Raw genomic sequence first — 144179 nt, 5'->3', positions numbered from 1 at the left:
AATGTTTGTTAAAACTCAAACACTCTGTCCTAAAGATAGAAACCAGAGTAACCAGAATGACAGTCTCTAACACAGTCAAGAGACAAAACCTTGAAATGCTTTACAATAATGAATTTGGAACACAGACTGAACCAAAATGTCTGCATAAAGAAATATAGCAGTATGTCCCTTCACTGTGAAGTCACTTGGATGCAAAGACTATTGATTGCTGTGAATCTGCTATTCATCAACCATAAAGTGGTGTGTGTATCCATGCTAAAAGGTCCCACAAGCATCTGCAGTCCTTCACAGTGAGTGGCTGCTTTGTCACAGAAAATGGACATTCTGGATATTGTAATAATAACTATTTTCAGAATTGTTTATTCATTTTGTCACATGCTATATATAGTGTTATAGCTGTTTATGTGCTTCAAATGGTGAGTTCATACATTGTAAAAGTTGACAGCAATAAATAGTTTTCATATAAATCATTTGCAGGGTACTAAGCATGTTTTTTACCCAAGGCTAATTTTGCATGGATTTTTAAAGATTTATAGATATTTCCTGCTATCCAGCATGATGTTTAAACGGATACCATACCACAGACATCTTCCAGATTTTTCTGGCAAATTCTTTAAAGCAGCCGACACAGTAGACTTAAAAAACACAGTTTCTCGCTGAGGGAATTGTTTTAACATCTAGTCTACCTATCACTGCCTCGCGATAACAAAAAACAAAACTTTAATCATTTCATCTAATTTCCCCTCATGCTCCCTGTAATTTATATCTGTTGACATTGTACATAGCTGTCTATCTTTTCTGTCGGAGACAGGTAAAGATATACTGTTTCCTCTTTCTCAGCTCAGCCTGTAAGTAGGGTCTTCACTGCCTGTATAAACTGCAGAGGATGTGATGGGCTTACAGCCCATCTTTTGTGCCTGATGGTGTATCTGTTGTATAAGATCCTGGAATTCCTCTTTTCCAGAGTCCTCCAAGGTTGTGAAACAGATGCTTTCCTTTGATCTGCTTTTGAATCATTATTTGATGCATGATCTCTCTCTCTCTCTGTATGATCTCTTCATACTGAGGCTCTGGCTCCTGAGGTAATGTTCCCGAGGCTGTCTAGCCTCATTCTGACAAGGTGCGCTGACAAGAAAAGCAATAGGATTTATCAGGCTGTGGTAATCCTGAAGTAATGAGTCTCTTCTGTATCTTATATCAATGACATGTGTGAGGGAGAAGTACAACATATATGATGGTGGCATGACTAATGATTTGTGGCTATCGTCTGGCTACCATCATGTACTGTGCACAAATATCAAAGGATTTATTAAGTGTTTGACATACATTCATCTGTCTGTGCATCAAGACAAGGATATTGTCAGATCATTACAGTGAATATGAAACATTAATTTATAATGATGAGAGCCATTGGAAAACTCTAAACTATAAAGGACAACACATTATGATATTATGTTTAGTCAGGAAATGATCATTCTCATTTATTTTATTTTTCCAAGCAGCTACAACAATATAAAGTACAACATTTAGTAGCAGAATGTGACAATTATGTGTGGACAAGATAAATGAAACATCAAGTGAAATGTTGTTCTGGTTCAGCAGTCGTGTGGGATTCATTCACCAGATGGGAACCAAAAATATTCCTTTATTGGTCCAAGCAGTTTTTATTTTAATCTTTCAAAAAACTCAGACAGTGGCTAAATGTCTTCTTTATAGGAACAATATAGGATCAAAGTATAATAATGCTGTGTGTTAACCATATGTAAGAATGCCCTAAAAACCCAAATGACTTTTTACTGGAGTCTATGAAACGATATGTGAGACAGCTCTTTCCACTGTCATCACAAATCCCCAGATAATCAGACAAAATAAGAACTGCTGATGAGCACTGACTCTGCCCTCCACACACCTCAGAGGCATCTCTGAGGATCACAGGCTTCCTTGAATGTTAACCTCGTCCTGTATCACTGAATTGTATTTTGCAAAGTAAAGCCTGTTTTTATCATGACATGCTTTGAATGGAACTCAAACCAGATGGAAGGAAATTGGAGATAAATGCAGCTGGAGTGCATGTAAGAGCAGAACCTTTCGCTGGTATGGGATGAGAAAGCGATGATGTCATCGCATGTACTATGTTTCATGTATGTAGAGCATTACATGTGTAGGTGAAATTTACTAAAATGGCACAACTTTTTATTTATCTTTCTTATAAGTGGCATCTCTCACGATGACACATCTTAATTTAATGTAACTTTAACTTTAATGTTTCCTGACAAGAATGTGACTTGGTAATTGTAGTAAAAGAAAATAGGCAGTATTACTGGACATAGTAAGCATCACTGCATTTATTTGAGTTTTTGAGAAATGACCAGGAAATTATACACTGTAGTCGTCATGTCTATGGCACCAGAAATAGATAAAGGAAAACAAAGTCATACCTGATACACTTTAAGAACCCCCCCCCCACACACACACACACACACACACACAGACATGTTTTAATACATAAAAGACTTTGTTTGGGATAGTACTTTGTGTCTAATGTTGTTTCCCAATAAAAAAAAGTTTATCATCAACTCCATCTAATCTATGAGTATGCAAATATTGTATACATTATTTATGTATTGATATTTATTCCAGTGTATGTGTGCTGGAGGCTTCAAGTTTCCACATTACACTATTACATTAAAGTTGCATCCTGGACCACTATTGGCTTCAAACTAGTTGCAATGTCACAAATTGATGCTTGTACTATTGGTAGATGTCTTAAACTCACCTTCAGGAGATGGATGTGAAATCAGCTTTCAAGTCTCAAACTAGTCGGCACATGCACCATTTTTCACAGTGAAGAAGACAGTAAAGGTCATGTATGCCCCAGTGAAAATCTCTTTTAACAGGTCATAGTGCAAGAATATAAAATGTATGACATTTATCTCAAACAAAAACATCTGCATAACTAAATAACATTCAGCTTCTCTGACACAGCCTGGTTGCAAATTGTAGTCAGGCCTTGCATGCGGTATCCTATAACAACGCTTCAGTTAAAATGGTTGAAATGAATGTTGTGTTTGACTGTCTAAATTCTCTACAGCAGCCTGTTGAGTTAATTAAATGAGTTGGTGCAGGTGAGTGGAGGCATAAGTCATGTAAACAGTAGTCAGAGCACTACAAATTCTTCTGGCACCTTCAACCTTTTCTCTCTGGCAGCGTGCCACACTGTAACAACACCCTCAGAGGGATAAAAAAAAAAAAAAAGAAGTTTCAAAGCAAGATCTGATTATGGGGAGAGAAAGCTGAAAATGGACCCAAAACTAAAATACACTGTGCATGCTAAAACACAAGATAACATCAAGAGGTTAGTAATACACATAGTAACAGACACCTGCATTACCCAGAGAGCACTGATCTTCTCCAGACAGTTAAAAGAACAACAAAAATCATAAAGAAACCTCTCTGAAATCATTTGATCATTTTCAGTAAAAAAAAAAAAACAGCTATTCTTTTGAAGTTGTACTGAGGTCCCAGCTTGATTACCATTTAAGATTGAACAAGATCTGGCGAAAGGTAGAAAAAAAATTGCTGCTGGCAGGTCTCTTCATTACATCTTGAAGTTGAATTAGATGAAGTATCCAGGGTATTTCTGACAGAGCCACTCTTCTCGGCCTGGTTTTAACCCTCTAGGTTCCACTTTCACTGCACCACTGCATCTGGGAGCCAGCTGCAGCTCATTGTATACAGTGTGCGAGTGTGTCTGAGACTGATTGGGGTCACTAGAGGGTCTGACTCATTCAATATACAGATGATTGACCAACTGGGAGGTCACACAAGTTCCAACAGTCAGAGCCTAAGATATTGGAGAAATTTTATTTTAAAGAGTACACTGTTCATGCAGATGACAAAGTGCACTTAAAACAGGTTAGCCACAAAGACATGAAGAGATTTAGACCTACTGAGATGATCACAGGCAACTAAAACTTGGTGGCATCTCATCACTGTAAGTTTAGTTTCTAAAATATATTCAGTTCAGTGCTGTCAGTTGAAATTAAGTGAAATTCTTTGAAAATATGTAATGTATTTAAAACTCTGGTGTGCTGAAAAAGAAAAACAACACATACCCTGTACTGTACAGTGGTGTAACAAACCCTGAAGCTTAGAGAAAGCAAAAGTAAACAATTTGTTCTTTTTTGCTAAAAATGGTTTATTGGACAAGGAAGATTACAAATCTGATCCCTTGATGGTAACCATCAACCATCTGATTATACAGCCCAACTCTTAAAAATGAATTACCACATGGAAAATATTAGCAAACCAAGGAGGAAAAAAGTACAAATGAAAATGTAACAAAATATCAAGACTGTTATGAGTGCTTAAAGCACCAAAACTACATGCACAACACAGTTAAAAGGATAAAATGTTGCAATGTTAGGATCAAATACAAATAAATAGACAAAAAAGAAGTTGAAAGTTTTCCTAGAAGTTTAGGAAGGTTAGGGTTGTGAAACCTAATAAAACACTTCAAGCTGTTTTAATGCTGATCTGTTTTGCAGATCATTTCTGGAACTACTGGACCGTTTCAGTGTAACAATAAGACAAGTGGGACAGAAAGCAGGTGTGTGTGTGTCTGTGTCCCATTTCAAGCAAGACATGATGTGAATCCACTTTCTGAAGACAGGAATTTGAGAAAGACCAAGGCACTCAACTTCTACATCAAATACTTTTGTACACCAAAATTCGAGCAATTACCACTGCCACTTGCAAACATACAGTACAAAGCGACTTGTTCTGGGTTCAGTAGTGAGTCACACAAACTCTAGCAGGTGCAGTAATGTTTCAAATGGAGACATCACAAATACTCAACATTCATCACTGCTTAAGTACTGGTCAACAGTACTTTCCATACAGGTCATTGAGGGTTTAGATCTTAAGTCTTTTACACACACCAGTCATCAGAATATACAGTTATAAAGTTAGTGTGAAACACAAACATCTACTTAAAAGATTTTTTTTTTGTTCATGCTCATGAATACCAACTCCACAGTATACTGACCTTTACTACCATGATTCCAAGTAAAATAAACAAAGTACACATAGTTAAAACACAAATGTGATAAGACTAAAATTTGATGACTGACACTTGAGCATAAAAGTGGCATAAAGACAGAAGCCAGAGCGTGGTAGGCTGAGTGGTCCCTACATTCATCATTTTAAACATCAGTAGAGACCGTTGTGTTCCCGTGTTTTTACATCCGTGGCTCAACCTTTAGGCCTTCTCCAGTGACTTATAGTATTCTTTAAGCACAGCCCAGGCCTTAGGAGCCATGAAGCCATCAGGAGGATTCTCTCCCTCGCGGGCCATCTTGCGCATGCGTGTGCCTGAGATGAAATCATAATCTTGATGGCTGCAATTTAAAAAAAAATACAAAAGAAAGAGGGAGGAAAATTTAGTTACAGACATATTTCAATCACTGAAAAGATGCTTATCCAAAAAATGACCCGCTGCTGCTGTGGAAGTTTGTTGACATTTGCCTGACATTAACATAACATTGCCTGCAGTCTGAAACCAAACCCTTCATTTCACACACTGACCATTTCTGGCCACTGCTTTATTAGTAATTCCTTGCCAAATCAGTCGCCTCAGACTTTCTGTGACACTCCAATAACACCAGGACCAGATCAGACCGCAGACCACCACACCAGATTGTTAGAGGGCGTCCAGTACGCTCAAATACATTTTAATCACTATTTAGAATGTGAAATTTTAAACTTAGTTGTATGGGGTAGACATAATCCATATGCCTAAAAAATTAAGTGTGCAACATACTTTATGGGTTGTCAATGTAAAGCATTTGCAGTAATGTAAATTTCTGCTTTTGCCAGCAATACAGTTTCAAACATGACATTTTGGTGCCAAGTCTTTGTATATAAGTGTAAGTAGTAAGTGTGAATATATATGTAAGCTATAAGTATAATTATAGATTTTTGTCAAGTTTATTTTTAAGGTTTATTATCAATATTCAAAGCAATGGAGTTCAAATTAGCACATAACACTGCCAGTCGAGGTAAGTTGGAAGTCTGAATGACCAGTTTTAAGATGATTTAATGCTGCGAGACACTCCTGTCAAACAACCCCCACCATCAAACTAACTGCCTACTCAGGATGAAGGATAGGAAAATTAAATAGTGTCCCGAAGTTTCTTTCCAATAATCAGATTTTGGGATTTCCCTTGTCCAAACTTTCTCTAAAAAAATAATTAAAGGCCTTTCTTCGGTCTACTGCCTACTGGCTTCTCGCTGCACCTCAAGTTCACCTGGTTCAAAAAAGATGGGAACAAAGAGTGCTGAGCAGAGCGCTGGCACAACTTCATCATGATCCTCATTAGACTGGTTTATAAATTACTGGTAGTGTTTTGGGACCATCAAGACAGTTGAAGACATCTTGTTAGCAGATATTTACACTTATCTCCACTTAAAATTACATTCATAGAGGGTCTGCGAGTCCTTCTGCCTATGGAGTAAATGTTCTAATTGCTATCACATGACAGAGCACATCTTGTGGCTCTGAAACGTTAAGGATCTGTGAAGACGACATAGCGGTTCACATGGTGTGAGGTAAAGGAGCTCCAGGCAAAATTCTTCAGAGAACATTTTTATACAGTGTCAAATTAGAAACAGCTTGCTGTGATCTGAGCCATTAGACTTTAGACTAAGGGGTATTGCTGGAGATTAGGCTGAGCATCCATATTCCTCCTGAAATTTGGCAAGGCCCCCTTCAGCGTGCATGAGAGAATGTAATGCCATAAATCTGGGTGAGTGATGACTACAGACTTTGGAAATCCACTGAACCTCTTGCATTTGCTCCTTAGATTTATGCAGATTGAGTCAATGGATCAATGAGATTTCATATAAAAATGTTGTAGAGTCTATTTGAGTTACGAGATGGGTTTACTGTTTTTGTATATCATTCTGAAATGTGTTGAAAAGTCACTTAAAGGTCAGGTTAACACTGATGACAACAGTTTTGCACTATTACCTCTTTCCACATAAGTACTAGATGTTTCTGATCAACAATCCAGTTTGGACTCAACGTCATAAATATGCATCATGGAAAACAAAGCAAATCTTTTGATTAATCTGCCCATATTTAGTTTTAACATTCCTAGCCAAACACAGTTACAGTTGCATGATGGCGGAGACTGCGTCGAATCTGAAGGAGAGGCGGTGAGATTGCATGATTTTTGTTAGTCGTCATGTGCAGTGTCCGTATACAGACTTTAATTAATAGCAGCGCTCTGTAATTTTTGAGCAACTTCAAAGCTTGTATTAAGCCACAAATCCTTTTAACTGTATAGGGAAAGAAAAACAATTCATGTTGTTCTTGGCTTGGTGTAAATCGAAGAAGGAAAGCAAACAGATGAAAGGATTTTTTTTTTCTAAACAAGACAAGCTAAGTGAGTTATTAATTTAGTGAGTGTAATTTCTGTTTAGGCTGCTGGTCTAAATGTGAGGTATTACTCTGAACCTCAAAAAAGGTCTAATTTTGTGTGGGCAGGCACTTTCACTTAAGACTAAACCCATCCCTGTATTCCATGTGCCTAATAGACTAAAAGACTCCAGGAGAAATGATGGGTGACACAGAAAGGCACACACTAAAGTGAAAAATCCCAGACATCCTAAAAGAAGGAAATAACATAAACAGGTACTCACTTCTTGGCGTCGTAAAAGTCCATTGCTCTTTTGACCTTGTTGTAAGCAGCGACCTTGAAGGGTACAATCTCCAAAGTGATGAGGCCAGGAGCCATGGTGAGGACCTTGGCCCCGTGAGTGGGCTCGTACAGGTCCTTTCCTGTGTCAGGATGGGGCATGCCTGCAGGGTCACGACCTACAATGTAGAAGTTGGCGCCGGCCACCATTCGAGCTCTGCAATGCCACTGAACCTGTGTATAAGAGGAAATTAAAAAGGAAAGCATAAAAATGTTGACAAATACCTCAGGCATAAATTTGTAAGTGCCTCCTCTAGTAAAGTGCCTCTTTTTTCATCCACATGTTTCTAGAAGTGTAGGAACTTGATACATTTTGTCACTGAAAACCATGACCTCCAGTGTGACACCACATCCTGATTTTAAATCGGGCAATTCCACTCACACATTTATTTTGTTGAAGGACCCCATTCAAGGTCACTACGAAACCTCCCTGTGAAGCCCATAACATGTGCACATGGTACATTTTTTTCAAGTTTTTAACTTTATTTGAACCACTATAAAAAAGGGTACAGTTTTGTTGTCCTTAATTTAACATTTACACCAAATTGTATTTTTTATTTAAAAACAATAATTGTTAGCACTTTTGCAAATGTGTCTTGTTAACTGCTAGTGACAGGTTAGTTTGGTCATTAACTGACACAAAAGATTGAAACATCCTTTGGTGTGACACACATTGAAAACACATTACGTGCTGCTCTATTGCTGAAAGGAAGTACGCAACCAAGAGTTTCACAGACAACGACACGTTTTGGAACAGCGCTGCACAGAGGCTCCAAACACTGCCGATTCCCAATGAATGGATATTTGGCGTTCTTTTTGGCATTAAAAAAAAATATTTTTTTAGCCTGGCGGAGGTTCTCGTCAGCCTGGCGGGCAGACAGGCCTGTACAATTATAGAGGAAACACTGGTTTAGTTTGTACTCAGCCTCTACCTCAATGCATTTGCAGTTCAGCGATATATCAGTGGTGTTGAAGGCCTTTAATTGTGTACAGACTACGAGCTCCTCATACACTATGATGAGGAATCCTACTACTCTCTTAATATGGAAATGTCTGAGCAATATGTGGTACTTCATAAGTAGGTGTTTAATGCTCAACTTGCTGTTTCTGCTGAAGTTGATTATATAAATGAACATTATATTTTTGTGCTGTAAAGGTTAACCTGCTTTCTTTTAACAGGGAGTCCTAAATCAAATTTAGTTTGGGGCTTGCTTTCTGTGGTTGACTGTACTATAAAATCACTCCAACTGATAATATTATCTAAAAAGAAGTATAAAAAACTAACAAACATTTTCACTTTTTGGCGGACCTAATTCACCTAATCCGCCAGCAAGTCTCCAACAACTGCTGCCCTTGGGAATCTGCATAAACACTGAGGCTCTTTTTCTGTTTCTCATTATGAATAATTGCTAAAACTGCACATTACTTCTTGACTATTACAAATACTACTGCCATTAGGTTCTTGCCTGTAGTTTGTGTACTTAAAGATCAACAATTTTTAGATTAGGCTTACAAAACAAGTGGTTTCAGCTCAAGGTGGAAATGGTAGCCTTTCAGAGTGTTGCTCAAAAACCTCCAGGCAACAGGAACACAGGAGAGGTAGTTTGATTATTTGAGTGACAAGCAGACCAAGGTTACATGTTTTTAATGGGCAAACAAGCTCAGAGCTATGATACTAAGGCAAAGGCTGAGGGAAGTTCACTAAAACTCCCATTCAGAATTACAAATTGAAAAAATTCAGTGTCAGACATCTACCGGCCTCCAATCTGTTCTCAATCATTTTCACCATAGCTTTCCCATTATCACAAGTGAATGATTAAAAGATTCCCAGCTACACAGCTACGCTCAGTCACACGGAGAGGTTGGGGTATGGAATGGAAACACTAAACAGAGCGCCCCAAGACAATTGTAAACCCTATTTCCTGCCATTTTTCACTCTCAAAAATTTGCAGACACCAAGTATGTGACACTCCTCCTCCCTGTGTCTGTTGTCATTACTTACTGCAGCAGCCACATTTTTTGTTCCCTGTCAATTTTGGAGAAAAAAAAAAAACCCAACATGATGCCTTTTTTGTAAAGATACGTCAAGCATGTTGTATGCAAATACCACATTCCTGATCATTACCTCAGTTGGCCCGGCATACATCATAGGTGAGGGAAAGATCGCAACAATGGTGGAATCTGGATTCAGGACACCCTCCTCCAGCACAGCGGCATGCTGCTTCATTCGCCAAGGCAGTGGCACGTCATCGTCCTTGGTCCAACCTCCCAGTGGGTGGAGCAGGAGCACGGGCCGACGGTAGCCACGCTCGATGAGACGCTTGTGGGTGTCCTGCATCAGAAGAGCGTGACCGTTGTGGACTGGGTTTCGGAGCTGAAAGGCAAATACGGCATCTGAATAGAAAGAAAGGACAAGGAGGGTTTGTTAAATTGAACATCTGTAGAAGACAAACAAAAGGCCACAATGTACCCAGAGATAATCAAGCAACTAACTGCCCAGCCACTGAAACCACATACAGGAGTGAATCACATCAAAATGTTCTGACTCTTGACTTCCTTACTGTGTCTCCCTTACATTTTTCCTAAAGTATAAAGAAATAATAAAAGTATTGAAATGTACTACTCAGAATGAAAACAGTTTATAAATACTCTCTTTAAAAGTCTTTACTACTTAATTTACTAAATGAATACACCCAAGTGAACGGTATTTGGCCCCGTACCTGCATTCATTTCTTTAAACTTCTGTTTGAGTTCAGTGGGAGTCAGTCGATACTGATCGAGTCCGTCATTCCAGTAGATCCTGTCCAGAACCTGCAGGTCTCCGCCGACCAGCCAGTCGCCACTTTCCATCACCATCTGAAATAGGAGCCATAATGATCGTGACAGTGAACAAAACTCAAACATAATCCAGGCTTAAGACACTGCAGTCCATAAAAACTTCACTGTGCTGGAACCCTGCCAAGATTAAATCGAGTTATTACCTAGTTGCAACGAGGACACGGCAGCGCAAATCAAAGTCTCTATGTGTCGTTAAACAGTCAACAAAACTCTGGTTGGACCACTCTTCTGCATTTGGCTACAACTCTTCTTTCTTAATCTCAATAACAGAGCAGAGACAAAATCAGATTGTATTCCATAATAAAACCTGCTGATGAGCTCATGACCACACTGGAGAGAATTTTTCCCCTCACAAGGTTCATCTAACAATGTCACCTAAGAGCTCAGGATCCACGCAAAAGCTGCTATTGTTTCAGGCAATATCTTTGGCCTGTCTCTTGTGGCATTTATGAGAGCATAGCTAGAGTTACTGAAAACACGGGCCTGTGAGATGTTAATGTGATACAAAGTGACAATTCTCTACAGGCTGGGCAAAAAAAGGAAGCATAGGACCAGCAGTGAGACAAAAAGAAGGCCACAAATGAAACCTGAAGTGTTTAGGTGTTGCAAAAAGCAGATCTGGATGATTGACATGTAATTTATCATGTAGATAATTAAAAAGAAATATGAAATCTCTTTGATATCTATACTTTACAGATTGATTACAGGTTCACCTGGTAAATTGTATGTAAAAATCTGAAGGTTGTCAGCGACAGAGCTGAGATTCATGTCTACGTGATGTGATCAATAACCACTTGGCACCGTTCTACGTTTTCAGGACCGTGTTGTGATCTGTTTTCCACACTCGAATTAATCCAACCTGTCTACTGCTGGCCTGAGAGGAGTCATGAAAGATGCTTAATGGTCTTATTCTTTGGGGAGATCAACATAGACAAAGTCACAATTTATTTTCCTAACATAAGTGAATGGAAAATATAATGTCTGTGTGGATAAATCAAAGGAGCAGGGCTGCACATACACATGTGCTCTATTTAACCATTATATGCTCCCCGCGACTTCACATGTGAAAAAGGGTTCCAGCAAAATAAACAACCACCACACCATGGTTTCTGATCAAGGGGGCTCCTGTCTGACTGACAGACAGGTAAACAGGAAAAAGTGGATTAGCTACATGTAATATGGAGCACAACGTTTCTGGCAGGAAAGAAAAAGTTACAGCTACCAGCATCGAGGTGTGTTGACAGACTGGCTCCGGCGTGGGGAGTTAAACATACACTTATGTATACATACACATACTCTTTAATGAGTGACACCTTAATTATAGCAAGCTGAATACACATGTTCAGCTGTGGCAGCTTAGAGTCGGTAAAGAATGACAGTTTTGAAATATAGAGTACTCAGCATGTGTTTAAAGCCAGTGTTAAGGCATCAGGTGTTGACACTGGAGAGTCATGGTACCAATTTATGAAACTGGCAGCTTCTAATGCATCTTACAATGTGAAGCTAGGCCAGATCTGCTCATAAACAAGGTGAGACGAAGAAGACATCTGCTAAAATTAAAAATGACTGCCAACTGCGCTGAAATACTGAGACAGCTGCTGTCTAGTGTTCAAGTTCACCTCCATGCAGTGAGAGCATTTTTAGCAGCAAAGGGCTTTAAAATGAGCCAGTAAGGTTTAAAGTAGGTCTTATTCCAGGGAGTGAAATCACTACATGTAAATTACTATTAGTTTTGCCGGTATATTAATGGCAGACCAACTGCACTAATCCTAAAAACAATGGGATTTAAAATTAGCCACACAGGCAACTTTTAGAAGTAACCTTGCACTGCATCAGTTTGTACAGATGGAGTTATAAAAAGACAATCTGAGGACTATCTTTGTCTGTAGTATCAGACAGTTCTATTCTTTTCCAGCTACAAGCCGATGCCACTTTCCGCAGGGTGTGAAGGATCATTTCAGGACGTTATCTCACCACCGAGTCTACCTGAGCCCCAGAGGAGTCGATAGGAGACAGATGGAAACAATTTGCTGGCAAGGATTCCGCAGCCTGTTCAGCTGAGCAGTACAATCCCAAACGCATTTGGTGGAGGCTGAGTGAGACACTCAGCATCCAAATATAACACCTGCAAAATGAGAGTGGACCAAAAAGATCAAGTGATTACACTGGGCTTCCTGACAGACTGTGAGAAAAAACCTTGCTCCTCCACCTATTCAGTCTTTCCATAAGCAAAGTGAAAAGGCCAGCTCGGATCTGTGTTCTATCAGCACTGAATCCAGGGAGGCCGTTTGCATTCACATGCAGAGTGTTTATCACATAGCACACTGACACAGACCATCTGGAGCTCTGCAGATGCCACTCAATACTTTCACCAAGATGGAGCTTTCAGATTTTCGACAAATTGTTGGCACATGCTGGAATTTCATTTTTTCAGACAACAGCATGCTTACCCACACCCGGTGACCCTAAATGTGTCAACTGAGGAACTGACCTTGATGTAGGGGTGGTCTTTGCAGGTGGTGCCCCACTGACGAGCACAGCGCTCTTCTTTTCGGTGCTCGTAGAATTCAGGGTTTCGAAGGATGGCCACACGTCTGCCCTCATACACCAGAGCCATGGCTGTTGCACCATCTAGACGCTCTTTATCTGCAGTACACACCGGCAACACTACAGGGACTGACAGGTTGATTACACCACCTAGGACAAGGGTGAAACAAAAGCACATTTTGAGATTGAAAGGCACATTTATGCAGAAAGAAAATATACCATCTGCAACTCACAATTATTTCAGTTAATCTGCTCGTTGTTTTCTTTTAATTGATCTTTTTTTGTAAATATGACTAAAATAGAGACAAATGCCAAATTTCCAGAATGCAGGGTGACATATTCAAATTGCTTGTTGTTCGTGAGGTTTCTTCCTAGTTTTCCTGTTAAAGAATGGAGGGTGTTCTTCCTGATATAAGGAAGGAGGATGTATACTGTGCAGATTGTAAAGCGCTCGCCCCCACCCCCCAAGGCAAATTTGTGATTTGTGATATTGGGCTATAAAAATACATATTGACTTGACTTGTTTTGTTTTGTTCAACCAACATTCTAAAACCAAGAGACACTCTGCTTACTATCAGGTATAATACTGAACTAAATTGATTGATTGACTAATCTTTATAGATCCAAAATAAATTAAAGGGTAATACCCATATCCAGTGACTTAATAACCAGATTGGCCTATGACTAGACATAGTATGAAAAGTGAAACAGCATAATCCACCACTGAAGCAATATTAATAGATAAGGTTTAACAGATAATTCAGATAAACATCAAATAACAAGAATAAAAAGGACCCTAGTGAAAATATTTGTAAATGAATCTTACAAATGTTAAAAGGTTAACATATGCAGCAAGAAAAGATTGACCATTCTAGATAAGTTTCCATCTTGTCCCTCTTCCGGCTAAATGTGAAATATAAGGTTAAACCACAGGCTACCGTGACTCTTCAGGTCTGCAATTTTAGAAGCAGGAGAAGAAAAATATCCTCTTAAGCTAAGCTGGATCATGACTCTTTTCTCATTCCATACTAACTTTAAGCTGTGCAGTGACAGTGTTTTGTTGGCGGGTTCATTTAGCCGTCCAGTGTGATGAAAAAGCTGGGACTGGCACGCTTTTCACATCACATCAGATCAAATACTGTGCAGACAGGAGGCAACTATGACTGCTGTTCCCACCTCCCCCTGGACCCTCCTCTGGTCCCCACTGTCACAGTGCAGAGCTTACAGCTGGTTCCAATAAAGCGCACACACGAGACTGCCAAACGTCCAAGCGAGGGAGAGACAAGCTTGAATTTAGGTCTCTGTTTATTTTTGCAGACTATTTGATTAGTAAAACATGCAGTTTTCTGCTTCCCAAACAGTTTTAGTGTTACAGTGTGGGCGATCAATCCTTTCAGGATGATATCATTTTTACACCATCAATTCCCTGAAAGGAAGTCAAAATGTACAAAATGGTGGTGTGTGTGTCAATCAATACAGGAGCCTCTTCCTCTGCATCCCTCTCCCTCAGGATACACAGAGTAAAATAGAAACTAGACTTTCACATCAATACATATTTCTGCTTCTGTTCAGCCGGTTCAGTTTCTCAGGCTAGTCGTCTTTCCGGGCACCAAATTCAAATCATCTGCGGTTTTGCTCAACATTGGAATTTGATTGTTTTATCATTCAGTGAGGACAGCTGTTGTAATACATACCTGCCAAAATCTGACAATGAAAAACAGGCTTTGTTGACTTTAAATTCTTTTATCTATTTTTCATTTTATTGTGTGTGTGCGTAACAAAATATTTGGCACAACAACACACAACTCAGGGTTGAGTGGTCATATGGGCAATAAAAGAAAATTGACTTTTCCTGGAAATTCAAACAATACATGATAAATTGCTGTAATTACACAGACGCACAACAAATTTGTTACATTTTTGAAAAAAAAAAAAGGATGCACTCCTAACCTTTGGGTGCAAACAGTCTTATTACTTCACCATCATGAGATACCGTACAGCACCATCATTCTAGAAAATCTGCATGTGGATCACCTTCATTCCTGATTATATCAATGACATGCTGCCACTTCTTTTGTGAGCTCTCATCGCCACCTAGTGCCTTTTCTCAAGTATAGCAATACTGTTCTCAATTAAATGTTGCGCAATAAGTTTAAACATCTTACCATCCAGCAGACAGTCAAAATGAAGACATTGCAAAAATTCTCTCTCTCGCATAAAGCCATTCAGAGGAGTGGCCCAGCCTTCAGCCAGCACCTGCACCCACTGCATGTCCACCTGAAGATCACACACACACACACACACACACACATTACATATTGACCTGCAACTTTGCATACATGTCCATCTAAATAAAAGGATACAGAAAATATATGAGTGAACAGTGTAATAATTTCTCCATAAATACTTCGGCTAGTTGTTAAGCTTCATTTTAAGATGGATCAATATTAACAAGAAAATCAGTAGCACCTTCCCAATCTGTACAGCGGGCAGAGTCTCTGCGTCAGCCTTGGCCAGGTCTAGTTTGTTCTCCTGAACATACAGCTCTTTTACTTCATAAGAAGCATCAACAGGAACTATATCCTGCAGAATAAAAAAAGGGCATCTAATTAATTATTTGCATTTATAAATGCATTCGAAAACAACCTTAAATCACTCTCAATCAAGATTTTAGTAAAGGTTTACAAGCCACAAAAAATAATTCACAGGGTGATACAGGTTGAAAACATTGGCATCTATATCCTTACAAATGTTGGGTCTCATTGCCCTCTAGTGGCACTCTAGGAATGACAACACAGCTTTGTGAAACAAGTCTGACAACACTTATCAAAAACATGTTACATTTATTCCCAGCATGTCTAAGCAGGATATTTCCTCTCTTACCCTCTCCTGAAGCAGGTCAATAAGCTGTTGTATGGACTCATTCACACTGCAGGAGTCAGTCTTTAGCACCAGCTCTGGAGCCTCTGGCTTCTCGTACTCTGAGTCAATCCCAGTGAAACCTGAAAAATATACTGACTATTGAATACATAATCTTAAATACACACAATAATGAACATATGAAACATGTGAAAAGTCTACTTTTGTTCCAGTTCCATCACGTTCCTGATTTTATTATTAATATTGCAGTAAAATCTCTAGATATCCAATATTTAAAAAAAAAAAACTGGGACTTAAATAATTGTGATGTGTCATGTGTCTATGGAGACTGAGGGGGAAGTCAGAAGATGGTTCACAGGCTGAATTCCATCACATTTGAAGGAAATACTATCTGACACATGGTGCCTAAAAACAGCATCTTGAACCACCCAGGACAGGAGCGATGAAAAGGCCAAATCTGCTCTACAGAAATTACACAGAAATTACTCTTGATCTCCTCGCGCTGTAAAAAAAAATGACTCGTTACACTGTGTAATAAGAAACACTTCCTCTAACAGTGACGCATCGGTTTTATTGTCACTGCCATCTGTGTGTAATTTGACATGATATGGATCAGCAGAAACAGAAAGCAAAGACAATAAAGGAGGGTATATCCATATAACTAAGTAGATCACAAGCAGAAGACAGAATAATGAACATGTACAGTGAATGCATCATACCTGTCAACAGGGCAACAGAGTACTCTTACACACAACTGTTTTTAAAATGTAGATTTGTACTCCATGAAAAACATTCTATATGAAAATAATGTCGTTTAATAAAGAAAGTAGTGAAATAGAAATTTTCTGAAAAGTCAATGGGTATACAAAATGAAGAAAAAAACATTATATATAGAATTTTTAAAGAAAAGAGCAAAATAAGCAGAACACGCAACTATTAATGATATGGATTTCGATGCAGATGAATTTACTGATTTTTGGTTAATACTACACCTTATTTTTCTAAGGAGCTCATTAAGCCTAACAGTAAACAAAATGTGAAAAGATAAGCTATTAATGTAAATAAACAAGTCATGCTTAATGGGGAACAAAAGTAATAATTGACATTGTTAAAACATTTAAGAGCAGAAGTCTACAGAGTGGAGTGGGATCGATATGTCTGCGATTAAAAACATTATTGACTGTGTGGTGAAACCACTAAACACATTCTCTACAAGCTGGCACATTTCCTAGCTCTCTTTAAAAAATATACTCTACTCTATAAAACTAGATGATTTCATCACAACACATAGGGCCTGACTTACTAAGATCCCAAATAAAGGGTACTAAATTGCGTGCACAGTGCAATAGATTGCACGTTTAGTTTGCGTGCATTTTGTGGGTGATCTACTAAGAATAACTGCGTTAATGAAAACAGGTGCAACAGGGTGGAGACATCAGTATTTAAATGAAAATGAAATGTGATCAGGTTCTAGTGGAAGAGGTTAACAAATATACTGAGTAATAACAAAAACATAATAATAAGAAAAACCCGACATATGGGAGAGTATTGGTGACAAAGTCAATGCTGTTAGTAAAACCAAAAATATTCCACCAAAATTATAACACAGGAAAAACTCTGTCCTGTGCTTATTCTGTCACTGTGCCTCCTTCTCCTCCTCTCTACAGGAACAGAAGTCATCTGTGCGCAGCCGGTTAATACCTGCCCTTCAAAAGGTATTATTTATAGACGCAGTTTCCTTAAGGTTTGGTAAATCGCAATGCGTGTGTTAAATAACATATTTGCATTTTCTCCTCTATGTATTTTGCGCACTGGGGTTGAAACGCCCCATATTACATATTCATTATGGCAAACGTACTAAATGGACAGCATGTACCATCTTGCACATTCAAAAGGCGCAAACCTCAGTGCGCTGTTAGTAGATCAGCCTGCACATTTTTTGCACACGTTTTACACATGCAAACGTTTAGTAAACCAGGCTCATAATGTACTGTGTGAACAGCAATTTGGGTTAAGAACCAATGGGACAACTTTGTTTGCACTAAAGGAATTTGTGGAGGAAATATCAACTGCAATAGAAAATAAATAATATACAATGGGGATATTCCTGGATCTCAAAAAACATCACTTATTATGAAGAAATTAAAAAGATTTTAAATTAGAGGACTGTTGGTTAAGTGAACTTGGAGAAAAGGGATCAATATGTCCAAATAAATCATTTTAATTTATAACTATTGAAGGTTACTTCAAACAACTTTTGGACACAGTGGAAAAGGAAATGGGTTGACTAATAAAATACCACTGAATTTAAGTAAAACTATATTTGTTTGAAGTTATTTTTGGTAATCATTTCAATCATAAAGCAACCTCATGATAAATGATGTTGAAACTGAAATCTCTATCTGAAATTAGATTTCTTGGAGTGATAATAGAAAATAAATTATTATGGAGGCCACATATAAACACGTTGGAGTACTTTTTTTATAGCAATATGTCATCAGAGTTGTCTTTTCCTGGTTTAAAAGGCTGCATTACAGTTAAGTATATAATTTTCTGAACTAACCAGACTGTTCTAGCTCTTCTGTTATGTACCTTTTTATTTGTGTCATTATATCCACCCTACTGATGATTATTTATCAAAAATTTCATAGTGTAAATATTTTGTGAAAGCATCCGCAGTCATCTCTAAAATATTGTTGCAATATCGATAGAGGTATTTGGTCTAAAATATCGCAATATTTGATTTTGTCAATATCGCCCAACCCTTACTCAGTTGTTCAGTTACGTTTAAAAAAAAGGTAAACAGTTACAATTTTTTAACCAACTTGTCCTGTAGCCTACCTTTTTGCCACATGAAAATAAAAACTGCCATAAATTCACACCATTGCTTTTTTTTGGCAGGCAGGCACCTGGGTAAGTGTTACAGTTATATCACTGCGCACGTATATGGCAGTTCAGCAAGCAAGATGGCAAGATGGGACAGCATTCACTTCATGGAAATATTCACCCAGGTAACGGGAGCCTGTTGCCCTGTTGCAAATGAGTTCCTCACCTTTTTCAGACTGCAGAAATCTTTTAAGTTGTGTTATTGCGTTGTTTTCAACTGTGGTACTTGAATACCTGCCTCCTTTTAATGTGTTTTATGTGTGTATATGAATTGTATATTAATACTTTACATTTTTTCTGTTATTGATTTCAGACCGAAATGAATTTCAAATGAATAAAACAATACAACTATCCTGACTTAAATGATTTCTTTTTCAGCCTTTGTTCTGTTTTTAACATCAACATTCAATATGGCAGTACATTTTGAAGTACTTTTCCAGCCCAAGTATAAAACTGATTTGAGAACTGTTTTGATCTCAATGACAGTTTGGTCAAACATTATCAAGAATCTAGGTCTCAGATTTGATGATGCAATGCACACAGACAGGATGCTCTACCTCTTATTTCGCCTGCTCTTGCTCTCTTGTACAGCCCCTTCACATCCCTCTGCTCACACACATCCAGTGGAGCGTCCACAAACACCTCAAAGAAAGGCAGCCCAGCTGCCTCATGGATCTTCCTGGCATTAAGGCGATCCTGGCAAAATATAACCAAACACATAGCGAGGTAAACACATGGTTTTAGCCAAAAAGAAGTTAGCAAAACACGATATTCAAGAAAAATGTGAGCATTAGATTGGTTTAAAATCATAAAGGACTCAGATTTTATGTCCCTGGCCCTGCACATCCAAAATGTGTGTTTTCTGATGCAAGAGGACATTGCTCACTGGTCTATGCTGTAAATTAGGGCCATGCACATTCACACCTCTGACTTTGCTTCTAATTAAAGTAAAGAGAACGTTTATAGCAGGCATCATAAATTTTAATAGGATGATGATGGTCAGTGTCAGTAATGTCATTGTTATCATCCAAGATAGAGTCCAGTATCCAGTATCTAAAAATTGATGTGAATTTTGCAATCCTGTAGACACTAGCCTGTTTCTTGTCATTTCAAGGCCATCCCAAATGTATTCCTGTCCTCAACTGTCCGTTTCTCTCATTGAGCCACAGAGAGTCACTTACCCTGCTGTAGGGAGAGATGAAGCTGGCAATGCAGACCAGCCCAGCATCAGCAAAAAGCCGGGCCACCTCAGCAATACGTCTAATGTTCTCTTCACGGTCTTCTGGGCTGAACCCAAGGTTCTTATTCAGCCCCTGGCGGATGTTGTCCCCATCCAGGGTGTAGCAGGGGATCCCATGACAGACCAGGTACTCCTCTAAAGCCATGCTTACAGTGGTCTTCCCTGCACCGGACAAACCTTAACACAGAGGAAAACATCAGGACTGTGCAACAGCTATGGCATGACAAAGGTGAAGTGACAGCACATTGAAATTTTCTTTTTTATAAATGCTGTCATGATGATGAACATACCAGTGAGCCAAACAGTGCATCCCCTGAATCCTCCTCTTGTGCCTACAACCTGCCCACGCTTGTTTCGGCTCACGTGGTGAGCTTGATAAGTGACATTAGTTGCACGTTGTTTTCCCTGAAATGATACACATATTCTGGTGAATTAATAGACAGAATCTCAACATGAACAGAGCAAGACTTGCAGATTTGTCATCACTTTGATATTTGATAAATCCATAATGAAAACATTTGTTAGTTGCTGACCTGACAAAATATCAAAAAGTAATGAGAAAGGGCCATCACAACTTCACAGAATCTGTACTACCCAAAATACTTAATTTACTATCATTATGACAAATAAATCAGAAAATCCTCACATTTGATATGCTGGGCGCAGCTAATGTATATCTTCTTTGACTGTAAAATGTAATGAATGAAAGTGTATGTAATTTCAACTACTTGTTTCAGCTCTATATGAATGCACGTTTGTCTGGTGTTATTATTATGTTTGTTTGTTTGTTTTTGGACGACTAAAATGCAAATCAATGAAATGAAAAATCAGGATGCTCCAAACTAAATCCGATCAACTATTTTCATGCAGCTGTGGATCTAGGCGGTAAAAGGAAAAACAGATTTGCTGACTGTGATGCTTGAACCATTAGCGTTATGAGAGCTACATTAAACAAACAAGTGATGCCCTTGCATTGACTGCATTACTGATTAGCCATTTTTCAGTCACAGGCTGCTAGCGACGCTTTATATGAAAAGCTAGCTTTGCTGTAAAACAGTATGAGGCTAAGCAAGTGAATTAGTTAACTGTATGTCCTGTTAGCTCCTCAGAGGGTTGTTGGAGGACGGACGTGATGAGTCGTCGTGATGAATTTACACAACTTGGCCAAAGAAACTCACCCAGCTCTCAGCAGTGTTGCTTAGCTTCTGTTTCTTGTGCGAGTTGCCACACGTCTCCATGTCCGACATTAGCCAGCGACTATTTCAACCGGCTAACCTGTTTTAAATCACACAAAACACGACAAACCGCTCGGATATTTGCTTGCTAATGCACGTATCTACTACTTTTTTAAACTTTGCTTTGGCACAGGTATCTCCTGTGAGCAGAGGAGCCCCAGAGCCAAGAAGCCTGCCTGCTACAGGAGGAACCGGGAAGAGGTCTCTCAGACGCAGCCACGTCGTCACCGGGGACGTGGTGACGCATTTCCTCAGAGGACGTTAACGGGGAAAAAACAAACACTGATCTAAGGTCAGTTTGTTTCTGTGTCATGACGTAATCAAAGTAACAGGCTACCTGACTCAACTGATCTGCAGTCAGTACTTATTATGCACAGGATTCGTGATTGCAAGTGATTTAATTATTCTGGGGGGGTTTTCTCCCCTTTTTTTGATAATTAGAAAAATATTGTATAATTGCTAGAAATATATGAAATGAAATTAGAGTGGAAATGACTCATGGCAACATAACCAAATAAAAAGACATCAAAAATATTCTTATGATCTATTTTGCCTTGTGCTTACATTTTATATAATTGTTAAATATTATAATATATTGCTAGTAGCTATATTGCGTGTCTCCATAATAAATCTACAAAATAAAAATAAAAACGGCAGAATTATAAATCATAAAATACTACTATTCCTACTATTACTCGTTCAGTAGCCTATGGTTAAAGATGCGCATATTAGATAGAGAACACCTGTTTTAAATGAGCAGAGTTAGAGGGCGATGCTTGTGCTGATTACAGGACAGTTACTCTGAATTAAAGGGGATGGCAGGGCTGGGGACTGGATACAGAGGATGGATGGATCTAAGAATATGTAGGGCTTCGGGGAGGAGCGCTCCCTCAAAAGCGAGCGGCAGCGCAGTATAATGTAGCAGTCCAGCTTGAGCAGAGCAGCGATCAAACAGGGCGCAGCATCAGGGATTCAAGGAACTGCAACTACAGGAGGAGACACTAGGAGGCCCAAGCAAGGCAGGTAGGATGCTATAAACTGTGCAACATGTGAATATGGATACATTTTATTATTATCGCTATGTGTTGTGCTGAACGCATTGATTGCGACATTGGCAAGTGATCTGTAACAGGCTGCTATAGCCACACAAGATTTTATGCTCCTGATGACATTCAACTTTTATATCAGTCTTGCTTACAGATGCTGAAATACATCGTGAAGTCTAGTACATTCGCCAGTGTGTGAATTTTCATTTGTAGTGAGCTACTGGGCCCGTATATTCGTCTACATTCATGCAAAAAGTTTTCTTTATCGGTGGATGATTAGAGATGGACTGGAAGATAGCCTACGTGTTTATAGTGTGATGATGTCAGCTCCAGAAAAGGGTAGGCTATATACAGAAAATAAAAAGGCAAGTTGTCACATATATGCTCTGAAACATTTAAAGGCAAATCCCCCATTATTTCTGCATCATAGCCAATATACAGACTGCACATGCTTGTGATATAATTATTCCTTCCTGTCATCTCATTTTAATAATTCAGCTATCAGTTTCTAATAGTTTTCACTGAAATCAAAAGGGATTAATTACAGGACATGCAAAGACCTGTTGCCCCACCCAGTAGTTTATATTGAACATGGTATTTAACACCATGTGGGGGGCCAATGTACTACACCCCAAAAGTAAACTTCAAAACTGGTGACAGCCGCTGCTGCCCTGTAATATATGGTAAACATGGGAGACTCCCTTTCCTGAACCTTGCATTACTGCCAGGATCCACCCCACATGTGGTTAAGGCACCCAGAAGAGTTGAGTTGGTTCTATGCAGTGGGACCATTTTGACTTGTAAAGAGGATCACTTTGCAGAAATACAACAAAATGTATCAGTTCTGTCAGGAAAGAATATGTATTTGTGTTTTTTGATGCACTGCTGAGGGCAGTGAGCTAGTTTTATACAGTAATCATGGATTCCAGTAGAAGAAGAGAATATCATAGTGGTAAAACCATTGGTTTTTATAACATTGCTCTGTCATTCACATTATTGTTATGACATGTTTACTGGCAAATTACTTAGTGCACTAATGTTATTGCCACTATGATGTCAACATCTACTATTAACACAAGAAATACTACTTATACTACCATCACTGCTGTTACTACTAATCCGTTGTAGAAAGTGACATTAGTAGGCTACATTTAGTCAAACACGCCATGTAGGTACAGTCTTGACTTATTTTCATATCAGGCTACTTTATGCAAGTACTCCTCTGAAATACATTTCAGATGCAAACATTTCCTTTTTTGCTTCACCACATTCAGCTGACAGCCGTGTATGAATACTTGTTACTTTGGAGATGAAGTGTTTACTAAGATTACATATGATGTATTTGTATAAGGTGATACATTGTTTTAGATCAAACTTATTTACATTGTATAGTAATTCAAATTAGTTCCAGCAGAACCAGATGCAACAAGAAAATACTAGTTACACATTAATGTGTCCATATCAACAATCTGATAATATGATAATAATATAACACCTACATTTCTTTGTATCTGAAATACTTTTACTGTTTACACTTTTATATTACTATTGCTACTTTTACTTAAGTATATGTACTTAAATAAATTATCTGAATCCTTCTTCCACCACCATTTCTACTAATAATGTAATAATTAAATCAAATTATAAAAATAATGATAATAATCATTCCCATCTCAAAACAAAACTAAAACTGAAACATGCTGTAAGCTTGTTGCAAAACTTTCATTTTCAGGTATTTACAGCAAGTACAGCAAATACTGTATAGTCGACTCTTGTCTGTAGAGTCACCATTTCCTAGAGGGCAGGGCCACCTCTGATGTGACTTATTTTTATCCCTCCCTTTGATGAAGACAGTCCACATGCTGCCAAGAAGAAAATGAGTGGACTGCTATAGTAGCATGTTATTATGAAGGCCCCAAAATGGAGTCAAAGCCCTGGTTCCCCTGGAGTAAAATACAGCCTTCACAGCAACTGGGTGGCTTCTCTTGAAATAGCTTGGGTGAGTGGAGGCAGCCAAGTTATCCATTACAGTCTGTGACCATGTGGAATAGGTTTTTCTGCCAGTTTTCCATCACCACCCATCCCTTTAGAGAGCTGGGTGCACTGGTTGGTGGGAAAACAGTGTGTAGTGTACACTGGGGAGGAGCAGACCGGTGGAAAACTGAGGGAGACACTCTGCTGACCTCCCATGTACAGTACACATAGTACAGTCTCACAGTGAACACTGGAAAATAAACACCTCCTATTTCTTTTGTATTCAATGTCAAACTGATCCTTTTACAGCATATGCAGAGGTACAAGAAAATATAGAACATAAGGACTCTTGTTGTAGGTTTTTAAAGGAAAAATACCCCCCAAAAAAACTGAATTAACATTGTGCTGTGTTAACAGTTTTGGACAACAACAACTATTCTCTCCATAAAACCTAGAGCATCAAGACTTTCATTACCAGGAAAGCAACAGCATCGGTCATTTATTTAGAAACTGAAAATAACTTACCTCTTTTGACCTTGTGAACAATGACTGTTGTCTCTCAGAAGTGTGACATTTTTACAGCACTGCAAAGGCATCTGTTTTTGGTTGTAGAGAGTATCTGACTTTGACACAAAGACCATTGGACAAATCCCAACTGTTTTCTATGAAGATTTCAGTAATTTCAATCAAGTAAGCATGAACATTCATCACCTTCTATACCTAGTGATCAGCAGTTCGACAAAACTGTACCAGCTCTAGCTAGTCCACCTACTAGCTTTTTATGAGCTTTCCACCAGATCACTTGACTATGTGATGGGGTTGAAAGCTCTGTTAAAGTGAGCGAACCTTGAGTCTGGATTGATTTGTAAACAAACAAAAGTTGTGTTTCACTGTATATTCACTGTTACTCACCAAAACTCATTTTGTTAAATCAATTTCCTGCCTCATAAAACAATAGCAAAACTTTCTTATTTTAAATCCTGCTTTACTAGCTTGCAGTGATCTTCTCTGCATTTGCTGGTGCAGAGCTGTATTTCTCAGTGCATTACAGCCACCTGTAAGACTGTGTATCGCATTGCCTGCATGCAAATGTATGTAAGCACAAAACAAACAAAACGGGGACACACCGACAAAAAACTGCTCCATAGCACTACAAGGTGTCAAGTATTTTTTCAACCTTCGCCATTATCTTTATCTAACCTTATTGATATTGCTTTAATTGGTTAAAATGAAGCAATGCTTAGGGGGCAGATTGAGAAATGGGCACTGCCAATAGGGGTTCCAAGTGAGAAAATGCTCATATGGGTCATTGTGGAAGGCAATGATAGACAACCTATTTTATCCTTTAGGTTAGAGGGCTGATTGGATACTTTTAGGTCCATCTTTTAGATCCAAATGAGTTGTGTTAGTCAGAAAACTTCCCCGCATAACAGTCAGTCACTAATGGTGCCTTCATAGTGTTTCATTTTTCACTGTCTATAAAGCCGCAAAAGGATTTGACTCTAGAAACATAAAAACAAAGTCAGAGTACCTGCTGTTCATCTTGCAGTAAGTTGCTGAAATACACAAGTTAAAAGTGAGCTGTTCAATATTAGAGAAGTGTATTGTGTGAATTCTGCTTTCATTTCAAATGACAAAAGTATATTGATAGGGATCCCAACTTGAAGTACAACTAACCACAGAGATGTAACATCATTGCACTAACAATAGAAAGGACATGACATTGTAATTAACTTATATTGTTTGCCCGCTCTTGTTGATCTTATTTCCCGTCTTGGTCAGTATTACTATACCTTATGACTCCTTAAATTGTCATACTTTGTTGTCTGTAGCCATCCATCAGTTACATAACAGACGGTGAATCTGTTGTGGCAGAAGATATTCTACAATAATCCTTTCCGAGCTGTAATAATATTTTCCCCAAATTGATTCTGAGGAACTTGATACTTTCAGCAGCTCTCTTGTACCCAGCCTCTATTTCTGTCCCATCTTTTGTCTTAATGCTATGCTTGCCTACAAGTAAACCTGCCAGTATGCATGCATCCCAGATGACAGTTATCGTAATGCATTTTAGGGCTGATAGCAATATCCTCAAATCCATTAATGGAGTTGTTAAAGGGTCTAGAAGCCTAAATGTGAAAGAATGAAAATGGCCATTGCTGAAGTGCTCTCTCATGTCATTAACTGGAAAGAGCACAACAACAAACATTGCACTAGCTATTCTCCAACTTTATCTGTCTTCTGAGTGTCATTCATCAAATCATTGAAGCAATCTCTCAACAATCCTGTTTTGCTTTTATTTTATATAGTTGCAGCTCATTTAGCTGCTGTTCCAACATAGACAAGAAGTCATTAAAGTGCTCAGAAAAACGGAAACTCTGTAAAATCCACGAGAAATGGGCAAACTCCATCTGCAGAGATAATTTTGCATGTTAGGATTAAAAGCTCCAGAAGGGCATGAACTTTCAATCTTGTTTAGTTTAGGTTAGTTTCTAGGTTAGTTGATTCTGCATTCACACAGCTTCTAACTTTTATGATGAGAATGCAAATTCCTCTGATGCATCAGATAATGAGCAGACTGTATAGCAACAGCCTGTTGAGGACAAACTCAAAAAGCCAAAGCAGTGTGGGGGGAAAGACTTAGGGAAGTCCAAAATTAGATTCTGACTGAACATCCAAACAGAAAGATGTTATAGTGGTTCCCTGGTCCAGGAAAAGGAAAATACAGCACACAACATGAACTCATAGAACCACATCTAGTCTAGCATGCTGTTAAAAACTCAAAAATAGCTTTTTAGTCTGGACATTTCAACAAGAATGTTGCATCAATAAAAGCTCAATCTCATGTTTTGATAATCCCTGAGATAACAAAGAGTAGAAACAAAGATAAACAAGTTCATCTCTTTCCTGTTTCACAATTGCAACAATTTGACATAGTTAATACAGGCAAGCAGTTCCAGTTTACTTATATGCAAATCACAACTGTGCTTGCGCTTTCTAAACCAAATAGTGTGTCAGTTACCAACCTTTTGCTTTCTCTCATGGCAGCCTTAACCCAGAGAAGCCGTGTGCCTGTGGATGGACAGTGCAGGCACCCATGGCATCACAGGAGCTTGTGGATACGAGAGACTCTGCTTCTCATAATTTGAACCCTGGAATGGAGGGTGGTGCCGTACCCACCACTGGGAAAACCTGTCCTGTCCACACCCCAGGCGGAGAAGATGCAAAGCGGGGTTTTCGTAAAGGCATAGGGAGGCATAATGACTATGTGAAGATTTCTGTGCCAGAGTCCAAGGTCAGTCGTCTGCCCATGGAGTGGTGGAAGACCGTGATCGCCTTTTTTTATGCTGGCTTTAACTTGGTCCTTACAACAGTCGTCATCACAATAGTCCACGAGAGGGTCCCACCCAAAGAAAGCAGCCCACCCCTTCCTGATAAATTTTTTGACTATATTGACAGAGTCAACTGGGCATTTACAGTCACAGAGATCAATGGCATGGTTCTGCTGGTCATTTGGATTATCCAGTTGTTCTTCTTCAGATACAAGTAAGGCTGTTTTGCATCTACTATACAAGGTGTTTTTTTTACAGCTTAATACGGTGTCAGCGGAGAACTGTCTTTCAAAAAGAGGAAAATTGAATTTCACTGCATAAAAGTTTGTATAGGCCACAGTATTTTTGTTGTGTGAAATAGCTCATTATTTTCTGGTTATATGTTGTGATTATGTCCCGCAAGTCTCTTTCCTCTGCTCAGGAAATGAATCATGTAGTGTGCAGGCAGCCATCATGATGAAACTGTATTTATCTCTTCTCTACATTGGAGTTGTCCCACTGTGACTGTTCAACATGAGTAAATTAAAGTATGCATGTTCATGGTAGTATTACATAATCAGGACACCACATTTCTGCACTCATTCCATTATGGCTCTCACATTTTCCATTTACAGGTCAATAGCGAGCAGGCGGTTCTTCTTCCTCATTGGCACTCTGTACTTGTACCGCTGTGTCACTATGTACATCACCACCCTGCCTGTACCTGGCATGCACATGACTTGTGCTCCTAAGGTGAGTAGAACGCTAAAATCAGAGCAGGCATCAGCTGTCATTGCACAGCCATGTACTCTTGTGCTCCCTCTGGGACTCATTTTGCACAGCCACGCAAGAGAGGCAGCTATAAAAAAGCCATTTTGACTTTTTACTGCCTCCGGACACTGACAATATTGAGGTGCATCAGTGTTTGATCAAAAACATGCACTCCTGGCAGTTGTTTGCTGGGTTGTGTTCTGCAGAAAGATCAGAGACTGGATAGTTTAGTAGTTGTCTTGTTTCCCAAGAATTTTGAATGTTTTGGACACAGTATAGTAAAGTGTCTTCTTGTAAGAAGCAAATTATCCCCCATCATTTGAGTAGCAGTTACAAGAGCACAACATTTGGTCATGTCTATTGGATAATACTCTTTTAATTTTAAACTGAATCTTCATACTACTGGTCTGGTGTTTTTCTTTATCTCCCTAATTGCATCCATTATTTGCTCTCTATCAGCTGCATGGAGACTCCCAGGCAAAGTTCCAGCGAATTCTGAGGCTGATTTCAGGTGGAGGTCTGTCCATTACAAACTCTCATCTCATGTGTGGAGATTTTCTCTACAGTGGACACACTGTGATGCTCACCCTCACTTATCTGTTCATTAAGGAATGTAAGTACTCAAAGCAACACTCTTGTTTTTTTGCTTGAATGGAAAATATATCACTTCCAATGAATAATATATGAAGGATGTTGTCTGTTTCCATTCCCATCCCATACAGTTCACATCACTGTATGATACAGTTACACATGGACCTTCAAGAGACTACTAGTAAACTAAATAACTGACATGTGATGCCACTATTACTGTTGTTTTTTTAACATTCAAATATTCAAAGTTTGACAAACTGTTTGATTATATATCTTGTAAAGCTGAATATGTCTGCATATATGGTTGTATATATGGACAGTTGGCTAAAAAAATACTTGAAAGTTTTTCAACATGCAAAAACGTGTAGCTTGGTTGACATTTACAGGCAGATGTTTTAGTTTCCAATTTTACTTTTTTTCTGTCTGTGTTTTGCAGGAAATACTTCTGTTCCTGTCACATTTTATTGGAATGCCAAAGACAGCATTTTTGTTAACAGTGGAAACAGGGAACAACAGACAACAAATGGATGTTTTTATAAATATTGTCAACACTCTTGTCTTTCCTTTTTGTCTCTTTCAAGATTCGCCGCGGTCATTTTGGTGGTACCATCTGATGTGTTGGCTGCTTAGTGCCGTAGGTGTGGTGTGCATCCTGGTGGCACATGAACACTACAGTGTGGATGTGGTTGTGGCCTATTTTATCACCTCCCGACTATTCTGGTGGTACCACACCATGGCCAACTTACAGGTGTGAAGACAGTATATCTGTGTGTGTTTTAGAATAAAGGCGAGCAAATGAAAGCGTTAAGAGCTAAAGGCTCCACTTTCATTGAACCTTGTTACATATAAATTATGCATGACGGACTTGTATGATACTCTCTATGATGAAATATGGCTGTATTTCATTGAGGGAGTTTACATCAAGTGCACTCACTAAATGTTACATACCAGCACAAGACATTATTACAGTTTATGTTTAAAGCAAATGGTCTATCAATTACATATAGTTATATACTTGAAGTAAGTACTTTTTTTTTTTTTTTGACTGTGTGGGTGTCACTTCCATGAGCTGTCACTGTGGCTTTTTAAAAATGGTAAATTACTCCCTCTACTGGTCAAAATATGTACAAACATTTGATATGAAGTGATAAAAGGCTAAATTATCTTTTAAATAACATTAAAACATTTTCCACATGGCCCAACATCACAAATTAAAAAAGTCTGCAATATACCACAATTGTGCAATGAAGATTACAAACAAAATTAATACAAGTAAACATATCACAACAATGACTTCAGTTCAAATATGATGTTCTCCAGCTCATCTTGTCAGTCTATTTCAGTTAAATAAAAAGGATGGTTATGTAATATTTAAGATATATATGTACTGTCCCCACCATGAAAGAGAACACCACAATATTTTACATTTGTGTATATTTTATAATGTAATATATTATGCCATTTGTCTGTGGGAAATGTGTCTTACATTATAGCATTAAAGAATAGGTGTTCTATAATGTAACTTTTATGTTACCTTTACGCCGTCATCGAAAAAAAGCTTGAATAAATAAAAATGGAAAATTAGGTTTAGACATTCAGATTTTCACAGTAGTTGCACACTGTATCACCTCTCCCCCAAAATACATTATCTTCCTGTGTCCACTGTCCAACCAGCAATTTGAGCTGCTTTCCTCATGTGGAAGGTGCTATATAGTAATAACAAAAAATATGTATATATATATTATTATTATATATTCTTCTACAGTATTTTATTATGATAATCAATAACTTTTATTTTCATGCAGACTCTAAAATGCTCACCAAACAACTACCTCACTAACACCTGGTGGAACCCTCTGTTCAACTTCCTGGAGAAGAACATCCAAACCGCGGTGCCATGCTCGTACAGCTGGCCCATCACCTGGCCTCCTGCCTGCCTGAAGAACCCATGTAAAAAGTACTCCATGGTACAGAGCACACGAGAGGAGTGAGCGGACCCTGATCCCCGAAGCAGTGTTGTTTGATAATCCCACTGAAGTGGTATTCATTCAGTCAGTCTTGTCTATTGGAAAGAAATATAATGGTACCAGTTGCATTGCTATGAGAAATGTCTCAGTAAAACTGTATCTACAAGGATAATCATATTGTCTCTGTGTGTTCTTTGCCACTGTAATTATTTATGAGAAGTCCTGAAAAGTTGTCATTGTTTTTGTAAATGATACTTGTGTCAGCTCCTAGTACATGTCAGACACAACTGACTTACAGATTTGTCACACAGTATTTGACTTGATTTTTGATCTGCTTCTGTAAAACTCTCATACTGTATTTGATGATGGGGTTTACCTCAAAATCAGTGCGCTCGAGTCACAAGGTGCCTTAGTGTGTAAAATGTCCGTAGGTCTACCAAAAATGCCTCTATAAGTCTTGGTGTATTTGGGTTTTTTTCTATGATTTTTTTTATTATTATTATTATAATTTTGTTTTAATTTTAGTAATCTTAAGTGAGTATCCTAGCTGTAGTCTCAACATTGTACTATTGTATTAAAATGTAACCATACTATTACTTAAGTGTGTTTTTTGCTTTAATTAAGTCATCAGTCAAAGTCAGCCATTATTCTATCTGCCACAAAACTTTTACAAAATGTTTTGGGCAATTTTACATTCAGTGGGACTAGTTCTCAACCCTACAGAATTTCTATTTCTCACAAGACACAAGAAATATATATATATTTTTTCTGAAAGTAAAGTCTAACCCTTATTCTTATCTACGTATTAATGTGACCCCATTAAGAACAACAATGCATAGAGTTGTGCACCAGTCTGCATTTAATATGTACAATATAGCCCTGACTTTTCATTATAAACCTGACAAATCTATTGGTAAAATTGGATTAAATATTGAACCCTGTCTCTTCTGTCTTCTGTCTCAATGTTTCAATGTGTCTCATGTTTACATGAACAAATAGCCTACATACATTAAGTTTATTTTGCAGGTGCGATACATATAAAAACCTAGAAATACTAAGACAAAGATCTATCTATCTATCTATCTATCTATCTATCTATCTATCTATCTATCTATCTATCTATCTATGCACTTTTAGTTTAGTTTAGTTTAGTTAGTTTAGTTTAGTTGTTGGGGATCGGAGATGCAGCTTTTGTCAATTATGCACCAAAACTGTGGAACAAACCCTAACCCTAACCCTATCCCTAGCTTAGACATCAGGGAAGCCAGCTCACTAAATATTTTTAAGAGAAAGCTAAAAAAAAAAAAAACCTATCTCTTCTCTTCAGTTTTTCTATCAGTCACTACAACATTTCTTTTAATAGCTGTATTTTACTTGATTTCATATATTGTTTTCATTCTATTTTTGTGCTACTTTCCCAACGTACTATTTTTACTATTTTAAAATGATTGATATTTTTATGTTCCATCTTATATTCCTTTGTTTTTGCTCTTTTTTAAACATTGCTCTGTGCTCCTTTTATGCTCCTTTTATGTGAAACACTTAGTGTATCTGATTTCTTCTGTTGTGAAGCACTGTGAGCTGCATTTATTGTATGAAAGGTCTACACAAATAAAGATATCATTGTTGTTGTTGTTATTTAGTTGTATTTGTTGTTGTTGTAGTGGTAGTAGTAGTAGTTTTTAGTTTAGTAGTTTAGTTTAGTGTACCAGGATGGTGCCTGTGAGACGATTTAAAGGGATTAAACCCCCATGACGTGCTCTCAACACCAACCAATCACAGCAGCTTCCTGTTCTATCCGCCAATAGGACGCCAGTAACGGTACCACGTTGACTCCTTCCCGTCAATAACAAAACAGGAAGAGCGTTACTTTGTCTCTTAAATAGTTCCGTCATGTTGTATCTCATCAATGATCTCAAAGGGACTTTATTAACTATCCTATTTATGGGATAACATTGTTAGATAACTGAATTGAGTTTATTTTAACTACGACACGATGGTTGCACTGTCATGGCCAAACAACCTGAGCAGCTTTTTACTGTCTCCAGTCAACATTGTAATTTTAATAGTATTTTTAACGGTGTATATTTTAGTAAATTTCTATCAAACCCGTCGGACAAATATTCCTCCAGGTCCGAGGCCGCTGCCGATAGTTGGCAACTTTGGCGGGTTTCTCATCCCGTCTTTCATCCTGAGGAGGTTTAAAGGGGAATCAGGCAATAACGTCAAAAGCCCTGTTATTGCTTTGACGGAATTAGCCAGTGTTTATGGTAATATATACAGCCTCTTTGTTGGCAGTCAGCTGGTCGTCGTGCTTAATGGCTATGAAGTGGTGAAGGATGCTCTCTCAAACCATCCCGAGGTGTTCTCCGACAGACCAGACCTTCCTGCAGTCGTCATTATGACTAAACGCAAAGGTAATGTTTACATTAAAGGACACTTTCATTCTTTTTTTAAACTTTACTTATATGCACTCACGAGCTGGTGAGCCCACATGCACAACCACAACCTGTTTCCAGTAGTGCAATAACTATAGTTATAGTCTAAACTTCAGAGAGGTGTTTATTCAACTTAATGCTGTAATGATAGGTGGACTCCTTTTGAAACATCTCTCTGTAAACTATAACCACTGCCAGATTAAAAGATAGGTTAACAGTTTTTCAAGTCTTTCTTAAAACAACAGTCAGTTTTTTTCTTCCTGTAATCATTTCAACCTGTAAGTGTTAGGTTTAATGCAGGGCTGCTGTGGTAGATTGTAACATTAGTTTGACAGTTGTGTGTAATTTATGTTACAGTTGACTGAGAGTACACTTGTCAATATTGCTGTAACTACTACACAGACTCTGTTTAAACACTGTTTAGACACTGTTTAGTTTCTGTTTACCATTGAGTTATTCATTAAACTGGTTGAGCAAAAAATGATAGAAAAGGGATACACTGAAGTATTGCAAATCTTAAAGTCTCATTGCTAGATCTGGCTGAGATAAAGCTGAGATGTCTCAAAGACCAAAAAAATGTATGTTTCAGACTTTACAACCTTCAGTATCAAATGTAGGATTTAGGTAGGACTTTGTGTCAGAAAGAGACAGCAGGCTGCTGACAAGTGTTACTGTGTTTTTATAGGTATGTTACAGTTTGACAAGTCCAGAGAGATAAGGATGAAAACTGTCTGAATAGACCTTGACCTGAATGCTCTAAATATAGGGGTTGATAACCTGAGGAGTAAACTTCTCTTTTTCTGGTTTAATTGAATTAAAGGAATAGTGTTCGCACCTTATGGGCCAGTGTGGAGAAAGCATCGCAAGTTCTGCCACACCACGCTGCGAAACTTTGGCCTGGGAAAGTTGAGCTTGGAACCGTGCATCCTTCAAGGCCTGGCTACCATCAAAACAGAGCTGCTGCGATTGAATGAGGAGTCAGGTGGCAGAGGTGTGGACCCTGCCCCATTGATCAGCAATGCAGTGTCAAATGTCATCTGCTCGCTGGCCCTGGGTCAACGTTTCCACCATGAAGACCACGAGTTCCGCACCTTGCTGGACCTAATGGCACGTGGGCTGCAGATCTGTGTGAACAGCTCTGCAGTCCTCATCAATATCTTTCCATCGCTGTACTACTTACCATTTGGCGCCTTCAAGGAGTTACGACAAGTGGAAAGAGACATTACACTGTTTCTAAAAAGGATTATTGTAAAGCACAAGGAAAAGCTTGATCGTGAAAACCCACAAGATTTTATAGACATGTACTTGATAGAGATGTTGGCCCAGAAAGCTGCTGGAGTGGAGGACACGAACTTCACAGAGGACTATCTTTTTTACATAATAGGAGAACTCTTCATCGCAGGCACTGACACCACCACCAGTACAGTTTTGTGGTTTCTGCTCTACATGGCTTTACACCCTGATGTCCAAGGTAAAGGTAGCAACAGTGCATTCAGTCCATACTTTACAAACTGCTTAAAGGTCTTTATGAAGCACTTGACACAATGACAATGACAATAAAGTGGAGTTGTGTGAAGCCTATCAGCTGTATTAGCTGAAATATTTCCAATCAGATTCTGTTTGACTTTAATAAAGTTAGAAAGTACTTAAATAATTATCTGTTTTTATCAGCCAAGCAGGATGACGTCTGCTGAGAGTTTCCACAGCAGATTTCCAGTGCAGTATAAAGTGTGTAGAAAACAACTAATAAGAATTAATACATACATTTTTATAATCATATTTTTTGCAACAAGATCATTTTCACAAATCAACACACTATACTAGATGGAATTCATATACATCAGTGTAGAACTTCAATATTTATAGCTGATATAAATGACGGGTGGAATTTACGTAGGAAAAGTCTAATATTGACCACAGATCTTGTATCTGCATGAATGGAAAGCCCTTTGAAGAAAAAAGGGGAATTGGAACTCTGCTGTCTGAACATTATGTTCAAAAAATAAGAAACTACTGCATTCTAGAAAATGAAAATGAAATTATTTTGATTGGCTAAGTTGTGTCTTGAAGTGACACTGACTCGATTGATAACTGAGGTTATATTAGCATTGTCTATATTTGGGGGGACAATATTGAATGTTTGCCTATACTGTTCTGATTTCAGATAAGGTCCAAGCAGAGATCGATGAAGTGGTGGGCAGAAATCAGGTTGTGTCTCTAACTCATAAAGGAAGTATGCCCTTTACTGACGCTACTATCATGGAGGTCCAAAGACTGACTGTGGTGGTACCTCTGAGTATTCCACACATGACCTCCGTGACATCAGGTAATCTTAAATAGAGCTGGAGTAGTACCAACATAATTCATAAAGTACCGAGTTCAGTACCTAACCTTTACCTTTATCATATATTTTTTCTCCTTTTGGCAGAGTTCAGAGGCTTCACTATTCCCAAAGGAACAATTATTGTGCCCAACCTGTGGTCTGTCCATAGAGATCCCACTATGTGGGACGACCCAGACTCTTTCAACGCAGCACGATTCTTGGATGACGAGGGAAAGTTACTCAGGAAGGAGTGCTTCATACCATTTGGGATTGGTATGCTATTGCTTACTCATATGAGCCAAATGTTTGAAACACTGATGTATAAATAAATGTTTAAGATGGGTTTTATCATTTTAAGTTTGTCTTAAATCTACACTCAGTCCAAATGAACACTGAAATAGGTTTTTCTTGCGATAATCATTCCTCCTGTTCATATTGGTTATTTATAGACACCTTAATAATGCACTTACAATATAAGTGATGGGAAACATCCACAAGCCTCCTCCTATCTAAAAATTCACTTAAAAGTTTTTATTAAGATAATCTGAAGCTTCAACCAGAACAATGTGTTAAGTCACGTAGATCTTTCAGTATTACAGTCTTTTTAGTACCAAAGTCCCTCTTTTTGTTTAAATAGTCCACTGCAGCTCAACAGGGAAATACTGTCCAAGGAAACACAAACAGGGAATTTTATGCTAAAAAGACTGTAAATGTGGTAGCTATACACTGGATATGACTAAATCAGACTGCCAGTGTCTCATAAAAGCTTCAGATATACCTTAAATTGCAATTTTGCACAAAATGACTGTGTGGACACACACAGGATTTTGGGCCCCCATGGGAAACATTGAAAGCACAGAGGATCTTCTCATCTAATGTTCAGTGTGAACAGGAGGAATGATTACAGTGAGGAAAACCTCTTTCAGTGTTCACATGGGCACCTGACTGTTGTTTTAAGACAAATTATGAAGCTGTCCTTTGATGTACTGATGTCTCCCATGTATCCCTTAGGTCGCAGAGTGTGCATGGGGGAACAGCTGGCAAAAATGGAGCTGTTCCTGACAGTTACCAGCTTACTGCAGGCCTTCAAATTCAGTCTTCCAGAGGGAGTGCCACCTCCTTCCATGCAGGGACGCTTTGGCCTGACACTTGCACCCTGCCCATACACTGTGTGTGTGAGCCCTCGTGGTTGAAACAGTGGAAACTTGGTTTAAGCAGACGGGGTGCTTTGTTGATATCGACCTTGCAGAAAGCCAAAGATATTGGTCAGTGTCTCCTGGAGGGACAATGTATTGTGTGCAGAATATAAAAAGTATTTTTGATTGCAATGTATGATTGCTTTTTGTCATTCTATTATATTCTATTCATTATTCAACTAACTATTTTGTCCGTAAAATTTCAATTTTCAAAGGTAATGACAAACACCCATCAGAAATCCTGTGCCTCAATAGGGACACATATATAAATATCAAAATATATTTTCTTTTGAACTTCATGTTTGGATTATTGGCAACCTTTAAATAAAAGATTATTTAAGTATATCATTTAACTAATAACTTATCCTGGTGTCCTGAATGTACATTTTTTATTCTAGTTTTCAAGGTTTCCATTATAAGTTGTTAGCCTTAGGTTGGAATCTTTGCAGCTCTCTAAAGTATTTAAGAGATAAGACTTTTTATGAGAACTATGGGAGAAATGTTATTGACAAATTAATTTTATCTGTTTGCAGAGAAATGCTGGTGTCAGTGATTCAGAATGACAATTGTGCTTTCAGCGCAAAGCCAGTGTGAAATAGAGCCACTGAACATGTACACCCATGGTATTGTTGGTAGACAGCCCTATTTATATATAGCCCTATTTGATTACTGTAGTATTCCATATTATGGCATGAACTGCTCATTAAGTAAAGACAAATTACAGTACATCATTATTGTAAGACATGAAGATCAGTCAGTTTGGAAAGTCTCAAGAACTTTGTCAGTTTCCTCAAGTGCATCCACAAAAACCATCAAATGCTATGATGAGACTGCCTCTCATGTGGACCGCCCCATGAAAGGAAAACCAAAAATTACTTCAGCTGAAGAGGATAAATTCATTAATTACCAGCCTCAGAAATTGCCAATTAACGACACTTCAGATTTGAGCCCACACAAATGCTTCCTAGAGTTCAACAAGTAGCAGACACATCTCAACATCATCTGTTTCAGTGGAGACTGTGTGAATCAGACATTACTGGTCGAATTGCTGCAAAGAAACCACAACTGAAGGAGACCAGTAAGAAGGAGAACATTGATTGGGTTAAGAAATCCAAGGAATGTACATTAGACCAGTGGAGATGAGTGGATGTGCATGTGTGGTTCCCACTGTGATGGAGTGGGGTTGCTTTGCTGGTGACACTGTTTGCGATTTATTCCAAATCCAGCTCACATTTAACAGCAAGGCTACCGCAGCATTCCTCAGCTACACACCATCCCATCTGGTTTGTGCTGAGTTGGACCGTCATTTGTTTTTCAATAGGACAATGACCCAAAACACACCTCTAGGTCTATTTGTGTTGTTGTATGATGTTGGTGTCTTAAGTATTCTGCTAGAAATAGTTTAAAAAAAAGGAAGAGCCTTGAATGAGTAGGTGTGTCCGAACTTTACAGGGGTACAGTGGGGGCCAGTGTTTTCATTGAAGAGGATTAGGCACTGCTGTTACATGACACAAGGCACAGTCTACAATCAGGCGGTTGGTAGTGAACTCTGTAATCCAGTCATTAAAAATATCTCAATGCTGGAATAGACACTGACTACAATCTGGGACTTTCTAGACCTACCAAACATTCATAGTAAAATGTGCATTTGAGGAACTTTTTTTTTCTTTTTTTTGTGCTGATTTTCAACCTTTTTTGTTTGTGCGTGTTTATACTTTATCTCCAACTTCACTATGAAAGAGTTGCTCCTCTCTCTTTCACTAGAGCCGGTCCCAACATTATCACTGTCTTTGTGTTCAAGTCCAGTCACTGGTCAATGGAAGAGAACAGCAGCTTGCTGTGATGCTGCATATTTGATTTGATTTATTTGCCTTAAGGTTGCTGTTGCCGAATTTTCTTAGGTTAATTTCTGCCTCTGTTTCATTTGTAATTTTTTGTTGGTAACCCTGTCTTTTTTGGAGATTGGTAAAAGACACACCCACTTTGCTACACTTCACACACCCTTTATGATGTCACCCTGTGACACAGATCCCTGACCTCAAAACCTAACCATCCCCCTGAGGAGGGGACAGGTTATATCTGTACCAGCACGTACTCCGACCTGCCCACCTCTTTTTCTTTTTTCTTTTTTTTTTAAAATCCCTTTGAAAATGTGTGCCAGTTACCATCATCTGCACTTACATGCTGTGTTGGCACTAACTCAATAAACAGAACAAGATTTTTTTTTTTTTTTTTTTACTTTTACTTCATATTTTAAAGTAGAACTTTGGCTTTTATGGACTGACGGTTTTATTATTATTATTATTATTATTATTATTATTATTATTATTATTATTATTATTATTATTATCATCATCATTATTACATGATTGTGTTGCTGCTGCTGAATAGTTACTGCAATACAATGAGATTACCGTAAACTTCTGATCTATTGCGCACTCCAAACATAGTGGTTGCTGGTTTGGCCACGCTTTGTTAATGGCAGTGAATATTTGATTAATATTTAAAATATCATCCAGGAGAAACATGTCCCCTGGAGCTTTTTAATACTTGACATTTGGGGTGACACTAGTTTTTCCACATATTTCCTAACCAATGTGTGTGAAAGGTCATGAAGTGTTGGCTAGATCACGTGATCACCGACCTTCCTCTCCTGTCTGTCTGCTTGTGTTTCTGTTGTTGCAGTCAAATCATGGCTTTCTTCACTCACCAAATCTGCAGAGGTTTCTCCTCTTCGGCTCTCAGAAACACTGTTATAAAGCATGTAACGATCATAGGAGGAGGACAAATGGGTGCAGGAATCGCACAGGTAAGTTACGGGAAGCTTTCGGGTTCTGGTTATCCAAGTTAGCAATTAGCTTCCCTGCAGCCAACAGCTGACATGCTGCATTTTAAATCAAAGGGCTGCAAACACGTTTCGGTAAAGACTACACAGTATTTGCGACCTTGAAGTTAGCTTCAATTGGGTGGTGGTACTATAGAGAAACAAAACCCTTAACCTTTTAAATCCTTGTTAAACATGTATGTAGTCAAAAGATCTTACTGCATTACACCATAATCATAACACACCATTATTTTGTCAATTACCTTATTTGCTGCAGAGACTAACTGTCACTTTTGTGTAAACAGGAGAAAAAGGGAGAGCCAAAAACCTAAAGATATTCAATTTATATCTTGTTCAACGAAGAAAATCAAGAAATCGCATTTGAGAAGCTGAAGGTTTTTTTTGTTTTTTTTTTACTAAAACAGTGACTCAGTTATCGAAATAGTTACTGGTTATAATATTCTGCCAATCGCAGCTCCAAAGAGAGGAATTATTTTGTTTTATTTTAACTTTATTTTAACTTCAGTTATCATATTTGAAGCTTTCCATACCACAAAAACCTGTAATGTTAGTTGTCTTTAAATGCTTACTTGTTTTACCATCACAACACAATCGCCCATTGATCCCATAAGGAAGTTGTGTAATGAAATAGTTCAGTTGTCATTTATTAAACACACCTCTTGCACAGCTGTTTCCTTGTGGTGTGACATAACAAGATGAGCTTTAAGAATACGTCAACTTAGATGCACTGCAGGGAAATTTAGAAGATGCAAGTACCAAAAGTTGCCACAAGGTGTCGCCCTCCACCTTTGTCTTTAGTGCAGAATTTGAGCTGTGTCCTAATTTCATACCATGTTCCACTGACCTGTTTGAGCATGCTTAATTTTGTGACTTTCCAGGTGTAAACACTCTACATCCACGCAGTAATTACATAGAAAGAGCTTTAACAAAATAACAACTAATTATGTTGAACTAATTTCTTTCTGGAAGGTTGCTGCATCAACTGGCCACTCTGTGACTCTGGTGGACACATCTGAAGACATTTTGAAGAAGTCCGTCAAAGGAATTGAAGGGAGCCTTAAGAGAGTGGTCAAGAAGAAGTATGCTGACAAGCCAGAGGTGAGAGACACAAAATAAACAACAAGATTAGTGAAAGGGTGATATGCGTGCCATTAACAGGAGATGTTCCATTTGCTTTGTGTCAGGCAGGTGAACAGTTCATTCAGAAAGTCCTGAAGAATGTGTCATACTCGACAGATGCTGGATCTACTGTTAAGAGCACAGATCTTGTGTTGGAGGCCATTGTGGAAAATCTTAAAATCAAACAGGGTCTTTTTGGTGGACTTGACAAGCTGGCACCAGCGTAAGCACTGCCTCATTTCTCTTTCTATTTTCAGCTGTAAGATATTTGGTAGCCTTTTTAAAAAGGCAATGAAATGAAAAAGTTCAGTGTGGGACATGTGTGCTTCTGTTATTATCTGCTGTCTATATTATGTGTTACCTACTGTTTTTTTTATTTTTTAGACACACTATCTTTGCCAGCAACACATCATCCTTGCCCATCACTGACATTGCCAGCGCCACCACCCGACTGGACAGATTCGGTGGCCTTCACTTCTTCAATCCTGTCCCTATGATGAAGCTGGTAGAGGTAGGGCTCTGAAGAAAAGAAATCCTTGTAAATTCCCTTGAACGGAATGTTAAATATACACCAATCAGCCAGAACATTAAAACCATTGGTAAGGGAACATTGATAGTAACATTGAATATCTTGATACAATGGTACCTACCAAGGGATGGGATATATTAGGCAGCAAGTGAACAGTCAGCTCTTGAATTGGAAGCATGACAAAAGGGCAAGAGTAAGATTTGAACGATTTTGACAAGGGACAAATTATCTAGACATCTGGGTCAGAGCATCTCCAAAATGGCAGGTCTTATTGAGTGTTTCTTGTATGCCAGTGACAGGTCATATTCACCCAAGGCTCATTGATACATGTGGGGAGCGAAGGCTAGCTCGACTTGCTGCCAGATACTAGAGGACACCTTCAGAGGTCTGTTATGGTAGCAGGAGAGAGACCTACACAATAGTTTGCAGCTGGTTTTAATGTTGTGGCTGATCTGGTCATTTTTGTCTACTATATAAATTGAAAGGTTTTGCCAGCAAGAGGCATTCATCTTTCTTACAGTTAATTTTTGAACAGCTTTTGTACTTGTTCATAGATAACTTTAAATAACTTTCTCCAGCAGCAGTCTCCAGTCCTTTGTACTAACTGTAGGCTACTAAATATATTTGATGGATACTCCAAAGTGCTTGGAGTCTGGACAGTTATGTTATCTCACTGGCTGTGTAGTCTGTTAACAGCTAGTATGACATTTCATTTCAAAGTATAGTGTTGGTGGTTGAAAGATGAATGCTTCTTGTTAGTGACAGTGTGGTTTAAAACTTCTTTTTCTGCTCAAAATTTGACCGATTACACCACATAAACTAGTTCTTATACATAGTTTTAGTAAATATTTATACCTCTTTACTGCTAGGTGGAAGTGTTGTGGAAGTGTTGTGTAAGCTAGCAAAATGAACCAACCAACAAAGCTAACATTAGCAACTGCTAACTCCATCACAGCCTATCAATACTCCATTTTTCATTTCACACAGTAGTGCACTGACAACTACAAACAAGTAGGCGTGGACAAAATAATTTGTCATTAACACAGGGTTAGGGTCTGGAGTGAATGTTATCTGTTTATGTGTCTGTATGTATACCTCTATGTGGTGCTGTGGTTATCTGTATATTACTGTGTATGTATAGGCTGTGAAAACACATTTCCTGCAATAACATTAGTTGGACTAAATTATCAAGTAACAACGATTAGCTCAGCTATAATCAGATTTTTCCCTCTTACTGTGAACTGTGTGAATACTACTAGTTTTAAAACACACATATTACTCTAGGTATACAGTAAAACAAAGTAATACCGACAAAGGATTAACAATAAGGTTAATTTGATCTTTTGGCACTTTATCTTTAGCATTTATTTTTTTATTATTATTAGTTATGTTACAGTTTGTGATGCTACAGTGACAGATGTTTCTTAGCAAAAGATTTCAGACATTTTGAATAGTGTAAATGAGTTTGAAACTGGTTGGTAGTTGCTAAGAACTTAAGAAGGACTTAATGTGAACTTACTGATGGTTTTGCAAATAGCAGGTGCAACATAGTCTTGTATAATACCAGGAAAATGTATTTATCTTCCACAGGTTATTGGAACCTCAGCAACAAGCCAAGAGACTTTTGATTCCCTCCTGAACTTCAGCAAAGCACTGGGAAAAACACCAGTGTCCTGCAAAGTAAGATTTTCTGTCTGATGTTATGTTATAGCTGCAGTCTCTAACAAAGTACAGCTAACTCAGCAGTATCCAACTTTCTTTTATTCAGGATACACCTGGATTCATTGTAAACCGTTTACTTGTTCCTTACATGATGGAGGCCATCCGCTTGCATGAGAGAGGTATGTATACAGGCATGACCACAAGAGGTAACAGTGACTCTACTCAAGTTGCTATGCTTTACTTATTGGAATCATTGATCATTAAAAAAGTGTCTTGCACTACTACTATTTGGGATTTAAATTGGGAATATACAACTGTAAAAGAGTGTCATTTTGGGGAAGATTGAAAAGGAGATATGCAGGATTGTCTTTGTTGTCACCTACCGCTTTTTGACCAAGGCACTTCGATGGGCCGGTTCATAGCCAGTGCCTAATCTCAAACCGGTTCTTCCTGTTTCAATAGCGATAGTTACCTTTCTAGTTTTTCTGTTTTCTTCCTCAGGTCATGGATCCAAAGAAGATATTGATATCGCCATGAAACTTGGTGCTGGTTACCCCATGGGACCTTTTGAGCTCCTGGACTATGTAGGACTAGATACAGCAAAGTTCATTATGGATGGTGAGTAAAACTATGTTATACTACTTTAATTTTAAATGAAGCTGTAACATGGAAAAATTAAGATTAAAAAAAAATCTTCATTTTGAGGTGTTAAGTCCTTTCTTTTGTTGCATATCATTAGGTTGGAGTGCGATGGACCCTGGAAACCCACTCTTTGGCCAGAGTGAATTGTTGAACAAGTTGGTGGCAGAGGGCAAATTTGGTAAAAAGACAGGAGAAGGATTCTACAAGTACAAGTAATCCAGTTTGCAGTAGGGATTGATATCACTGTGAAACTAGTCAGAACTCAAAAAATAAAGCCATCGAACAAATAAATAAGTGATAAGGATCTGAATTAGGGCTGGGCGATAATTTTTTCATATCAGTCGATATCGATATATATCACGATATAAATTAAATTACAATTTTTGTCAATCTTAAATGTTCCGTTACTCATAAGTGAGTTGTGAAGACGTCAGAAGGTTATTTTTGACTTAAATATTATTTATTTTCTGTCAGAAGTTGAACATGACAGATGTACAGAAGAAAACCTCTGAATCAGTTGTGTTGGGCAATTACTTATAGTTAAAAAGGAAAAGTTATTTTGTGATATGTATCGTTATCGTTTTATTACCCAGCCCTAATCTGAATTAAGGAAATGTGTTAAATCATCAACATACCACTGCTGACCTGGAGCCAGATGCATAAAACTAGATCCATGACTCAAAACTGTGTGTACATGCAAAGCCAGAAATATGCATATCTGTTCTTTTAGTCATATTTATAAAGCTGTGCATATGCATGGTTCCATTTTATAAATTTTAGTCATTGAGCAACTTGCTCTGTGTGCATGAGATGCAGTTGCACTCCCACAATGAGAGTAGTTGGTTATCAACCTAAACAATGTTTTATTAAAAAGATTCTGTCTCACCTTATATTTCATCTCCACCTCATCACATCACCCTGATTACTTCAGAAAAAGATGTGTATGCTTGTTCTGAAGTAGATGTGCAGTAAATGGCATATGCATTGTTTTTGTGCATATACATCGTTTATGCATCTGGCCCCAGGATTTAACCTGTGTGCCTTCTACTTTAAAGGTCGACTTTTGTCTGTCAGTCCATTTTGTTGTGGGCATTTGCTTTACCTGAATCACATCTTTTTATGAGTCAAGATTATGTGATTAAAATTGATTTTTGAAATACGTGTCTGTTCTCATTCTGAATAAAAGTGGGATTGAACTTTTCTTATTAACGTATTACATTTAAATCAACATATTGTAATTGTACTACAGTGTTTTCTGTACATGTTAAAAGGCTTTTTAGTTATGTAGAGAAACAGTTAAGTTAAAACTGTGTCGAATAATCATTCAGATTAAGTGTTCTGTGTGATTTTGGGCTTCATAAGAAAAAGTGACTTCAATATGTCAATGAATGAAATGGCTATGACTGCTTGGTCAGCTTCTTCCCAGGACACACTATAGAAATGCTATTACCACCACTTACTTTTTGTCCAAAACATGCCGTTAACCCAATATGAACACAAGGTGGTGCTGTTACATTTGAAATAAGGATATTGAAGCAGCACAGGTCAGATTCTCTAAATAGAATTTTCCTTTGATGTTTCCTCTTTCATCAAAAAATATTTACTTAAAAAAATTTAATTTTTGCCTTAATTTTTACAGATGTTAAAGTCTGTTTTCTTGACAATTAATATAGAGGAACCCAGGAGAAAAGATGGACATGGCTCCTGAAATCAACTTGTTACCCAACAGAATGTTTTGTTTTTTTCATATACTCAGATGATGTAGGTTTCTCTTTTCATTATCACTGCAATAATGTTGTATGAATGTAGCCCCCGGGCGTTGCATGCTTTCTGAGTTTTAATTGCTTGTCAATTTTTTAAGCTTTTTGAAGTTTCCACCAAAGACTAAAACCCGCTCCATCCAATGTGTTACCCCTGCTTTACACCACTAATAAGTGGCGCTACTGCCTATGGATACTTGCATTATACTCTCCAAGGAAGACACACAGACTGTTACATCTGGCACTTCTAGCTCTGGTTTTTCCACCACACGAGTGATCAAGTGAGCCAATGGTGCCTTTTTATTTTTCTTTAAAAAAAACAAAAACATGTTGAAACAGTTCAAATATGAACACTTGGGAAGCAAAGTGCCACACCAAGATGACAGTGACCCAAAATATGAGAATTAAAAAAAAAAAAAAAGAATTCATCAAGTAATACTAAAATAAAGCATTAAAATCAAAATATTACAGAGATGCTTGCATGGAATAAACAACATGGATAAAGACCACACTATTAGCTACCAGAGAGAAAAGACAAAGGTCCATTGCAATAAAAGAAAGACTGCCAAGTGCTGGGGTAAATATATATATCTGCTTCATTTGTCATGTTTTAGAACAATAAAATATAGGCCTCTGAGCTATCACTCTCGCCTTTGTCCTAATGTTGCCTGCAAAAATACCAAGAAAATTGACATATCCTGACAGTTTTAAAAAGTACACATACTGAGCATTATTTTACATCTGAGCAAGACTCGAGGTCACTATTTGTTACAAATAGTTATCAAAAGAAGCCTTAAGTTTCAATTTTCTGCAAGACGCTTCAACAAGAAAAATGGCTTTCCTGTGTCCAAAGCTTATTTTTCATATATACCACTATATAAAAAAAACAATATTAAAAAAAAAAATCACTAAAATATACACCGAGAAATTAAAACAGGGGTTCAAGATACAAAAAAAAAAGCATTCAAAATAAAATTCAGTCTAAAATAAAAAGCAAATCATCATGTTGATCCTTTTTTGCACCAACTGGTCATCAACAAACTAAAATGGCGTCTTGAGGACGTTTCTTGGACAAGATGAGATCCCTCCATCTTCCTTAGTGCAGTCTAAAAGAGGTGTTTGGTCGGTCGGGCAAAATCCCAAATGGTCTCAAAAAATCCAGTGAGAGAGAAAAGGGAGGGTGGTGGGGGGTAGGGTGGGGTTTCAGGGAGTGAATGTTGGCCTAATGAACTATACAAAAAAGGAACAGAGGTGACAAATAACTTACAATAACTTAGAAACAGGTGTTTGGAGTGTCTGGGCGGTGCAGGGGAAACGTTTGTGCGCACATCAAAATTGCTGCTGTTTTTCAGTGCAGTGCCTTAAAGCTGATTGGAAAGAAACTTGACAAAACACAGATGTCAAATTGATGTCTTCTGGGTTTTCGGTGGTAGAATGTGAACTTGTGAGGGTGCTCCTACTCATCATGATTGTCTTGTTCAGTTCAGTTCAGTGTCTCTACAGCAGGCGCCATTAGGAAGGGAATAAGAGTCAAACAGGGAAGTGTTTTTTGGTGGTGGTGGTGGTGGTGGCATGTGACTGTGTTGAAGGAAAGGGAGTAGGGTTATGTGGGGTAGGAGAGAGGGAGGTTTGGGGTAAGTGGAGGAGGAGGAGGAGGAGGAGGAGAGGGGAGGGGATCCTCTGAGAACTGGAGGCTTCAGTTTGGAGATTTAAGGGTCTTCATGGAATCTAACAGGCCTCCATCTCAAGCAGAGGGCCCGTAGCTGCTGCCTTCGCTTTGCATGTGGAGAAATTAGTCCGTTTTCCTCCTGCAAGAAAAACAAAGACTGGTCAGTCAACCACATTAACTATGAAGTAACTGCATCTGGATACAAACAGGAAAACTGCAGATCTTTTCCTTCATTGGTGGTGGAGGGGGAGGGGAGGAAAAACTTTTTTTTTTTTTTTTTTTTAGAAACACATCATACACATCAAACCCACACCGAAACACTGATCACACATTCATACCACATTACCAAAAAAACCAGACAGATGTATGACTCAGAGTGACTCGTAAGTGTCTCACCATGCAGGCATGAATTCCCAGCAAAGGGAACGGCAGATGATCCTTTGCTACAATGTATGTAATCAACCATAGTTTTTCCTTCTCTTTAGTATTATAACTGATTGAGTGAAAGCCTTTGCTGGAGTGTTGAGCCGAGCCCTGAAGTACAGAGGGGGTTACAGGTCAGTGACAGGATGTGGGCCGGCAAGCTTTGATCTACTCTTACATGGGGGTTGCCGTGACCCAGCTGGCAGTGCTACGCTCTTCTCTGCCCTCCCCTTTCTGACTCATTCCTCCTCTTACTCTCTCAAGGCGAGCACCCAATTGTGTAGCTTCTGGTTGACATTTAGGCTGCCACTGCAGGTGGGCGATGGGAAAACAAGATGAGGAAATACTCTCAGTGCAGGATGATCATCACATTGACCCAGTTGGTTAAAACTAGCAGAGTTCATGGAGCAGTTTTAGTAATTATCTGAACCGTGCACGTTGACCCTGCCGTGTAAAAAAAAAGGATACCTGACTGCTCAATCCACTTCACAGGACTCATGAAATTGGCCTCTTTCCCTGACAGGGAAATTGTTTGTCAAGCTGCAAAAGTGTTCTTTTCCCTCTCGTGATCAGGGCTTGAGCTAACATAACAGAGTTAGCTTCAGTTATTGACAAGCCAAGGAGAGTTATTTTAGACTCGAGCAGCATCAAATAGAATCTGTGATCAAAGTGGAGACGCAGAGACTTTGGTGGATGGATGCCTCCTGCGACTAAAAAGATGGATGTTTTGTGAAGACGAAAAAAGGAAAAAGAAACGGTATTAGTTTGCTTCTCCCTTGTGGCAAAGCCAAGAGTGTGTTTTTGTAGGAGAGGAGTCAGCTGAGCCCTGCTGCATCTCAATGCTCAAGTCTTAATGCACACACACACACACACACACACACACACTCTCTCTCTCTCTCTCTCACACACACACACACACACACACACACACACACACACACAGAAGACTGCTTTACCACATGTGGATAAAAGGGAACAGGACAGAGGCCACCTTTCCCAAGGAGAGCTGACCCTGAGCCGCACAGAGTAGAAACTGAAAGGAACACGGTGCTCGGAGAGAAAGAGAGAGCCCCTGTCGCTTTTATTTACCTCCGCCGCCCTCTCTCTTTTCATCCCAGGATCTCAAAGCGGGCCCGCACGCCCGGCACTGCACCCTGTTTCCTGGGGAGCATTTTTCCTTCCCCCACCACAGACATGAAAAGCACTGGCCTTCCTGCCTGGGGAAGAGGCCTGAGGGGCTGCGGGCAAGAAGTGTGTGTGTGTGTGATGTGTGTGAATGTGTGTGTGTGTAAATTTCAGAAAGGGTTGGTGGTAACAGCAGGGGTGTGTGCTTGCGTGGTGGTTGGTTGTAGGGGGGCACCAAGCCAGCGCTTCACAAGGTCCAGCCGACACAAACACTGGGATTCAGGAGCAACTTGACCCCTCCTCTCCCCTCACCTCCCTCCATCTCCTCCTCCTCCCTCTACATTAGTGCTCAGGAATGCCGGCTGGACTTTTTTGCAGGAAATGAAACGCTCCTCTGTTCAGAGGGCTAGCGAAGGTTTGGTCTCCCTCCTCCTTCTCTTCCCCAATTCCTTTCCCTCTACGGGATGGATGGAGGGAGGGAGGGAGTGAGGGATGGAGGGAGGAGGGGAAGAAGTCGGACAAGCTCTCGCCCCGCTTTTGAAGTGTGGGAGGTTAAGATAACTGGCACAGCCTCGCGTCTCAATCGCCGCTTTCACCTCCCAGGCCAAATCAAAGCGGCCGCAGCTGGGGCCCGCCCGCCTTATAGCCCCCTAACCTCCAACCCAACCACCCACCTACCCACCCTCCTCCTCCTCCTCCCCCTCCTCAACTCCTTGCCTCCCTCCCTCCCTCCCTTACACGGAGCTCTGGGGTTTCTTTTGGTGCCATTAAAAAGGAAAACACCGCCGACAAATTACTCCAAAAATAAGCCAAGTGGAGAGAGGTGTCTCCAGTGCAGGCTGGGGTGCAGACTTTACCATGGCAGAGAGAAGAGGGGAGATTTGGAGGGAAGAGGAAGGGAAAGACTGAGAGCAAAGGAGCTAAGAGATAGAACCAATGCAAGCAAAGAAACATTCATACAGTCATTAGTTTATTACAATTTAGGCTTATTTTCTGGTTTTTACCTTTATGTCTATTGGTCATGACAACAATGTGTTCAATAGAGTCACTGCTGAGGTCTGGGAATGTGTTGGTAGCTCAACAGGACAAGAACCATATAATCACATAATTAGATAAAATTTTAAACAACTGATGATAAGTACACTTGAAATGAAGCTGGTAATCTCTTCTTGCACAGGAACATTGTGTGGGTGCACGCTTACGGCAAGTACAATAAGTCAAACTTTAGAGTTTGCCTTATTTGAGGATTTGTGTCCAACCTGTCTGATCACCTGATTGCACATTTCTTCCTCAATCATCCTCATAATGTTAGCCAAAGAAATGATGAAGCAAATTAAGAATTGTAAAAAAGTTGAATTATCAACTTTGTCAGTCAGGGGATAAATATATTCTCACTATTTTTTACTAATAATTGTTTCTGAAAGTAAAACTAAAGCTGCAGCTAATTATTTTCATTATCCATTCATCTAATTAGTTGACTGATTAGTGTATAAAATGTCAGAAAGTAATTAAAGACACCCATCACAATTTCCTGAAGTCTAACGTAACCAATAGTTCCAGATCCAAAGATACTGAATGTACCTGATAGATTATAATCAACATTGTTGGCGACTAATGTTCTAACGTCTAATAGATATATTGAAAGCATTTATTTCAGTCTGAGCTCCAGCGTATCAACTTTTTTCCCCCCCTCTCTCTACATCATTCACTGGGCTCAGTTAGATTTTGGCTCAGACTAACAAGGTCTGCGAGGTCTAGTAAGGAAATGTCCACACGTTTAGATCAGAATCTGGTGTGCTGGAGTGTCTTGGCAGTGACCTTGGTCTGGATCGCACAGCTGGCTTTGGTGACACCTTTTCAAAGCAGCCTGCTCCCTATAAAAGTTGTGGTAGTGCCGCTCTTGAAGACGCGAAGGGAAAATAAAAAAGAGCAGGCCAATAAAAAAAAGGCACCTGGAAGAAAGAAACAAAATGTTTTGCACTGTCAGCATTTTCTCCAGCCTTGAGAAGTTCAACATAAAAGAAATCCCCCCTTTTAAAAAAAAGAGAATTTTTTTAACCTCCAATCAAAAAGCTCAGGTGAGGTTGGGTCTTTTCCACAGGGGGCTCATCAGAAACTAACAGTCGGAAAGGAACTAAAGACTGAAGATTGAAAAGAAAGAAGGAGGAAGACAGGGTCTGTGTGCAATATTGGAGAGAAGGGGATGGGTGGGGTCTGGTTGCGGTCAAAAGGGGAAAGGGGAGGGGGGAGTCACCCAAACCCCAAACCTCAGGCATGTGTGGGTGAGACTAGGGGAGTATATGAGGGGATGGGAGGTGGGGGCGGGGTGGGGTAGTGGGAGGCGTTGCCCACATCTGAGGCGGCATCGCTGGGGGCCCGGGCAGCTGAAGTCTGGCCGTGTGCCCCCGCGCAGCTCAGTCTGAGCAGGTTGGGGAGGAGGAGTGGAGGAGGAGGAGGGGGGGGGCTGGTTGCGGCACATTCAAAGAGCCTGCACAATGACTGCTCCCCTCCACTGTGGTCTGGCTTCAAAGGCCTCCACCGCCACTCACATTCACCGTCAAGACAGAGCAGAGGAGCCGGAAAAGGAGGAGTGAGGAAAGAGGCAGAAAATTAGTGAAAGAGGCTGGGGGGAAAAAAGATGCTGGGGTGGAGGTTTTTTTGCCTCTTTTAACAATGGCCAGACGGAGTAAAATAAAAATAAACACTGCTTCCTTCGACCCTGCTGTCCTCTTCCTGTCTGTGCCCCCCTGTTACCTGGGGGGCTTTTCATTCAGAGATAAGCATCTCACAAGGGGAACGTTTTATAAAAGGTCACATATCTCCGCCTCTTCCAAGGGGCTGCAGTGCCTCAAGGAGCCACAGAGGTGATGTGGAAGGTGGAGGAGGGTGAGGTGGAGAGAGAGAGAGAGGAGGAGAGAGAGAGAGGGAGGAAGTGGAGAAGACATCACAAAACAGCAGAGAGACTGGACCCTCATACTGTTACTGCAGCTGGCCAAACCACAGCACAATAGGCCTGTGACTCAATCAAAACAAATTTCAAGCCCCAGTCTAAACAATGGGAGCGATATAGCTGCATTTTCCTCACATGTAAACACAGACCTGTAACAGGGTTATACCCCCTCTTAACGTTTTTTTTTTTTTTTTCCTTTTTTTCTTAAAAGTGTCAAAAAGGGTTTCCCCTCCAGGATCAGTCTACCTTCAGTGTGAAAGATTGCTGCACCTAAGCTCAAACCACATCGCTATACTTAAATTGAGTTTGACATACTGCCACCCTCTGGAAGTCCGAACACTAAGTGCTGAGAGGGTCATTTTTCTTCACAGAGTAGGCTTTGTGGAGGTCAGAGGAGTGGGAGAACAGGAGGACTCTGGGGGTGAACATTTCCGATTCTATTTCCTACCCACAGAAACATTAGCCGGGGCGTCGCTCTGGTTTAAGCCCAAATCTCCCCCCCCCCCCCCAACTTCCCACCCCAAACAAATTTTCCCTCACAGTTTTAAAAACATCCTCTCATCTCCCGTGCGCTGCTCAGAGCGAGACCCAGAGTCAGTTTAGCGATCTGGATCCCTTCCCCAATTATCCCAGGTCACTAATAAGGCGGGGTGTGGACGCACTGGGCTGTGCTGCAGTGGCCTAGAGGCTCGGTGCCAAATTGAAACGACTCGGGAAATGGAGGCAGACACTGAATCTTGCCTAATTGCAGCCGGAGTGTGTGGCTGACTGCACAGGCCTGTATGTTTGTGTGTGTATGTGTGTGTGAAAGAGAAGAAGAGACAGACAGAGAGAGAGATAGATAGATAGATAGAGAGATAGAGATAGAGATAGAGAGAGAGAGAGAGAGAGAGAGAGAGAGAGAGAGAGAGAGAGAGAGAGAGAGAGAGAGGCAACAAATAAAGAGAGAAAAGGAAAAGAAATGAGAGGTGGAGACTGAAGGATGAGTGACAGTTGAGCGAGATTGGGTAAACTCAGAACTCTCAAGAATGAAGGATTTTCTTCTGGCCCTTTTCTTACCACACACGCACACACACACACACACACACACACACACACACACACACACACACACACACACTCACACTCTCACTCTCACTCTCTCTCTCTTTCTCTCTCCCTCTTCGCTCATCAAAGTCTTTTGACAGCTGACTTCTGGCTACACACATCAGAGAGATAAGAGCCGGGCCACGAATGAGACAGAGAGAGGAGGAGAGACGAGCCACCAAAGCTGCTGCTGCTTGAACAAGACTGGCTTTCATGTCTCTGGACCAGGATACGTGGTTAGAGATGACCCACGACGAGACCCGCAACGCATGCCTCAATAACAGTTAACTACCATTATAAAAAATGGCAAACAGAAACTGAATAAAAATACAAGCTCTTGAATTGTAAACCCATCCATTTTCCATGTCAACAAAAGAGCACCTTCATAAAAGTTGGAGAAAGATGGCTCACAGGCAGTTTTATGATGGTTTGCAAGTGGTTGCAACTCCATGGCCCTTTGCTAGGAGGATTAAAATGCCACCTTTGTTAGGAGTATCCCCCCCACCCCCCACCCCCATGAAAAAAAAAGTGCAGCGGCTGAAACGAGAGAAAGCCTAGCGGGCATGTATGTGTCTCGGCCAGATAACTATCTCGAAGGTTGTGAGTCAGCGGGCTTCGTCAGACAAAAGGCTAACGAGAGGAAGCAATGAAGAGAGGAACAAAAATAAAAGACGGGTTCACAGAAATGGTGGAGGGAAGCGAGAGCAAGAAGATAAATACTGAACGTTTACAGTCTGAGTCAATGTGAGAAAAAGAGCTGGGAAAAAATGGAGTGACAAGGGGGAAGAGACCCTAATTTCACAATGTCAGAGTAATGACTTCTCAGAGTGCTGTTCCACTGTGGTGAGAGCCAGCTGTGTGGCGGGCCCAGTGTTTGACATGCTAAAGATAACAAAGAGAACCAACGTCAAGCCATAAAACATTGCTCAATGACTCCTGGTTTGCCTCACAGGCAGAAAAAAACTCAGCTGAAGCCATAAAATATGTTAATATAAAAAATATGTTAATATAAAAATGTTTCCCTTCATAAAATCTACCTAGACTGTTTCATGTTGGTATGCTGCATATTCTTCATGGAGAGAAAAAAAAAAAAAGCAGTGTGTTTTAACTATCGCACAGAAAGGTGTTCAAGATTGTGTCTCCGAAAATTAACTCATTAACAAATTTCCTTTCAGATTTTTCAAACAGGGGAGCGACAGATGGGGTAGAGGGTAGGGCAGATGAAAAGAAATAGACAAACGAGTTCATTTAAAGATGTTTTTTTGGCGTCTAAACCAAGCTAACCTCAATCCAGCTCTTTGGGATCTGCATAAATTGAGGGCTTGGGGAGTTGTGGCAGTATCCTTGGTATTATGCATATTAGTTTAAGGCTGTCACTGAGAATCAGCAAGGGTGTCCATCCCGCTGCGGCTAGGCGCTGCTAATTATTGGATCAGAGATAAAGTGCTTTTTAGCGCTCGCTCTCCGCGCTTTGAAAACCGGCTGGAAAAAAAATAAAAAGAATGAAAAGCAGCCCAATTTTTTGGGTTCAGAGAGAGCCACTGGGTCAGGAATCGATCAAGTGGAAAACCTTTGTCTGGTTGGGGTGATTTCGACTTAAGACCAGATTTGTCACATCTGCCCGGCTTTTTCTGCTGCAGAAAGGCAGCGGAATAACAGGATGCTACCAGGCTCTCTCCGGGAGGGAGAAGGAAGGACAGAGATGGACGGAAAAAGATCCAGAGAGAGTGAAAAAGACTGAAAGAAGGGAAATAGAGTTGCCTATGCCACATATTGGGAACGTTAATCCTTCTTTCAACAACAACAAAAAAAAAGAGACAGGTGACAGTTCAGTGAAGGTTTGACATGTCATCTGAATCAATATATCTCAACATATCTTTCACATGTGAAAAAAAAACGACTATGGAGTGCCTTTGTTATGGAGGCATTATAGACACCCTGAAACCCCAGATACCATGAAATCTTATTAAAGGTATAGCATCTCATTAAGTTCCTGCCAAACAAGCTGCTGAATCCTGCTCTGCTTCACAAAGATGCAGAGAGACATAACACATGTAGTCCATATGGGGCTGAGCTGACGTCTCAGTCTCCACTAGCGGTGAAAAAAAAAAAATTCTAGGCAAGGAAAACTGTTTTCAGATGTATTGTTTAGCCCATGTTTAGAAAACACAGAGTGGATGAGGTATAATTTTCAAACCCCCTTTTTATTTGGACATTTTTCTAACACTTGATGCTAGAAAAAATAAGCCATAAAGTGCTGACACAACATCTGACCTTTTATCCACCAGTGCGCACACAATTGACCAGCTCAACATACACACACACACACACACACACACACACACACACACACACACACACACACACACACACACACACACACATAGAAAATCCAATGCTCATTGTGCCGAGGCCATTGAGCAAACTCCCCACACAAAGCACAATCCCTCTTCAGGCCTTAACACCACTGACACAATGACTATGGCGAGGTTAGGGTGGACCTTTTTAGGATTAGTCTGTGAGTACATACTCTGAAGTCAGTGTTTAGCAGTTTAAAAAGACTTGACATATATTGAACTGGACCAGACAGGGAGTGGATAGAGGGGTTTGTCTTACCATTTTCTCAGATGTACGCCGTTTTCATTCTCTGGCCTGTACCTGCAGAAAATTGCATCTTTTTAAAAAAAAAATTTTTTTTGTCTGGACAGCATAGATCTTAGCTGTCCATTTGGCCTACACAGTGTACAGACCCAAATACTGACATTTTTACTTAAGATGTAATTCTCAATGGATTAGAGTTGCAGTGCTGAGAGGAGGCTCAAAAGCGCAGCTAAACAAGGTCAGCAGAAAGACATACTGTAGTGCAGCAGGCAAACAAATAGTGCAAAGCCCAGACTCTGTAAGTAGTTGTATAGAATGGACAGACTAATCCCAAAGTAGGTGTAATATGTGAAGACAGGGATGAGGGAGAGGCAAGAGACAAACAGATGGAGGGATGTATACAAGGAAAGACTCTAGGAATACTAAATGAATGACTCTGAATATATTGTCTGCAAAGGCATAAGCAAGCCAGTCTACTGAAGGCTGAATGGGGATAGTAGGGGATAGTAGGTTTGGTTAGTGTCTGCCTCTAGTTGATGTCAGTTTTATAGATGTTTGTTCCTGTCTGCTGGAAGATTAGTTTTTTTTACAGCTTCGCAGAGTGTCAGTAGAAATGCAGCAATATACTGTAAAAGTCAAGATGATGTGTATTCTATGGAAAGATGGCTCAACTCACAGCCTGAAGATGCGACACACAAAATAAAAATCAATAAACAAAAAAAGAGAGAACCCGGAAGGGCTGGCGCTTACCTGTGGCCGTTTCCTGCATCTTCTCCCTCTTCCGCTTCTTCTTCTTTCCCTAAAAAATATACAGAGGAACACATAAAGTGTGGCTCCAGCACTCACGCTCACTAGACCACTCTGATATCCTGCTGCTGACTGCCATGTTCACTCATCCCCTGCTGGGCATCTAACCAGCATCCCCCGGACTCCGGAGTCCACCGCAAACTGCAACGCTGAGAGGGACGGACTTCTCTACAGCCTGATGTGATGTTAAGTGTGCTGTTCCTACTCTCAAAGTGCTTTCAAGTATCTCTGTTTCTATCATTTTTGGACTTATGATCATCCCCAAATGCATAGAAGCAGCTTGTCCTGCTGTTGTGACCAGTCTGTGTCAGATTTCCTCACCGCCACTAGCTTTGAAGTCCTTCTAGTGACAAACATTAACATGAAGTGCAATTAAAAGTCCTCAGTGTAATTAGGCTAGTCTAGCTCAACAACTGTGAAGAGCGCCACTTTTTTTTCCCAGCGAGGTGGTGGGAGTGTGTAAGGATTTATAGCTTATGCTAAATCCCCAGGGGGGAGACTATAGATACAGATAGCAGCGTAGAGTCGTTCTAGTCAAATATGAGCAGCACTTTGGTTTCCTGCTGCAAAGTCTGCTAATCCACTTATTCATGAGCTAATCTGCCTTCTACTGCTGCGGCAGACAGGGAAGAAGAGACTAAGTGAGAGTGGGTGAGAGAACGGATGAGAGAGGGGGTACACAGCAAAAAATATGAATGCTACACGCTCTCCATGCCAGTGTGTTACCTATTTTGGTGTTTCCGGGCATGATGTGCTGCCTGTATGCAGCTAAAGATTTTGTTTGTGGGAGGGGTCACAGAGCAGCGCACAGAGACACAAAATTTTCTTGTGAGAAATGTTTTGCGTTATACATATCATTTCCCTTTATCTTTTTGGTATGCCAAGCAGAAAGCAGTTCCTCTACTTTTTTTTTTTTCCCCCTTCCTACCCGTCAAATGTTTGTACTAACAAAGCTGGAAATTAAATGGGAGCTGGGCTAACTGTCACTAGCTGATGTTGTGTATCTTTAACTACTCTGTGCTTCAGTGGGAGCAGAGCTGTGAAACTGTCTCCCCTTCAGCGAGGCATTTTGGCAGTGGAGCAGTGGAGGCAGAAGGAGGAGGGATGCTGTCGGTGTCCAAGGGGAGGCAGATAAACACCACAAAGCACTTTGGTGGTGGAGTGAATGTGAGTGCCGGAGCCACACTTTTAATAAAGGCTGGTGCTCTCTCTCTCACAAATTCATACACACCACATTCTCAGGGACAGATTTGACAACTTCCAGCCACATACACGAACACGCATGCACGCACACACACACACACACACACGCGCTGTGATACACACCAGAAAAACAGACTGCATCTTAAATCCAGCTGAACCTCCCACATTCACAAACAAAAATGGGCCGCTATAGGAGCAAAGGTTGCTGTTGCTGCTGCTGAATGCTGTATGCACGATGCAGCCTCCTCAACTCAGTGTAACAGTTGTGCTTTTTACATCCAAAGCTGCACGCTGATATGGAACATCAAAGACTAGCATAACCATTACCAGGCAATTTTCACTCACTGTGGCAATAATAATGTCCATGATTCTACAATCCATTTTAGTGTGGATGGTAATGTAACCGTGAATCACAGTGTTATGAATTACACATTAGGCTGAGACAAAGGGTCCACAAATGGACCCCATTAGTGTGGAGCGGACTGGTCTGAATTAGTGTGCGTGTCATTGTGTGCCATTTAAAGAAGAAGTCATGCAACGGTGACATAAACAACAACATAAACCGACATAGACACACACACACACACACAAACACACACACACACACGCACGCGCACCTCTGCAAATCTGTTCTGTTGATACTTACATAATTGTCTCGAGCGGACCAGCCTGGGTAGAGCTGCATGTGGAGCTGCCGTTCCTTGCGGGCTAACTCATAATACTTAGCTTGCTCTTCCCGAGATAAAGCATGCCACTGTTTCAGTACAAAAGGAGATTAAGGGGAAAAAATAGCATACAGTCAATTACTGGCATGCACTTGCATGTTCCCTGCATAGAAAAGTGTGCTGGTGTTTTGGTTAAAAAAAAAAAAAAAGAAAGAAAAAAAAATCCTTTTCAACTTCCAAACGTTTGGTGTAGAAAAAAAAGGGGGGGGGGGGATAAAAGAGAGACAAAGAAGAAGGGGGAAACATGATGAAGAGATTAACATCCACAAGAGTCAGCGAGAAGGAGTAAAAGAGAAGGAAAAAAACTTTGATTTCATATCAAAACACTGGTTCCAATTTAGCAGCGCTTTTTATTCAAACTATGTCAGCGAGCAATTACCCTATGCAGGCCACAAACTAGGCTTTGCTGTGGCTGGCTGCCTCAACCGCCAGGCCTATTCGTTAAGGCTTTTAACATGGCTCTGTGGTTCCACTCTTTTCCCAATCCTCAAAAGGAACAAATTTTGTCATTTCCAACCATGCCATTATCCAGGCATATTTTATTAAAGCCAATTTGATTAAATGTCAGTTAGATAGGCATTCTGTATCTGTGGCGCTGAGAGGGAAGTAATTGGCTGGGGCAATCATTATGACAATAATCACAACTAGTTCATAAAAGACTGCATGTTAATAGAGAGAGGAATCTTTGTACTTTTTAAACTAATTGGGCATGGAAAGGCTGTGCACGAAGCCCATTAAGATCCAGAGTTTGGACTGTGATCTCTTGGTGATTTTACTCAATCAACAAAGATGAGATACACTGAGAAGGAGACCGGTGTATCAGGGTACGCCGACTATGTGACCTACCCTTCGTCCCAGGATCTGATTGATGGCAGCGCTCTCCTTCAGCGTGCACTCAGCGACCACATTCGCACGCATCTCTTTCATGTAGAGCATGAAGGCGTTAAGCGGCTTCTTGATGTGCGGTCTTTTGGGCTCCTGCTCCTTTCTCTGTTCGTGCTGGGGTTTCCTGTAGGAACGAAAAAATAACAACAACACAGGCGAAGGTGATGAAGAAGAAGAAGAAGAAACAGAATAGTTGAATCTCAAATGGTTGACGAATGAAAGGATAAAAGCCAGAGAGGAGGGAAATTGCGGTGCAGAGATGGCGACAAAAGCAGTGAGGGTCTGGTTGCTCTCAGCCAATGGTGAGGCAGCGTGAGAGGGGTTGCCACGCCACGGGCCCCTGCCTCTTTAATCATGTGCAGTTGTACAGTCGCAGCCCATCAAGCGGAGAGATTACTTCACCAGTAATGGCAACCAAACCTTCTTGTCCACAGCACATTGGCAATCGCTTAAAACCAAATGCTCAAACTCACACACTGAAAAGACTGTCTGCTCCCACTCTCAACTTACTTTCTAATAACCTTTTTGATACTAATACAGTCTTGGTACGAGGATGGCCGTGAATAATGGAAATATCAGTGATAACCACTTCAGGGCGCTCACAGCACTTCCCACTGCACACATTGGGGATGTGAATTCAGTTCATCTGAGCACTAATCTAGGACCTGTATCTGTTGCTGGCTAAGTGTGTTGTGATCCCTGAGGCCAAATGAAGCATAGGCCTGTTATCAGTAGAGCACGGCCCTCGCTGCTTATCTGCTCACATCAAGGGAATGAGAACAAGGCTCTGACAGAGGGTTTGTTCAGCAATGGCCTACTGTAGTGGAGGAGCGCACAAATACCTGGAAGTATGTTGTCTCAGAATACTACACATGGAGAAGTGAGGGGAAGAACAGAGGCTTAAGATTTAAAAAATGAAAAATAAAAAGTGTGAGAGAGTGTTTGAGAAGGGTATTTTTGTGTTTGCGGGACTCACATGTGCATGATGTCTGTTTCATGCAGAGGCTCGTGTTTGACCTGGGGGTTGACGATGGCTGGGTGGGGGATTCCTGTGGCGTGAGGACCTGGGGGTCCTGGCACCATGTGGTGTGAGAACCTGAAACAGCAGCAGACAACGTATACTTTGATTAGGAGGATGAAGGACGTCAGCAGTATGTTAAAGCTCGCTCAGAGAGGGGAAAAATAATAATAAGATGCTTGCAACAGCATACAGAAACAAATCCATCCATATTTGCTCGATGTTGGATGTTAACCAGTTAATATTTAAAAAGAGAAATTTTCCTAATACAACAGTCAAGAAAGTGATGATGCCAGTGATATCGTCATTGAATATGGCATGTGTTCCCGTTCTTTTAGCTCTGGATTGTTTATTTTTTTTATATTCACACACATCTGTAAGCACTGACTTCATTGATCTCTTCCTTTCAATATTATGCTGCATTCAGAAAACAAGACCACATGAATATCACCACAAACCAGTAAAAATTTAAAAGGTCCAGTGTGTAAAATTTAGTGGCATTGAGTGGAACAGACTTGGCAGAAACTAAATATAATATTCATGTTATAATATATATACTCCCATGAAAATACGAATTGTTGTGTTTTTGAATGAGGCCCTTTATATCTATCTATATAGGAAGCAGATTCTCTTCCACAGAGTCTGCCATGTTGGACTGCCATGTTTCTAAAGTAGCTAAAAAACAAACCAACCAAACACTGGATCCAGAGAGGGACCTTCACATTTTCTTTGCAAGTTTCGCAGTCACTGTTGATTCCTCCTACATGCTTGTAAGAGAGGTGTCAGATGGTTTCAATCTGCAACCTCACTGCTACATGCCACTAAATCTTACATACTGGTCCTTTAAAATGTTGATTGCTTATATGATACTGTGGGGATTAAATGTTTTTTTCCCACACACTCTGCCACTGTGTATTAAAAGATCTAAGAAATTGTGGTGACCGATAAGTTTGTTGTGTTGGTTTTCTAACTAAAGAAAAAAATGAACATAGGGTGACGGAAAAACTTTTTGTGGTTGTTAAGTATTTTTAAAAATACTGTTTCAATTAGGGTTTCTTTCAGTTCTGCTAATTGAGAGGAGATCTTTAGACTTGTTTTTGAATTCCGGTCATCGTCTCTTCTGTAACTCCACCTCTGAAATAATAAACAGAGCTTGTGTCTTGTCATCAGTCCATTAATGGGTCCATGCTGTCTGCATCTTTGGTTGCCACTTTCGTCAGTTTGTTCAATTGGTTTCAACACTGGCTTCAACATGCTGTGGTTTAGCATTTCAATCAACGTGTTGCTGAAAAGATTCATGTTCAATCCTGAAAATTCTCTGCTTCTTCAGTCCCAGGGACTTGTTGCAGGGTGCAAACCATCACTGAGTAGAAAAGCAGGAAAGTTGCTGATATACAGTTTGGGAAAGGTACCTAAATCAAAAATGGGATAATATATAGTAGCTACTTAAATTTAAGGGGTTCTGAGAGGGGGGGCAGGAGGAGACTGATCCTGCAGCTTACATCTGGCTTCACTCAGTGTATGCCTGAAGCCCTGTCTTTACAAACATCACACTGACAGGGAAAGTGATAGTTAAGAATTAACAAAAAGGATAAGGTATGCTGAGGAAAGAAAAAAAAGCACAGGAAATGCAAGTGGCAAGGATGCAAAGAAAAAAGGCAGAAAGAAAAGTAGAAAAAGACACTGAAAAAATGTTTCACAACCATGAAGTGAACCTCAGAGAGAGAGAAGTGCTTCCAGAAAGCTTTGATGGGGGTAAAGCAGCCTTATGATTATGCAAGGGCACGTATGCTGTGATGTGTTTGACATGTGCTGGGCACACAGAGGAGTGGTGTGGCTGAAGCCACAGCAGCACAGCAGGAACAGCCAGAGGCAGACCTCCCTGTGTCGGCTGCTGCTGCTGCAAGCCAGCATTCCTCTGTTCAGCACACAAAGCTAGTGCAGTGTCAGTGTACATCTGATGTGAAGAGACAGGGCAGTAATTGCACCTTGTTTACATGAATAAACAGTTCATGTTTTTGCTTTTGTCTGCTTAGTGACTCACCATCCCAGCGGTGGCGTGATCTGTCCCACTCCTCCAGGAGACAGGGAGTAGAAGTTGGTCATGTCTGGTCCGGGGTGATGCCTCGGCATTCCTTAATAAACAACAACGGAACAAAAATGTTAGATCCACAGGCTGCAGATATGTTGGAAAAAACACGGTTGGCTAACGAACCTCAATACTTTTAGATTACTGTGCCTGTCAGCCTTGAGTATCATATTCCAAAAGGTTTTCTTTACATGATCTATGACTAAATATTTCCTGAAAGTGTCAGTTGTACAACGTTCTTGTATGCTGCTTATGTTCAGATGACATTAAACAATGCTGCGTTTGAAATGTTTGGCTTTTTTTAAATAAACAAAAAAAGTTTAGGGGGAAATGTCTGTTTTGTGTTTAGGTTGTTTTTTTTTTAAATAAAGCATTCTGTTGCAGGAACTCGGGTATCATTATTGACACGAGTCTCCAAAATGTTCAAACTGTTCTCAGCCTGAGTAAACTGAAGATGCACCGAACCGAAAAGCTGCATAAGGATGATGTGATCAGGTATCAGTTATTGTGTGTCTCTTCATTGATGTCCTCATAGAACTCATCATTCCCTATCCTCCTGTTACCTTACATAAATATATATATAATATAATATATGCTGCATATATATATACAGGGTGTCCATAAAGTCTCGTTACAATTTAACAAATGTATTACAAAAGCAAATGAATAGACAAATATGTGGTATGTAATGTAATCATTTAATACACCTCTATATGGGCACCATTAGTTGCACGAAGCATATCAAGACTGTACTCGATTTCTTGCCATGTTTGCTGTAGCATAGCCTCATCAATGGTGGCAATGGCATCAGTGATCTTTTGCTTCAGGTCGTTGATGTCCTGTAACTTTGTTCCATACACAAATGCAATACACACATAGAACAAATCTGATTATCATATCTCATCAATTGCTTTTGTAATGAATTTTTAAAAAATGATAAAGAGACTTTGTGGACACCCCATATATATATATATATATATATATATTTGAATTTTTGGGAAAGAAACAGCACTGGCATCTGATCTGTTCAGTGCTGAGGTATAGTGTGAAAGTCTGTACTGAGAAAAAATTACTGAAAGTTTACTCTTGACTTCAGAAACTGCAAACACTTACTAGATTTGTCTAGACTTTCGTTCCACAGCAACTGAGCAAACTCCAGGAGACGGTGATCTGTGGTTGGTTAAGAAGAAGCGTTTTAAAAACCTATTACTCTTTCTTACTCCAAGTCAAGGATAGTGCACAGGGCTCTAACATGCCACTTGACCTCATATTATCAACCAGTAGAAAAGGATCATATTTTCCCTGCTCCGCTAAAGTCCTTTCCAGTGTGTTTCAGTGCCTTTAAGCTGGTTAATTGAGGCTTCCCTCTTTGTGGCAGAGGCTGCAGCTCTCCCTGTAGACACGGGATTGACTTGGACTAACTGTCGGTGGATCTTCAATGCTAAGCTCCTCCATCTCCAGCTCACTTGTTCCTTCTGGGTTTCAAGGTCGAGGGGTCCCTTTTATAAAGAGGACTTAGCGAGAATGGGGTGAGTAAAATTTCACAAAATCTGCAATGACTCGTGTTTTATTGTCTCTAATATCTATTGGAATTCAAGTGGAGTAAAAGAGGACAGAAATCACAATGTCAGGAAATACTGTTCATACATGGACAAGTGGAATGTGCCTAAACGTGTGCTTTCTCACACACTCACACTCACTCACACACACACACACACACACACACACAAAGTAAAGAGGGCAAATGCCTTCAGATTAGCAGCATCCTCTAATCCCTGCTGGAGCCAGCCTTTTCTCCCTGCCTCTATCTTTTCTCTTCCTCTTTCTCTCTCCAGGCTGTGGTCTGAAGGGGCCTCCCTCCTCGGAGAGGCAGGACGCGCAGGGGGCTTATATCTGCAAAGCCAGTGTTGCAACGCTGGATTCATAGCGAGCATAGCACTACCCCCTGCCCACTAATCCACCACCTCACACTCCTTAGGGCCTTCCTGAGGGCAGAAGGGAAGGAGGCAAAAGGGGGAGTCAGCGAGCGAGGAGGGGGGGGAGCCCCAGTGTGTTAACCTTGTCACTCACACCCCTAAGGTGGCTAATTACTCACTCCCCCCCGAAGTCACACGTCCCCCCCATTGACACCCAAAAACGCTACTCACTTGCATTTGCTCTCAAAACAAGCAACACCAACATGATTCTTATTGTAAAACCTGGAAATGATCTTTATTCAAATTGGAGTTTTTACGTTATATTTCTTATAACGTAAAAACTCCGATTTTTTTTTTTTTTTAAACAAAGCAAAATAAAAGGTTTAAATGTAAAATATTCAAAAGGCCCCATGCTCGACCTTCCATCCCGCATTGTGGCCCTGTGCATATTAGAGCTCATAATGAGAAAATCCATGATTGTTTTTCATAATTAACGAGCAGATCAAAGTCTGAGCCCACTAAGGAAGGCAGAGCAGCATTTGGTCGATACGAGGGAGAGAGAGAGCGAGAGAGCGAGAGAGAGAGAGAGAGCGAGAGAGAGAGAGAGAGAGAGAGAGAGAGAGAGAGAGGGACAGCACGAAAGAGAATAAGAGAGATTTCATTTTAAGCATCTTCAGCTTAGCTCTACTGGTATACACACACACATGAATATGCCTAGGGAAATCATTTGCAGCTAATTCTGCAACTGGATCGCTTGGACATGGATTTCAGTTGGGCTGTGAGTGCAAAGATCAAATACAGCAAGAAAAAGACCTCCAGGGGCGCTTTCTGTTCTTCAGTGTTTGTCAAAAACTTAGTGGATCTTCTACACCAACAGCAAGACCAACATGAACAGTAAAATAGAGCACATTACTTCATAAATCGTTCTACATGACAACAAATTGCTGAAATCGTATGCATGCAGGGTGTATTAATTGCTCAATTCCGTGTCAACACAGTTCTTTCCTGCTTTCATTAGAAAAGTATTCAACAAAATGTGTCTGATGCATGATTCCTCTGACATATGTGGAGCACAGTTTCTTTACACGTCTCACTTCCCCTTCATCTCACTACGCTGTGTGCTCTTGTTCTCAGTTTTTCTACATTGTTATTTTTAGCCAGTCCCTCAGAACCTCCCAGCCTCATCATCATCATCATCATCATCATCATCTTCATCATCGCCTACATCCTGTCTGATCCCTCTCTCCTGCTTTTCAACTGGCAGCCGCAGGAGAAGAAAGCCAAGGAGAAGAGAGAAAGGTGTGGGACAAAACTATGGAGGGCCCACGTCTTTTCGTATTTGCGAGGAGCTGCCAAAGTCTCCAGCTGTGCGGGGCTGAGGAGCTCGTCCAAAGTGCTGAAGAGCTCCTCTGCAGCTGTCAGAGACGGAGCTTGATGTTGTTTCGGAGAGAGGCAAAGAGTGCAGAGGGAGAGGGCAGAGCACAGCGCGCCGTCCCACAGGCTCCTTCAAATGAGTTCATGTTTAGAGCACAGAGAGGAAAGATGACTTCGCTGTGACACATTTTGGTTTGTGATACTGTGTTTACCGTGGTAGCTTTTACCGAGTTTAACGCTCAGCATTATTGAAATATCTTCAATAAAATCACACTTTTATTTTAGAATGTGCAAAGCGTAAAGCGAGGGCTGAAAGAATCCAGTTAAACACTGTTTCTTTAGGCTATGTTATACCTTTTCAATGCCAGGTCTAATAACATTCAACAATTCATATTGACATAATCTGTGACTGTAAAATTTAACAGGTCTCCATTAAAGCCCTGCCGTGCACATTATGACATGAATGTAACATTACTTTTCAACGCAGCAGTGTCATTGATTTCTGGCAATTATATTAAAGTATAACGGAGGTGGTAATGATGCAAAAACTACATCCCAGAACAAAATGTATGTTTTTTGTTACAATTCAAAAAGGTCCTGTTGCCAAATATGGAAATATTTTCACTATTTTGATTCTGTTAAGCCAAAGAGCAAGAACATTGATCCTTCACTAAGGTCTATTAGAGGGAAATGTCACGGTTTGTAACAAGTAACATTAGTAATAATGGCATAAAAAACCTGAAAACCCACATCTTTCTATATTTGTGAGAATATTACCATGATAAAATATCACTTAGTATTGTTTCTATTTTACTGCGCTGCCACACACCTGGTGTAAAAGCTGTTAGAGATCAAGCAAAGACAGCCACACATGAACTCCACACTACCTTGTTTGTTGTTGGCATCTTGGGGGTGATGGCCAGAATGGGATCCTGGAGCGAAGTGCTCGTCACTGTACGTGATCAGTGGAGTGAGTGGGTGGACTGCATGGGACGGCTGCACCACGGGAACTTTGTTGGACTGCAGAGAAAAAAATAGACAGGGAGATTTTAAAAACAATATGAGAGAGTGATGACATTATGCATGAGCTTCAGTTGCATTATTCCGTGTGAAATATGTCTCTCACTCTGTCACATGATCAGGGGACTGGTATGACATATGCTGTACATGTGGTCGGTTGTGGGTGAAGCTTACAAAGTAGAGTCAAGAAGAAAAAAAAGTAACAAAAGAACATTTCTTCTTCTATTAGCCTGAGCCCAGCACCTTAAAAACGTTGTTATGTCTAGATCAGCAGGATTGAAAACCTTATTCCCGGAAGAAAGGAGGAAAAACAAGTCAAAGAGACGCATGAGCATGTTTGAGACAGCAAAAGAGAGAAAGACACAAACAGAGCAGGAGCGAATAGGAGCGAGCGAGCGAGCGATAGAGCAAAGAGAAGGGAGAGAAAAGAGAGACTCGCAGGGTAGAGTCAGAGTAGAGGTCTTAGGCGGGAGATCAAAGGCAGTCATTAGCTGGTGAATAAGGGGAGTTCATTACAGAGCAAGAGCCGGGGGAAGGAGAGATGAGGGATGGAGGAGGAGGAGAAGGGGGGCTGGCTATGGAGAGAGAGAGAGAGAGAGCGCGAGTGAGACAGATGTCTGCAGCGGTACTTAATGCAGGGGTAATCACGTCAACAGTGGCCTGGCCACAGGCCCCCCATCCCCGGCTGACTCAAGAGACCTGCCTCCTGACAACTAAAATAGACTGAGCCAGGCCCAAAAAACTCTGGCCCCAACCCCCAGCCAACAGCGCTTACATGCTTCAGCAGCAATGAACACATGGTAATGCTTAGCCATGCTAAATCTACTATTCACAATCTGAGCCCAGAGCTGAGCTGGAGTCAAAATATCACCTCCACAGGATATATGGCTAATCGGAGAGACATCAGTGCAATGTTGGGTGAGACACGTCTTGCACCGAGCGGCTCCCACAAGCTCTGAATCAAAGAGTTTTGTGAAATCGTAATCAGATGCTCTCACGGGAACAGTCGCCTGATTAATAATGTTGTTGAAGATACTCATCTAAATTTAGTGAGAGCATAAAACACAGAAGAGACGATATAATCAAGGGAACGTTCTTTATTAGCTCTCGCTTTGTTGACGTGTGTGTGCCAAGGTGACATTCCTGTGGTGTTAAGTGGTGATTGCTGCACCTCCTCACCCACTCCCACCACACACACACACACACACAACCCGTTGGACACAGGGGTGACTGGAATGTCTGCATTTCCCCGAACCTATCACAGACTGGCACCACACTCAACTTAAGACCCCCCCCCCCCCCCCCTCACTTTCCCCACCTTCTGGGAATGTCCTAGCCGGGAACACAAAGTGCAGTATGTGTGCAGTGTGTGTGTGTGTAGGAAAATTTCCTCGACCACATGAAGCATCATCCACATCAGACTCATTATCAGGCGGAGAATCTCATCTCCCAGGGCCAATTTCTCCCCCCAGTTGATATAAGCCTCATATGCCATCATCTAAAAACTCCACATTGTCCCGTTTCAGTGAAAAACAAGACAAATCCTGCCTTCTAACTAATTAGCCCACAGTGCGAGAGGATTTTAACACTAGCCCAGGTGAGAGAGGTTCTTTGACCCGGGTCGGCAAGTGTCAAAGGTGACGGGATAATCTGTTAGTGTGGGAGTGTCAGACCTCATCCTCCAGAGGGGATGGCTTATTAGTTGGGTCGCTTACCCTTAAGGAGGGCTCACCAGGACCGAGGAGGTTGGGACATGCCTACACCAGGGGCTAAATGATAGCATTCTCGCCCATATTATTTTACGCCTCTCCACTCCCATTTGTTATCCTGTGGGAATGAGATAAGAACCTGCAGGATTATCATTTTAGCTAGAAGTCTTCTCCAACTTGTGGCAGAGAGAGGAGGGGGAAAAAAGTGAGTGGTGACAAAAGTTAGTCTCTCATTCTTGTTCACACATATGTGTACTAAGATACAGCAAAACGGGGGGGAAAAAAAAGGTGATTGACTTTTTGGGACCTATGAAAACTAGAGGCTTCTGCCACAGAAGAGAAGCCCTCTTTTGTGCTTTTCGCAGTTACAGCTGTCAAATCCTGTTTTTCTCAACTTCTTAATAAACTGCCTCCATTGTGGCAAAATCCACCAGGCAAAAACCTACCCGGCCTCTGTGACCAATACAGAATTTATGGATATTTAGGCGCACATTTACACAAGCTGCATGCCCTCACTAACCATGGTTTGCTTTAAGAAGAAAAGAGGAGTCCTGAATTGTGTTTTCTCACCATTTTAAATATCTCACTAAGAAAACTACATCGAGGTGAAACAATATCCTCACATGTTTTGACTGTTTCTCTTTAAAAGTTATGGTCATTACGTGCTAAGAGATATCACGGAGTCTACATTTTAATTTTTCCAGGTGGAGACTTGTTGGCTTGCTGCCCCCACTTTGCCGCTCTTGGCAGCTTCACACACACACACAAAAGGCACGACACCCTTTTACCAATTTCCTGGAGGAAGTAGTTGGAGACACTCAACTGACCACAACCGTGAGGGTCATGACACGCCGCAGCAATCTGATCCCCTTCTCATTGCCATCCTCATTCTACAAAACAACCTCAGCAGCAACAGAGGCAGCAATGTCGCGATGGAGGGCGGCCATATTGGAGGTCCCTTTTATTGTATAGGAAAAATAATAGGCTTAGGATCTTTCTATTCATATTTTTTCAGGGAGAGCGAAAGAGGAGAGGCAGCGAGGATTGAAAAGAAAACCGTTCCATTTGGAATTTCATATCCAGGCTTGGCCGGCCTTTTTAAAGAACCCCTCAGATGTGGTTTTAAGAGAAATTCATTGTGCGGAACTGGAGCTGGCATGGAGCCCTCCATGGAGGAGACACTCCAGTGTGTTTCAGCACGGGGAGCCAGTGACTTGGCGTGCAGTATCAAATTGGGGGTGGGGAAGGGAAATGAACGTTTCGCTTTTGTTTCTTTTTGGGTTTTTTTTGTTTTTTTTCTGAGGGAGGATTTCTTGACGGCACACCAGTGTCTGAGCTTGTTTTCTGTCAGATTCCACCAACATCCTGCAATGGTTGCTGAGCATAAGCGCGTGTGTGTGTGTGTGTTGTTAAGCATGTCTATGTGGTATATGGAACAACTATTCCTGCTATAGTGCCTTTTTAGCATCTCTCTCCCTCTCTCCCCTCACAGCACGGCTTTTGTACTCCACTCAATTATACCACTTCTGCAGAGTGGAGTGGAAAAAAGGGAAAGCGGGAATTTTATAATAATCACTTCCCACTACTGTAATTTATATGCAATGAGGACTCTTCGCGCCTGCAGCTACAATCAAGTGTGTAGAAACCATGTGAGGTGTTTCACAAACAGCTGGGGAGATGGCAGCTCTAGCAGTGGCTGTGGGTTCCCATGCTGCTAAATCTTTTCACTAAGAAGCCCTTCTCACCTCTTCTCCTCCAAAACCCAACCTCACCTACTCACGGGATTTTCTGCACTCTGGAGGAAGGGGATGCACCAAGAAACTAAGGCCTGGGATATTAACAGAAGAAAAAAGAGAAACTGTATCATCACATTTTTGCTGTAAAGCTCCAATAAAATGACACAATTCCTACCTGAGGAAATCATTTAAAGCAGCTGTGAATGACTGGCAGAAAGCACACACCCTCCTCTGATTGTTTAAATATAGTCTTTGGCTACTGTTTCCACTGACATTGTGTCCATAAAGAGGACAAGATTACAGATGGAAAGCCTCAAAGTTGGCGATTGAAGGGAGGGTGTGCCCAGCACTGAAATCGCATAGAGCCAACCTCAGACCAGGTGTTCATTCTCAGGTGTGTTTGTGTGCAAGTTGTCTGACCTTTCCCCAACAAAAGTGAGCAAACAGTCTTCCATAGTAGCTTTACAGCACAGGAAAGAAAGGGACTGCATCTCCCTCCTCCCCTCCCCTCTTTACCAAAACCAGTGGAGACCAACCTGAGGAAGCTTAAATAAATAACCAATTACCATTTGCAGAGCGGGTTGAACCCCACCAGCTTCGAGTAGAGTGCTAAAAATGGAATGTTTTATTGGCAGGGTGGCCCTCTGGCCAGGGGGCTTAATGTAACGAAACCCAATTAATGGAGAAGAAAGCCGGGCCGCCAGCAAGCGAAGGAGCGCCACGCGCCCGGGGTAATGAGACGAACAAGCGAAGCCAACCACAGGGACAGGAGTGGAGGAGGCTACGAATAACAGGAAAAGCCTGCCCTGGAGAGAAATTTACATCTGTGAAGCCTCCAATCTCTTCTTCTCCCTCCTCCTTTCATTTTAATCATAAATCCTGCGCGCTGAGTCTGAGTCCAACGGTTGAAGCAAAGCAGTGACACTAAAGACTGAGGCCAGTTGGTAAAAATGGGAAAAACACAAAGGGATGTGGGACGTCACAAGCTTGAAGCAGAGACTTGCAGAGCAAAAATAGGCATGTACCACTTATTCAATGTTATGGTTTCGGTGGCTAAATTGCGGTGTAAATTTATCATGCGAGGGAACTTGTCACGCTGTCCTCTAAATACCACCGTTACACCCACATAGACGCACAAACCATACGTCAGACACTTCACATCAACACACATGACCGACACATGCCAGTGTACAAACACGGAATCCACATACAAATAAAAAAAAAAAGGAACATAGACATAAAATACAGTCATGGTACATGGCGAAGGGATCAGAGACTGCAATAACCACGCGCTTAATGAATTTAACACATACATGCTACATATGAACACAAAGGAGCTATTAACAGCCGAGTGTCTTCTTTCCCACCACCACCACCAGCAGAACGGAATAGGACGAGGTGGATTACCCATCATCCTTCAGCTGGCATGAAGAGCGTGTGCTCCGAGCAAACCAATCACGCTAGCTCTCATGCTGACATTCTGAACGTGCAAAGACGATAATTTGTGTGAAATGTGCCTGCCCCAGATGAAAAGACTTTATCCGCTTTTTAAAGTGTTCAACTCTTAATTTCTATATGTCGCGGAGCTATTAAAATAAGTAAAGCAAGAGCAACAGAACATTACTAATGATGCAGTTGCTATTTTTCCTTCCTTGGTAAGCCACAGTAAGTTAGGCATAGTTAAAGCACTATGACAACAGGCTTTATGGAGTTGAGATTATTAAAAGGTTGTGCAAAAGGTCATAAGGTTTTGAATTTGTTAGGAAATAATTAAACATTTTTGTATATCACCATTGCGATATGTACAAAATTATGTCTTGGCAATTTGTAAATAAAAGACTTGCAAAATCAGTAATTATGGTTTTTGTTAGTATGTGTGAAGAGATTTCTCTGATGCAACACATCAGTTATATGCATTCATCATTTCTATGCAATTTTACATACATTCAGTCCATCAACAGAAAATGAATCTAAACTATTTTGATAATTGATTATACGTTTAAGGCGAGCAAAATTACACAAACATTCCTAAATTTGAGAATTTTCTTTTTCTCTTTTCTGCATTATTTTCAAATTTAACATTCGCATATATACTAACTTTTATAGACCAAAACACTGATCCGTAACTTTAAAAAAATTGGTACATTGATTAATAATGAGAATAATTGCCCTAATTGTGATGTATGCCAGTAACTGAAAGATATTCTTATCATTATTGTGACACTGATTTCAGTCCTGGTGTGATATGTACTGTACCATATATACGTGCACTGTTGAGGATTGTGGGATTGAAATCTGGAAGTTGATCAAGTGAGGTCGACTCTTCCACTCTTGTGTTTGCGGAGTGTGTGTGTGTGTGTGTGTGTGTGTGTGTGTGTGTGTGTGTGTGTGTGTGTGTGTGTGTGTGTGTGTGTATATATGTTGGGGGATGGGGCGCTGCTCTGGCAGAGCCCTGGGCAAACTGCAGGATGTTCACCTTGCGGCGGGGCACAGGGCTCATTATCACAGCAGGACCTGGTCACATCAAAGGACTGAGGAAAGGGCAAACATTCTGCTGAAGTGCCACTGTCAGCAGGCCTGCGAGCGCACACGCACACACATACACAAAGACAGACCGCACATACACTTGAGGACCCACTAGGCATCTATACCCCCACAAAGAACATGGCTGCTCGCTGCAGCGCCATCACTTGACCGAGTGAGACATACTGAATGAAAATCCGTACAATGCCTTCGAAGACGGCAGTCTTGCAGAATTGTGTTATATATTAACACCAGTAGCACAACAGAGACCAGCACGTCCACCTGGTATATCTGGACACTGTCAGTTTGTCAAACTGTATAAAATACTGAGTCATAAAGCTTTTAGCTGCATCATAGGTTCATCTACCTGACCAGCTGTATGTTTTAATCTCAGGGGCCCTATGTTTGAACTCAGCCTTTAAAGCTGACCACAAGCAGAAAATGTTTGGAGCACGCTTTATTTTTCTTCCTGAATCAATCGGCATCCCTCTCCAGCACTATTTATAGCCACCCCGCTGCTGCATTAACACACTGCATGATTTATCATTAGAAGCCAGCTCTGGTCTGCTGAGTAGCTACATTCATGCCAGGCTGCACGTTGGTGCCAACATCCACATTCAACAACAACACTCCAAGGCCCTGAGAGATGTACACAAATAAAATCGCAGCACAAGCTAACTTTGTGCGGCTAGTGCACTAAAACCTTAGCTGCTGCACAATACTGAAGACCGAGAGAAAGAGGGAGAAAAAATGCGACGCAGAACGGGGGGGAAAGTGCTGATGAGTTGCCTTATGCAGAAGCTTTATAGATCTGTCGAACAAGAGCGGATTTGCCTGCTACACCTAGATAGTGCCCCCCCCCCCCTCTCAGCTTTTTGCCCAGGTATTCTGGGCATGAATGGCTGTCAGTTTGGATTTGGGAGCTCAGCGTTGAGGGGGAAAATAGAGTCTGGTGGGGGTCTTTGTGTGTCTCTACCTGTGGAGACGAGAGCTAGAGACAGTGCTCCTCTCACTAAGCTCCAGCTAGCTCGAGTGCAACATTTACACATTACGTCTATGGAACGGAAGGGGTAAATATTAGCACTGCGAGCTAGCCAACGAGGGCTGGGCGAAGGCAGACGGTGAGCAAGCTGGAGCGGCGCTGCTGTGTTTGTGAGGAACGTTTTCAATGGCACACACCAGGAAAATGTGGATGGGGAGGTGATTTGAATGAGAGCTGCTTCTGCCTGAGCTGTAGAGTATTGACCTAGTTTTCCTTCTGTATTTCACTCAGACAGATGCATACCCACCCACAGAACATGTACGAATAGAAAGAATAAAAAGAATGATTAGTTTAGTGAGCCGGCGCCATTGATGATTTATATTACAAAAACAAATACATTTAAATCTTTTTTTTTTTTTTTTTTTTTTTTATAAACAGATTAAGTGTGTTGGTTATGTAATGTTTTGAAAACTGCAGGTCACCAGAAGCCATGTAGCCTCAGGTGTCATGACACCTGTATCCTGGCCTTGATCTGAACTTTTGACCCTGTAGTCACATGATCAATGCACTTTTCACCTCCTAGAAGATTCACACATAATGCCTCTTTTTTCCCTTCAAAAAAATGATCAATGTGCACAGTATGACAATCACCTTGAAGAAGCGGTTTTATAATAAATCTCATGACTGCTTTGGTACAGGTTATAATGACAGGAGGATCACACCGGGGGGCTAAGAAGCATTCATGGTTGTGGATCACATTGCAAACCTTTAGGCTCATTCACATTATGGACCATACAACAATATCAGCAACCCACTGTTTGGGTGTGATTCCACGTTTTAAGGGATTAACTGGTAAAGACTACCAACAACTCCTTTCAGCCTGGAATTAGTCATTAATCAAACCACACATTTTAGGGTTTCTTTCTAACCAGGCGCACACGCCCCTGCTAAGATCTGAATGAAAAGCACAAAGCTATTCAAATCGGATCCCCTCCAAACAAATGGCTTTTCTCCATCCCCACAGAAGCAGGGAACACTTCAAGAACCTCTCTAAGGATCTGAACAGTCACGTGAAAACTCCGCCCCGTCAATTAGCTTTGTGTCAGGGTTTTGTGGGCTTTAATACATACAAAACAATGACCATGTACAACATGGCCACGGACATAGTCTCCTTATCCCTTGATACCTCTAAAGAAATGGTAATGGTGAATTTCTGGAGCACAAAAGGGACTCCTTAGGCCCGGGGCATATGGTTATAGCAACATCGTAGGGCACACTCATGCACCTGATACCACAAATCTGAATGATAACCATACAATGCATGCACTGTGGTCATAATACAGCTCTTAATACAGCTGCATTTATTGATGGTGGACTGCTCATGTGTTTTAATCTCATTCATCTAATACGAAAGCATTGTTAAGACTGAATAATCATCCATGTGCTCGAACTTTAGCTTATTGGAACACAGTATGATAGAGCTATAATGATTAATTGGTAGGTATTAATCAGCAGCTGTTTTCATGATGGAACATTTACTGGCTCCAGTTTTTAAGATTTGCTGCTTTTCTTTTTCATATTGGCTTTAGCAAATTGTTACGGGCATTTTTCACTACTTTCTGATGTATTATAGAGAAAACAATTACCTGAGAAAATAATCATCCACTTAATAGATGAGGTAAATAATTTGTAGTTTTAGGCTGTACAATTTAGTAGTTCTGTATTAATGCAACATGTTGTGTTCAATCTTGTGTTCAATCCTGTTTGTGCATCTTTGCTGTTGGCGAGCAGCAGAGGATAGCCTGGAGTTGCACAGGTACTTCTAGTATTCCAATATATGGACTGTTAAAGGTTTTAAACTAATGTCACACACTGACCGACTGTTTTGTTGCTTCGTTGTTGAAGTAGAGGTGTCGCCGTCGTTTGTGATGGGAGCATGGAAAATGTAGATTGGAAATGCGGGGGTGCAGTGGTCACTTACATTCAGGCATCTTTCATCATAAAAGATAGGGGTACAGTGGGGGTGGATTGATTTGATGTTTTGATGCATTGTTTGATGACGGGCAGCTCAAAGTGGAGGATGCCTCTGTGATGTCTCTCCATTGGAGGACATGAAAAGCGTCACCTGGCCCCTGAGCCGAGGGTTATGGCTGCTAGTGGATTTAAGGGCTCCTGCTGAGTTGGACGGTGGCTCCATTGATGCCACATAATCCATTCAGCGTGACCTTTATATTTTTAGATTCAGCTCTACTTCCCTGTCAGCCTATCTTGTTAAAACTATCGCAAACATAAAGACTCTCATCAACTATGTGCCATTATAACAGGACAGTATATCTAATTTATTTAATGTTTACATCCCATGAGGAAAATAAGTGCCTTCCATCACCAACCAAGCAGTCCGATGATCAAAAGAAACAGGGAACACAAGGCGAGCTCATCAGATTAACAAACACATTCTTGCTAGATATCTTTGTGGGTTTCATCATCCTGCATCAAGTGTCTGCTGAGGAAAAAAACAAAGCCTTGTTCTCATCCCTGTGACATCAGCGGGTACAGACAGAGCGCAGGGGAAGAATCAAAGCCAGGACCATCATATATTTCCAATTAACTGCTCCAAAAATATGATTCTGCAATTCTTCCTTTGCCCTCCACGCAACCTCCAATTAACTGTTTATAAAATCCCAATATCATAGGCTTAAAAAAGTCAAACAAATAATCTCATAACGTACGCTATGTGGTATTAGTCATGAGCATCAGACTCTTACCACATTCTAGATTTGCCTAAACTAGAAGCAAACATAATTGGGATAAATCTCCTCAGTAAGCCACATAAAAAAGCAGAGGGGTGTAAATTGTTACACTGCTGTGTGTTAAGACACTGAAACAGTTGCACAGATCAGACGAACTGCAGCAGCAGGGAAAGAGCAGCATTCAGCTCTGCTGTTTTCCTCTGTGACTTGGGGCCACCGAGTTTTTCTCCAGCCATAGTAAATTGGGCGCCTGGGGCTGGAGTCTTGGCCAAGCTTGCATTTCGGAGCCGACTGCAGAGGGCATGAGGGATAGAGATATGGCACTGGAGGGGGGACAGGGCGGTGAATGGTGGGGGAGGACGGGAACCGCAGTGGAGGTGACATAACGCACATGTTTTAACACAAAAGAGACCTGGCTCGTTAGCACGCTAACTAGCGAGCTCCATGGCAATCAGCGCTCATCATTCTCTCTGTTCTCTCGATCCACCTTGTCATAAATATGGCTACATCTGCAAGTGTAATCACCCCATTGTACTCTGATTTTCTGCTCTGCTGGACAGCAGCATGGCAGCTTGCTTTTCAGCACCTCTCCCTCTCCCTTCAGTCCCCTCCTTTCCCTCAAGTGCCCTCGCCTGTTCCTGGCTACTCCTTCGCTAGTGAGGCCGGTGTGTCTCACAGATTACAGAGCTCCGGTCGCTCAGGTAACAAGAGTCACTAATCTGGCTGGGGTTGAATTACACATAATTGCCTCGGCACCGTGATTGATTTCAGCCCTGGAAAGGAAAAGACGACGGCTCCCCCCAAAACACCCCCACCCCACCTCCCTCCCTGCCTCTCTCCAGCGCTCACGAGCGGCAGCCAAGACTCTCCATCTAGTAGGAGGCAGGAGGCTTTGAAGAGATCAAAGCCAAGGCCGGGAGCAGTTGCGCGCCCTGGGAATACGGGAGAGAGGCTTTCTGCTCCTCAGCCCTATTTTCTAGCGTCATGTCGGATTGCAGCTGTATTGCATTTCGCCAGTTTTCTTAATGCTCTTGGTTTTGACTTTGACATCAGTGATCCCCCTCGGTTTCTTCAAAAACAAGGGGGGAGGAGGGTAAAAAAAAGAAAGTGAACAAGGAAGAAAAAGGGAGGGAAGGGGGGAAAAAGAGAAGGAAGGAAAGAAAAGGAGGGGGGGGGGAGAGATCTACAGACTGATTTTTATTTTCACAACTCCATAATTGGCTAGTTCAAAGGAGAGGAGGGCAGAATGTAGCATTTGTTTTCAATTCTGCTGCCGATATGAAAGGAGCGACAAACTTTTATGGGTTTCCCAAAAATTAAAGACAGGCTTTTTTCACAGTCAAAGAACAGGGTGTTTTTTATGGCCAAGACCACACAAAATGAACTGATAGCAAAGCCCTCCTCTTTGTCCTCCCACAGAAAGCTCAACAGCGTAGTGTACTTCTTAAGGTCTCTCTCTCTGTCTATGTGTTTGTGTGTGTGTGTGTGTGTGTGTGTGTGTGTGTGTGTGTGTGTGTGTGTGTGTGTGTGTGTGTGTGTGTGTGTGTGTGTGTGTGGGTTTGCACATATGAGTCTGCGTCTAATACCCGTTTAGCGTATGTGTTGGAAATTTTTTAGACGAAAAGAAAAATGGTTTGATGTTTAGCGCGAAAACACAAAAGGAGGCATGAAGAAAGAGTGCAAGCTATATCCATCTATTCATTTAACAGCTTGGCTAATAAAGCCTGGTGGCGAGAAGGCACCCTTTGTACTGTAACTATGCAGGCCCTATACCAACCTCCTACACTGGGGACCATTAATATTTCAACGCTGTCAGATACACATTGCATGTGAGCCTCTTTAGCACTCACACCCACAGCAGAAAGAAATAATGAGCTTCTGAAAAATATGTAACAGCAAAGAGGAGGGAGGGAGAGCGCGCCACAGACTGACCAACTTCATACAACAGAGCAGCTATTGATCATAGCTCTATTTCTTAGCTGGACAAAGTGTGGGCTGTTTCTGCTTCTCTGAAGTCTGGACACAGCCGGCAGGATTTGCACCCATGTTTCACTCCTGTGGTCCTATTGTTCCCCTTGCTGCAGTTTACTAGCTGGAACACTGCTTGCCTCTATATTAGACCTACACACTGTCAGGATGAAGTCAATCAAGCTATTCATGTTTTTACTCATTTTATGGCTGTATAAGGAAACAGTGATGTATTGTGAGCAGCTTTGAAGGACTGCTGTTAGGCTTCAAGCTTCAATCATGGCTAAACCGGGTCAATCAAGTAAAATTTATGCTGTAGGGGCATATTTTTGGGAAAAACAAACAACAATAAAACCAGTTTTGATGCATGATTTTAAAATGTATTCAATCTGGAGTGTAATCAACGCAGGCTTGCAGCCCCATTCTTTAACTACAACAACATCTTTGGCAAGAGACAACCACTTCACCCACTACCCCTTTAAACTATGCACAGTCATAACAGAAGGAATTGCACAAAGAACTGGCAATAACACACCACACATGCACATGCTGCCCTCTTGACTCCATTTCTGATCCACCCTTACAGGAAGTCCACACCCAGACCATTCAAACAGAACTGGGCATGAGGGACAACCTTGGCGAGGCCCTCCACTGACCCTGGAGATCAGCGGCAGGCTGCTGGTGTAGAGTGAAACCCTCTGAGCAGGTGTTGCGGGTCTGTCCATGGAAGCCTGACTGGCTGGCTCCAGGCAAGCCCTGCCTGATTGGTTAAGCTTCATCCAATTCAGTGGGAGGATGGGGAGCGAAGAAAGTGTCATCATCTATGAGTGCTTGGCTTTGAGCAGTAACACATGCCCCAAAATAAACATCAACAGGGGGTTAAGTGTGTGCCTGAGTGTCATGCTCACCAACCATGACACTCCCGATTGCTTTTCTGAGACACATATAGAAATACACATTTTCAGCTTCAGCTTTGAACACTTGTTAATGACTTTGTCTATAGCCGGCTTTCATTTGCGTCATTCATTTTTGAAGTGGTCACAGACAGAAAGACAACAGTCAGAGATCTGATTATATCTATGCTATGCTCACTCCATCTCACAAAATTTGTTTAATACAATATGATGTAAAGACACCACTTTAGGGTCTTCCTTTTAATTGTTTTAACAATAGTAATAATAATAATCATCATAATATGACTTGTAAATATTAAATAAAGTGACTGATATAAAGAATATGAACAAAAACTATTTCATCCATTTATCACACGTTTAAGAGTCTACACATACACTGAATTTTTTATGCTCTCCGACATCAATCAGAATGCACCAACACTACCAAGAAAAAGTAATCATCCAGAACTTCAACCTTCATTGTCTTATTTTTGGTTCTCATCTAAAACACAACAACGCATATCTGCAGGTCTGTGTAGACAATCACTCCGCTGAGCTCCATTTAACAAGATGAAACACTCTGATCAGGTGATTGCAACCACATGGCGTCATTAGCGCCGTGCATATGGAGTAAATGTGTCAACCAGCATCACCGTACAGTGGTGGACGAGAAGGAAACCTTGGCGTTAATGGCGCTGTTTATAAAACACCAAGAGACCCGGCGGCACTACAAAGAATCTAAGAAGGCCAAGTGTTTCTTCTGTGGGAGGTCCCCCGTGCTGTCCTTCATGTGTACACACATATTTCACTGTTTGATAGAGCTGCACAACAGATGACATCAACGTCAGCGTGACTCTTTGATACATGCGCCGCTTGACTGAAGAAATTTACTGATTTGGTATATATGGTATAAAATAAGGCGATTATATTACTACCTTTTGACAGTTCATATATTTTAATTTTGTTTTAGACCATAATAAACGAACATATAGACTATACTGTACTGTACTGTACTGTAGACTGCTTATAGAAAATGATATGAGGTGACAGTGTGATGAGCGATGATCATATGGAGTCCAGCTGCTTTAAAGCAAAATGCTACATTCAACTCTAGTGAACTTCACGCAGCATGTTCACCCATGTAGTGAGACTTTTTTTTTTAAACCTACAGAAGGTGCTATAAGCTGCCATATAGAACATTTAGTGGACATGGAAGGCTGCTGGTAAATGCAGTGTTCTCTTTAACAGGGATCTTCCACGGTAGAGCTGGGGGCATGAGCTCAGGACACACATGGCACTGAGGGACACCAGAGCGGTCCTACCAAATCCCGTTAGGTAAGCCTGGGTTAGTGATTCCACGCTGCGAGACACTGGCTAGCAGATCCGTCACGTTCCCACTACATCAAAGGAAAGTAAAGCACTGCACCCTCCCCCCCCTTCCACCCACTCTTTCTCGCCATGAGGATCTGCAATTGACGGTCCAAAGGGAAAAAGAGTGCACCACGAAAGAGAGGGAGCTCTCTAAACGCTCCCCACCATGGCAGCAAAACTCCTGCTTCAAAAAAATCAAATAAAAATTAAAAAATCAGCAATTCTATCCGTTCCTCTCCTAAAGCAGTCACCCAAGACCACAAGACAGTTCTAACACAGCTGGCGACCTGCACATCTTCAGTCAGGTGAAAACCTTGTACTGTATCTCTGCTCTAATCAACATTTCAGAGCTAAGAATACGTAGCCATGTTTTTTTATCTTGTCAACCATGCATTTAGGAGTTTACTCAAAAGCAGTGTGGTGGGATGTCATGAGCTCACGGTTTGTAAGATTTCTTTAAACCTATTGTAGAGCATGTAGAACAGGAGTTTCATCAAGGGTAGGTGTTGAGATTGAAGGCAGATAGATTTCAGGTCATTTAAAAATATGCACTGCCTTTCACATGCGTAGTGATCTTTATTTAGCAGCTGTCATTTCTTAATTCTCACTTGAGTTTGAGAAGCTAAAGGGCCACTTACTCAAAGATAAACACCTCAAAGCGACAAAGTTATCTTCTTCCTCGCATGATCAAACCAAACCTGACGACAGCCTGAGCCTCTTTGGAGACTACACGTCACAAACGTGATGGGAGCTTTTATGATGATTCTGACCAAAAAATTGTAAAAGACAATTTGGAAGACAGAAGACACACAGCACACACACTCCTCCCCTATCATCATATCATCATCTTTCCCAGTTTCAAAACACCAAAGGGTCAAAGTATAAAACAGCAGGAATATGAATCATTACATGTGGACTTTTAACATTTTCTAAACCCTCACTCATCCTTGATAAAGACAATTACGGTGTTTACTTGTAATTTAGTGATCAGATTATGGTCTGCTTTCTGTGATGATTCATTTTCTTTAATGTCATCATTTAAATAAGCAACATGTTTTTCATAAGCAGGATAAAGGATTGAGACAAACTTGATTAAAACAGATTCCTGCTGAAGAAATCCGTTTTCTTTAAAACATGTTGACTTAGGTTTCTATTGTGTCCATATGTGAAGATGAAGACACAGGACAGAGATAACATTGTAATAGATTTGTAATGGGATGACAGGAAAGATCATTTTACATAGCTGTGCGTGTCCTAAAGTGAAATCCCAGCACTGACTAAACCTGAAATAATTAATGGGTTTAATTGAAATCTACAACATTTGTAAAATTCAACTATATTTCCACATCTGTGTCATCAGTCCATGTCCAAGTGTTGCATATATCACTAATACATATAAAATATACCAGCTGATTACCTGCATTCAGTGGATTACTTCCAATAACCTGTTTGTGTGTTCATGTAAATCAAAATGACAACATGATGGTGAATGTTTGGAAAATGCTGCAGCGTACACACTTCAAGTTACATATAGCTAATTAGGCATCAGTTCCAAGCATCATGTACATTAAACACAATGCATTTTTTTCTCCTCCAAAAGAAGGAGGCACATCACATAATGACGAAACAGTCTGTGCTAACTGACCTTTTTGCTCAGGAAACCCTGCAGACTCCACATCCTAAAAACAGCTATAGGTTTACATAAACATCATTCATAACACACCAGTGACTCTCTGAAGGGGCCGAGTACATGCAACTAAACACAATCCAGCATCTTCACACCAAAATCTTAGCTCTTGTGGCAGAGGCGACTCCTCAAGCTGGAACCCCCTTAAAATCTGCTGACAATCAGCAACTCCCAACAGCTCCATCATGACTGGACAGCATGTGCAGGAATGTCATGGTCAATGGAAATCAATCTAAACTACTGGGATTGGGGGCGGCAGCGGGGCTGGGGATGGAAGAGAATGAAAGAGAATGTGCCTTTGATCTCGGTGAAAACCGATCCCAGGCCTGCAGATACTGTGGCTGCGGTGGCCAGCAGCAGAGGCAGCAAGCTGACATCAGTGAGAAAGCCAGAGGACTCATGTTCCGTGATCCTTCCACCAAGCCCCGGCTCTTTTTATTGGATAAGTGAGAGAAACGTATATAAAATGACTACCGTTTTATTGAAGACAGGATGAGGGGGAAAATTGGGTGAAAAAAAAGCAGCCATGGTAAATGAAATGAAAGTGAGGCTTTAAAAGTTTTGGCAGCAAGTACGCAGCCTAACTGCCTGGCTTAATTCATCTGCAGTGAGGGGTAATTTCCTCTCATACAGTCAGCTGGTCTCCATACAGACCTCTTCAAGTTTTTCAGTGTGTACAATGGAATAATTGATAAAATTGACCAGAAAATAAGCCATAAAAAGAGAATTTGGAAAGCATCATACCCCACATTTCATAAACGATTCTATTTGTACACTGAAGAGGGCGAATCATGAGGTAATCTGGATCATGTTTGCTCCGCAATGTCACATACCTTTACCCTCTGCAACTTTGGCAGAAGGGAAGCAATGCAATTTTAACATCATTCCGTGATAGAGTTGCGTGTGAATGAAGATCCTTTACACACAGCATGTGGCGTCTGCCCCCGACAATCACATCTGCTGCCGAAAGTCGATTCTTATAATAACACAGAACTCACATTTCACAACTTAGCCCTGATGAAATTAACTCAGACGCAATGCAAAAAGCACAAACAACCCAAGGCTTTTGGTTCTTTTGCAGCATGTGTGAGTGTTTCCTGTATGGAGGCACCAAACCGTGGCCAGACTGAGGCTGGTTGTCTTCCCAAGTGTGATACAGAGACATGTGCATGGACAAAACAGGATTAGAGTGGACAGCTGCTGGTGTGCCCTGCGTTTTATGTCTGTCTTGGAGGAGAAAATTTGCAAACGGGACAGACACAGGAAGCCGCCAGAGAGAGAGAGAGAGACCTGCAGCTGGCCTGAAATTAATACCGTTACAGGGACGATATCTGCAACAACACACGCCACCCCTGGACAGTACTATAAACTCCTCTGCAGGGCAGCCTCGCAGACTGGAGTTTGCCTACCAGGCCTCCTCAGTCATGCTGGGCTAATTAGAGGGCTTACTTGAGTCGTGTAGACATGCATCACTTAAGATTTTAACAAGATGAGAAATACTGTATATCTCATGTTAATCTTCTGGAAAGAATGGCAGGCATTTGGTTTCCAAGGGTCACATATGGTTGTCAAGGGGACGGGTGTCAACAGTTGCTGGTACAAAGGGGGTAAATATCACACTGAGACACAACAAAAGAGCAACACATTACGAACACGGGAAGGGTATATTTAGATTTAAATTCTACCTGAAATGCAGCCTTTTAATAACTAATTCTTTGATTTGAAATTGATTAAATCTTTATGATTTTACAGGGATGGTTTTCTTACTAAACAGTTCTAGAAATATGTCAGACAGCTCAAGTTTAATTGCTAATACATCAAAGTGCATGCGTTTTACCTGAAATCTTTAGTAAGCTACGCTGTTTTATCCCTGCTTGTTTGTCACTATAATAATTCTACATAACTTCTCTGAAAGAAATGGAGAAAAGCGACAAAATCCAGAAGCTCAAAAACAGAAAATGCGTGAGATTTCAGTATTGAAATTTAATTTTTTGCAATTTGTAGTTGTTTATGTTGTATGGATTGTGCACACAACTGAAACCATGAATGATTTTCAACACAATAAATAATTTGTTTTAAAAGGGAGAGTTTCCAGTCATGTTTTAAGAGTGTGTGAGCAGGTGGAGCAACAGGCCGCCTGATGCTTTGTGCTTCTGCCTCCAACTCTGGATGAAATTGAGCAAGATATGACTGGATGCTGGTAACATTTACCACAATAAGTAGTGTTGCTATGACAGCATTTACAGTAAGTCATCTAACTACAGCTCATGTTTTTTTTAAAACCGCAAACTAATAAATAAGTTGGAGATGAACCTAAGCAGGTGTAGCATACAGTTAAATCTATGCTAGTCTACCATCACCTTCCTGTTTGTTTTTGCTTTGTTTTCTCATCCCTGGTTAAAAAATAAATAAAAACAAATCTTGATTTTACTAATTTCACATCGTTTCCTTGCAAAATGAGTAACGCTTCACACTTTTGTGCTCTTTAATGACATTCAAGTGTAGTGATGTCCAGCTATGTTTTGGTACTTATTCTCAAAGCTTTACACCAACAGCATTTCATATCATAGACTGACTTGTAAAAAAAAAAAAAGAAAAAAAGAAAGAGCTGGTACTGACCGTTCTGGGCATGGGCGGCGAGAGGGAGCCATTGTTCATGTAGGAGTCGTTGTTCATGTTGCTCATCATGATGTAGCCTGGATAACCCGAGTACGGATGGCCTTTACTGTACATGTCTTGATGCTTTCCTAATAAAAAAAGGTGGAAAACAGACAATTTATTGAGCATTAGCGTGAGGCTCACAGATATATATATAAAGCATTCATACAAAAGGTCAGATCTTTAATAACTTTATTAGGTTATTTTCAATTTTATTATCACCACCAAAACTTTTATTCTCTTAACCACATCAACAAATCTTCAGAATGACAAATTCTAAATGTGCTTCAGTTAATACGTATCAGCTAAGTCATAATGAGAACGCTGAACACAAAGTTCGTCTGCCTTTTTGATGCGGTAATGATATCGCTGTCGATCGCTTTAACCCGTGCCCTATTTTGCCTCAGCCTTTTGTTTGTGCCCTTTCTTCCCGTCTTGGAGAGGAGGGTTGTATTATACAGAGGAACAATGGAGCCCCTCTGTGCCAATTAGCACCAATTAGAAGAACATACAGACTGTGTCAAAACAGGAGACGCCCCAACTGTTCTTCTATGCCTTTGACCTAAGAGGGGGGCTTTATACAAGAGATCTCAATACACGCCACTCGCCACTCAACTGCACACTGCGTAATAAGGCCTGGGGAGTGTGTGGGGGGGGGGGTGTGTGTTTGTGGTATTTAGCCTGATGGCAACATGGATCCTGTTGTGAAGAAAGCTAGTGTTTGGGTTTGAGGGGATGCTATTCAGGAGTGAAAGGGGAACAAAGAGGAGACACACTCCTCCTCAAAAGTCCTAATAATGACATGCAGCAGCAGGGTCAGCCTACAATAGCCAGAGAGCAAGGAGCCCCGAGCGGCAGCAACATGTTGCATGTGACAGTGCAACCGGAGAGAGCTGGGGGAATGGTTTATTGGGGTAATTGCATAATGAAAAACACAAGAGCCAGATAGAGATGTGATTTTGAATGATCTTCAATTGTAGCTAATCCCATGTGTGTCTCTAATGATCACTAAAAAATTAAAACATGAGGACAAAATGCATATCCAACCACTTAAAAACAAAAAAAAACGTAGTTCTAGTCTTTGTTTTGAATTTCTGCAGGCACCCTCATCTATGGAGGTATAGCATGAAGGTATAGCATGTCCTGACTAGACTTGGATCAGAAACTATCTCTCTGTGAGCAATAGTGCAACAGTGTCAGGAAATCGAGGTGGTGCTTCTTCACCCTCTCACCTCAACTTCCCAAGCTACGGCGAAAATGATTTGAAAATGTGAAGCAGTTGTGTTTTATTGCAGCTAAATGGCATGCTGTCCTATAAAACACGCTGACTTAACCAGTTCCTTGCTTAAGGCTGTGTCACTTACCATCATCCGGATGGTCTCTGTGTTTTTCGTGATATGAATCTTGCGGTATTTGGGACTGTCTAGCTGCCTGTAAAAAAAGAAGGGGGGAAAAAGAAAAAGAAGTGATGGGTGAATCAATTAGGAGGGGCCTTCAAACACAGTTACACACACACAAGACATGCTGATACGGTCAGACAACCACAAATACTGCTGGGACAAATACTGCCGTCCCTTCCCTTTGCTCGTCACCAAAGCAGAACACATTCTAATACACACACACACACATACACACATACACTCATACACTCATATACACACACACACACAACACTATCTATAGAGGGGTGATGGAGCAGCCTGCATCAAAGCTTCAAAAGAACCACTTAATTAAGCTTCATGTCCTTAAGGAGCTTACAAATTAACTTGTTTTCAATACCATAGGTCCACTCTCATTTTCATTTCTCGGTTTTAAGCCTCCTTCTAAATTCAAATAAATAGAGTGTATTTGTGTTATAATTTAAAAAGCTCTGTGGAAAGTGAAGTAAAAATCATCCCATAAAAAAAAGGAGGAAATTGTTTTTACCCTTAAAAAAAAAAGAAAAGGAAAAATCCATTGCACTTTGCACATTCTATTTTCTTTCTCTTCTCGACTGTGAATTGGGAAGGGGACCTCGTTTTTGGAGTTAAGACCCCTCAGGATGGCTTCAAGCTGAGCGAGGGGAACTTCACTGGATTCCTAATTAACATTCAGCCTCTGTCTCGTGCATCTCTAGGACATTCGGTGGTGAATGTGTGCCGTCTCGTTTGGGATGTGCCCAAAAATTCAATTAACACTGCGGTTAATGACAAAACAGCCGACTAAACTTTACGATGGGGAAGCTGCAGCCTGCATCTTGAGCTCAGTGCATGGTCACATGGATGCAGAAAGAAAATGGAAAAACTCAAATTTTTACCTGTGATGTTTCTTGTGTATGTGTGTGTGTGTGTGTGTGTGTGTGTGTGTGTGTGTGTGTGTATGTGTGTGCTAATAAAATCCAACCTATGTCACTGGAATATTAGGCGTGAGTGTGGATCACTTTGTTATAATTTTAGAAATATTAAAAATGCATCATTAATAATTCTTCCGTAGAGATTCTTAATGCATTCACATACAGAGTTATACATTTAACAATTTCACTGCCACATAGCCTTTGTAATATCTTTAATCTGGCCAAATAAGATCAGGCAAAATGTAGAATGTTTAATACAAATTCTCAGTCTTAAAAAAACATGCAAAAAAAAAAAATTGTGAGCAGCCTAGAATAATATTATTATTAGGAATTATCAGGAATATATAAATGCGAACATCACATCCAGGCAGTAAAATGACTCACTGTTATTTTTTTGTCCTCAGGACCTTTTGAGGTAAGTTAATTAATCATCCTGTTTGTCAATAGGTTTTAAGCCACATGTGCTGAACAGATTTGTGTGCTGGTGTTTACAGCTGCTGAGGGTTATACCAAAGCAAACACAGCTATTAGCCTGCTTGTCACTGGCAGCACACGAGGCCCCAATTCTAAGCCTGACATCTTTAAAATATCTTTTGTACTCTTCCCAATTTAAATTGCACAGGCAAATTCAGACTCAGAGGGTCAAGCACACACTTAGGCCTTTAGTATACCCACTCGTGAGATGATTAGGTGTTAAGGATGAAGTATTTAGGAGAGAATCTTCATGGTTTAAGGACACAAGGTGCAGTTTGGTACACCTGGTTCTGCAGACTTTAAGTAGCATCTTTTAAATTGATTTCTTTTTATAAAAATTAAATACACACATTGAGACAGTGGTGGCCGTAAATGCACCTGAAAGTCAGCTTGAATTTTATTTTAGCCTCAGATGTGATAAAAGGCTAAATGAGCAGGGGTTTTTCAAAGGGAAGAGAATAATTGTGGGCTTGTTTTTGTTCATTTTTCAGCAATCATTTTAGGTAAACAAAGTGTTCAGACAACATCAGAGTCATTCATATCACAGTGTTGAAAGCTAAATGAAAGGCAGATATTTTAATGGTTGATGGGGCTAAAATAACTTTGTTTACAGGCCGCTGCAGGCTGTTTCCCCTCTCTGATGGAGTTCAGAGTTGATAACACACCTTCCCCTCTCCCTCATCATTCACCACGAGTGAAAACACACACACACACAAACACACACTAACACAGAGAGAGAGAGAGAGAGAGAGAGAGATCACTTACATCGTGGCTGTTGCTGTTGGGGCTGCTCTCCGACTCGTTGACCAGAGATGACTTGATGTCCGCCAGGTCTCCCTCTTCCTCCGAGTGGCTGAGCTCGGCGAAGATTTGCTCTTTCTGTGGGTCACCTTCGTCTTTGAACGGGATCATTTCGTCTGTGGCGCACAGCTCCGGGTCTCCGCCGCCGCCTGATAACTGTGGCATTTTTAATTTTCTTTTCTTTCTCTCTTTTTTTTTTTTTACTCTGTTTGTTTCACCAAGAAAACTAATAGCAACACACGCGCCAGCACTGTCCCCAAACTATAAAGAGGGAAAAACTCCCCACTAATATCCCCCCGAAACCGAGTGTGGGGGAAACGTCCCTCTGCTTTCACCGGACCGTCGACCGTGAACACGCTGCCGGTGTGTTTTGAAACGGAGCAACAGGAGGAGTGAGGCTTGTGTCGGCGTCCTTTCTCACCAGCAAAACTTTAACTAGGAGGACTCAAAGTCACACCTGAAACACTTGAGATGTGAAGGGTCACAATGAATGTCCGGTGCACGCCTCAATGTCATGAGGAGAAAAAAAAAAAAAAAAAAAAAAAGAAAAGAAAAGAAAGAGAGACAAACCACGAGTTAAAATCTCATCACTTCTTCAGTCAACACACACACACACACACACAACCGACGACGGATATGGTCCTGTAGTGTAGAAATGTCTCAACGTTTAAAAAAAAAAAAGTGCATTTATAAGAGAACGAATATTTCCTCGGTGGTCCAGTGAAGAGCTGAGACGTCCTTGAAAGTGAAAAAAAAAACAGGAGACTTAACAAAACCAAAACACCGTCTGGAGGTGAAAAGGTAACTGATGGATGTGCAACTGGAAGAAAACACAGTTTTAACACTTAGACGAGACGATAAGCTTAGCAGTGGATCGCTTTCATGCTTTAAAAATACATCCTCGGAGATGGTCGGATGAGGAGGGATTAAAGCAAAAGTCATAAAACAATCAAAAAAAGGAAGATAGAGAGGAGAAACGCCGTGGACCGACTTCCCACTGCTCCCGCAGTGCTTCCACAGTGTAATGTAACCAGTGTGTGTATGTGTGTGTTGGTAATGTAGCTGTGCTCCCTCCTCCTCCTCCTCCTCTTTTCTCTCTCTCTCTCTCAGTCACTGGGAGGAAGGAGAGATGAAAGGGAAGCCGAGGCTCAGATTGACACCGCACCGATTGACACTCCTCCTGAGAGAGAGATTTATACTCAGCTGCTCACAACAAATGGGCAGACAGGAGGGAAGGAGAAGAAAAGGAGAAGAAGAGGTGAGGCTGACACACGCACTGAGTGTGATGGGTTAAAACAATCACGATAAATAAAAATGATAAGATAACACAGGTAGGAGGAGAGGAATTTCATCTAAACGCAAGAATTGGCAATAGCGTAATTTTCAGTAGAAAAAAAAATTGAAGCCAGAATAACAGAAAAAACGTCCTTGGGTCGTTTTTTATTTATTAAAAAAGCTTATGTGTAGATTTGGCGACACATGTTCATATATATGTGTGTGTATGTGTGTGTGTGTGTGTGTGTGTGTGTTTTAATCACTTTTAAATAGATTTCTGTCAGTGTAGCGATATTAAAGACACACTTGTGGTTTTTTGTATTTTGTTTTTAATTTTGTTCTAAAAATGTGAGCAAATATATATATAGTCTGTCACGCATATTCAGAGGAATTATGTTACATTATACATCAATATATATCTATACATAGAGGCCTACGAAATGTGATATTATGGTGGAACGAAATAATTGAAATAATAGGCCAAAGGGTCTTTACCAAAAAATAAATCAGATTTAAGCTTAAAATATCTGATACGTAATCCTAAATGTGTGAGGACTGGAACCATAAAACTGTATCCATTCATATAACATTCATAACTAGATTCATTCATTAGATATCAACCCCAAAATATATACACTTTTTTTAAAAAACAAGACAAGGCAAAATTCAATCCATGTTTTTTTTTTCTTCTGTAAAATAAAACACACACTCACGCACGTGCTGAATAAATAAATAAAAAGTAATTGATCAATGATGCAAAGTGTGAAAAAAACAGAAGAATTTAGGGGTGCCTGAATCTCACATACTTCATGAGGAAATAAAGGCAAAAGAGACTAAACACACAGTGGAAGTGGCGTGCTCTCTGTGTCTGTCTGAGCAGCAAGAGATTGCGTGAGAATCAAAGTTGGGATGGGGAGGCAGATCTTTATAAAGCGCGGGGGTGGGGTTAGCGGGGCGGAGCCGCGGCTGCCTTTGATCTTGCAGCGGCTGGCTCTTTCATCCCCGACCCCCCCCCCCCTTCCCCCCCTTCCTCCCCTCTCTCTCCCTCCCTCCCTCCCTCTCCCCAACCCCCCTCTCCCACATCACTCCCTCCTCCCTCTCTCTCTCCCCTCTCCTCCTCCCCGCTCTCCCTCGCCTTTGTATGACTAAATTTGGTCCGAGTGTGGAGCAGGGCCAACATTTCCACGTGTGCGTTCATCCCAGCTGAGAGAGAGAGAGAGAGAGAGAGAGAGAGAGAGAGAGAGAGAGAGAGACTGAAGGGGTTCTCTTCCGGGTAAGGAGACAGCGGAGAAAAAAAAAGATCAAAGGCTTTTGGGGTTTTGGAAGCCGAGTGTGGATTCAAAAGAGCCGAGACTGGCTGCATTCCAGAGTATAGCGGAAAGCGCGCACTTACACACACACACACACACACACTCACACACACACACACACACACGCAAGTCCGAGCACGCACGCAAGCGGGATACAGGCACACGCGCACTGAAAGAGAGAGAGTTAATTAGAAAGATTTCACACAGGCAGACCCGAACAACCAAACCTTTCATTAAAAAAAAAAAAACCTTTAACATTATATTTCTTGTTTGCAGCCAAAAAAAAAAAAAAAAAAGAAATCTGTGTGCGATACAAGGTGGCTGTTTTCCTTCCCACTCTGTAGAAACTGTCGGTTCATGCCTCATTACAGCACTTCTTTAATTTAATTAGCCGCCACTTTTTCTCTGGCACAATTTGAAATGATGCTACCTACCTACATCCACCACTGCCACCACCCTAAAACCACGCTAATAGGAACAACCTCATTCCCTTGAAATATATTTTTCTTCTGCGTTTTTTTCCCTGCATTCACCTTGGATTCGGTTTAAATCGTAAAATTAGGAGAATGGAGGGGGAAAAAAAGATTTCTGGTATCATAGGCCTATTAAGATACTAAAAAGAGACAGTGCAGGCCTGCGGGGCCTGAGGTAAGACTGAAGAGATCCAAATGAAGCAAATTAAATAAATCACAGGCCCTGGATGCTTCATGTTTGGTTTTTGGCTTCAGTTTTGGGTTATTATCATTTTAATATATTATAAAATACAACATATCAGACTTTGTCACGGATACAGTGATAAAATCTTGGACCTATTTCAATCGTTCCTGTTTTCCAGCCTTAACCCTAAAGTAGTGCTGGGGATTCTGGAGATCAGTTGCTCTTTTACAGCTCGAAAAACATACATACACATGGTTTTATCATCTTATCCTCCACAACCTTTCATAAATAAATGAGCATTGCTTTTAAATGTAATTTTAACTTTACAGAAATTGACAAAGCACCTGTGTTTAGGGTCTTAATGATGCAGCGCTGTAAAACTTGGTTCATTCCAATGGATTTTTAGATCTAAGATTTGTGTTGATAGTACATTTTTATGCAGCTCTATCCCTTCTAAATTCCAAATGAGACAATTTGAATTTAATTGAATTTCTGTTATTTATAACAGTATGTTTATTAGAGGTCTGTCAGGGAGTTCTGTGGTCCAAATTGACCTTAGACATAAGTAACACTGATACTATACATCTCTTTGTCTGTGAATGAGTTTTTGTTCAGTCATCAAAAGCATAAAAGACAATAGCTTATTAACAATGCTTTATTGCTCTTCCCATATGTTTTCACCCTCACCAAATGTGCCAATTCATGGCAAGTGGAAGGGTTATCACTGCAACTTCTAAATTTTGGGTATTAACACAATGCGGTCAAAATAAAAGATACGTATATATGAACAAAAAAAACTGTCAATTTTGTGATGATTTTTTATTCTACTTAATAAAAATGAGTCATACAGTAGTGTTGTCTGTAGAAACAAAAACAAGAAGTAAGTAAAGCTAATGTTGAAATACAAAAATTAATCAATATGTCTTACCAGATCTAAACCAAGAAATATTGGAAATTAAGATGAAAAAAAGTGGAAAACTGAATCCCACAAAACAGACACATTTTTTAAAGAAACACAGAAGGTTACACAGACACCCAATCAATTCATAAAATACAAGGGTTGATCATATTGAAGGTGAAAATATAAAAGAATTAAGAAGTAAAACAAATCAATGCAGAGAGTGGACCTTATGTTTTCTAACCTGGTATTGATGTTGTTGCACGTGTTACATAATGTAGTTTTGCTGGCTAAAAATTAGCCACTAAGATAACAAAAAAAAACTAAATGAAGCCACTAAAAACATATATTAAGAACGATGAGGACTTCCAATTTGATTCCTTGGATGCATGAAAAATATCCTAAATAACCTACATTTTACTGTAATTTCATATTCTGGTCTTGTGCAATTTGTGGAAGTCTTGGGTGAGTGAGAGATTCATTATTTAATGCCCTCTGCTGCATGATGAGAGACCACTGCAGAGAAGTCCATCTTCTTGATTAGAGAGCATGAGAGGAGGGGTCATTTTTACTACAGCAATGTACGTACAGTATTTCAATGAGAAATATAGATTTTGCTGTTCATTTATTTAATGAATATTGTTTGCAGCGGTGGTGGAGCAGCTCATCAGTAATAAGCTGGCGGAGGAAAAGATAAGCCATTTGTTTGCTGTGTAACAAATATAGTTTAGTGACTGGATGACAAGGCAACTAACGACAGCCTCTCTAATGAAGATGCTGTCAGAACACTGTTTCTCTTGACATCAAAATACAGTATATTCTCCAGCGAGCCTCTGTGTGTGTGTATCGCAGCCCCGGTTGTTAAAATAACCAGGAAAGTTGGAGAGGAGAGAGAAAAGAGAGATACGGAAGGAGGGGAGAAAAAGAAAAACAGAGCTACATTAGCATTTCTCTCCTAATGAGTTCATAAGAGTGACCCCTCTGGATCTCACATGAAAAGGAAGATTTCCTGCTGCGCTGTGACCTGAATTCAGTTGTCTCTCACTTTAGATACTACATTTTGCATGTTATATAAGGAAGGAATATATCTATACACACGGCATAATTTATCACCAGCGGATTTCAATTCTTTATCTCCCTCCTTTAAGAACGGTAGTCAATCCGATGGAGGAAATAAATATATTAATGGTCCACACATGGTGCTGAGACACCATGTTGATGAACATAATGCATATTTAGGGTATTTTGTTTTATATGATGTTTGTTTCCCCCTTCTCATAAAGTTGCGAGAGCATATCAGTTTAGCAGACAATGTGAATTGTGTCAAACAAAATGCTCTTTGTTGGAACAGCATTCAGTCAAGGTCCTCTTTAGATCTATTATTGTCTCATCTTTTATCTGTTCTATTTTCATTGCAATGCATAATACTTCAAACAAAAAATTACCCTAATTATCTCCAGTTCGCTCTTTGTGCCTCGTGTGTGTACGTGTGTGTTTCTGTGTCTGGGTGTGTTCAGTGTGATGATTTGTCAATATCAGTGTTCCTAAATTCACTTGCCAGGTGAGTTCAGCAGCGATATCCACACTTCTCTGCTGTCTCTTCCACCTGCTAGTCATCCATAACCACTTCCTTGATGTAGAAATTATAGCCCTGTGCTCGAGGCCATCTCCAAGAAAACGACAGGAAACAAACATCAAATTATGATGAAAAGAGCTTGCAATTAAAGCTGCAAAAAGACACCATTTATCAAACGTGCAAATCAAAAACCGAGGGAGGTCCGAGGTGAGTGATTATTTGTGCAGCTCTTTGATTGGAGGAAGATGAGTCACTGTCTTGAATGGGAGGAAAGTGTCTTGGGGGGGTAAAGGTAAAGGAAGAGAGGGGCCGACTTGTGATCTGTTGATTTATGGCAACACTGTCAGGAGGCTGTCTCAGACAAACTGTCATTAAAATGAAATTATCTCCTTGATGGAACAGGAGGGGAATTTGTCAGGCTTTGTATATATTTTGGATGTATCCAATTTGGAAGAAAGAAAAGAGATAAATCCAAGAATACAGGCAAGACAAACATCACAATTACTCCTGTAGAACAATTAAAAAATGATAAGCAGCATTATTTTAACACTTCATTTAACACTTTTCTCAGGAGGATCCACTCCTCACGCTGTACAGATTACCAAATCCAATCAGCAGACTCCTCTATTGTCTTACTTGCAGAGATAAAGAATGATTCACGCCAAGCAGCACCAGACTCCACCCTGCTATCCTCACCAGTCACTGATGCTGACAGAAGAGAGAGAGAGAGAGAGAGAGAGAGAGAGAGAGAGAGAGAGAGAGAGAGAGAGAGAGAGAGAGAGAGAGAGAGAGAGAGAGAGAGAGAGAGAGAGAGAGAGAGAGAGAGAGAGAGAGAGAGAGAGAGAGAGAGAGAGAGAGAGAGAGAGAGAGAGAAAAGTCACTGAGTAAGCTTCTCAGAGAAAACGAGGGAGAGTTAGGGATCACTTTTCCTCTGAGACTTGGCTCACTCTCACAGGCGAGACGGTATTAACTTACATTCTCCAAACTTCAAAAACCTGAGTGCTTGCATGCCGCCATCATTGCTATAGACAATACTGGACACACATGCACAGACACAATCTCTTTCTCCTGTCTGACTTTCCACAGTGTTTCAACATACAACATATGCATAAAGCACCGATAGCTGTAGGTGCTGCATTACTGTAGCCAAAAGAAAAATCCTCTGGGGCATATAATATCATGACAGGCGGTCTTTCCCTCCTGTGTGTGTACGTGCAGCCCTGTCCTGCTGTCACCTGGGAAAGACTAATGGGCAGATTAGCACTTGGCTGACCCAGTTGCCTTGAGGGAAACTGATGGTGAGGGTGTTTACCTACAAACTTCACCCAGCTGGGACGGCCACCTTCTCTGCAGCGGACTCTCAGTTCGCAGGAATTTATGAGAAATCTGCTGAGCTTGCCTATTGGCACCATGGACATCCATTGTTGATAGGGGCAACTCTGTGAGCTGTACAAAGGGATCACCAAAGTTATTACAATTCATCCAGAGGGATACATCTGTGCCAACTTTCATGACATTTGTTGAGACATTTCACTCAGAGCCATAAATGTAGGGCTTCATGGTGGCACAGGGGGAAATGTCAGGGTTCACCAAGGTCATTAGGAGATAGTCCGGGAACCATGAACAACTGTACCAACCTCTGTGCCAGTCCATTTAGTAGATGTTCAGATATTTCCACGGATAAGTGAAAGCTAGAGGAAAAGTCATTGAGTCACCAAAATCAGTCGTCTTCATGCTCTAGGGACCATGAACGTCTGCACCAAATTTCAAGTGCAATCTGTAAAATAGTTGGTGAAATAGTTTAGTCTGGACCTGCCGACAGATCAGCATTGCCATGGAGCCACACCTCTAGAGTGGCTAAAAAATGCTTCGACAGTAACTTTCCTTCAGCTACGTTGTGGGAAAGAGCAAGGTATAATTGATGAGGTTAGAGAGGCATGACAAGGCTCCCTTTTCATAGCTTAGGGACTACATATGTCCAGAAACTGGTCAAGCTTCTCCACCAGCCGTCCTCCACTGTGCGCCGCTGTGTTGTGCTGCATTCTTCAGGTCCAAAGGGGAAGTGGTCCAGTCCTCTCAGCGCACACAGCTACTCCTTTCATCCCACTGTGTTATTGGAGAAAGCATTGAGCGTTGCGTCAGGGCCTGCTGTGTCAGGGTCAGGGGTCAGAGCTGACCTGCTAAGAGGTTGCGGGGCCCCCATCCAGTCTGTAATCAAGCACACAGCACACCTCGGTGACCCCGCTCCTCTGTCTGTGCCCGTCGCCCAGCCACAGCTCGCCTCGGCTGCCTGAGATCAAACACAGAGCGGCAGTACCTCTGGCCCTGTGTTATCAGCCTGGGTGTCTCATCACATCAACACGCAGGGCTAAACAGTAAACACAGCCAGCCTGGTTTGACTCACTGTGTGTGTGTGTGTGTGTGTGTGTGTGTGTGTGTGTGTGTGTGTGTTCGGAAGTCTGTGCTTGACTGCACTCGGGTGTGTGAATGTTAGAATTGTGCATTGTCTAGTTTTTATCAGTTCTGATTTAGATTCCAGGTCTTATAATATCCGGTTCAGATTCTTGGTATATTACTTGACTTGAAAGAAAAAAAAATCTTAAATACTGTATAAATATATGTATATATATTTTGAAAACTTTATTTTCAGCAAATTCAGACTGCAATAAGCATTTCATTTGTCATAAAAATGTAATTTGACTTCACTTCGCTCCACTATTGTGTTCATGTTGTTGTTGGGAGGTTGGGTTATTTCGTTTTGTCCCCTAACCGGTAGTGAGTGGCATATTTGATGAAATTTTCCCTCAGTGCGACCGTACGCCAAAACGTTCTTGAGCGAGACATTGAACGCCAAGTTGCTCCGACTGGCAGGCCAGCACCTTGCACAGCAGCTGTGGTGCTATTGACGTGTGAATGGGTGAATGAGAGGCAAATTGTAAAAGCGCTTCGTCCATATATATACGAGCTGTTCATTTGTTGTTAGTTTTCTTCAGTTGGATGTGCTAATGATTCTAATGTTTAGCATTGTGACTTCAGCTGTCACATCAAAAACATTACACACATTACATTCTTGCATCAGTCTACAGTACATTTTTGTCCTCAATGCTCTCCTTTGCATGAAATTATATTGTGTGAAAGAGCAGATTAAAATTTTTAAAAGCTTTCAAAAATCAATAAGTTAAAGGAAAAAAAAGTTTCTTAAGGAATCTTTGCTTTTTATAAATTTGGGAAAGTTTCACTTTAGAGCCGTCCCTAGATAGCTTATCACTGTGAATGTGCCCTTTTTTTAAGATTACTTTTAGACATTTGCCTTTATTAGACAGATCACAGCAAAGATACAGACAGGAAAGGAGAGAGAGGAGAGGCTGGAATCAGCCAGAATGAAACAGGGGATGATGCAACTACATAGTATGCATCAAAAACCACTAGGCCACCAGGACGCCTTGGATCAGTCTGTGCAGTCCTATGATGTTTCAAAGATGTTTCCCACAGTTGGAGAAGGTCTGTATAAAGAGCCAAAGCAAGCAATATTTAACCAGGATGGTAGCTAATTTCCTGTGAGAAAGAGAAAGAGAGGCCTACTGGATACTACTGCTACTTACAGAGTATCCTAGAGGCCTAAATGATCAATCGTTTTAGTCATGTTTTTTTATGAATACACATAGCTACTATTGATGGATATGTATTTGTATTTTCTCTGATGAGTGAACACACACATGCATTTTCTTATTGTTAGTGTGTAAATAAATTGGCCACTTATCTGGTTGTTGCAATAACCAAATGTGATATATTTCATTTTAGTTTTTTTTTTATGGTGATGTTTTGATGATTTATATCAGCTGTTTGATAATCACTGGCAGGTCCCTGGCTGGCTGCTGTTTACTAGGGGTCACACCCACATATGTCTCAGAAACTCTGAGGAAAGCCTTAGGGCTGAAAGGCGTCCGTTTCCTTTCGCTGCTGTGCATTATTAAAAGAGTTACATACTTATTTGCAAGCGCTGACAGCTTCATTTGCTATTTTTGTGCCTTTTGGGTCAGCAACCATTATACTTTGAAGACATCTGAGTTGAGCCACGCCAGTTAGTTGTCTTGTTTGTTTCACCGGCTTACACCACCAGGACATAACTGTTAAAACCACTGGAGTGTGATACTTACTCCTGCTGATTGATTTCTTCTATTCTCACAAGAGGAAAAGTCCACAATTCCCCGGAGTTGTTACTAGAGAGGAAAGCATTTCCAGACGCAGGCACATGCTGCCAATTTGACGGGTTTAGTTAGGCACCTTGGCTCCACTCTTTTGCTGTATTTAAAAAGCTTCTTTTTTCTTTTTTTTTTTTTTAAAAAAGAAGGCTGTTTGACTCTGTTTCGGAGTGGGGAAACAACTCATTTCTTTCCTTTGTCTAAGGGTTTTTCCCCCACGTCTCCCAACATGAAGAAATTGTTGCAAATGAGTCATTTCTTCTTGGCAGGCCTCAGGCAAAGGAGAAAAAAAAAGAGAATGGCCATATTCTTGAGTAGACAAAAGTGATTTACTTTTCCTGTCACTGCTTTAATTACTTCTGATAAACGTGGTGATTACTAATATTGAAATTTATTTTATGTAATATCTCCAGTGACATCTACAAAATCTGGCAAAAGGTTATTCATATTGTTTCAGACACACAAACACAGATTCAAAAGTTCTGTCTCAAGATTGTGTGTGAGTAATAGTGTGTAGAGGCATTGCTCAAAAAGATTTTGGAAAATGCGTGTTGAGATTTATGTTTGTGTGCATACATGACTTCATGTGTTGGTAAAATGAGTGTGTTATTGTTGTCGGTGTTGGAGTCAAGATCAAAGGCAGGCCTTGTCTCTCTGTAACTGGCTTTCATTTCTGGACCGACTCTAAACTGAAAATGTCATATTTTCCCCTCCCAGTTCCTTTGCACTCCAACATGTGGTTGCAGGTAATACTTCAGGAGTGCGACGTATGTATTATTAGAGGCCAAAGACATAAAGTCTACTGTCTTCTTGTTAATTTTATTTTGCTAAAATGATGTGGGCAGGAGAGGGTTTGAACTCTTGGCCTCAGTCTCACCCAAGCCATGACCCAATTTGAGCCAAAATTGAAACAGTAAAATCCCAGAGGATGTATAGTGAAGAGGCTGTGCCAAAATCCCTCTTGCCCTGCCTCGCCCTGCCATCTGCTTCATAAAGTGTTGTCATGAAAGGCCTGCGAGAGTGAGCTTTAGAGCCACCACACCTTAAAGAAATGCCACGTTCTGTAAACATCCATGCTATTTTTCCAAATTTCCTTTGCGTGCAATTAAAATGTATCAGAATGGGCTTTTTTATTCAGGGTGTGGTGACCTACTGCCCCTAAAAAATGTTCCAGTGTTTGGGCCTTCCCACTGCTGTTAATGTCATTTGTCCTCTTCTGATTTCAGTGCTCCTGTTGACTTGCCTTGGCTTTGACTTGCAGTGATGCTCATAAACAAGCCTCCCCTGTGCATTTCTGTTTTCATCTCCGTCCAGTACAGTCATTGCCTAGACGTTTGATATGTCTGGGAATGCCAATGCTGTTAGGGTCACCTTTTTCAGGCACCGCAATGTCAGATGCGAAGACAAAGAGGCCGAGAGGCGAGAGAGAAAAGCTAGATAATGATTTACAAGAGGCCAATCCTGCAGAGAGATGACACTGAAAATCTACGCAAATTTCCGTAGACAGAAATCCCTCCCACGACACATAAAACATGTGAATGTTTCCTCTCTTTGTGGACTGCCACTAGTCCAGGTTCAGACTTAAAAGGCATTCCCAACCTCTTAATCGAGCCTCTGAGCCCCATTTTTTAAATTGTTCCTTGCTTTAATCCAACAAATTCAAAGACTGTTCGCATGTTACGAGAATTCCCCTTGTCAGTGATAAAACAATTGACATGGAAAAGTTTACATCATCAACAAACCTGAAAAAAGGGAAGATGTGCAATGCAATTCTAACACAAGAGCTGCTATAATTTTATCAGTTATGGTTAATGGCAGTCATAACAGACATGTGCCTTCCATCCTTTCTGGTACTTGAAAACTACATGGTGTATTCATCCTGGTATTTAAGACCCAGCAGACATCCAGAGGAACTGTAATATCTACTCAGGGAGATATTTTGCCAAGATTTCAAGGCTATCTTGAGAGCATTGACGTGAACACCAGTTCTATTGACCCTTTGGTCGCTATTATGCAGTCTGGATGAAGAGTTTCAGTGGAATAACTTGGCAGACGGAACAGCAAAACATTCTCATGTTGTGCTGAGAGAAAGAAAACAGTTCTCCATTTTTGCAATAATTTCAGTATTCTCACTGGCCAAACTGCCTGAATGGAGACATTATTAGTTATAGTCTACAGCCAATATTATAACCGTACTGGACAGTGTTGACGACCCAGCATGTGTGTTGGAGCACTGAATGTGTGTTTCAGGCACCCTGCATGCTGCTTGGCTTCGGTGCATTAGCAGATCAAGCCAGATGCTCAGTGTGATCTGTCATAGGGGATCGGGCTGGATCACAGTGGGGGAAAATGAAAATAATCTTGGTCCACCACGACATCGCACAACTGTTTCTCCTCAATGATATGAGAAATCACTGAATGAGGAGAAGAAGAAGAAGAAGAAAAAAAAAAGGAAACTGTATTGTGGTTGTTTGACAGCGAGAGAGTGATGAGTGGGGAATTCTTTGTTCTTGCAATTAAGATCAAATGTAATTATTTCAGAGACAAAAACACTTTTTCAACACGTGTCATCATCATCAAGTCAGGTGAAAGTCTACTGGAAAGTCCAATTAAAACACCCCTTTTGATGTATAATTAAAACTGGTTAATATATAATATAACCATTCAGTCGAGCATGATCATTTTAAGAAGTTATGTTTAATCTACTGACCCTAGAAATGATATAAAAGAAAGGACACACTGAAACATAAGCATTAACCTTTTGTATGTTTTGAATCTAGATTCTCATATCTCATAATCTATCCAATTTGTAGTGATGCTTATAATATATCATCGCTCTACTTGTGCTACCAAAAGGGATTGAATGTTGTGCTGTAATGGAAAAACAGACATAAATATGGCATATTGATGTTTTACAATATTTGAAAAGTGAGACAACTCGCATTTATGAGCAGAGTGAAAAGATGCTCCTCAAAAACAAAGACTCCCTTCCAAACGCACCCTTCCTATTTTGAGCAGATGACACTGCCTTAGCATACATTACACATGCATATTATCTTCACTAATCACGCTATTTGTGAGCCTGATTGCAGTGTTGCTTAAGACGGGGTGAGCAGGGGGCTCCTTTGTGCTGGAACTAATGATGTCCCTTTGTGATAGCGCTGGGTGTGAGGGTTGAGGACACTGGTATAGACTCCGAAGAGCTGCTGTGTGGGTCTTAGTGTGACTGGCAGCTGCAGTAATCCGCCCTTTGTGTCTTCAACAGGGCCCCACTGAGCTCCCCTGACAGGGACCGATGTTCCCAACTCCACCAGACAGCCCAGATGGGCCGACTGACACAGAAGGAGAGAAGAAGGGAGGGAGAAGGAGAACATCCAGAAAGAGATGGAGACACAGGAGTAAGTTAAGAAGAAGAGAGGAAAGTAAAAGGGAAAGGATGCGATTAAGAAATGGGGCTAAAAGGAAAAACATATTGAGGAAAATCTAAAGGAGAAAGCTTGGAGGAATGGGGGTCATGTTCCCGAAAAGCCTTGTGACATCTCTGTTTCTGCTAACACAGGATGGGCTCAGCGGCTTCAGATCAGGGCTAGTTTGTTTGCCCAGCATTTGTTTTTTGTTCCTTTGCGGTCACCCTGAAACACGCCCAAGTAAGCGATCTGATTGTTCGAGACATTCAGCACAATCAAAATCCATGGTCGCACACGATTGCAGCAATACACACACTCTTTTGCCTTCTATCTGTCACACACAAGTGTTTATTTACATTGAGTGGCCTTGTCGTGACGTCTGACGGGACTAGAATGTCTCTGTTGCTGCTTGTGGTTTGTGTTTGTCTCATCTTGTTACTCTGCCGTGTGGGTTTCCCCTATGGCTTCACATGCGTAATATAAATTAAAGGCTTGCGCAATAAGCTCCTGTAACACTTTTTTACATCTGCCATGACCACATCATCATAAGAATTCATCGATAAAACAGTATTTTTCTCTTTATCGATCTATCACTTGGGAAAATGTATCATTTAGAAACACATACAGTATTTTGTGTGATTTTCTAAATAGTTCAGCAAAGAGTAATTGTAGATTTTTGTAGTGGGGCTGCAACTAACGATTCTTTCCTTGATTAATTGATGAGTCATTTTGTCTAAAAATGTGAGAAAATAGTGTGTAAGTCTGATTTTTGTCTGATTAAAAGTCCAAAGATGTTACTTTACAAAATCTCAAAATATGACTAAAATGATTGTTCAATTATTCAAATTGTCGCCGAATAAATCGATTAGCCAATTGACAGAAATTAATCAACTAATTGCTGCTCTAGTTTTAGGGTTTATGTCCTGCTTTGCACACTGACATTGTTAGCATTCAAACAATGAGTTTTCCCTGACCTTAAAATAATTATTTTATATCTATATCTATATCTATATGCTATATGTGATATACTGTAACCAGGTATCAAACCAAAAGACATTTTATTTGGTGAAATCTTATTACAAACAACATTGCTATATATTTAACTTTCTAATGGCGTATAAGACTTTCAAGGTATGTCTACATCTATTTCCATGATGAAAAGAAACAGAAGGTTCATAACCAATGCCATTATCATATTGACTATATAGTGAGGTACAGTAAGGATAACAGTGTTGGAACCAAGTTAAACACAAACTGGTCTATTTCATTATGTTACATCAGTATGTGCTCCAGGTTCTCTGTTAAGAAATACTTAGTGAGTCACTCAGCTGATTGCCTCATAACACATGTAAGTATTTTTTAAACAATTATACAAAACTGAGATTTATTACTGACCTAATCTCTCCCTAGTTTTATTCAACCTAGTTGAATAAAAGAATGAATCTTTTTTTATATGTTTATTTGTCATTTTCATGATGTAATTTGTAATATTTTAGGTTTATTATTATATTTTAGGTTACTCATTTAAAAATATCCAAAATGTTAGGAATTAAGCATTTTGATCACTTTCAATAAGCAGATCTTTCCCATTTGCTTGGTAATCACTTGCAGTCAGTCATACTGTATGTGCAGAATCACATAGAAACATGTTTAAAATCCCAAAAGGCTGTTCAGTGGTCACTAATGACAATCAATAAGTGGTCTACAGGTATTGGTCAGCAAGCAGAGCACAACAGAGTCAAAGGCGAGCTCAAATAAACCCCCCAGTGGAAACAACAATAAAGGCTTAATAATGAACCCATGCCCAAAAATCCTGTACCATGATATTATCTGCTCTTACTGCAAGCAAGATGACAGGTCTTTGATTTTAGTGTGAATGAGCTCTTCACATGAGACTTCAAACAAAACGCAAAGCAACAGGGATTTGAGAATGATAGAAACCCCATTGATCTTCCGCTTTCTTCTTAATTTATATTTAACCATTGGCTTGGCACCAAAAAAGATTGTGTTTATGGCCTTCTAAAATCCATCATTAATTTCTTATTGCTAAACCCTGACCAAACAATGTCGTAAATAATGTTAATCGCAGATAAAACTGCGTGATTTCACCATCAACATTTCCTCAAACAGAAGCATATTTACCCCAGCTCCCACAACAAGCTGTTGAGCCTTAAAGTCTTGGTGCTACACTGCGAGTAGAAGAAGTAATTGTCTACATTGAATTGCATGAGCTCAAATGGGAACTTGCTCAGATCTGTTTGGAAACTAATTGGGAGACAGAAACAGCAAACAGCTCTGGTAGACGATGTTGGGTCACTGTAAATTCAAACAACATAAATTTCCGTTTAAATAATACCGAATGCATCCATTCAGACAAGTATGTTTGTGTAGGGGTAGTAAATGAATGAATAAATTAAACATTCTAGTCAAAAATTGAATGTTTGCTCAGACAGTAGGTGCTAATCAATTTAAAGTCACAATAAAGCTGCATTTTGAGAGAATTTAACTCCCTTAAAAAGGTATACTATACAGGATTTCCCTACAAAACAATGTATAGACTCATGCAAAAGTAGTCCCTGTAAATCAGAGGTCACTAATAAGCGCGCCGCGATCTGGATCCGGGCCCAGAGGCCGTCCTATCCGAACTGCAATCTGGATCCGGACCCAGGCGCAGTCCTATCCGGCCCCAGACCTGTAACTGATGAAATATTGAGGATTGTTAAATTTTGTCAGAGCGTTCCTATTTTAACGGGCGCAGCTTCTCCAGTTATTGCAGTAAAAGTGGAGCGGGCCTCAGAAACTCACAGACCACTGTGCATAGTCAATCTTCTCACGTGATGCTAATCAGCCAATCAAATCCGTGCATTTGGACACACTGTCAGTGAGATACACACGGAGGAAAGAGTTAATATGTGGTGAGATGTTTTAAAATTATTAGATGTGAAACTAAGATTATAGTTTAAGTTAAGTTTTAAAGTAAAAAGTTTCTTTTTCATTTTTTCTAAAACTAAGCACTAAATTTAAGAAGAACAACCAAAAGTGTTCTATAATCACTTACCCTTTATTTAAAGAAAAGAAAATGTATTTATCTCCTTATTTTCTTATTATTTAATTTATTTGATTAATTTATTATGTAGTCCCCAGCCAATAACAACAAGCAGGGTGTGAGATCAGGACTCATAGCGTAGCGACCAGGTTATCAATGTCTCTGTATCACTCCTCTGCTCCACTCTGCTCTCTATCGCTGTGTCGATGATCTATAAAGAGTGTGTGCTCGACCAAGGGTGGAGCTGTGCTACATAGACACAGAGCAGAGAGGCCACAGCGGACAAAATTAAATTCATGCAAAATCAGGCAATGCAGCACCTTCACACAGGGTTGTGCGGAGGTGTGGGCATGTTTGTGAGTGTTTCAGAATATAATCATCATGAAACAATCACTAAATAACATTTTATTTAGTTGATTCACTGCTTTGTTCTTGCCAGCACCTCTCGCTCTCTTCATTCACTCTATCGTGGTCAACCACCTCTGCTCTCTCTTGCGAAGCCAGGGAGGAAGGGCCAACTTTTAATGTGGTGTGTCTACACACAGCAACTGAAAAATCCTGCATAGTATACCTTTAATTAATGAAGCGAAGACCAAAATGTATGACAATGGGCTTTACACACAGACCATCTGTGGAAACAACACATCCAAGTATGGAGACATCCAATGAAGTATTATGAGAACTGTGCCTCCTTTTGGATGATGCACTGTGTAAGTGTGTATGGATCCTGGCGAACAAGTAAAATGCAAATTTGGACAGGTGGAAGATGCCATATTTCATTTTCATAAAACTAAAAAAACAACATTTAGGAGAACGGAAAGTGTCTACATGCTACTTGTTATATTTTTTAAGAGGTCATGAATTTTATAATTCACTTAACTAACATTTTTTGATGAATCACAATCTCTTACCCTTGTGTCATTCATACGTACACTTGGGCCTGTGTTTGATGATAGATGTGTTAAATGAAGGTGAACCAAAATCAGATACACTTGGTCTGTAGATTTCCAAAATTGGGAGCGGATTAGAAACTGGCGAGCTGCACATCCATCTTTCTATCTCTGTCTAATTGGCATGCCATAATTGTAACTCCACAAAGCCCAGTGAAGTCAGGACACAGTAGGTGTCTGTCCACGCCACGCTCTCCGGTCTGCAATTTCAGTGAAGAAATATGATGTTTGAAACCTGTGATTCAATAGTTCTGGAAACCAGAAAACTCAGATCAGGGTTACAATTTAACATAATTAATGCCTATCACTATTCTATAAGTCACTCTTCCTTTTCCTTGAACTAGTAACATTATGTACATACAGAAAGATCTGAAGACAGTCGACTGCAAGATCACAAACAAGCAGCAAGAGCTGACATCCACAGCACAAAAAAGTGATATGTACTGTTACTGTAAAGGGTGCAACAAAACTTTCCAGGGAGTTTATGCTAGTTTCACATAAGTCATATTTGAGCTTGGTCTCAAGTGCTGCTTCATGAACATGATGAAATGGCCTTTTAAAGTAGTCTCAGAGGAGCCAACACTTCAAGGGCTTCTTAGAACCCGTACCACTGCCTTGTATCACCCCGGGAGAGGGAGAGAAAAGAGGGCCAAAGAGAAATAGAAAGAGAACGCAAGAGACAGCGAGCAAGAGGGAGAACGCTCTAAAACCAAAATGCAAAAAAAAAAATCATAGGGGCTGAGATGAGCAGAGAGAAAGAAACTCAAAATGAAAGAGCACTGAGCCCAAAAAAAAAACTTTATTCTGAGCTGATCCTCTGATCAGATGAGATAAGAGCACAGTAAGTTCACTCTCTGCTTGCAGCTGAGTTCAGGCATTTCTTTTTCCAACTTACTGAATATAGGACTAAAAGGAGGACCAGAGGAAGAAGAAGGCAAGAGCAGCATGAGCGTGCCCACTAGCTTTTAGTCAGGAAGCCTAATGAGTTCCTGTGGGATGGGGGCTGGCTGTCAATCACCCACATTCTTCTCCAACACTATGCCGTGTCGTCCTGTACATGCCGAACCAAGGGGCATGAAATAATTAGAGATGGCCAACCAACCAGTGTGACTTGGTTGTCTGGCAGTAGAGGAAGTCACAGCTTGTCTCTCTCGTGTGAGGGGACATTTGAATTTATTGGATTACAATGTTGGAAGACATTGTACCCGCCTTCACGACAACGCTTAAATATGACAATGAGGTAATAGTGTTACAGCGTGTTGCGTAATGTCGCCATGATTCCTGAGTTATTGTGAGGGCGATGAAAGAAAAAAATGGTGAGCATTGGATACAGCGAATGATGAAAGGGAGCCCCTGCTGATAGGGCAGCTGTGAGCCTCTTTTTAAAAGACAAGATGGCAGAGAATGAGAAGGAAAAGAGGGATAGATGAATGGAGAGAAATATATCAGACCTATTGTTCCGCTGATTTTTCTTAAAAAGAGAGATGCTACTGAGCACATGGGGGGATGCTGTACATACAGCTTCACGCCTACAATGAAATATTTATCAGTCGTCATCTTTACAGTCACCCAAAGCGTGCAAGGGTTGATTATATAGAGCATGCAACCAATTAACATTTCTGTACCATCCACATTTGGGTTAACCTTGTTTTTTGGCCACAAACACAAACAAGGAGACACACACAAGAGGAGAGGGAGCTGTTGGAGGGGGTGGGGGGCAAAACAAAATGAGCCATGTACAAAACAAAACAAGAAGAGGATTTAGTAACATCTGCATGTGAATAGATCCTGCCTAACATCGGCAGCAGCAGTAAGGGCTTTATGTAATTGCTGGAGAACAATGTCACAGAAGTAGCAGATTGGGGGAGGGACAGCTTAGAGAGTCATGTGAAGAGAACTATCTTTATGTTGGAAGCAGTTTTTGAGGTTTATGACTGTGCAAATCTAAATTTAACTGTAATACCTTCTCAGACAATTCACGAAAGGTAAAGACAACGCGTGGGTGTGGTCTTTGCAGAGGGTTTGATTTGTTCTTACTCTTACATATGATATAAATACACAGTCTGAGTCCTGTTATTTGCCGTTTATATTGCTTTGATTCATCCAGAAGCCTGGGCTGAGGGAGCAGCCAGCGAGCCACAAAGGTTAATGGATGGCTTTTTCATTAATTTAGCCCCCCTCACGCGACTGTTAACATTCCTGCCTGTTAGCTAACCTGCCTTCCATACCTCTTCACAAGTCTTGACACGGAGTAAAAACACCCATGGTCGAAGGTTAATTACGTGTCCATCTCTTAACAAAAACACTGCATTGTATCGCCTTTGGTTTGTGTAAAAAATTGGCAGTGAAGGCAGGAGTATCTGTGCCAGGGGTGGTGGGATGGGCATCGGCTTAGGGGACGGAGTGTGAGGGTGTAGAGAGCAGCCAAGGTTGACCTACGAGGCGGGGCAGGAGAATTGGCCCGGGATCTGAGGCAGTGGTGTGAGGACACTGGGGAGTTTCTCTATCTGTGGGCATTGAGCCAGCTGTGATCAACTGTATTTCCCCAGTCTGACAGGCCAGTAGCAGGCTGATGCAAAGAGAGGAGAGGGGAGTGTATATAACGTTACGGAGACAGGGAAGTCAAAAGGAAAGGAGTTGTGAACAGTAGAGGTGACGAGAGAAAGGAAATAAACAATGAATGAAGCACAAAGGAATTGTATTGAATGATGTTGCACCTAATTGCTCATTCCCCATTTCAGATCGTTTGACCATGACCTTAACTGAGTTCTGAGAAAATTACAGCTGTGGAAGAATCAGAATTTACACTTCTTTGTTCTTTGTTGTCAGGATGTCACTGGCTATTAATGACAGTTTGCTCGTACCTGAGGATCAGGTGACAATTAATAGCCTGACTTAACGTCTCTATGCAACTACCAACATGTTCATGTTTCAGATTTAAACAGTGAACAATCCTTTGCCTTATTGTGAAACTGACTGTTGGGCAATAGCATCACTACAAGTAGTGGCATTACTAGTTCAACAACATTTCTTAGTTGCGTCACTGTTTTCTGAATCAAATAGATTTCCAGACAGAGGCAACTTTAGTAATGCTTAACAGCTGTTCAACTATAGTAGTACTGACATCATATCCTTACAACTAAGCAAGTGTTTGTTCAATGAGTGTCTTAGGTGGTTTCACATGCCTTGAGGATATTTGGAGGGTTTTGTTTTGTTTTGGGTGACAGTTTCTCAAGTGTGTTGTGGTTCTTCAGCAGCATTAGGCCAGGTTCACACCTGACGTGGAAGCGCCGCGATGAGCTGCGAAGCGCCGAGGAGCGGAACTATTTTCGTTTCCCATGTTAACCAATGGTGTCGTTCACATAGGAAGCACCGCGGCGCTCTGCCCTGCTGCCTGTGCACGCACACACGCACACACATACACACACACAAAAGAGAGAGAGGGACACAGAGTGGGCTGGCTATAAGGGGTGGGGTGTCATATACACGCAAACAGACAGTGAAAAAACAGCTCCAAGTGTGACAATAGAGGAGCCAAGGAGCAGAGCCGCTTGCCGACCGGCGCGGAGGAATACATGTCTGGTGGGAACTGAAGGGCTGTGACACGTGCGAGAATTTCCAAGCGCGGCGCTTCTGCTTCCGGTGTGAACCTGGTCTTAATCCTCTGATCTGCGGTGGTCCCATGAGAAGATCTCAATGACTCCATGTCAGATCAGCACTGTCTTCTGTTTGATGGTGTATGACTTTGGTTGGATTTCACTGAGAATGACTGCTTTCTGTGTCAATTGGACTGACTTGTTCACTAAACCATTAGACAATGAGCAGTGAGGACTTGACATTGTGTGCAAAATGTTCCATTCTTCTGCAAAGTGTCAAAAACACATATTGGAAAATTGCGATCCAATATCTGTGAAGACTTCATTTGGCCCAGCGTGTTAGGAGAATACAGCGTTTACAGACCTCTGGATATAGGGAATAGTAGTCCGTAACCACAGTGAAGTTTTTCCCTTAAGAAACAAATAGTTCAGTGCCTAACTACCAATATGTTCTGTCTGGTACTGAGTGTGGCTTCAGTAGCTCGGCAGGATTGTTTGCTTGATAATTCAGGCATGTCATGACATTTGACACTTCATTTGCCATATCTTGATTGATCTGCTTCCAGTACATCACCTCACGTGCTCTTTTCTTACATGGACATCACATTGGGTGTCTAGCTTGCAGCCTGATCATCGTTCTTTGGATTTTTTAGTGGGCAGTGACTTATGGTTGATTGCCTGTCTTGAGTCTTTCACTGTCATATATTATGCTGAGGAGTTGTTTCACTTGTGACTGACAGCTTTAGGCTGTGTCCAAACCTGGTCCAAACAGACAACAGCACTGCATGAAAAAATGCAACTCTCTCTCAAACTGGACTTCCTGAATCGTCTTTCATGTTTCAGTTGTACCTGAAGGAACATGCCCCCACCATTGCAACCACTTGTGTTTTTTTTTTAATGCAGGGCTTATTTGAGTCTGAACACCTGCTTAGGCTGTGCTCAAACAATAATACTGCATGAAAGCAAACCCAGGATCATCCACCAAAAAATGTATACTAGTGCAAAATAACTCAAACAGGCAAGGCTCTGTGTTAGAGGATCAACCACATGCAAGCACACATTTGTAGTAGATTACTTTGTAAGGTGAAAAGTGTTTTCTATTTATCTGGAGAATGCCTCAATGGGGGATAAAACATTTGTTGTTGTGATAACTAAACAGAGATGTCTTGCCTTGCAGTTCTTCCTTAATGGTATTATACACTGTGTTTTGGCATCTGACATGAAAATAGTATTCTACTGTCTCACTGTACCATTGCATCTTGTAACTTAGGGCTATCTTAAGCTTTGTTGGTGCAGTTTAGGTGTGATTAACAGTTCTATTTTCGTTTAATTCAGTGTTGATCCATGATTTTTGGTTAGAAGCCCAGGTTAAATGCCTGATTTATGATATTTATGTTTGTCTACTTTCAGCTGGTCAACCTTGGGAATAGTAAGGTTGAGGAGTCCACAGTCAGGATGGACGGATGGATAGGTAGGTAGGTGGGTAGCCTTAATTTAAGAAGGGGAAACCAACTGAGAGCATTTCCAATGCTGCCCAATGATGCCCTGCAAAGTGAAACCAGTTACATCTGTGTCAAAACCAACTGATCTGAGTTAAATGCTTTTGACAAATCAATGAACGGGCCAATACAACACTCCTTCCTAACCAGAAAACAGACGGTATAAATTATCTTATATACTGTCAAAGTGCTAGGTCCAAGTCTGAAACCAGACTAAAGTGCAATGCTCAAATTGACACATTTGATTATAAATGAGCTTTACCAAGATTTTGGCTAAATTTGACAGTTTGGAGATTGGATGTTAGTTATTTGGGTCACTGGTGTCACCACCCTTTATGCAGAGGCGGTACATTTTCTGCTTTGCACACTGAATATTCACTGATACAAGAGTTAAATTGAAAATATGTGTGATAGGATAAGCTATAATAGCTGCAACCAATAGTAAGAGTCTTGCATTCAAGAGGTCTGCTTCTAGAGCTTTTTTGGGGGGTGGTCAATTAAGGCCGAAGCATCAAATACCTCCTTAAGAGAGAACTATCTAAAGGGAAATCTTTTTACCAAAAGGGTTATTTGTATTACAACTGTTCCCATCCTCGAGTAAGGTAACTGTAGATAGATTTGGATTGACCAGACCAAATAAAATTACGATTAAAAATGTCACAGATTTGTTATTTTTCTGAGACAAGCGCATCATCTCGAGAAAGCTTGGGCTTCTCACCTGTCTACAGATCTGCCAGTCTGACATTGGGCCTCATGCTCTTGCCCATGCTATATTCCGTAACCTTAACATTTCTGAGGTTTCAGGTGTGAACCAACGATTGAATCTATTTTTTGACCTGTATTTCCTAAAGGGAGCATGTTTATTTGCTAAGGAGTTAAAACATCTGTGAAATGGCTTATAGCTAATTCAGTGTCAGGAATAGCACATAATCTTATGAAATCACTGAGAAATAAATCACAGAGTAAAGCCTGCTCAGTAAACTGCTTAAAGTCTCTCTTTTTAATGACATGGTGTAGTGTTTTTTGTCAGGACTCTCTAATTCAGAAAACTGGCATAACACTATCTACCACATGTTATCTCCATCACCCGGAGGAATAGCTCTTAAATGCTCCTGAACATACTGCAGCTCACATCATCTCTTTCCTTCAACCACCAACTCTCTCTCTCTCTCTTTATTTTATTTTTTATTTTTCTGCTTTTCTCCACTTTTCTCCCCCTTTTCCAATTTCCCATCTCAGTTCCTTCCCCCTTCTCTTCTCTCCCCATTTCTCTATTTCTCTCTCCCTTTCTCCTCGGCCTCTGCTGTCCCCAGGGGGTATGAGACAGGCTAGGAGACTCGCTGTATGCGCCACTGTCATGGCCTGAGCTCCCTAGTTGAGGATCCTTTGATGGTGTTGATGGTGTTGGGGATTATTCATCCTGTTCGTTGGGCCGTATACTACTGTCACACAGCAGCAGCAGAAGCAGTAGCATCACATGCATATACAGACACATACACATATGGGCACAGTCTTGAAAAATAACTGGAATATTTTCTACTCAGGATTTTTGACTTTTTACACTGCCAGACTTTGATGTTGTTGTTGAGACACTGTAAAGTTTTGCAGTAGTAGATTCACAGCACATCAAGTGGTGCAATAATTTTTAGTTACTTCTACAATTTTTAGCTACATCTATACATTTGTGGAAATCATCAAATTGATACCAACATCAATCTACACATGGAGGTCAACAATCTGAGAGAGTACTGTCAGAGTACACACACACACACACACACACACACACACACACACACACACACACATATATATAGCCCTGCACTACTATCAAACATGTTTGATATTTACAAAGCAGCAATTAGACTAAACTGAAATATTATATTAAAAATGTCCTCATGAAGCCTCCAACTCTGGATTGCTCAAACCCTAATAAAATGAGTTAATAACAAAGAGAGAGAGAGTTTTCAGGTTTTTGAGCTGTTTGCCAATGGTATTCTTTCTGCAATGGGTTGGTTGTTAAGTATGGCATTTGAACCGGATTATCACTAAAATTGATATGAATGAACAATTTATTAGGAGCATGATTATTGATTTCTGAAAACAAAGTTTGGACCTGCTGCATTTCATCTATCAGTGGAGTACATTATGGCAGACAGGAGATAGTGGTAGCAAAGGTGTAGCTAAGCCTCTACAGAGAGTAGTGATACACAACTATTTTATCATTGTGCAAAAATAATTAAATTGCATATAGTTGCAATCAGCAATAGACATAACAGGATTCAACTTGCACATATGGGGAGATAATATTCATGTTTTCCTTTATTTTACTGTAAGAACAAGACTTACAAAATTGATTTAGTGCTCAAATCTGCTGAAAAGTATTGTGGCTTTCAAAATATTTTGGTTTCTGTTCTCACTCAAGTAAGAAGCAGAGAATCAGAAAGAACCATAATCAAAAAGCAGGACCAAAATTGATGATATCTAGACTATATATCTGATGTTTTTATAATAAACATTGCAGGGGGGGAACCATGCCACAGCTGCACCTCTCTTCACTCAGACAAATACTAGGGCTGCTGCAAACTGTTGGTCAAAGATGAGTCTGGGTGTAAATGATTGTGTGTGCTGGCAGTAGGGTGGGTCTGTTGGCAAACTGAAGCGGAGTTCTCACTCAAACTCCTGTGTGCCAATCTTCAGGACAGGCTTTTTCTTTTTTTTTGTGCTTTTCGTTCAGAGTCCCTGGAGGAATTTGGGAGCACCTCCTTAATGATCCTGAATGGTGCATCGGTGGCAGTATGTGTGCTGCTGCTGGGTAGACGATGGGAGATGGAGCAGCAGAGCTCCACAGCACCTCATTAGGCCCAGGACTCCCGAGCTGGAGCCACATTAAAGAGCAGCCATGCCTTTCAACATGTGCCGGCTGGTCTCCCTTCCTCTTTCCCCACTGCTGGAGCAAGTCTCTTGCATTTCAGATGCATCCACACATACACAAAATGTAAGGGGGGAAAAGGATAATATATTGCAGTGAGGGGAAGATGAGAACAGGGGAGAGGGCAGGAGAAAAAGAAGAGGCAAATTAATCTTAACTCTTCTGGTGTTTCCTTTTACTTTTGTGACTTTTATAAGCTGTTCTGCAACTTGTAGGATAAAAAATGTCTTTAAGCTCTTACCTATACCTGTGGCGAATGATGCTCACATTTAAGTCAAAATATACATTCAAATTGACATCAGGAAAACAATGACAGCAGTGACGGATCATCTTTATATCCTGACTTGCGGCGCTGACGCTCCCTTGCGTGTGCCAGCCAGGCAGGGATCACAATAATCCACTAAAGCCCTCCACCTCTTCACACACTCAACAGAAGTGGAGGGAGCTCCTCCTCCTTCTGTGAAGTTCGGCTTTGGCGGCTTCATGAGGTCAGCTCCGCTGTTATCGTTGCCATATTGATGAAACACTCGGCGAGCAATCGGTTCGCAGCCCGCCCATATTTTCAGTTGACAACCCGGCTCGCCTTTTAAAAGGAGAGAGATTAAGTTGCTCCCTCTGCAAGAGCATAGAAGGAGTAAAAGGGTGTTTGCCGAGGATTGGTATTCAAATTGCTGTGGGAATTTTTGTATGCATATGTTTGCTATCTGTGTTTACGATTTAGACGGGATTCGCTGTAAACAAGCAATCATGAGAGAGCTGTTTGGGAGATGTGATAAAACGCACACATCTCTTTTAAGTGTTGGAATCAATATCTCATATAATCATAAACATGAGGGCATTAGAGAGTGATGTTCTTTGGTTGGAGGGACATACACAATGTCATATTAATGCAGTTTAATTCAATTAGCTCTTCTCTGGGCGTGCCATAAAAGCCCAGAGGGATATTTTGTTGATGGTATGCAGCAAGCGAAAAAGTGAGAGGATTGCCAGTTAATGTGATGATATGATGAGAACGTTTGGTGCCATAACAAGCAACAAACCGAAAAGTTTTAATTAAGGGCAAAACAAGCCTGCAATCTTTCACACAAAGAGCTGGCTACAGTGAGGAGTGAGAAACCCCAAGGTTTCATAACGGGATGAAAAAGGTTTTTAGATGGAAGTAATAATTAAAATCACACTCACAGTCTGTCTGCCTCTATTACTTGCGAACAAAGAACAAATTTTGAGGATGAATTTCTCTGTGCAAGCAAATTTCAGAAAAAACAGCCATTGTCACCACGATGAACAATGTTATAAAAATGCGAGAGCCAAAAGGTTTTTCCCTCACGAGTGAGTCCCTGTCACGAGTGACACAAGCAGTTATTTTCCTATTTTCACTGTATTTCATTTAAATTTCCATTCTGTGTCTTAGAAATGAATATTTGATCTTTTCCCCCTGAACCTGTCACCAATGGGCCTTTGAAGCTACGAGACACTGCATTGTGTTTGTGACACTGCGGGATACACAGGAGAAAAAGATCAAACTCCTCTGCGGAGAGAGAACATGAAAAGGTAAACACTGTGTCCTGGCAGTTTACCTGTTTAGAAGCCCTCTTTGTTTCAAATGTTCTGACCACAAATGTTTTGGGGCAACAATCTTGTACAATGTTTGCTTTTCTGGAAATGATTGTCTTGCTTTAATGTTTTCTTTTCTTTTTTTTTGTGTTGTTGCATGGACTGTGTTTGTTCTGTGAATGCTGCTGTAGTTAGCAGAAAAAACTTTCTCTCTGTGATGTTCACTTTTTTATTGCATTCTGGTGACTTTACTTAAGTGTGTTCTTTAGGTTTGTATGTTGGTGCATGTGCATGCATGTGCGTGCTTGTATGTTTGCGCGGTGGCGGCAACGGCAGCACTGGAGGTCTATGCGCTAAGCAACTTGTGGAATTCCCCTTACCTGAGATCAAATGGGGAAAAAAAGATATATGGCCTCTCACTGCTTTCCAATTAATATTTCACCTGTGTCTAAGATAAGATGAAAAGTGATAACAGCAGGGATGGGGACAGACGGCTTGGAAGAAAGAGTGAAACTGAGATGGAATTACTTTAATAGGTGTTTTGGAAGTCTTGGATTTGCTCTCATGTTGATCATTACACTCCAACATAACAAGTGTGGAGAAAATATACTCGAAGGTGTGTAACAAAAATGTTGATTCTATGCTCCAGATTATAGGTCTGTGTAAAAATAGAGAAAAACATGATAAGCACGGTCTCATAAAAAAGTGGAAATTGAGCACCCTAGTTAGTCATAATTGGCTAATTTTGTTTGTAAGGTCATGATAGCACTTAAAGCCTCTCTGGATCCCTTCCCGCAGAAATGCAACATGCAACACAGGCAGCCCTTTTGTGTGCCAGCGAGCACTGATGTGCTTTCTGTTTCCATGCCAACTCACTTTCATCTTTCATCTTTCTTACCAGCTCATCCTACGCTTCAGATGAATTAGGTTTGTTACAAATTCTTTTGAAGTGCACACACAACCCCCCTATACCACCCCACTTCAGCGAAACAAAACAAAAACACTGAGGAGCTACAAATGTAAGCCAGTAATCTTGCTCGTTTCGGCTCCTTGGCTAACCAATGGCACCACGGACAGGATATTTCCACTTCATTTCAATTTGGAATACGTCCCTCACTCCTTCTACCTCTTGGCTTCCATTTTCTGCTGTTGTGAACTGTTCTGCGCCACACAATTCATTTCCATTATGGAGACGGTCGCTGAGAGGGTTGCATTGTGGGTTGGTAATGATCTTCAATTACACTGATGCCAGTACCTAAGGGGTAAAAGGAAGGTGGGGGTCTCTTAAGGATCAAAGGTTTAGACCTGAAGAGGACTTCTGTGTCCTTGCAGATGCATTTTCTCAAGATGCTCCACTGAATTCTGCCTCTGGACACAAAAAGGCAATTTCCAGCCCTGGGCTGTGTGTGTCAGTAATAGAGGTGCTGGAAAATCTGGTATTGGCTGGAGCCCTGGCCTTTGAGATATCAACGATAAACATATCAACTTTGCTTTCTTCTGTCCATCATTTTTTTAATTTAATTTTGAGTACAAAGTTAATTATCTTAAAGCTGCAATAATCAATATTTATACCTTTAAAAAGGTGCAACATATGACATTCAGCCCCACTATACGTCAGCAAATAACTATATGCAATGTAAAGATATAGTGAAGAAATGACGTCCTGAGTAGAGAATGAAGTCACACTCCCTCTTTGTGTTAGCCAAGCTTTGTTTTGGAAGTTGGTTCATGTTAGTACATGTGAGTGAATGTAAAGAGTCCCTCCCTGCGACCATCTTCAACATAATGGCTAGGTCGCAAATGTTCTCTTATTACAGCTAACCATTACACTAAAATATGTTTCTGAAAACATTAAAGGCCAGCAATAGGCAATGATCCATATTTGATCTGCACTGCATAGTTTGATAGTCTGATCTGAGTTTGTGAGCTGGTAGTGTGGGCCGCTAGGTGATGTGAATGCATCTTTTGTCAGACGGACATTACCCTTTAGCTGTCCTTCCCTGTAACGTAACTGCTTTCATTCACAACACAGCCGTATAGGTATTTTACTAGAAATGTTACTCTGAAAATGTAAGTCTTCAGGTGGAAAATTGGCAGTACAGATTTCTCAGTATAACGAACCCTGTTCCCATTCATACATGACCCCATGCTGGAAATGTTCCTGAACATTTTAGAGACAGACTACACGTGTGAAAGAGGTTGTTTGATGTTGTTTTAGTACCGTTTATCACACCAAATCTGGTAATGCGACAGCCTCCTACAAGGGCAACAGTGTCGGCCCGTTTATTGTGCTTTAGTACGCAACCTATGAAACAATCAGGAAGTAACGTTTTATTTCTTCCATTCACTGCTTTGTTACCACTACCGCCACTCCCTCCCTTCATTCAGTCTCTAGCTTCCTTAACCACCGCTGCTCTCTCTCGCTCTCAGCTCGCTCTATTTTTTTCTCAACTTTTTTTTACCTTAGTCGAGAAGACAACAATATGTCTAACTTAACTTTGAACATTATCAAACATTTTTAGCGTTGTCAAACTACAAACATCTTTGTACTTCCTTATATTAAAATGTTATATCTAAACAAAAACTCTTCTCTCGCCTGCATGCTGGCAGGTATTTAGAATAACTATATAAAAATAGCCAATCTTCTCGTTGATGGTCTTGTTTGCCTATGTAGGTCATATAGAGATGTCAGTATTAAATTGAGACTCTTTCATAACCAGTTAAAATGTCCTTGTAGTTGCTTCAATAATGGATCAAATGTGTAATGTGAAAGGGGTTGATCGTAATACAAAACCAGCGTGAATCATCACCAACTCTGCAGCTGCTTTCAGCTCTATGGAGGATTTTAACATCTCATAGCTCATTGTGTTACTTTTACGTCTCCCAGCTTTACTGTTTTCCTCCAGTCTCACCGCTCTCATTAACATCATTTCCAACCACAGCAGACAATGTGTTTCAGCAGAAAAGACTGAAAAAACTGACCATATGCTAGTACCTGCCTGACAGACAAAGTTAGTGGTTAGCTATTGAACATAATGGAGCATATAGCAGCAAATGAGGGGGATATTTTTCTCAGGAGTTGGTTAAGACCAAGACAGAGTTAAACGGAGAGTGAATATTGCACTTACATATGCAACTCGTTTCCTAAAATGTTCACCATGAAAACTTTGTAACAATGTTATGTTGTTAGCTATTTCCCTGCCCCCAAGTGGCTGAAAAATACAATAACATACACACATTAGCTTTTAAAGCTTTGTTATGTGGTACTGCATTAAGAATAATTTAGTAACTCTACACTTTCTTCATAGACTTTTTTAAATTTACAGCATCATGACAGATAATTCATGCCAGTTCAAGAATCTAAATGTGAAACTTCAGTGGCTCCAACTGATCAAATCTGCCTTTGAAACTGTCAAACATGGAAAACAATTAGAATAGCAATTAAGAGCCACATAGCCAATAACTATATTTTATAGAAGTTCAAATAGTTAATTTATTGCCTGAAATCCATAAAACTCTCACAGTCTGCCTTCCTGCATGAATCATTTTGAGCTCAGTCTTTATAGAGCGACACAGTCTGTCAACCACATTTCTGACAGTGACTCTCAGTTGACATGCTGACTCAAAAAACAGACAAAAAATAGACATGCTTATTTGAAAAGTCAATTCAGCTATATTATAAATTGAATCCAAACTCATTTCAAGCACAAAGACATAATTTTGTTTTTCCCCCAAGACATATGCTGTATAGTAAGTCTCATATTGAGCTTTTCACCTCACCAAACTTTGCAACAGTCTCAGCTGCAATATTTGTCCCTGGTGACATCAAACGTGCTTCAAACTATCTCAGTGTCCTTTTGAAGTTCTCTCGACTCAAGTAGAAAATACAGAAATAAATAAAATGCTATCTGGAGTTTCACACCCAGTCTGTATGGACATGAAGGTTCTGATTTCTTTTCTTGAGCTAAAAACAGAGAAGATGCCAGCTTTGAACAGCTGGAGTTTAAGAGAGAAGTGGGCAAAAGTTTTCAGGTTATTTGTGAGGTTCATCTCTTTGTAAGAAAAAAAAAAGACTTGAAGAAAAATTAGACTGTCAGATAGTTGGAAACTAAATGTTTTTGTGTTCTTTCAACTCACGCAGGTCAACAAGAATCACACTGTTAGAAACATTTACAGTCTCCCAGCCAGAGATACTTCAATCTGTTCATCAATGTGAAATGCAAATGTTGGCAGAGCAGTTTGCATCTTGGTTGTCATTATTGGCTGTGATTTATCCTACCCATGATGCTTAGCGTTTTAGCCTCTAATTATTTTCCTATCTGCTTTAAAACACTGACAGGATACGGACACAAGGGTGAAGCATAAACAGGAGAGAGAGGAGAGATAGAAAATGTCACAGTGATGCCGCTGCCAAGGCACGTCAAAACGCACACAAAGGAGACGCATGTAAACCAGCGAGATGCATGTGTTGTCAAAAGATCAGCTCATTTAATGCTTGATTATGCCTGGTAGTTTGTGACGAAAATTAGAGACACTAAAATTCCTTGGTCAGCCTTTCAAAACTAGGATACTGTGGTAATTTACTTGATTGGAATACAATTTTGAGGTTCAATTAATTCCAAGCTGATTTAGAATACATTACAGGAAGACTGATTTATTTAGGTTAAGCTTCCATTGGTGCCGTGCGGAAGAGTAAGGAGGCTTTAACAGAATGATATTTCATAGTGCAGAAGTGAAAAATATTCAAGCCCGTTGAAAAGGCGTTAAAGGAGCATGAAAGGAGCCAAGGGTGATACTATACCCCTACAACATTTGGTTAATTGGAGATTGGTCACGGGCTGTAATATTTGACTGTAATCTGAAAGGCCTGTGAAAGCAGGAGTGTGCAGTGAGAGAGAGAGAGATCAGCACAAGCTGTGAGGAGCAGCCAGTGATAAGATTAAACCCATTCACATCCCATAATGAAAAATGAGCAGCACTAGCTCCTTTTTTATCAGCCTCATTTCTTACATCGTCGCTCCTCTGGGTTGTTTTCATGTAAATAACTAAATGAGAGACTCTACAACACGGGCAACAATACCCTTCTCCCTTGCAACATGCAATAACATACATTCGATATGGTGTCGAATACCAGGAGGAATCAGAGGTGGAGAAATAACGGCATAAATATCAGCCCTGGCCTTATTTTCTCCCTGTTCCTCCACGTAACCAAACTGACTCATTATGAACTTCAAAGACACAGATAGGAGTTTTAATTAAGAGAAATGCTGCAGAGTAGTGGAGATAAGTAACATCCCCCTCCCCCATTTTCCCCCTGCACCCCCCCGCCCCCCATCTCCCCCTTCGCCACCCCCTACATCCCCACCCCTCAGTGCTCAGACAACATCATTAGGACAGTGTAGAAACTGGTGGTGTACAGCAGCCAGCCATCGTCCCGCTGCATGAAACCAAAAGCACTGCGTGGCTTCGGTGTGGTAATCCTCACATCACAGGTCCTTTGTACTGATGTGGAGTGACACTGTGCATGTTTCAGTATACACATGCAAACATAAACACAGGATTATCTGGCACCAGCTGAAGCAGCAGAAGCACCACCGCTGTTTCCACTGGTGCTATCAGTCAGCTGTGCCGTATGTGGAACAGAACCAAGAGGCTTGGAAGACAGAAAGGTGCATTGTTTTCCCAGCGCATCATCCAATTTTTGCTCGTGTTCAGATTACGTAACTCTGTAAAGGTCATTTTTCCCTCTTGCACAGCTCATCCATAACAGAGAGAGGTGATAAGGTCACATCACTGGTATTTTAGCCTGTAGAAAGTTGGTTTTAAAACTTTCTAGGTCACTTTTCTAGCACTCCTCAGTATCAAGCTATCACTGATATTATAAGGATTAGAGTACAGTACAGCTGAAACCATTATACATTTGCTGGTTAATAAAATGAATATTATTAAAAGTTGTCATCTTGGTGTCTTCATTTGTTATTTTTCCTATTTCATAAACCCACTAATAATTAATGGAGAAAAATAATGATAATGAAGATAATGAATAATGATAATCATTGTTAGTTGCAGCCTTGAATGAGAGCTTTGCCTGCATGTATTGTGAATTTGTGTGTACTTTTCAAGACATTAAAGATAGAACATATACACAAATATGTACAACTGGATTCATATTTGTTCCTACAAATGTGTCTTTCATTGCTCATGTGTAAAAACTTTGTGCTTCCAATCCTGGTGATTCTCATGTTGACGGATCATTTGAAGAAAAGGCTAAAAGTTGAGACACCATCAAACTCTAAGGGGTTTATACAAGCCTTTTTAAAACCCATTGGATAATGTCAAAATGCATTGTCATTGTTTGACTTAGCTTCTGAAAAAAGCAACTGTATTTTGGAGAGCCAAAGGTCGATTTGTATTTGTACTTCAAAAATAAGACTTTCATTTCAACAAGCAGGTCAGTTAAAAAGCATCAAATTAAATGACTCGCAATAATGAGGAAACTAACAATGTCATGACATTACTTAAAGTGTTTTCTTACACTTTATTAGCCAACAATCAAAACTAATCTTACATCACACTATCTATCAAGCCAAGCCAGGTGAGTTGTGTCAGTGTTCATGTCTCAGGTGGATCCCCTCCTGCCTGAGTAGACTGGGTGAGCTCTCAGACCGCCCACACACCCCCAGGCCCACTGTGCGGCGGAGATCAGTAGCAGCAGAGAGAAATCTGCCCCCCCTGGGGGAATGCCTGATGTCGGAGAGATTAATTGCAGACTACGGAGCTGCAGCATGCTGGGAGCACACATTGCTTGCAGGCTCAAATATATTCATCTGCGTATACACACACAAACACACACAAGCCCATCTTCCCTCTCCCCCTTACAGGCAGGATCCATCAGCATGTTGAATCCCAGATGAACATCAAACCCCCCCCAGAGGTGCTGCTCCTTTGTCTCCAGGTAGTGCTGCCTGGCGTTCTGCCCACCGCCTCCCGCTTTCATGTGGGCAAGGGAATTATCTTCCCTTTTGTGTGCGTGTGTTCAAGTGTTGGTGTGTATGGTTTGCACTAGAGTGCGACGCCTTCACAGGTACTAGCTTTCATATCTGTTTTCTGTTCTGGCAACAGGCCAGCCAGCCAACCTCACAGGTGGCTGGCTGGGCTGTTTTCCCGGTAGCTCCTGAGCAAGGCAGCACCGCAGCTGAGGCAGCAGCCAGCTGACGTTTATGTGAGGAGCAGTCAGAGGAGGGACATAACTCTCAGGTTGCTACACTCTAGTTAGCGGTAAAGGGTTAGGAAGCGGTTTGCCATGTGTGTGTGTACATGTGCAGTAAATCAGAGGCTTTTCCATGTATACAGCGTGCCCCTGAATCCAAAAGAGTTTTCCTGTGTGCTTATGCATGGCTGTGTGTGTTTGCGTTTTCCCCATGTTTAGTTTTATTTGTACAAGAAGAAAAATTGAAGGTACAAACCCACAGTGTGCCTCGCTGCTTATTTTAGGGAAACATAACAACTGGTATTTCCCACTCTTCAAAGAAAGCTGTATAATACTCGGTTTTGCTGTCTTCTGAGCGTGCTTTGTGGAGATCCCCACTGTGAATCCAGCTTAAATGCTTTTCCATCCCGCAAACTCCTCTCTGAGCACAGCGGCTGACTGAACCTTGAAGATGGCTATAGAGTCTCAGCTAACTTTTCACAACAAAGATCATCAGGAGCTTTAGTACTACTATTAGATGTGTGTGCTCATGTCGGTGGGTGTGTGTGCGTGTGTGCGTGTGTGTGTGTGTAAAGACTCGTCATCAGGGGCTTTAGTGTTATCTTTGGTGCTGTTACATTTTTTGTTTTTTTTAGTCTAGCTCTCTCTTACTGTTTGTGTGTGGTAGCACTAGAGGTGGTGATGTGGAGGCGGCTGCAGTCTCACCACTTTTAATTACTTTCTTTACTGGTTCAGGTGATTCATCAGTCATTCAGCAATCTTCTTTGCTGTTAAGGCATTTTATTTTCTTTCTTTTTTTGTATTGTCTGTTATTGGTAAAACCACTGCATGTTAATTGATGTGAGAATGTTTATGTATATATCTATCGTAAATGTGACTTAAAGTTTAAAATGATGTGCTCGCTAACTGCATGTTAACAAGGACGAATATTACAGCACTGCCAGTTCAGCCTTTCCTGGCAGTGTGTGTGTGACTCACCACAGCTCCTCTCACTAAGTCTTTACTGGAATCTAGCGAAGCAAATCCTTGTTCTGACCTAAGCAATCAGGAAAATCAGCACCTGTAGGCCTCAGTAACTTGTTCTGTGCACTGCGGTGTGTGTATGTGTGTCGCTTCTCCCTGATGTCCCGGTCCCAAAGCAGTGCAGGTATGTTTACGCTGCAGCAGAGTGGGCCTGCAGGACAAGCAGCAGGTGGCCTCTGTCTCTAGTGACTACAGCTGGGTCCCGTTTGTTGATACTGGGCTACAGGAGGAGGAGAGGCTCAATATTCCACCACTCTCTATTCAGCCTCTCAAACTCCAAATCCCGACATGAAAAAGGAGTTGCAGGAGGTTGGTTTCGGTTATTAAAATAAAGTCTATTCAGTGCGTATACGCTGTAAACTGGTGTTGAAACTTTTCGTCGTTTGGTAGATTTTGTCAATTGACACAAAATTTCATAACTGCTAAATATTTTTAAGTTTCAGCTTCTCAAATTGAAACTAGTTTTACTTTACTTAAGTAACATGTTAAGGTACTTAAATATTTCCAATTGTCTGCTCCTTTATACTCCAATACATTTTAGAGGGGAATGTTTACTTTTTGCTTTGTGTCTTTCATCTTTATAAAGTGAACATGGATTGGATTTGGACTGTTGGTTAGCAAAATCTTTTTGGACTGTTGGAAAGTATGAACAACCTTTTTCACTATTTTCGTTTTTTTAATTTTTATTATGACATCTTCACACATCTTTCATCTATCTCCCCACAGCACTGTGGATGGTTAAAATGATGAATAAACCATACGTAACACACCAGAGCATATAAAAACAAAATAAAGCCATCATTGGTCTTGATCTTACATCCAACCAGGAGAAATTGCCAAATAATGCTAAACAGAACCAATTCGTGTTTTGGCAACCAAAAACACTACACCTTCTCCATGATAGTTTATGATGGTTTGATTTAAAGAAAAATCAATTTTTAGATTCAGTAATTTCACATAGGATACGAAAAGCTGGATGCTTCATCACTTCAATGCCTAAAGTCAATATTTCTTCCAAAATAGAAGTCCATTCTCCCACCCTCCCCCAGTTCCCTTTGATGTGTGGGTGTCTGGGTCTTACATCAGACATCAGGGTCAAAGCCTGAAAAGGCAAGTCAATTTACAGACAGACATCAGAGGGAGAGGCTTCTCCTGTACAGGTAGGGCCACGAGAGCCAGGGCTGCAGCCTCGCAACCTCCTCATCTGTCAAATTTGAATGGAACAGACAGCTCGGACAGCTCGGATAAAGCAGGTTCATTGTTGGGTTTGTTACACACATCGATTTACGAGCAGGAGCGCAAACACTTGAGTCCTGAAGCGTGAGTTGACTAAGGTGGTGTGTCCACCAGCAGCCATAAAGGTTTGTATGTCGGTACATCAAAGCATCAAGAGACCACGGTCCAAGCCAGTAAACTGCTTCATGGTATTAGCAATTTAGCCATGTGCCTTTATCTTCATGGCTCTTAAATATCACTGAGTTCATTCAGAGAGACACGAGATGGATGACAGGAAGTGAGACCTCGCTATAGGAGCAGCTACTGTCCAGAAGTGGCTGATTCCTAACATGACGTAGCATAAGATAGATTACACAAATAAAGCAAATCTTGTTTGGACGCCTGCGGGTTCACTGGAATTTTAGTTTGACCAAAGTTAAGATTTAACTTTTCTGTTTTGATCTGCATGATGAGTATTCTACCCACTGTATGCGAGAAGACAAAAAAACAACATATTTTACTTTGAACTGGGTTGAAGTCAAATGTAATATATGTCTTTGTATGTGGAGTTGTCAGACATCAAATAAATGTAGAAGCTAGTAATAATACTTTTTTTTTCAAATCAGCTACAGTAGAGTTTTTTAATCTGAACTCCGCAGAAATGGAAGCTGTTTCAGAGAATTAATTACTTTGACTGTTTAAAAAAAAAATTAATTTCTTGACCAAAGCTTGTTCAAAATATTAGATGTGCATGCACAAAATCTTTTGAAATGTTTGGTGAGATTTCGGTGCAGTAGGAAACTCAATCACACACCCTGACTTAAATGTGACGCATTTCATATTTCTGCATTCATCCATAATTCTGATTTGTTGATGCACCCAAATAAGATTGCTTTAACATTTCAGAGGTTATGAGCATATGTGTCTTTCTATTTTGAGCAAGCTCTGGTGTGGAATTTTAATGTTTGACCTGACCTCTGTGTGATTGAGATTACATTATATTCAGAAGACCAACACGTCCACAACCAAAAGGCAACATATCAAAGCCAAAAACAACTCTCCCTGCAATATAATGATCTACTGTAGCAAGCACACATCAAATACAAACATGGATGAAAGACAGAGGCGAAGCACCTCCAACACAGCTCCTGTATGTGCCATTACATGCAGCAGAATTCATTAAGCTGAGTATGTGAAGAGAGATAAAGGCCCCTGTATTGGGGGATTTCCCCCTGCTAGCATACTGTCTGAACATGACTGCAAGTGTCTTTTAGTACTGTACAAATGCATGGCTGAGGGCGTATTCTTATCTGGCCTTAGATCCCAGATCCTGTCTTCTTTCCACACACAGATGGAAGTTCCTTCTCTTTCTGTCTTTTTTTTTTACTTGCATGCTAGTTAAACGGTACATACAGCGATTGAAATATGCCTTTGATAAGGTTGAAGAATTGATTTATGGCCGTACTTTTATCATCGCTCACTCATAATCCACTGCCCCCAAGCACTCTATCCTGTGGAGAGGTTTTTGGGGAGGAAACCACCTGCTTTGATTTATAACCCCCACGGATTGAAAGTTGTAGTCTGGACTGCAGTGGATGAAATCCTTGACATCTCTTCTAAGTTCAGTCGCACTACTAGGCTGCGAGTAGTCCAAAATTTGAGCATGATGGTCTAAATTAGGAGTTAGAGTTGAATAAAGAAAGTTGTCTACAAAAGAAGACAACTGGTAAGAGTCAAAAACAATGTGTTGCACAGTAAGGTGGCAAATGGGTTAAGTGGGAACAATGAAATAAATCTTTATACTGAATCTTTATACTATATGGCGAGTGAAAAAGAAGAGTGCAACAAAGGGATAAATCAACATGATCTTCTGACCATCTGAGGGCGCACATGTAGCTATATAAGCCAGAAGGTTTAACTACAAAACATAAATGTTTCAGGAATTATGGCCACAGCATATTCCACAGAGGAATTCCTGCTGTTTTGTTCAAACAGATGCAGGCTGCCTGAGAGTGACTGTCCAGACTCCTGAATCACACCAACATTTGGGAATAAACCAAGTTGTACGTAGTAAATTGAGATTTTGTGAACATTGCTGTGAATTTAGTTTCAACTTGTAATTGAATGCACATTATGTATTTTCGTATCATATATGAGGGGTGTTAATGATGATCCAATAAACATGTCTTTATTCTTTTTTCATTGTGACTCAACTGAAAATAAATCTGTTGTCAGTGAAAAATGTGTTGCACATCAGGAGATTTAACAGCAAACCATACATGCATGAATCTGTATTATGTACTATGAGTAAACACACACTTTTCTGTAGTTTCAAAGCATGAAGAAGTGCATCTACGTGTATTTATTTACAGTATATATGTGTATGTGTCTGCATGAACTCATAGATGCTTTGTAACTATATCAATATCTGCAGATTCTCTCTTTGAGTTTTTATAAAATATTGTGGACTTTTTTGTGCCTTTTTCAGTAGTTTGCTGCATAAAGCAGGCATAAAAAAATGTGAGAAAAAGAGAGTGAATGACATGTACCAAGGGTACCAAGGTGGCTTTGAGCCAGTTTAATACATGGTCAGAGTCTTAAAACTTACCAAATCATTATTACAGCTGCTAGTATTAGGGATAGTGATATTGTTATTGTTGCCAATATTACTGTTATTGTATTTTTTCACGTATTACTTTTTTTTTAATTTACACTGTCAATTTTTACACTTACATCTTTTACATATACAATACTCATTTAAAGGAAGTAAAATGGCTTGATGCTAAAATAAAACAATTTGTTTCATGTTGTGAAGTCAACAGTTGTTTGTACCACGGTGCTACAGATTGGTCTTCGACCAGTGAAACACATTAGCAATAACCTCGACTGGGGCTTCCGATACTTTGCGATCTGCATTGAAAATGCTGTTTGTCTCCTAGGGCTACAGGCCCTCCTCCATTGTTTCACGGCTATCTTGACACCCACTCACCAGAATGGAGGCATGCCGCAATGAACCCTGGGATCTGTGATCTTGCCACCGATAGGCACAGCAGTGCCACAGATTCCATTAAGCTCCAAATTAAAGCAGGCACATCAAAGAGCCTGTGAGGAGGCAGCATGGATATGTGACAGGGAGAGGGGGAACGAAAATGAGTGAGGGGAGAATAAAGAAAAAAAAGAAGAAGCCTCATTTACGCAATCCCCGAACGTGACAGAGCCTAATCCAAATCAATATCTTTGAGTGGTAGAGTGTTGTTACAATGCTAGTGTGGAACATATTAGCAGAAGATGAAAGCATCAAAGTGGTTAGCTAGATGAAATTATGTCTTTTATATCACAAGAATAATTGGAAAAATCTAGGAGAGCTGGCATACATTATTGCTAACACCCAAATGTTTTTATATACGACCGACCAGATTTGAACTGGGAGCAGTAGATTTCTTTGGCCCACGAGACATTTCACAGCCGAAGCTTCGATGACACCTGACTGACAGCTCAAAGAAGACTGTTTCCCCACTTTACCAGCCAAAGCAAACAGACATTAAGTGCAATAACATCAACAAAATCACTTCACTGGAAGACACACCCACATTCCCACACAAACACAGTTTTTGACAGCAGACTGAAACAGCATACAATGCTATTCGCTTTGAATAGAAGCTCTACAGTACATCCAGTTGCATTTACAGTACATGTTCTCCATCTCCAAATTCAATTTTTTTTTTTTTTGGTCAATATCTGAGAGGCTTTATCTGTGTCCTCCATGCAGAGGGTAAAGTCAGGGGGGACCACTGGGATCATATTGTCTCTAAAGATAATCTCTATTTATTTTTCTGTCCAGGGTGGAAAATTTGCAACGAATCTCTTGGGTTTCTGTGAGTGTTTTATCACTTAGAGATGTTATTCGTGATTGGGGAATCGGAAGGACTTTACCGTCCGCATAATTCCCAAGGCCTGTCCAGGAGCTTCTGCTGCGCAAACACCACCCATGGAGCCTCGGAGCACTCTATAAGCATCTCTCTATGGTTTTGAAAACAGAAAGAAGAGCAAAGAGGGGTATTGGAAGGGAGGAGAGGGGAGTGGGGAGGGGGGGTATCTGCGGCCCCACAGCAGCCTGCCTGATTGCATCGCCACACAAGCGTGCCTTCAAAGCCTTCCCCTCCCCACCGCCCAGTTTGACCAGATAAGGGCCCCCTCACGCTGTGGTTCAGCTAGGGGACAGGAAGACACACGGAGGGGTCAACGGTAGTGCCATCTGCTCCCCATGTACAACAAATACTGTACGTCTACATCAACAAACTGCTTCACTGTCCAAACACATACGTTGTCCTGTATATGGACATACTGGCTCTGCAGCCTGTAGCTTTGATCCCTATATAGGCTTTATATTGGAGCATATACTGTGTAATACATCCAGGATGTTTACTTCATACAAGTTTCATGAGGACAATACTGACAGAGTCAATATGTTTGTTCCCTTTTTTTGTGGCTCAAGCAAATACTGATGGACGGTTTTCTAGCAGCACAGAGGGCCGGCAAGCTGCCTGGATATACAGTGTTAATGATCTGTATTAATGGCATGCTGATAGGTCAGCTACCCGTGACATCACATTCCTGTGTGTCGCTAACTGCAGCGACAGTGATTGACAGCGGGTACAACACAAAAGAAGTTTCTTTCTTGGCATGAAGGGCACGTTGGAATGCAATTCAATCTGCAAGTAACAATTCTAAAAATGGAGGACGGTGTATAATTTGCCTTGTGGCATTTTTGGATAAGCATGCCAACCCCGACCCCACACCGCCACAACACAGACACAACTATCTACACTCCCATAGTTCCTGACTAGTTCCACAACCTCTGGGTCTACACATCAAGCAGTGTCAGCAGCTGTCACAAAGGTCATATCATATTGCACACAAGCAGCCAGACCAGTGCCTCTAGCTTAACTGCTCACTAAGGCACCTTTTCATCTTTTGCTTTCCATTATACCTTCTTGATATATCTGTCTGTCTGTTCTTTGCTTTTATACTCCGTTGCCTTCTCTGAGTCATGATCAGGATGCTGGCTCCTGTGCTCCCTACACACCTACACATCCCCATAGCTAGCACATTATCAAGCCAATCAGGAGATAATAACAGTCATCGGGATCTATGCTTAATTAAGTAGTTTCCAGTACGCTCTAACAGCCCACCTCCATTTCCCCTACCTGCCACCACAAAGCTCTTTTCTCATGACTTCACCTGAAAAGGTGCTTTCCACTTTTCGGTAGGTAAGACCTGAGGGAGTTTGCCTCTTAATAGCAAGGGCCCCCCAGAATCAGTGAGCACACTAAAAATTTCAATTACATCTGTGGTTCCAACCATTTGATGAATGAATGGTTTACTTGCCAAGACAGCAAAGAAGGTAGCTGGATACAGTCACTACAATGGGTTATTAAAAAAAAAATATCAAAGTGTTTAGTCAGTTTAAAGACAAGCATGAACTCAGGCAAATACTATGAGCTGCTCCCCAAGCACCGATCTCTGCAGTTAGTGAAACTGTCATGTGGGGCCTTGACAAGGAGCCAAAGAAAACAGAATCAGCTTTGCATAAAGGAGAAAAGTTACACAATAGAGCCTGTAATACCTGGTCAAACAAACCTGTGATTGATGCATTTCAGACAATGGAATAGTTCAAGAGTGAATAGGATCATGGGACTGTGACCAAATAGTCTTTAGATGATTTTTCTGGGAGAGGCCTAGTACAGCCCACACTTTGCCCAATGATTATCATGTTTTGTTTAGAAAACCCTGCTTTATATTATAGCTAATGGAAAACAAATTGCCCGAGCATGTTGTCCCCTTAAACTGAGGAATTCCCTAATCCGGATCCACAACCGATAGTAAGAGAGAGAGACAGCTTTAAACCTCCGAACTTCTCCTGTTTGGTTTGGCGTGGAGGGATAATGACAAGAAAGATTGAGCATACTCGGGCTGTCTCCTGGCATGCGCACGGGAACCCCCCAGAAATGAATAAGTCAAATTGTAATCCATGACACCACAAGGAGACGAGATGAAGAAACACTAAAAGAGGGCCAAGCATATGGCTGCAAGAGAGACTGAGAGAATGAGAGGAAGAGAATCAGAGAAACTGAGAGACCACATACAGGCAGCGTAGAACAATGAGGTTCTTTCATTTGGGCTCGATGAAGAAGGGAAGATGAGAGGGAAGACGATAGATGAGGGTGAAGTGTCAGAGAAGCTTTGACATTCAGTAGAGATCCTGGACCCTGTGAGACGACTGAATCAATGTCAGACGTAGATTTGGAAAGCATGTATCTGCAATCTTGCATATTTTTTGATGTGGCGAACATATGTGTGCCGATTGATGACGAAATTACACTGAGTGTGTGTATGCCTATGTGTGTGTGTGTGGTGTGTGTGGTGTGTGTGTGTGTGTGTGCGCGTGTGTGTGTGTACGGTGAAAGGGTGGGGCATTGAACAGAGGCCCCTCCAGCCCAGACTTGAAAAGGCATTCTTTCATCATTGCTAATCTCCCAAACATAAACATGAGAACATCCACACAGTCTCTCTCTCTCTCTGAGGGCCACGGGGTGACCCTCCCATGACTGGAGTTGAGGGACTGTGCGTGCTTCAGGCTGTCTGACTGTTTGTGTTAGGGAGAGTCGCATCGACTGTATCAATCAACATCAGTTTCATAACAGTTGTTTGTGATCCCGTTTTGAGTTTGTCAGCGTGTGAGCAAGAGTATACGTGTGTGTGTGTGTGTGTGTGTTTATGAGTGTGAAGGATGCGTGTGTTCCCGTGCTGCTGGGTAAATCAGGCTCCAAACCAGGGCGCGACTTGACATGTGAGACAGCTTCATCCCCAACAACCGACAATTAGTTATTTTTCCACAATAACCATGTAAACCATAATTGTATGTGGTTTCAACAGGGAAAATTATGTCAAAAGCACATAATTCTCAGATATGGGGACAAAGAGAGACTTAATATATGTGTCTGGCAATCGAGAAAACCATATTTAGAGGAGCAAACTGGTCACTGTGCTCAACCAAAGAGGGAGAAATGTAAACAGAATCACCTGAGAATGGCTGTCAGGTTTCAGGTAGCTGGGAGGGCCGGGATATGAACTCACACAAGGTGGCACTTGGCGTTCTCGTCTCTATAATAGGGACACTTATTTCTTAGGCCTGTATGGCTGGCATGAAATAAGATCAACTCACATGACACACACACGCCTGCATATACACAAACATACTGTACATCCAGGCTCGTACACAGCACCACTCACTGTGTACGAGCCAAAGCTGTTTTTGCACAGCATTTAAGAGATAAGGCCAGTGAGTTAATACAGACGTACTGCCATAATCCAGTCCCCCCCCCCCCTCCTTTTGACTCTCATCCCCCCTTCTCCGCTCTCCTAACAGCTTCTCTGCGCTTCAGCTGCGTATCTGTGACAGATTAGGGCAGATCACCAAGGATTACCTCCACCAGACACAGCCTCTACACGCTGACCATAGACAACCCCTCTACTCCCCTATTGGGAGAGGGAGAAAGGGAGGGAGCCAGATTTAAATATAATATTGAATAGTTACATTCATTGATCATGTGTTGGAAGGTGCTACTTCTAAGTGTTAACAAAAGCAAAAAATATCTCAGATGATGATCATAATTCGCTTTAGTCACAAGTCTATGCACTCTTCACATCCAGTAAGGAGTTAATGCACTGCTAGGAGGGTGCATGATGCCCCTGTACCTGTCGTTCCTTTGGGATGCTGTTGCAGAGTGAATATAGGTCAGGCCTCGTATTTGTTGTTATTTGCCTTTGATTACTGGATAAAAGGTGTCTACAGTCCCTGTTACTTTTTAATGATCACCCTTTACTAAGAACACAAGCAGCGCTCAGTACCCAAAGCAAAATATCTGACAGAGAAATCATTACTTTATTGTCTTTGTTCCAGACTCAACAACTTCATTTTTGTGCGGCATACATCTCAGCATCACCCAGTGGGCTGTTTCGGTACTACAGTACACCCTGGAAGAGGAAAGGGGGAAACATGCAGTGAAGGGTTTATCTCATGGATTTGATGTGAGAGTGAGATAAACTGAAGCTGATATCTTACCACTTTCAAATGTGTTGCTTTTGGGCATTTTAAGGGCAACTTTTTACATTTGAAATGAATTTAAAATGAGGGAAACTTTCTGCCAAACTTGCGGAAGTTGTTCAATGCAGTCCAGAAAGAATTTTTTACCAATTTCCATTAGAAGAGAGCCTGAATAAATTAGCAATATCCTTTATCCTTCTTCATCTAGCTACAGCACTTGACAGCACTGATGTTGTTTATGATCAATAATATATGGATTTAATTAATATGCATATATAATATGTATAGTTTGTAGAGTTTTTACAGAAATAAGTTTTTATTAATAGTCTTTGTAAAGACACTTTTTATCCTCAAAATACTTTCTGATATGTCATTAAATTGAACTAAGCTGATCAAACAGAATATTTCACCGTTATTAACGTTATGTAATGGTAAATTATTTTATGGGCAATGTCAGATTTGGATTAGACTAACCAGTCCTGACCCTAGAATGATGTTTGACTAATTTTGAAAATGTTTTAAATTAAAAATATTAAATAGATGCAATTTAACAGCAAATTATCCCTTACTGATTAAAGAAGCCTGGAAACAAAAAGGTGTGTGTATGTGTGTGTGTGTGTGTGTGTGTGTGTGTGTGTGTGTGCGTGTGTGCGTGCGTGCGTGCGTGCGTGTGTGCGTGCGTGCGTGCGTGCGTGCGTGCGTGCGGGCGTGCGGGCGTGTGTGTGTGAGAGTGTGTGTGTGTGATTGTGTGATTGTGTGTGTGAGTGATGGAGCAGGTGTGTACAAGATAGGCAGATGGGGGGAGGGGGAGGCAGGAGGGGACTGAGACCCCACCTGGACTCAGAACAAGCGGGGGACCAACTGGGGGGCGCGGACACCACACAACACACACTACAAAGGGCTGGCGGGGCGAGGTGCACGAACGCCATAACAGAGCTAAAGTCCCATTGTTCTACACCCGTTTCATCTCTCCTCCTTCTCTCCAAATATTTGGAGGAACGCTCTGAATAACATACTGGTACTGAGAATATTGCACTCTGTATATTGTTGAAAGGAACTTAGGCAGTCTGAGTTTTTCGCTCTTCAAAGACATTTGCTTTGTTTTGTTTGGGTTTTGTTTGCTCCTGTATTTGAATCGTGTACCATGATTTCGTGGATATCTCATTGTTCCAGGATTTGAGATTGTTGGACAGAGAAGCACCCACTGGCTCATTTATTTTCATTGCATCATGTGACTCATTGTAATTGCAACACACTGGGAATGGAGGCTGAAATGAGGCAAAAATAACAACTGGCTCCTGCTTCCCACTGCCACTACTGGGGTGCTGTTTGTGAGAGAAGTTTCATTCTCCTTCATCATTAGAGTTGCAATAAGACTGTGCCTATATAGACTTCCAGGGTGCACATTTCCATTCCCGAGCCAATGGGAAGTCAATGATTAAAAATACAAGATCGCAGCTTTGCATCAGAGTTCAAAAAAATAGAGGCGAAAGTGTGAAGCTGTGCTATTAATCATGTGATCAGCGGGGGATGAGCGTGAAACTCGGCGATGCAGGGTTACAGCATCGTCTTATAGGGCCGTTTGATGGCGCTGTCCTGGGGACCCCAACATTGATTGGGCCCTGAGGGTGCCCTGAGGCGCTGCCCCGTCGCCAGGGCCTGAGTGACAGCTCTAATGAAGCCTGCCATCATCGGGCAAGGGACCGCTCCAGAGCAGGCACCGAACTTCAATCGGCCTATGTGACGTCCAAAGAGTTTTGATTTCTCAGCAGTGATGAGGGGGTAAAAAGGAGACCCCTGTGGGAGACAGGCAGCCCCAGCCTCCCTTTGAATATTTCTCCGTTTACCGCATGTCAGTTCTCGGTGTTGGAGACGCACAGAAGAGAAACGTAGGGGGGTGGCTGTGGTGAATTTTTCATAAGCAAAAAGAAAGAAAAAGAGAAGGGCCCCCACGGTCCTATGGGATTAGGTTTGGATGCTGTCATATGAATGCAGACTTTGTCATTCTGTGCAGTTGTCACTGAGCCAGTTTACTAATACAATTGTTTTTCAAGCAAAGTTTTGGTGATGACATGGTGCGTTTTACTTGATGAGAGAAAAACAAGTCAGGTAACTTTAGTTTTCTTCATAGTTTAGTGAGGATACACAGAGAAGTTGCAACTATCAGTGCTCTCTCCAGCTTTCTCTCTCATACACACACACACCCCTTCTCCCTGCAATGGAGGGATGTTGAAGAGCACTGGAACCTCTGAAGACTCATCCTCACTTTGTTCTATTATTCACCATCTCTGGCTTCAGAACTCTCCAGGATCTCCATGGGGTTACACTCTCTATCCTGATGGAAAGACTCCTGTGCCGCTGAGAGCCTGTTTACTCCCCGGCCCCAGCCTCACGGTCCACTAGAGTATACAACCAGTCCCTTCACTTCCATGCTCACATCAGAGCCATCAAATATAAATCAAAAACAGACTGGTGCAAGCCATTTGTTAATCTCATGTTCGCTGGCGCTTTTTGAAACCACTTGATGAATCAAAAAGCGACATTTTTTGAGATTGGCAGCCCACTTAAATCTACCAGCGATGATGACGTCCTGGCTAACGTCACAGCAAAAATTCACCCCACTTTGCTCCCATTTTCCTTTTGTTCTTTTCAGTCAACATGAATCTTTACATCTTCACCCAATATGATACAATATGATCCCCTCTCAGAATGCTCATTTGTACCAGCATAAATAGTTATTTGAAAGATAAAAGCAAACATGTTTGTTTTTTGTTTGTGTTTTTTCGTCTTCTCAACTCCCCAAAGGCATTTATGAGCACTTTGGTAATAAGGACCAGAGAAGGATTTAGCTGGAGAAGAGGAGCAGAGGATGCTTTGATGTACTCTTAGATTAAGTGAAGTCTACGGCGATGTCTACAAAAATACATGCTGCGTACACACTGGGCTCGGCTAGACAGATTCCTCTCTGCTGGCCCTTCCTCTCCGGTCCCAAACCACCGCAGCATGAAAGACAGACTGTATGCTCCATGGTAGCAGGAGACTTGTATGGACCTTGTCGACAGCTTCAGATGAACAATTCCCTACAGAAACACAAACTGGGGAGAATTTATTTTCTTTTTTTTTCTTTTTTTTCTTTTTTTTAACACCAACTTGTTTTTTTCCCAACCCAGAAATTTCCCCCAACAAAAAAATCTAAACTTTTAAAAGACTGGGTTCAGAGTTGCTTTGATTTTTTATATATCGCTCTGCTTAAAAGAGATTTAGCAACTAGGCAATGCTCAGAAGACGAGCATTGCCCAAGCGACTCCACACAGTGCCAATGCTTGAGTCAGAGGAAGACAGAGCAGGAGGGAAAAAAGAGACAGAATGATTTTGTAACTTGTTATGAAACAGTCTGCATTTTCAATTCGAAGATTTATCTTAAATTTTAAACATTGGTTTCAGTGTGATGAGCTATTCAGCCAGAGGCTATAAAAAGTCTAAAATCTAACCTTTTCATATTTTATGTATTCTTATCACTTGCAAACTAGTTAGTAAGCAGAAAGCGAAAATAGCCGGCCAGTGGATGTGTAGCGATGGTGTGATTCTCCGTTATAATACACAGTAAGCAGGTTTACAAATCAGCAAGCAGGCATTTTCTTAAGAAAACATTCCTTGGCACAGTGTGACTGCTATGATTCCCTCTATGCCGTGCAATTTGTATTTGTTTAGGGTGTTAATGAAAGGTTGCATGAATAATTTAACATAAACAAAGCATGTGATTCCAAATTAACTGCAGCTCTGCAAACACATGAAGCAACAGCACTGCATTCTGGTGATCTGATGCTGACCTCTACTGGACGCCTCTGTTCCTGAATGTCTGATTGTTACAAGAACAGCCTCACAGTAACCACCACATGCTGTTCTTACTACCTACTATAAATGTAGGAAAATCTAATTATGAGATTACATTTTAGTCAGTGTTTTATTGGTATTTATATTATGACAATTGATTACACTTGCGTCAGAATTCTACATGTAAACATAGCCAACCATAAAATGAATGCGTTTCTAATGATGACTTGACGATAAGATGATGTAATTATTGTATTGGATGCCTTGAATGATGTTGAGTCGTTTTCAGCCTATTATGTCTCTCGGCCCCTGGTGAAGGCGTAAATGTATGATTGAGATGAAAGATGAAAGTCTGTGAACAGTCCCCTTGTTTATCAATTAACTGTGACCAAGGATATTACTGAGAGGGAAATTATAGTGAGTATAATTATAGTTAAAAAATAAACTTTTTGGTGTATTTTTGTGGACCATCTTTCTACTGTTTCTATTTTATCCCAGACATTTATTTTGCATTCCTGTGCTGCAGTTACTTGTTTCTTAAAGGATGACATATTCCACTACGATTTATCTCCAATTAATTAATATTGGCACACAGCTCTACTTTATATTCACAGTTGTATTCACTTATCAGCCTTTACAGGGTCATTGTCTACAATGTTATGCTACTTGTGCTTTTTGGTGGAGCAACAACTATCAACTACACAGGTAATCATCTTGATGAAATATCATTGTTGTCTTTTTTTAATAAAATAAATGGCCAAATTGCAATCTTCAAATGTCTTGTTTTATTGGTTCAACAGTGCAAGACCCAAAGAATTTCAACTCACAGCAGACAGAAGCAGCAAGTTCTCACATCTGAGAAGCTAGAATCAGCAAATGTTTTGTATTATTTCTTGAAAAAAAAATCTTTAAAAACTAAATCAGTTAATCAGTTATCAAAAAACTATCTGATTATTTTCAATCCATTAATCATTACAGCTGTATTTTCCAGTCAATTTAAAATCATCAAGTATTCATGTATGAGTTGATGAAAACTAAGTCTGAGAGTCAAAATGTATTTACCTCCCTTCATACCATTTACACACAAAACAGGCAGTAATTCACTCCCCTCTCTCCATCGCTCTCACTATAACACACACACATACCCATACAACTGTAATGTCCATTTGCCCCAAACCTCCATCTCTTTTCACAACAAAACAAATCTTTTCCCTTTTTTGCTGGCCTACAAGTTGAGGAAGGCCCACTTCCCTTTTCCTCAGTAGTTTTAAAGTCCCCCCTCACACACACACACACACCCACCGCACTGCCAACCCACCCAGCTCAATTAACACTGCGGGTCCAAGAGTGTGAATTATTTAGCAATGAATTATTAATAAATAATAACAAAGGGGCTCGAGGGAGACGCGGCCCGGTCAATTAGGAGAGAAGGGAAAAGTGAAGACGAGCAGCGGGGGGTTGGAGGCAGGGGATCTGCAGCTGATCTGATCTGCGCCTCATCATTATCACCACCCGTCAGACACAATTACCTCAGCTCTGCGCTCTCAAGCACTTCAAACAACAGCTCTACACTTTCCGCTGCCTCTGCTCAGCCAACACAGACACACACACACACACACACACACAATACAGATTCTCAGCTATACCACATGGTTGGATGTTAATCACATGTTGTAACATGAACACAAAAATATACAAATTTATAATAGGCAAGTAACTGTAGGTACCTCACAAAAGTTCAGATCAACACAAACAAAATACATTTTGACGTGATGAATTGTCTGTCCCATTTCACTCAAAGCCACAAATGTCAACCACATGATGGCGCCAGAGAAAACATCAGGGATCAACAAACCCAGAATGACTAATCATCAAGAAACCATGAATGTTTCTGCCAAAATGTTGTGCTGATCCATCCTAAAGATGTTGCGATATTTCACATAAGTTTTATAGATGTCAAGACATTTCACTAAAAGAAAAAAATGTTCACCTGCTGTTGGTGCTTTACGCAAAAGTTAGGAGATTCACAGGAGACATGTTTTTGAGACGTGATGAGGTGACTTTGAACAAACTGGTAACATTACGTAGGTACGGTATACTGTAGGTGAATGTGCATGAGTGTTACAGCATTTTGTATTTTTCTCTGTTTTCATCCTGTCTAATTACCTTGTCATGGTTCATCTATCATTTTTCACATGCCTGAAGATATGCAGCCTGAAGATATAAAGAATTCCTGGTTTACTTGTCTCTTAGCCTGTGTGTGTCTGTGTGTGTAGGACAGTCTCATAACATTAAATCCAGAGGATTGGATTTAATGTGATTGGTACTGAAACGATTATTTGAGTCAAGTCAAGTCAAGTCAAGTTTATTTATAAAGCACATTTAAAAACAACCTCAGTTGAACCAAAGTGCTGTACAGTTATTAAAATACAATATAATCACACACAATATAATAATAAATAAAAAAAACAATAAAGGAATAGTAAGAGCTCAATTTAAAAACTAAAATTAGAATAAAAAAACAAATAAAAAAGTAAAAAAAATAAAATAAAATAAAATGAAATAAAAGTAAAAAAGCCAAGGATTCTCGCCTAGCTGGGACTAAACGCCAAGGAAAAAAGATATGTTTTTAGTAGTGTTTTAAAGTGCTCTAAAGACTGTGCAGCTCTAACGTGGAAAGGTAGGCTGTTCCACAGCTTGGGGGCCGCCACTGAGAAGGCTCTGTCCCCCCGAGTAGAGAGTCTGGACCGAGGTACAGCCAGGAGCAGCTGGTTTGTTGACCTAAGTGCTCTGGATGTACTGTGAGGCTGTACAAGCTCTGATAAGTAAGATGGTGCCAGACCATTAAAACACTTAAAAACAATTAATAAAACCTTGAACTGGATCCTAAAGTGAACAGGCAGCCAGTGCAAAGATGCAAGGACAGGACTGATGTGATCACGCCGTTTCTTTCCAGTCAGCAGGCGGGCGGCTGCATTTTGGACCACCTGTAAACGGCGCAGTGCTGACTGGTCGGGTCCAACAAACAAAGAATTACAGTAGTCTAATCGTGAAGTCACAAAGGTGTGAATGACTTTCTCCAGATCATTCCTGGGGAGATAAGCCTTTACTTTTGCTAATAATCTTAGCTGGAAGAAGCTTGTTTTCACAATCAAGCTTATCTGCTTATCAAACTTGAAATCACTGTCCAAAATAACACCAAGGTTCCTTGCAGATGGGTGACAGTGAGGCTTCAGGGTGCCAATGGTGCTGTCATAGCCATCTAGGAGATTTTGTTGCCCGAATAAAATAATCTCCGTTTTATTTTTGTTCATGGAGAGAAAGTTCACTTCCATCCAAGATTGAATGTCCTTGAGGCATTCTAATAAGACCTGGACAGAGGCTTGAGTAATTGATTAGTCAATCGACAGGAGCTTTATCAGCAACAATTTTGATAAGGAACAATTTTAAGTCATTTTTTTAAAGCAAAAATTGAGAAAATGACCTTGTTTCAACTTCTCAGATGTGATGATTTAATGCTTTTCTTTTTTATACTTGATAGTAAATTGAATATCGTTTGGCTAAGGACTGATGGACAAAACTAAATATTTCAATACTTCACCACTGACTTCTTCACCTTTGATGATTAATCAACAAATTGAGAGAATAGCCAGTAGATGAATCAATAATGAAAATAACTGTTAGTTGCAGCCCTACTGATATGCAAATACAATTGCTTGAAACATTTGTGAAAATTACAATTTGTTGGAAATATTATGAATAAAACTTGAAACTTCAATCAGTTTAAAACACATCATCCTTTTTAGCTTTTAATACATCTAAAGCCCCTGAGGTTATAAGAAATGTTTTGACAATGAGTTGTGTCCGTGTGTGTCAATAAAGCCCGACTGTTACTACACAGTCACTTGGTCAACCTGGTATTACAGGCATTGTTACATCATTTCAATGGCACTAAAATAATTTCCAGAGCATTTGACGATTAGATACCACAAGATGGTGCCAAATATCCACAAGGTGTGAGCCATATATTGAGAGCACCGTGGGGCTGCTCTTTCAACTTTTCCACTTATTTAAACTGCAAAACTTCAAAAATGTGGCTTTATGCTGTATGTTGGGTTTATCTTTCATATGTGTTCATTACCTCTATAGTAGGTGTACAGAGTGCTTATTTCTGTGATATTTTTCAATGTGCATATGATTTTGTAATGCTGATTGAAGGGCACAAGGTGGCAGTCTAATCACAAATTCATGAGGCTTGTTCCATTAACAATAACTGATTTATTAATTTAGCAGATTAAGGATTGTCTGGTAAACAATAAACCACATGATGAAGTGGACATAACAAACTCACCAATCAAGATGTTTGTCTCAGTCTGCCGCCAATGCCAGCAACCCAGGAAGTCTATACAGCTGTAAAGAGACATCCAACCTGCAATATAGACCAGAGGAACAAAAAATACACTTTAAAAACCTTCAAATCATGAGGAATACAACAAATTCATACTATTGTGTAGTAGTACACTATTTATAATTAGCTATCTGTTTATAATCTTAATCTATACAATCCATTTAAAGTTATAATTTGAGTGACTAAAGTGTACAGAAAAAACATATGCAGTGAAATAGAGTGTTGTCATCACAGGTATAGAATCACTGCATGCATCTCCTTGCTATTTAATAATTAACTTGCACACAAATCTCTGTGCAAGCAATTTTTGTGCAGCTTCTCTCAATGGCCTAAAGCACACTAGCCAACTGATTAGAAAAAGAAACTTGGCCCATTTCCCATAAATAACTTCATTTGGGTGGACCACTGAATGCAGTCTTAGTCAGTCAGCCTGTGGCCAATGTGTGAGGATAAATCTGGCATGGGGGGTGATGGATGAGGGCTGACCAGGAAAAGCACAGTAACTAGGCACAACATCTCTGGGCAGCTGTTTCATTAGTTTGTCTCTATCACGGCTACCTTGTGATGTGATGAATGATGCTCATTAATACTGTTAAGATGCTGTTGTTTAAACATGTTTTGTTATACTCTGACTTTACCCTTTAAATTAAAAAAACTGAAAGAAAATTGGTTAGTTTCCAAAAAGACAAAAAATCTTACCTCCCTGCCAGCAAGTATTGATTGCATCCAGCCTCTGTCTTCGTCTCTCTGGGAGTATTGATGACTTTCGGCAGCTTTACAGGACTCAGTGCACTGGTCTAGAAGAGAATGGCATAAGGACAGGAGTCAGACCAAAGAACAACAGCTCTTATGAATTATCACCCACTCCATTCTGATGACTCCTCTCTGTTTTAGAGAGGAAATAATGTCTTTCGCACTAGTGCATTGTGGTACAAATATTCATTTCAACCCTTCCTTATGAGGGTTTACGGAAACACAGGTTTACAAATAATGTCATCCCTTCACAACATACATCATATTGCAATATATTGTAAGATGTATGTATGTATGTATTGTATGATGAAAAGTTACACAAAAGTATACATGATTATGTGTAGAACAATTTGCTTAAAGGAAGATTTTCAAGTTCCTGTTCATTTTTGTTGGGTTTGACTTACTCAGTGTGTGATAGTTAAAATGAAAGTCAGATTATATGTGGTTTGTTGAACTCAGTTAATACAAATTTCATTAACCATATGATGACTGGTCAGATTTTGAGGTAAGACATTAAGAAATTATTCCTTTATTTATCACACAGCTCAAGGTTCATTGATTAGTGTGGATAGAGAGAACTAATACGTCCATACCCAGGAATAGGAGAAGGGTCAATCAGGCTGATTAAATGTAATGACTCATACACTCTCTGTAAATGTAAAGGGTTGTTTGTGTGCTCTAATCAATCAAACAATTAGAAAATATTTTTTCTCCAACTTTCATACACATAAACACAGATACAGATAATTATATACTGGCACAATCAAATGTTTACTCAATCACATATTAATTTATAAAAGAACATTATTGGTATCCAGATCATTTTTTGAACTCTGTGTAACATCATAACAATCAGTTCAGCTCCTTTTCACCCACACTGAGAGATAAATGTTACCCTATGAACTCATCATTTATCATGTTGTTAAGTATGGTAAGATAAGTGTAGTTCCCCCTAGGCAACGTCCAGGGACCTACAGCAGTCTTTGAAGGAGGACTATTACCTTTTTCTTAACATAATCTACATTATTCTACAGTAGGACCATAAAACATGTTATGATCACAGGGATCACTTTTCCCCATCTGGTAAAGTAATCCTCCATCTAAATCATACCAGCATCCTTAGATTTAGGTCACACAGGAAATCTTTTTTCTTTTTTTTGAGATAGTAGGCTATACTTTGTTGTGTCTTGCAAGTTTTTAATTTCAAAAGAGCCCCACATAGTATGAGATGTTACTGTCTGACAGGTTTTGGTTTAAATCTTGTGAACAGCAGTTACCAGAGAGGAGACTGGGGAGTGTGACGATAAAATAAACTTGTTAAAAAACAAGTAAATAAAAGCAAGCCTTTACTTCAGCTGTTTGCTGTTTATGTTCTACTGAGATGCTTCTAGGACACCAAATGCTGAACCGATCAATATCTGTACCTAAAAATGGATGAAAGGCGATGTTTAAACTGGAAGAGGTCGGTACTGACTCAACAGTTCACCTTAGCTCTGTCTCACTAATGTTTTATGTTGTTTCAGTTCATTCTTTTGGGTTTACAGTGCACAGCTTTAATAGTCTCATCAACCTTGTATTGTGTCTTTACCACAAAAAAACCCTCTGATAAACAACGACCTACCCTGCACCAAACAACAAAGTGAGTGACTAGTTGGTGGAGTTCTACTTTGTTGGAAGCATTTAGCAGCTAAAAATATTCAATAGGCTATGAAAAGTTGGTAGAGAACACAACATAGCTAAAAGGAGAATACATTTTCCAGTTTCCATAAACACTCAAAATTAATACTGTGTTTCTCTGTGTCTGCTGGATTGTGTAGTTGTTTGCTAACATGTCTGACATAACAACTTAACGAGGTGATATTGATACTCTAGTTGGCCAAAAAACCTATTAGGCCTCACAAGCCTCTCATTTCAACTGGTTTCATCATGAAGTGGAAACAGAAAAACCAGGTTTTTCTACGTTTCTTTGGCATTTTAGACACACAAATTAGCGCATTTGCTAATTTTCTCAGCAAAGGTTTATTAATATTAAAGTTAAGCACTTATCGCACGCTGTTCCGTCTACGGAACGGGACGGATGTTAGGAGGTAGCCACAAATTCTTCTGAATGTTTTAAACACCAACCCTTAAACATATATATTCATGCCGTACATCGTTGGAAAGCTTAGATTGTCCTGATTCATTCAAGACCACTCACGACTTATATGGTTGCTCACGGCCGTAATAGTATTAGCGATTAGCTCGGCTAGCCCCTGAGCTAAGTAAGAAAAGCTATAATGCTACATACCTTCAAAGTCTTCCCTTTATCCACAACGATCATCTTATGACTCAGGACTTTCTGTACAGCTCGCCAAGTATCCATTCTTGTGAAATATGAAATCCGTTTTCATAAAAC

General features: G+C 40.6%; 5 protein-coding genes across 5 annotated transcripts; 3 read left to right on the top strand and 2 right to left on the bottom strand.

The window, feature by feature from the left end:
- Nucleotides 1–4173: 4173 nt before the first annotated feature.
- papss1 (3'-phosphoadenosine 5'-phosphosulfate synthase 1) lies at nucleotides 4174–21576 on the bottom strand. The gene is made up of 12 exons (XM_053334447.1): nucleotides 21330–21576; nucleotides 20442–20556; nucleotides 20093–20328; nucleotides 19469–19607; nucleotides 16029–16147; nucleotides 15615–15728; nucleotides 15311–15422; nucleotides 13090–13295; nucleotides 10481–10616; nucleotides 9886–10154; nucleotides 7705–7934; nucleotides 4174–5399 (listed from the first exon to the last, which is right to left on the bottom strand). Exons 1-12 carry the CDS (start codon nucleotides 21396–21398, stop codon nucleotides 5261–5263), a joined length of 1884 nt encoding a protein of 627 aa, XP_053190422.1. The 5' UTR covers nucleotides 21399–21576; the 3' UTR covers nucleotides 4174–5260.
- A 6501-nt stretch (nucleotides 21577–28077) lies between these two features.
- Nucleotides 28078–31123, top strand: sgms2a (sphingomyelin synthase 2a). Its single transcript, XM_053334429.1, has 5 exons — nucleotides 28078–28265; nucleotides 28353–28470; nucleotides 28948–29101; nucleotides 29661–29827; nucleotides 30885–31123. Exons 1-5 carry the CDS (start codon nucleotides 28252–28254, stop codon nucleotides 31068–31070), a joined length of 639 nt encoding a protein of 212 aa, XP_053190404.1. The 5' UTR covers nucleotides 28078–28251; the 3' UTR covers nucleotides 31071–31123.
- A 1794-nt stretch (nucleotides 31124–32917) lies between these two features.
- LOC128369745 (cytochrome P450 2U1) lies at nucleotides 32918–37361 on the top strand. The gene is made up of 5 exons (XM_053330825.1): nucleotides 32918–33463; nucleotides 34305–34955; nucleotides 35649–35810; nucleotides 35913–36080; nucleotides 36819–37361. Exons 1-5 carry the CDS (start codon nucleotides 33043–33045, stop codon nucleotides 36998–37000), a joined length of 1584 nt encoding a protein of 527 aa, XP_053186800.1. The 5' UTR covers nucleotides 32918–33042; the 3' UTR covers nucleotides 37001–37361.
- Nucleotides 37362–39655: 2294 nt separating this feature from the next.
- On the top strand, nucleotides 39656–44995 carry hadh (hydroxyacyl-CoA dehydrogenase). The gene is made up of 8 exons (XM_053339994.1): nucleotides 39656–39812; nucleotides 40818–40946; nucleotides 41033–41190; nucleotides 41352–41478; nucleotides 43087–43176; nucleotides 43265–43337; nucleotides 43660–43776; nucleotides 43898–44995. The coding sequence occupies exons 1-8, from the start codon at nucleotides 39696–39698 to the stop codon at nucleotides 44014–44016; spliced, it is 930 nt and encodes a 309-aa protein (XP_053195969.1). The 5' UTR covers nucleotides 39656–39695; the 3' UTR covers nucleotides 44017–44995.
- Nucleotides 44996–47288: 2293 nt separating this feature from the next.
- On the bottom strand, nucleotides 47289–88500 carry lef1 (lymphoid enhancer-binding factor 1). Its single transcript, XM_053339981.1, has 10 exons — nucleotides 88300–88500; nucleotides 86093–86159; nucleotides 84690–84817; nucleotides 66319–66451; nucleotides 62097–62187; nucleotides 60011–60130; nucleotides 58996–59158; nucleotides 58071–58178; nucleotides 56165–56213; nucleotides 47289–47368 (listed from the first exon to the last, which is right to left on the bottom strand). Exons 1-10 carry the CDS (start codon nucleotides 88498–88500, stop codon nucleotides 47289–47291), a joined length of 1140 nt encoding a protein of 379 aa, XP_053195956.1.
- Nucleotides 88501–144179: the final 55679 nt, after the last annotated feature.

This window comes from Scomber japonicus, chromosome 2 (genome assembly GCF_027409825.1).
Source record: "Scomber japonicus isolate fScoJap1 chromosome 2, fScoJap1.pri, whole genome shotgun sequence".
Taxonomy (NCBI): Eukaryota; Metazoa; Chordata; class Actinopteri; order Scombriformes; family Scombridae; genus Scomber; species Scomber japonicus.
The sequence above is the reverse complement of the archived record's forward strand: the minus strand, read 5'-3'. Positions and strand labels throughout refer to the sequence as shown.

Coding starts and splice junctions, on each gene's coding strand:
- papss1 (XM_053334447.1), bottom strand. CDS start 21,398: ATGTCGGACATGGAGACGTGTGGCAACTCGCACAAGAAACAGAAGCTA. Junction 20,329..20,441: donor ATGCACTGTTTGGCTCACTG/GTATGTTCATCA, acceptor CTCTGTGTTAAG/GTTTGTCCGGTGCAGGGAAG. Junction 7,935..9,885: donor TGTATGCCGGGCCAACTGAG/GTAATGATCAGG, acceptor TCTTATACACAG/GTTCAGTGGCATTGCAGAGC.
- sgms2a (XM_053334429.1), top strand. Junction 29,102..29,660: donor TTATCTGTTCATTAAGGAAT/GTAAGTACTCAA, acceptor GTCTCTTTCAAG/ATTCGCCGCGGTCATTTTGG. Junction 29,828..30,884: donor ACACCATGGCCAACTTACAG/GTGTGAAGACAG, acceptor ATTTTCATGCAG/ACTCTAAAATGCTCACCAAA.
- LOC128369745 (XM_053330825.1), top strand. CDS start 33,043: ATGGTTGCACTGTCATGGCCAAACAACCTGAGCAGCTTTTTACTGTCT. Junction 33,464..34,304: donor CATTATGACTAAACGCAAAG/GTAATGTTTACA, acceptor ATTGAATTAAAG/GAATAGTGTTCGCACCTTAT. Junction 34,956..35,648: donor TTTACACCCTGATGTCCAAG/GTAAAGGTAGCA, acceptor TTCTGATTTCAG/ATAAGGTCCAAGCAGAGATC.
- hadh (XM_053339994.1), top strand. CDS start 39,696: ATGGCTTTCTTCACTCACCAAATCTGCAGAGGTTTCTCCTCTTCGGCT. Junction 39,813..40,817: donor TGGGTGCAGGAATCGCACAG/GTAAGTTACGGG, acceptor TCTTTCTGGAAG/GTTGCTGCATCAACTGGCCA. Junction 40,947..41,032: donor AGTATGCTGACAAGCCAGAG/GTGAGAGACACA, acceptor GCTTTGTGTCAG/GCAGGTGAACAGTTCATTCA.
- lef1 (XM_053339981.1), bottom strand. CDS start 88,500: ATGCCACAGTTATCAGGCGGCGGCGGAGACCCGGAGCTGTGCGCCACA. Junction 66,452..84,689: donor CGCCGCCCATGCCCAGAACG/GTCAGTACCAGC, acceptor TTTTCTCTGCAG/TCCAACAAAGTTCCCGTGGT. Junction 60,131..62,096: donor ATCACGCCACCGCTGGGATG/GTGAGTCACTAA, acceptor CTGCTGTTTCAG/GTTCTCACACCACATGGTGC.